Here is a 144,179-nt window from a genome sequence, read left to right as displayed (position 1 = left end):
TCAGGCATCAGAGCTTGCATCTCTGAGAAATTTGTAGAAATCTTCAACTGGTATGAATCAGACCTAGATGAAGTGCATCAAATATATGAAGCTCACAAGGTAATTAGATAAGATTATTAAGTACAAAAACAAGAGCAAACTAACAGATTATAAATTAAAGTAAAGTCAACCTAAAAAGTTTTCATTGAATTGTTTCAAAAAGTTGCTGAATATCAGTTTTTATTTAAAACATCTAAAGATAATATTTTTGAAAGAAAAGTTCTAAAAATTTTAAAATAATAAAAAAAATTCTTTTTTTTCAAATTAGAACAATCCTCAACTGGTTAGAAATGCTCCTCCAGTGGCAGGAGCCATACATTGGTCACGGCAGCTACTAAAACGAATCGAAGACCCGATGAAGATTTTCCGCGACAACAAGGCAGTGAACCAGCTGGGAGACTTTGGCCGGATCGTACGGATCTACAACAAGCTGGCCACCGCGCTTGTGACCTTCGAGAGTCTGTGGTTCACACAGTGGAAGAACAGAATCGACCACGCCAGGAATGGACTGAGGGCCACTCTGTTCGTCCATCACCCCACCACCGAGGAAATCGTCGTCAATGCAGATGAGAGGTATGAAAATCTTAATCAAGAAACTTATTTTAATTTTGGTTAAAAATCAAAATTTTTATTTTATTTTAGAGAATATGAGTGTATTAATTGATCAAGCAGAACATTAATGTTGAAATGGCATCATACAGATTGGAACTGTACTTTTTTTGTCTTCCTTATTCTAAAAATTGAATTTAAAAGATTCAGTTATGTGGTGTATGTTAAAATTCATTACCAGTGCACGTAGGAAAATTCATGTAAAAGAGCTTGATATCTTTCCAATTGTACAACACTAATAATATTTAAATCATGCATTTTAATACAAGTTTTACTCCATTCCTCTCCCTCAGAGTCTTAGAACTGATCCATGAAGCGAAATGGCTGACTCGGCTGGGAATCCAGATTCCGGATGCAGCCATAGCCATCATGCAGCAGGAATCCAGGTTCAAGAGCTACAAGAGCCACCTGGAACTGGTGCTGAACGAGTATAAGGAGGTGTGTGAGGCTATTCCAGAACCACTCCAGAAGCTGTTCACCGCTCATAAGGATCATGTGGAGCAACAGCTGCAACCCGGATTGAGCACCCTGGCCTGGAACAGCATGAATATTGGTATGGATCTGCTAATCCGGTCAACATTATTTTTAGGACCATGAACTATTTGTGGAAATTTATATTATTTGTATACTCTATACAAACTTACATTCTCATGAAACTTAAGAATAAGTTGACCATTTTGCTAAAATTGACAACCTACAGTTTTAATTGATTCTTATTTTACTCCCATGTTTCATTATAGATGCCTTCCTGCATCAGATCCACTCAGCCACACAGAAGCTGAAGACGATGGAGGCACGCGTAGCGGAGATAATGGAGAAACAAGTCTTCTCCACACTGGACGACATCAGCAACTTCTACTTGTTTGACATAGATGAAGCTTTTGCTAGGACCTGGGTAAAATTTTCAATATATTCTTGAACTTACATAGAATACGGTTTAAAGACCAAAATAGTGTTATGGAATTTGATCATTTTATTTTCTCACTTTCATGCTCGAAAATATTTGAGTAATGTGTAGATTTAAGTGAAGTTGGAGGAAAAAAAGTAAACTTTTGAAACCAGCAAATTAAACTTTAATTTTGGTTATTGTTTGTTTCTTATAAAAGTTGATTTAAAATTTTATTTATTTAAAAGAAATAATATAATTTATGATTTTAGCCTCCAGAGGAGTTCCGAGAAGTGATGCTACGAAGCACACAGGACAGATCGCGTCAGTTACAGGAAATGGTGAAGACGGTGGCGGACGGACTACAGAAAGTGGCCAACACGCTGGCACTCAGAAAGGTGGGCGGGGTCATGTTGTTTGATTAGATTGAAGATTGGCGTGCATAAAAGTAAAACTAGACATACGTTTATAGCATGATAGATATTCCTAATGAAATTTGAAAATTGATATTGTAGATAATTTCAGCAGAGAGAATCGCTATAATTAGACAAGACGTGTTTCTCTTTGATTGATGTACTGATAGCTCAGCTGTGTCTGCTGAATTATTAAAGCCTAGTTTACAATACCATAGAAATTTATATTTTGATAATTACATGACTGTAGCTTTTGAATAAACTATTGAATGGAAATCTAAATAACAATTGTAATTTTTATTCAAAGGTTCCAGTAATAGTACTTTGATGCCCAAGCAGAATTTTATGAATTAAAGTTAAAACATGCAATTTTAACAAAAAAAGTATTATATATAAGATTTTTTTTTATCAAAGTTGTTCAATTTTTTCCATCCAATATAGTAATGATAATGTATGTAGTAGAAGTGACTTTTTGCCACAATTTGAATTTATACATTATCAGTATAGTTGTCAAGAAAAATTACAATGCATAACTATTGGATTATAGCAAAAAAACATGTAGTAATAGATTAAAAAATTAGGTTCAATACAAATGATTAAGTATTGTCAGTGATACACATCCTGCACCATTCCAACTAATATACCATTGATTTGATGTTGTGTACATTCATGTAAAATAACCTCTGATATCCATGTGAGAACCTGATACATATGGGATATCTATATGATAACATGTGATATCCATATGGTAATCTGTGATATCCATATGATAATTGGTGATATCCATATGATAACATGTGATATCCATATGGTAATCTGTGATATCCATATGATAATTGGTGATCTCCATAATTATGATTATCTTTGATATCCATGTGATATAGATATGATCTTCGATATCCAGATGATGATCTGTGATATCCATATGATAATCTGTTATATCCATGTGATATCCATATGATGATATGTGATATCAATATGTGCTAACCTCATTTTGCCTCCATCTAACCGACTGTGACCACAAAGCTGCAATCTGTGACCCACTTTTCAGGAGTACGATCTCACATCCGCGCAGGGAGAAATTCACTCCAAGCTAATCCACTACAAGCGGCGCCCCACCATCAGGGAACCACTGCCACGCCCATCCTCCACACCGGCCCTCATGCCAAACATGGTCACTATAACACACATTGCTGCTGCATGATTTGAATTTGGCTTTTTTTATAACCGTTTTTCCAAATAACACCAACAAATATATATATATTGTAGAAATGCCAGTTAATGACAATGTGTATTTTTAATCAATTGTCCTGATTTTTTTTTTCCTCTTTTTTTTTTGCAAATCTGTTTTGCATGATTGGAAAGAAATGTGTTACAGCTGTTTGGCAATTTTAATTATTTTTTGTGGCTTCAAATGAAAAATTATCATTACATTTTTGGCAACAAAAATCAAAACCATTACCCCTGAAAAAAAATTTGTTTAAGGTTCAATTTCAGTTGTTAGTTCTTTTTCCATATACATTTGTCAATGTTAATTTTAAGACTGGCATTTATTTCTCCTCCTAACATAATACTAATTACTAGTCATCAAAAATATAAGCCATTGCATTGTACAAAAAATGCTCATGATATCTTATGTATTTATTTTAACAAATCTCAACCTTAATCATACGTTCATTGAAATACAGCAAGATTTATACACTTTGAGATGCAATGGCTTATAAATTTATTGGTATGATTCTTTGTTTTCCATTAAGTGATCTTTGAATTTCCAGTCTGCCTGTTCCATTGTCTGATCAGTTCCACATGGCACCCCTTGATTAAATGGTGATGGCCTACCACATTCTTTAATAGGTGTCTTGTGATGAATTTGACCCATTCACATTTTTCATTCATACTTGCATATCATTGTGTATAATATGGTTTTTTTTTTCTCTGATTAGAACAGCTCGTAGAAAGTGTGTCATCTGGTTGTTGGGATATTCTTATTGTATTTCATCTTAAGATTACAATATAATCTTGCTCACTTTTCGTGAATGTTTTGAAGCACAAACATGATATGATTTGAAGTTTTAACAGGTCTTTTTTGTAAACTTTCATATGTGAATTTCTGCATGTCATTGAATGTTTATTCATTCTGAAAGTTTTATCTTTTGATTTTCATATCCTTTTATTTTTCAACACTTGGCATCATGTAAATATTGAGTGATATGCATTTTAATTAAAACTATTTCTTTGATAGTTTACCTGTCCTGCAATTTGAGAAAGGAGTGTTAATAATTTAACAGAAATTTTGGACCAACTTTTAAAAAGCCATCACCATTTGGAAATTTCGTGCGGGTAATAATGAATTATTTACCTGTTACAGAGCGAGCATCATGGGAAATCAAAGAAGATGGCGCTGATGATGGATGAAGAAGAGGTTGCCCGTGAGAGACAGAAAGCTGCAGAGGAAGAACACTACGTGGCCGAACTCATTGGTAAGGTCAACTAGAGTTAAGGAGGCTCTATAGTGTGTAACATCAGAATAGAAAAAATTTTACCTCCAATTACTGAAGAGTTTTAAGTGATTTGGATTTCAGTTTAGACTATACTCATTGGTAAGGTCACCTAACATTAAGGAGGATCTGTGATAGATAACTTCAAAATAGGCCAATGTTACCTTCAACTATTAAAGAGCTTTAAGTGATATTATTTTTAGAGACCATTGATCATTAAATCATCCTGAAGGGTTATAAAAAACAAAGGCATCTTGTGAGTTTAAGAAATGGAACAGACAGTCATGGTTTCATTTTGTTTTGTAGCTCACTACAAGGATGAAGTGTACGATGCAGTCCTGACCGCCACCTATAAATCGTTAGCAGCTCTAGCGGAGTCGTCCGGATGTGAAGGTGATGTAATCCGAGCCATAAGCTCCATGTCCAATGCCTCCAACGACTACCAGGGGACGCCAAGATCTCCTAGAATGCAGTCCGCTCACAGCCGAGTGTCGTCTGCCTTGTCGGAGAAGTCGCGGCCCCAGACGAGTCTGTCGCAGCTGTCGAACATGACATGGACGACAGAGAGGACCAATGAAGTCACCTATCTACAGTGAGTGACGGCCGAGAATTTAGATCACTTTTTTTTCAAAATTTACAAAAATAGGAAGGAATTTAGGAAGTGATTAGGAAGTGAATTAATTTTAGGGGGAATTTTTTTTTTTACACGGGTCTTACTGCATAGAGGAGATCAATATAGAGATTTTATTTTTATGAATTGCTAAATTGGTCAATTCTGTTTATCATAATGATTTCTTATTAAGACTGACTATAGTTACTGTGATACATAATCTTGATTCTCATTACATATAATTATATGACAATATCAATCAGTAGTTGTAATGGACAAATCAAGGTAAAGCTCAGTCTGTAATTTCTTTAGCGCATAAAATAGTACTTTTAAGATGTACATGTTGTATTTGTAGGTTTGATGTGGAAGTGGGATTCAACATTCCCAACATCACCCTGCAACCTTCTCTAGATGTGGCACAGATGGCAATAGCAGACGTCGCGAACGCCATACTGGAGTCAACCAGAAGTAAGATTTCACTTCAAAATTCTTGAAATTCTCTAAAATAATTAAGACTCAAAATGAAAATGTTGTTAGGAGGTGAACCCTTTATGATACTGTCTGACCCTTTTTTTTTTGTGAAACCATGTATTTATATTTAAATCAAGCTATTGCTGGATAATTTCATACAATACCTTCATCTCCAAAAGCTATTGCTTTGTTAAGATTAATGATATAAAAGCGCAGTTTTTAAAATCGGGGAGTTTGTAGGTACAGCAAAAATAGACCAACTACAGTAAAACATGGTTATAGCGAACACGCTTATAATGAATTGACGCTTACAGCGAAGTGATTTTCATTCCCCATGACTGAATTATGTATACTTGACGAATATATCGAATTACGCTTATAGCGAAGGAAAATCTCCGTTCCCTGGCACTTCGTTATAAGCATGTTTTACTGTAACATGAGTTAAGGAAAGATATTTAGTTTTGAAGTGGATGAGTTATAAAAAAAGACAGTGTCAAAATTAACAATTGAAAACAAAAAAAGATTGGACATCAGAATGTAGTAGGAATAGACAGTGAGATAGATTTCCAGTGTTGCTGATTACAGAGGTTGCACTGTACATTAATTTGATCTCTCTTCCTATGACAGACATTGACTGGCTGTCTCTGTATGGACCAGAGAACTTCTACGGCTCCATCTCTCAGGACGAGAACGTCCAGGAAATGACCAGTCAAGTCGCCGCCATTGTTCAAGGTAAGAGCAGATTCAAAGCCATTCTTCATGCAAGGTACCATTTTTGTTATCTTCATTTTTCACTCCACATTGTATATTTTCATATGTTAACTGTCAACTTCATTTAAATGTTAAATTAATATTAATTGTCATTTGGGGATAACCTTATGTACCATTAACCTTCTTGTGTCTAGTACATGTATATTATTGTAGCTCTGCTTGATGTACAACACATTTGGATCTTTTAAATAATCATGCTTTAAAGCAAACTTGTATTAAAACACATTGTAGGAGCATCTCTTTTTAAAGATTTAAGGAATTAATATTATCTGATATAATTTAAGATTTTGTTTAAAACTCATTGACAAATCTTGAAAAAATATCAGTGTTAAAATTTGTAATCTATTTTTGAAGGAGGAATTACCTCTTTTTTCAAAGGTAATGGCGGGTAGAAATGCATGATAAATGGAATTGAAATGATTTTGTATAATTTGAGTGACTGTAGAAGTGAACATGATGCATAATTAACTTCAAAACAAAACCTTTTGCATGCCAATGACCCAATGCCTGCAGAATGTCACAAATTAAATGCTTCAACAAGTCAGAGTCTTTTGGATCATAAAGTAACATCTAGTTTAGATATTATGATTTTTGCATGAACAAGATTTTTGCCTATTGAAACATTTCCCATGAAAGAATACAGGTTTTGCAATGCCACTTTCCCTAATGGCTTCAGATTATGGTATAATTTGAAAATTCTGCTGTGTGCTTAACAATTTTTCGAATACAGATTTTAAATTTTCAGATTTTAATGATATTAAATTAACAGATTTAAAAATTAGGAAATGAGGAAAATATATTTTACAATGTGTTTGAATTTTTCAGAACTGGAATCCACAGTGAACAAGCACCTGTTCCACTTCAGTTACTACAACTTCCTGTGGAAAGACGATCTCCATGGCAACTTCAAGGAATTCATCATGGGAGATCCTGGGATGTTCAACATAAAGAAGGAAGTGGAACGCTTCCTTTACATAGAGAAGAAAGTCCTAGGCATTCCTAAAGTCCTTCCTGTAGGCTGCATTTGTCTAAGGACTGATCCTATCAAGGATGCACTGCATGGATTTGCCATGGCTTGGAAGATCCAGTTTGCATCAGTTCTGCATGAAGAAGCCAAGGTATGAATCTAAAAATTTTGTAGAGTTTTTAGTCCTTGATTACAGTGTAATAATACTTCGCTCAAAATCCTTTCATAAGATGTACAAAAAAAACTAAATACATGACATCAGAGTAAAATCTTATTGATACAGTCAAACATTGTTATCTCAAATTAATGAGTCAGAGAGGAAACTCCAAGATATTGACAATCCGCGATAATTGGCAACCACAAATGTACGGTAAATGATTTCTCAGTATTTGTTTCTTTCTTATTGTGATACATAATGTACTGTTTTTAACTTTCTTCCAATCTTTTACAATCCTAGAAAAAACTGGACTCCGCAGTGTTGTACAGGTCAAATGTCCGTAACAGGCTAGAACTCCACGTCCAGTCACTGGATCAGCTAAACAGTGCCCTCCAACTGCTGGAGGAACTTCGCGACATGGAGAACAAGATCGACGGCATCTATCTCCCCATAGAGACGATGTATGAGAAACTCAGGTAAGGCTCAACTTAACTCAATAGAGACCATGCATCAGAAACTCAGGTAGGGCTAGTGCTCAGCTCAACTTACTAGATAGAGACTATGTTTTAGGAACTTAATTAAGTCCTAACTTGTCTCACTAGATTGAGACTATGTATGAGAAAATCAGGTATGGCTCAACTCATTTCTCTACGGATTACTCGGAGTACCTCATAACATGGACAACAAGATTAAGGAATCTATTTACTTTTACAGGGAGTTTGAACTAAGGCTTCCAAGAAATGAAGTGGAAGAAGTGGATCAGCTCCGCGACAAGTGGGTGGAACTGATGGATTTAGCGGATCAAGTCCGCGAAAACCTCCTGAAGGAACGGCGGGGAGCTTTCGAACAAGAACTTGACAAAAACGTCAAGGCTTTCGTGGTAGAAGTGATGGAGTTCAGGAACGCTTTCGATTCCCAGGGACCTAATACCCCTAACACTCCACCAGCAAAGGCTGTAGCTAGTCTGCAAGAGTTTCAACAAAAATACAAACTGTACGATTCAAAACGCAATACACTGGTGTCTGTTTCTAAGCTTTTTGGCATAGTGTGTAAACCTTTTCCAGAACTGGATAAAACCGGTGAAGAACTGGATCTGCTCAGTCAGTTGTATGGACTGTTCCAAAAGTTCATCCGATTTGATACCAGATTTAGAGACACCCTGTGGGCTGATGTTGATCTGGATGCTGCATTTGTTGAGGTAATGTAAATGACAGAATTAATTATGTATAAATTTATGCAAAGTTTTATAAAATTCATTCTTTTTCTAAGAACAATTTCAGCCATATACCAGATGTACAATTGAATCCCATTAACAGTACATTTTATTTAAGAAATCAAAAATTTTATTCAGGTTAAAAATTAAGGCTTTCCTTATATTATGACATAGGTTTTATAAAATCAAAATATTTGAATAGGTGGAAGGATATTGGGATGAGTGTCTGGCTCTTCCAAGTAAACTCAAGGACTGGGACGCATATCATGATCTCAAAACCTCGCTACAGAATTACCTGGAGGTATTCCCACTGCTGAGGAAACTCAACTCAAAGGTAACCATAGCAACCATATCAAGTGGAGATAACTCATGTCGGGATCACTGCATTTCAATATTATCTCCCCTGCTATATACTTTTTACATGCTCCTTTTCTTCAACAGATTGCATGCTTCTTATATATTTTTTAAAAATCCTCATTAAAAATGAGTTATATATACTTAAAAAAAAAATATTAATTGCATCTGCATGTTTATTTAGAATTATTAAAAAAAACAATGTTAATTTTCCTATTTTATTATTTTGCTATTTAATATTTCAGATTGATTTAACTAATTTTGAAGAACATATATAATTATATAGTTTATTTGACTTGATCATAACTTTTAAAAGCAATATCATTCTGCATCCTTCTATTTTTGCATCTCTCACTAATTCCTGAAAAAATATATACCCTACTCACTTTCCATTAAGATTTTTTAACTGTCAGTGAGTTATCATTTTTTCATCCCTTTGCATTGATTTTCACTCAATCCCTTGTTTATTTCTGCACCGCTTACATCCAGGGAAGTGTTAAATACCACATACCAGTAAGTTACCCGTCTATTTGTCCATCTGTCTATCTGTAGAGAATTTGTATGGTTTTTTTTATCTGTATGCATGCCAGTTAACGAATACTGCAAACGACAACATTTTTAGACCAGTAAAAAATTGTTGCATAAGATTAATTTTTGTTATATTATTGATATAAAATTAGAAAAAGATGAAAGATGAATAGTAAAAAATTTTCACATGATTTTGTGAAAGTTATGAATATCAGGTCTTTACTCACTAATTTTTGATCCTGCAGGAAATTCGGCATGCTGCAATTTATTCAATATGTGTATTAAACTCTGGTAGCTTGATTAATATTTAAATTAGCTTTTTCTTAAAAGGTGTACAATTAAGCAATACAAATTTGATAGACTAATGCAAGGAACAAATGTGTCTTAAAACCTATTTATTGTTGTGTACTGAATACATGTATTAACTTGCATGTCTAAGTTTGAAAAACATTTAACTCTCGAAGGTGTACTACATGTTTAATGGTGTGAGAATGTGTGTTTACATATTTTGTACAAAATATGCTATAACAACTAGTTGGAACCAAATGGTGTATTATAATAGCTGTTGTTTATTTCTTTTCCAATTATTAGATTAATATTTTAAAATCTCTAAAATTGTTCACAGCAGTAGTTCATCCTAGCTTTATTTTGACTTTTCTTGACAGCTGGAACACATTTGGGTTTTTCTGTTTTCAGGAAATTCGTAACCGCCATTGGTTGGACGTGATGAATGTGACCGGAGTGAAGTTCCAGCTGGAGGCCAACGTGTTCAAACTGTCCCACTTACTGGACATAGGACTCATCAAGTAATTAGATTAATTAGTTGTCAAACTCATATACTTATAAATAGATAATTAATTAATGAATTGTTTATATTTTATAGAATTTATTCCGATGATTTTCAAATTTAAACTAAAAAACAAAAATACTTTTAGACACAAAGCAGACATCGAAGAAATCTGCCTGAGTGCGAGTCGAGAACTCGAGCTCGAGATAAAACAGCGAGTGACAGAGGATGAGTGGAACGAGCAGATGTTGACCTTTGAGCACTACAAGAACCGCGGCCCTATGTTCTTGGACAAAGTCTCCACTGAGCGATTGTTGGAACAGCTGGAGGATGCCCAGGCTCTTCTGGCAAGCATGCTCACCTCCAAGTACATTGCCCCCCTGCGGGACGATACGGCCCTGTGGGCCAAAAAACTGAAGGACGTTACGGAGGTTCTGGAGTTGTGGTTGCAGGTTCAGGATTTGTGGCAGTATCTGGAGGCAGTGTTCAGTAATTCAGTCACCGCGAAGGAACTCCAGCTAGAGGCCAAGCGGTTTGCCCGGACCGACAAGAGCTGGACCAAGATGATGAAGACTACCTACTTTGAGATGAGGGGAGTTCTCCAGGTACAAAAAAACTGTTAAAGCTAAGATGATTGTCATTTTGAAATGAGGGGAAATAGAGGTAGGAAAATACAGTTTTAAATTAAGTAAAGATTTCCAGACCTGTACATATTTTTATGTAAAGGGGATGTTCTCAAGGTATGAAAATATTTTGACTATAAAGCTGTAAATTCACTCTTTAATATGATTACAAAGACTAGAACAAGATATTAATTGAAAAAAATCAATATTTTGTAAATTTATTGAAACTTAATTTTTTCATTTGAATTAGAATATCAGTTGAACCTGTTCCTGACACTGCTTGTTTTTGTTACAGTGTTGTACCGGTGATGAGGTCCCCAAGGTGAACCTTCTCCGTAACATGCAGCAGGAGCTAGAGATCTGCTTCAAGTCTCTGATGGAGTACCTGGACAACAAGAGGAGGGCCTTCCCAAGGTTCTACTTCGTGTCCGACCCGGTCCTGCTGGCCATGCTCAGCAGACCAAATGACCTCGAGTCTGTCAGACCTCACCTCAAGTAAGTGTTATGAGGACCTCAAGTCTGTCAGACCCCACCTCAAGTTACACTTAGGAACTCAACTCAAGAATATTAGGTACATGAAACGGAGGACCTCAAATACGTAGTGATGCGTGTAGGACCTTAAGTTGTTCACACCTTAACTCAATTAAGTGTTCTGATCATTTATAGATAAGGATTTCAAATTTGATATGTTGAGATAGTGTTTTGATAAAGATAACCATGCATTCACACCTATAAGTAATAAGACATTGGTTCTGTTGGGGTTCACTACAAGTTGATATGGCTTCAGATCAAATATAAATCATAGGACCTCAATTAAATCATAGGACCTCAATTTTTGTAAGACCTTACTTCATATGAATGGTAACAACTTACTCTGCTTTTGAAAATGCCTTGACATTAAGCTTTTACTGAAACCTCAAACATAGAAAACTTAGTACAGTTGTCATTCTATTTCAGGTCCATCTTCAGTGCCATCTATGATGTGAAGTTGGAGGAAGCTGACACCGGTCCAGATGAGCCGACGGATGAGATTGGATTTGCCCAGTCACGGACAGGAACCCAGTCCCGAGGGAACAGGTCAACCAGCGTCATGTCCCCGGGGCTCCGCAGCAACACCCCGCCCAAGATCGACAAACGCCTCACAGAAATCTATGTAAGTGTTGTTTATTAATGGAATATACTGTATCATGTACACTTGGTTTGAAAATGGTCATCTAAATGAGATTTTCATTCCTACACATATCTATTCATTCTGAATATCTGTGAAAAAAAAATTTGATGCTTGCCTTCAAAATAATCATTTAAATGAGATTTTCATTTATTCATCTCTACATGTATGCTTCCATACCCCAGTATATCAGTTCATATATTCTTCATTCTACATAACTGAGAATTATCCTTGTTTTCATTGCACATATAATCCAGAGCAATTTTTTTGATCAAGCATATCAATTTACAGAATATTTAGACTACATGTATATATATTATACCTTGTATTTCAATGCTATATTATGATATTCAATTTCTGTCTACCTATATATTATGCTATAGATTCCAGTAAGTACTATTATATAGTTTGAGTTGATCTAGTTGCAAGTAGTTGGTCTATCTTTCAGGGTAATTAATTGCTACATGTACATTGTAGATAAACTTTAGACACCTGATAAATATCTGAATAGGATCGCTTCATATTTAATTTTGAGATTAAGTTAAGAAAAGGTAAAGGATTTTTAAGTTTAATAGAAAATATGTAGTGATCCGTCAGATTCTGCATTTGAACAACTGTTTTAATAAATTATTTCAAATTTCCATTGCACATTTAAGCTTTTTTATTTAATATCAATTTGAATGTTACCATGCACACATCGTGTTGTAGAATGTTTGACTTATCATCACTGTTTAAACAAATATTATATCACCACTATTAGAAAACTACCAGTAGTTATAATTGTCAGCACTCAAATTCTCTGTCAATCTCAGCGACTCTTTTAACAGCGCAACCTTTGTTTTCTTGACCCAGATTCAGGTCTTAGAAAAGTATAGGGAATGTGTCAATGAAAATATCTGTCAATCTTTGTGTTTGGTAGACCCCTGAACCGGTTATAAAAAGAGTATAAAAAATTGTCCGTATAAAGACTCTGCATCAATCTCTGAAACTCTTACCTTTGTTTGCTAGACCTCTGAGCCAGGTCATAGAAAAGTATAATTGGGAATGGTCAGCGCTCAAACTTTATAGTTAAATTGCAGCACTCAAATTCATCTGTCTCTGAAACTATTACCATGCTGTGTTTGCTAGACCCCCGAGCCAGGTCGTAGAACATCTACGGTGGTGGGTGAGGATGTGAGGCGGTACAACCTGACCCCTCGCCCCAGGGCCGCCTCTGTCCCCCTCAGGCTCCACTCGAGTCAGGGGTCGTACTGGAGTGAGCTAGCCTTGTCCCCCAGTCTACTGGGAGTAAGTCAGAACCCTAGGGGCAGGGGCCAATTTATTCATTAACGCTGAGGCTTCATTATATATATAGATATAGATATTATATCATACATATTTGTGTGTTTACATTTAGGGGGCAATGATAAAGTGCGATCAAAGTTGTATATATCCATGTATTATTGTATATTACATATCTACCAAGTAACCAGCAATAGGGAATTTACGATTTTTCTTAGCAAATTCGTATATTAACTGGGGCAATTGAAATAATATTAGATTAATATGCTTTTATTAAATGATGAGGATGAAAATATATATCATGGTACATTTATGTGTGGCTGTTAATAGAATAATTATATGTTGATATCTAATCTAGACATTATAAAAATAATTATAGAATGTGTGAATATAATGTACTATAAAAATTGGCACAAAAATTTAAAATATGTCATTTAATGATGCAATTTGATATTTTGTTTTTATTCTCCCATCAGGAACATGTACTTTACAGTAATGGAAACCTGATTGGAGAATAAGAAAGTCTGATAATTTAGAGAAAATAAATAAATTCTTATCACATATTCTAATTCAAAATGAAATCTGGTAAGAATACTAGTACAAATATTATAGAGCTGTTTTTAGTATCAGTCTATGATGCCTGATCAGAATTTTTAAATTACAGTTCTCTGTTTCCAACAAACTTATTTTTTCTCAGCTGGCCTTGATATATTATATTTGCCCCTTTGAAAATAGATATATGATTTTCTCTCTCTCTCTCTCTCTCTCTCTCTCTCTCTCTCTCTCTCTCTCTGAATGGACATTCATGTATTAATTTCATTGTGAAACTTTATAAGGATGACCCAAAATCAAAACAAAAAGCAGAAGAGGAAGGTCCACTTGACAAACACAAATTCCCAAAATCCCAGAAGGTACCTCAACAATGCAGGAAAAAAATATGGTTAAATTTTTCAAAAACTTACTTTTTTCAATTTAAATTAAATTGTTGTTTCTAATTTTTGAAAAATTATAAAGCTTTTTTTTTTTTATCTTTTTTTATTTAATGTAATCCTTGAAATATCATTAAAAAATATGATAAGGTTGTATGAAAAAAACTAATTATGCAAAAATTAAGAAGGAATTGAAAATTTACGTAATATTGTTCAGTTTGTAAGATATTAAAAAAAAATTAGCAGCTGAACTTCAACTCTTTATTGCAATAATACTTAAATTTGTAAAAATTCATAATTGCCAGCAGGAAAAGGAAGCCTTAAAAAAGCGACTCAGGTCCAAGATATCAGGATTAAGGGGAGCTAACTGCTCTCAATTCGTAAGAACCTACACTGCATTGTTTCATACAGTTGTACAATATTTTGATTTTTCTGTTGTGACTTTGTGTTCATTATCAGGGAGTTTCAAAGTTCAGAGTTGATTTGTTGGAATTTGCACTTTGACTTTTTTGGGGGATCAGTTCTAAGATATTAATTATCAGATGCATGGTGATCAACAAAGTCATGTTGTTGAGACTTTGGTTTAAAAAAAATGGCATTTTTGATAAAGTTTTTAAAAATTGGTTACGTAATTGTTTTCAGCACCTGGTTATAGATGTGTATATTTGTAGAGAATGTGTGTTATGTGTTGGTATTACAAGTATATACATGTGTATAATTACAATGTACATAAATATATGCATGTTTCAATTTCAGATTGATATCGATTTTTATTATGCTTTCCAAAAATCTAAATTTCAATTCAGATCAAAGTTCAAATTTAAATTTTGTTTTAAATATACTGTATGATATTGTTCGTATGCAATATTTTGCATGTTTGTTACTTACATGGTTTTTTTTTTCAAATACATGAATGTTTATACATTGTTTCAATGCATAAAATTCACTGCTTTTCTATGTATAAATTTCATAATATGTTTAAAAAGAAATTTCACCGATATCAAATTAATTTTCAAACATGTATTCAGATAAAAAAAGATTTCATTGAAATTTAAAATATTTGTCATTGACCTTTGAACTGACCTAATTACAGAGCGTGAACCCCAGTGCTATGGCTCATGGCCCCGCCTACCTGCCGTCAGAGGGAATCATCAAGGACGTTGTCATTAGAGACGCAGTGTCCGTCTCAAGTTCCGATGGAGAAATGATTTTCCTGCATGAAAAGGTAAGGCTTTATTTATTCGTTAGTGTCATAGATAGGATAAAAAACTTTTTTCTCTGAGATATATATTGAATTTTGCATGTATGGATGATGTAATGTGTATCAATGAATGTAATGTTTTCCGTTCCATAGTCACCCAACACAAAATTTTATTTAGAAATTATATTTATTTGTCAATGCTTTTTGATAATCAATGAAATAAACCTTATCTTGTTAAAAAATTACAAAATCATGATAATTTTAAAACTCTTATTATTCAACATTTTCAAGAATCCTATGTATTATTAATTAGATAATCGTTATTAATCGTTATTAATTGAGATGGGGTAATGGAATGGAGTATCAGTAAAAATGGCAAAATAATGAGTAAATTCAGTTACTTGATGTTTATGAATTGTTAATCTATGCATGATAAGAATATTTCAATAAATAGAGTGGTTTTAAAGATGGATATTTACCTGTAATTTTACCTGGCGATTTTTTGTGTGTTAATTATCAGGTGTGTCTGAATGAGGGTGTAGAGGTGTGGTTACAGAGACTGAGGGACTCGGTCGCCAAGACACTGCGAGAACTCGGCATCAACATCATTCAGGACTGTAACAATGGCGTCATGATGGATGAGTGGGCCTACAAGGTAAACAGTCTTAGATCATAATTAATTAATCAATTCTTATATTAAAAAATATGGGAGTGATTTTTGTAGGCAAAAAAAGGGGGGATATGGGGGGGGGGGATACATGTATTTTGATGCCAAAAATCTTTACCAAAAAGGTCCCACTGGTTATTTTTAATTAAATTAATTTATTGGGATTGTTGCAGTGAAAAGCTGTTCCGAATAAAAAGTTTGTTATTTTTTTTAGAAAGCAGTTTTCGGTGTTAAAATGGATAATGTAAAAATCACAGCAATTTTGAGTTTTGAACTCCAATGTCAAGTTGGACTTTGAAATGGATAAAACAGGTTCTAGTTTATGGAACACTTAATCACTTGGTACGGAAAGCATTGGTTCTTAACTTTCTTTTCTTTTGTTCTCTGTAGTACCCAGCACAAGTGTGTAGGATAGGCATGCTGTATTACTGGACGAGAGAGTGCGACCAAGGTATCGGGGAACTCAAGTACGACCGCAAGGCTCTGCAGCAGGTAGCCTAACATCTATTTAACGTTTCTGTGTTCATTCTAAGATGATGTTGCTCTGAAATTCTGCATCATGTACAAAATGCAGATCCCTTTATTTTTATCTATGATATTAATTGATAACTAATTTTTTTTGAAATGTTGCTCTGAGGTTTTTGCATCATATACAAATTGCAATTCATTTAATATCTATCTAAAGAACAATCTATGTCTTGTATAAAATGCAACTGCAATTACAAGAATTATGTATCGAACACTGTTGTTACTATTTTTAGAACACGCTGAAGAAGTACCAGGCATCCACTGCCAAACTGACCACTGTGCTGACCAAGGGGGCGTGGCGGACTCTGGAGGAACCCATGCTGCCCCTCCACAAGGCTCGGCTTGAGTCCATGATTGCAGTATGTTCTGTTAATGCTTGGTTACTGAATACCGTACAGTTAAACATTTTTTAAATGAACACAATGAATGCAAGCTAAAAGCTCATCATTGTGTGCAAAAGCTGAACTCAAAAAACTGGATTTTTTTTTTTAAGTTCTGTATTTTTCTCACAATTCTTGCAGCAATCTCTCTATCTGAGAGACATTCTGGAGAACATGTGCAACAGGAAATCCCTCAGAGAGACCACAGACTTTGAATGGAGGAGATGTATACGTTGTTACTTCCATCCTGTGGGTACGGCACCAAATTTTGAAAATTTGTTAATGTTTAAAATTATCAATTTTTTAAAATAAATTTGAGGGTCTGTGATTAAGTTCTTGGTATCTCTGTATTTTAAAGACATTAGAGTAAACTGAGTTTAAAAAAAAAGTCAATGACAAGTTTATTATATAAATAAAATTAGCATTTAATAAATTTTGCATTTTAAAACTAATGATTGATGCTTTGTTAGTGTTCTTAATTTGTACATTTGATAATAAACATTATTATGATGAAATTTTTAACAAAGCAATATTATAAAAATGTTAATGTGCAAAAAGAAAACGGATAAAAGGGGGATGAAATTAGTTTCATCAAGTTTATCTTGGAAAGAAAATATGATGAACTAAATATGCAACAAAAAAAAAACTAAAACTAAAAAATATCAATTGTTTGCATGTATCAAGTAACTTCTAATTTTAATAATAAACTAACAGGCAATTTATATGATTGAAATCAAGCTTTGTTTGACTTGTTAATTTGTATGTTTAATTAGCTAACGATGAGAATGTTGATACGGAGTCAGTCGATATTAAAACGGAGGCCAGTCTAAGTGACCTCTCGATACGTAAGAATTCTTTATACAGCTGAAATAAGAAATCGGTGTTGGGCTATATATATATTTTTTTATTTTTTATTTCTTAGCTTTTAATGATCACCAGTTTTATATAGTTCCTCCTGCTGTTCTATTTAAATGATATTTTTATTCTTTACCAGTCTATCAAACATTTAATCCACTTTCTGTAATGTTTTTGAAATGCAATTCACCATTCTTTTTAAAAATAATTTTTATAAAAATTTGATTTTACATTATTTTTTGTTAATTCATACTATTTTTAGATATGATTTGCATTCTCTGAAAAAATGCATATGATATAAAATCTAATCTCCTTTCTACAAAAATTAATATCTATATAAGATATTCATGTATCTGAACTTTTGACCCCTTCAACATTTGTACATATATGGATACCTTTCAAAAGCTTTGGCCCTTTGCAGTCTTTTATTGCTTTTGTCTTGGATTGGGTGGAGTTTAAATTGAAATAAGTGCTGAGGTTATGGGCACCTTCAAAAAATTTTAAAAATGAACTTTGAGGATTTAATATCAATTTGCTGTTATGACCATAATTTCATATAGTGGTCCCAATGCCCACATTGCTGATTTTCTTTAATATTGCATAAAATTAGCATATTAAACTCATTGATGTAAATAGTTGCATGGCTCCATGAAATTATTGCTAAGGATATTCGTTGCCATGGTAATGGAAACTAAAGACCAAAAATTGACGAAACTCAGTTTTTTTAAAAGTAAAATGATAATAGAAAGTAAAATGGCAAGAATTGCAAGCAATGAAAATTAAAATATAAAAATCTAAAAAAAAAAAGAATAACTTTGCACAATTTTATGATTGTATTTCTTAAAAAATAATCTAGTAAGAACAAAATAGTTTGCACTTCATTGTATTTTAATACTATAGGTAAATAGAGAAAGTTAAGAACTGAGTTTAAGGGATAACATATCAAAAAATAACTTCAAGGGTTTGTCTCAAAAGTGATTTTGCAATCATTTATATTTATCAGACTTAAAATGGCTGCAATTGCTTTATGATTTTCACAGCGTCCCCAGGAAAACAAAACACCCGTACAAGTCTCTGTGGTAAACATTGATCTGTTTGTGTTTCATCCATTCGTTAATTATTATCATGAATTGTTTGGCTAATTAGATTGATCCTTGACCTCAAAGAAAAAAATTATTAAATTTTTCTTGTTAAGTTCACCTTAATTTTGTTTATAAATTTTATGCATGCATGAATCCAATATTGATTTTTCCTAATTTTTCACTTTTTCATGATCGAGATATAACAATTAATCTCCATTAACTGTATACAGTTTTAACTATCACAAGTCTATTCATTTAAATAAATGATTGTTGCCAGTCAGCAACTTAAATTTTTGCATTTTATTTTTTGTTTTATCAGTTTTAAATTTTTGTTTTATGTTTATATTGTGTTTATTAGCTGCGTGAACATATTTTTTTGACATTTGTTTGGCATCTATTATCTTAACTTTATATGTGATGTACGTGCCATTGTGTTTATTTGCTTTCAAATTGTCAGAAAAAGATGAAACTCTTTGTTTATTATTTCAATGTGTTTTGCAGTGACAGCTAGTATTTATAATTCATAATATTTGCTATTTTATAACAACAAAGCTATACTTATAAGTATTTTACTATGAAGCCACAGTCTAACTTTCATAAAATTCAAATCAACTTGAAAGATGAAAGTTCTTGTAAAAATTGATTGGAAAACAAGGTTTTAAGTTTTGCAGAAACTGAAACCTGACGCAGCAATCAACTAATGTTTGATTAACACAATGCTTTCTTAATTTTCAAACTTGTGTTATACAATTCATGTATCTGCTTACAATTTTCCCCATCTACATCCATTTTTAACAACTATATTGTATATAACAATTTACCACTTGCATAACAATATCTTAGACAGGACAGTTTTGTCTTTGCTAAATCTCATATGTGTTTCAACATCCCAGATCAGAGTAAAAAAAGTTAAAAGTGACAATTATTTTATTTTATCAAGTCAATGCAATGCATTAAAACTTAAAGCTCAATTATTAATTTATGCTGTGGTACTGATGCTTTTTAACTCTTAACTAAAAAAAAATCTGCAAAATTGTGTGCTAATTTGATTAAAAAAAAAAAAAAAGCATGCAAGTGCTTAAACTTTTTTTGTCTTTATTAGATCGTTAATAAATTCTGATATTAATATCCTTTACAGAAGACAAATATGAACCCCTGATATGGATACTAGACACGCCTTATATTTATGGCAACGAGTTTTACGGAACGAACGCTGGAGTGGCCTTGACCCCGGTCACCGAGCGCTGCTTCCTGACCATGTCCCAGGCCCTCAACAACTACCAGGGCAGCTGTGTGTCCGGCCCTGTGGGGGTGGGAAAGACAGAGACTGTGAAGGGGCTGGCCACGGTGCTGGGACATTACATTGGGACGTTCCAGTGTTCCACCGAGTCAGACACTAGCGCTATGGGGAAAATCGTACAAGGAACCGCCATGGTATGTACTGTCGTGTTAAGGAAACCTTTATACTAATTTTGAAGCCTTTTAAGATATACTGGTACTGTATTCTTTGGAAATAATAAAGGGTACATGGAGGCATGGTACATTTTGTGTTGATTGAGTTGTACTGTTCAGAAATCAAGAGCATATACTTAAAATATCTAGTAGGTTTTTCGTAGGTACAGTCTTAGATAATTTGCTGACATAGTCAGATATGCTATATATAATATGTTTTGGCTTGACAGTACATAAAGCATAGCCCCCTATTGAAATTTGAGTCCTTCTACATGTTTTGAGAAAACTTTTGAATCAATTTTTTTTAAATAGAACAGATCCTTGATATTTAATTTATTTGTTAGATAAAAGTGCACATTTCTCTTTAACACTTCATTAGGATGGCTGCTGGTGCTGTTTTGACGAGGTACAGAGTCTGAACAAACAGGCCATGTCTACATTACTGGACCAAATGACAGCGGTCATCACAGCCCTCCGCTCCAGACACCCCTACGCTACCCTCAGCGACGGGCAGGAGGTCAGTAAAGTGTTTTATTCAATACTGTATTCTATTTCACTCTTTGTCGATATCACTTGTTGAATAAGTTTTGGTTTATTGCAAAAGGCCCCTTTCATAATTTATGTCACTGCGGATAAAATTGAACTCTTAACTACCAATATGAAGATTCAATTTAAACTTTCAAATAAACATGAACATTTTTTATTTTTTTCATTCTTCAACAGCTTATTTATTCCTAGATTTTTGTATTTAAGTTTTTAATAAAAGTAGTGTAACATGTATGTCTTCCTATGTTTACAAAGTTAACCTTATTACTCTCAGGAATAGGAAACAGCTTTGTTATAAATCTTTTCAAAATGTTGACAGATATTCCACATCATACTGGGCTTTTTCAGATCTCCATCAAGAAAACATTTGCCGTCCACATGACCTACAACAAGGAGACGGCCCCTCCCGGCTGTAGTCTCCCCATCGACGTCAGATCACTGTTCCGCATGGTCTCCCTCGTCAAGCCTGACTTCAGCCTCATTCTGAAGGCTAAGTGTGCCGCCATGGGATTCAGGGCTCCAGCAGTACTCGGGGCCCGTCTCAAAGCTCTAACAGAACTAGCCAGGGATGAGCTGTAAGTTTGTATTTTGGCATGAGAGGGTAAAAAAAAGGGGGGGGGGGGCTTTAGGGGGTATTTTTTGGTTATTGAGAAAATTATCAACTTGGACACAAATTTGGAGATAATATGTAAAGGGTTGATTTGAGAGAGAAGACTTAATTTGCTTGTTATAGAGTGAGAATTAAGAATATGAAATAGAGAGAATGAGACATTTAAAAAAATCAATAGCAGTTAAATAAATTAAATGAGCCAAAGTCATAATTTTGGAGTAGGCAAAATGGGAAGGGCCTATTTGGATGAGTGTTTCATTTTCTTAATGCTAAGGATATAAACTTTTAAAAAAAAAATTAAGTATTCTGTATGTTTGAAAATCAATTATGAACTTTTATAAAATTTCCCTTATCAGGCCCCCTGAGTGTCACCACCACTTCAGTGTAGCCACACTGGTGGGGGTTTTGAAGAGAGCCACTCAGAAGAGGAAGTTCATCAGGGACGAGAAGACGGTCGACCGTCTGGAGGCCAAAGACAGGGAAACCTCCCGGTCTGACAGCCAGGCCTCTGAGGCCCCATCCAAAATAGCCAACCCGCAGCAGAGTGTCACAGGTGAGCTAAAATTGGGCTATTTAAAGATCTTATGTAATCATATTGCAGGAGAGAGCTGTTTGGTTAAGAAATTGATTTGAAAGGTTTACCTTGCTCTACTTTGCTATTTTGATTATCAGGAAGACAAATTAATGAATTTTTTTTTAGATCTGATACATTTTCTTTTGTGAATACTCTCTCAACTGTGCAGTATTTTTTAATATCAGTACATGTTAAGGCTTTAATTTGATATCTGTCCTTCATAGTTCAATATTTGGAAACTATGGGGGAATAAAAATGATCTCATTTATAAATTTCTTCAAATTTCAAAATTAAATCAGTTTTGTCTGGTAATAATATTAATTAATATCAGATCTCTATAATTATAAATCATGCTAAAATGAAACATTCATTGTTGTTTTACTTTACCTTTAAGAATGATAAAAAAATTTCACAATTTTCACCACTAACATTATTCACCGTCAAATACCATAAGAAAAGTTTTTCTGATATAGTGCAAAAGCATTCAGATTGGTATTGTCTTAGAAAGCTAAGTTGACAAGCTATACATGTATATGTTACAAAGTCACTGTTTGTAGGGGTACTTCTCGGTACTTATCCAGTAATGCCATTTCACATTGGCAGACATCTTAGTGGTGAGGGAAAAAAATGGATTCTTCATTTGGGGTTTTGAAATTTTCAAAAAAAAGTTTTTACGATTATTTTTGTTATTAAATAATGAAGTGCATGGTTGTATTTTCAAGAGATTACCATGTAGTTCATGATTGTTTTAAATTAATATGTTGATTTCAATTGTTATCTTTCATTAAATATTTCTGTTATCAGTTAGAACTGTTCCAAAAGTTTATTACATACTGTATACAGGAAAATATTCGCCCTTAATTTACTTTTGCCCTTTTTGGCCTCATCAGAGGGGGAAATTGAGATTGGGCGAACTCCAATGTCTCAAATTATCTATTTAAAAACACAATTGTGTCTGCATGAGCGAATTTGAGATGGGATGAAACTGTTTGCAAGTGTAGACGGGCGAAAATTACACTGGGCGAAAATAACTTTGTATACAGTAATTATTCTGAACCAAATTGTTTTAAGGTTTAGCTGCAATATTATAACCTTTCCAATTTTTTTTTCATCTACTGATTCATCCCCCCCCCCCAAAAAAAAAAAATAATGGGGGAAGGGAGAGAGGGCTCCTTTATTGAAGCTAAATCAAAAATTCACAAAAACTGTCTCATCATTGAATGCCATATATAGCTACTAACACAATCTGTTGAAGTAAACTTTTATACTTTTCTGATTTATTACCACAGTTCAACAATACTTTGCCTCTTTTAATGGTAAGATACTTAGCTTAGCTCACAGGCAGATGCTAGCAGGTGTTGAAGATTTCTAATCTCTAGTCAGTTCGGCAGTTGCTTTCCTGGTTGTATTTATTTTCTCTTTACAAAGAAAGGAAAGCATCTAAATATTTATCTTAGAAAATGGGAGTTTTTGACTTAATTTATTAAATCTAATCCAATTGCCTTTCATTTATCATTTCACATGCATCAGTATATATTTATGTATTATAATTTTTTTTGGTATTGTCGACACATGCATATTAAGTTGCCTTTATTAATATTAGGTATTGTTAATTGTAGTTTATAGTATCTACTGCATTTTTCATCCCAACCCAATCTGGACCAAAAAAAACAAAAAACAAAAAACAAAAAGCCCTGCATTGCAGTATTTATTTATTATTACCTTTCAGACAAAGAGGCATAGATCATAAAACCTCAATGTAATTGACCTCTTAAGCTTGGGATTTTTGCCTTTTGGTGCTCTCAGTACTCTGATTGTAAAGGGCAGTAAAAGGTGTTTGATATTGTGATCATTTGTATGGAACAGTCAAATAGACAGGGCAATTAGGTGCAAACAAAAATAGTTTATCACTTTCAGAAGCAATTCTTTTCTGATTCCCCCCCCCCCCCCCCCCAAAAAAAAAAAAACCACACACACACACAAAACCAAAAATCAAACATTCAAACAAAACTTGCATATATCATGCCAGGTATGCATGATTTGCAGGTAACTGGTAGTTAGATTTATGGGTACATGCGTACCTCATCCACATTGGGAGTAGGAAATGATGCAGTATACTTTAATCATTTGATTTTAATTTTTCCATTATCTACACTATGTGATGTACAGCACTGCATATAATTATATATCTCATGATTTTTCATATTTGTTGAACACTTTTTAATCTTTTGCTACATTAACATTGTTGGTAAATTGTTATACATGTGTACTACATTAAGTGTTTAGCTGAAGCTAAGAGATATGTGTATTATGTAAATAAATATGTATGTATGGGATTGACCCTTTAGGAGGAAAAATATATGTCACCAATATAATTATATACTAGACTAGTATAACCATATATATCTGAAATGCATGATCAAATTAGAGGCTTTATTATTTATTTATGAGATATGTTTAGTCAAACTAGAAAAAAATAGTCAGTATTTAGCATTATAGACATGTCGAATGTTTATGAAAACCAATCAACATTTTTCAGTACTTAAAACTTTGATAATGTAAAATTTAAAAAAACAAAACAAAACAAAAATTTAAAATGTGTTAGTCATGAATATTTATGAATATTCAAATGTGGTCAAGACTCATGAATATTTAAACCAATCAATACTCATGAATATTCAATAGAGTCACAAATATTGAAATTGCAGTGCCAAATATAGTTATATCTGAGGAACCAGAACTCAGTGAAACTCACATCCCTCATCGTAGATGGACCATCCATGGTATATCAAGACTTAATGCCCTCCAAAGGACATACTAGTTCCACTTACTTTATAGTACATAATGTTGTAAAACACAATATCTTGTACAATCTAATCACCTCTGAACACTAGAAGTCTTTTATTTAATAAGTGCATCTACATATAGCCAGTATATATATTTTTAATAGATAATGCTTTTTTTTAAATTCGTGCATTTATAGATTTGATGAAAAATATCATTGACAACATAAACAAAATAAGAGCTAATATATAGTACAACATGTATGATATATTTATTAATTTTAATGTTTGATTACCTTACCTGGTAAATGAATTTTTTAAATGCGATTGACATTTCATTCATGAATTCAAGTACGGTTACTATCCTTGAAGCTTCAAATTTTGATAAAACTGAAGCAAAAGTTGACATTTAATATTGTAAGAACTATGGCTACATTTACAATATAATTTCCTCTGCGCACATCCTTTTCATACTTTGTGCTGATTCAGCAAAACTCAAAGTTTCCTGTCTGCAATTTTTCTCCCCTCTTGGTCGAGAATAAGGGCTCTCTGACTTATCTGATTCACAGTGAGACTCTGGGGTTCTTTAAGAAAAAATCTTGGCATTTGTTGTAACACTTTCTGATGGAAAGTTGGGTGGCCTAACAGTCTGTGAGCTTTTTGGAAATCTTCTGGTGGTGGGTGCGCTAAGAATTATAGCTAAATTGTCAAATATTTCCCAGACAAATTTATCGGTATCAATATTGCAAACTACGTAGCAGTATAAATGTTGGATGATGATAACTGTTGATGAATTCCACACAAATGCTACCTTGATATATTTATAAACCATTATAAGCTCCCACTTGCATGATATTTATTATAATAACCAAAATTAGAATCTTCATATATTTTTGTCTTTATCTCTGTATTGTACGTATTCTAAAACATTCCATTGCATTTTTTCCAACAGTGGCATCCAGTGGCATCAAAATGACCACAGGTGCCGGCATGAGCCGCAAAACTGGCACCCCCAACCCCCTAACCATGGCCGGTAAACTGGAGCACGCCCTGGTGGCCCAGACCATCAAAGAGATCATAGGACCCAGGTTCACTGACCAGGTAAGTCCACATTCCTTAGGAGTTAAAAAAAAGAGATGCTACACCTCCCCCTTTTTAAATAGATTTTACATAATTACAGTGGGGGGAGGGTGGTGGATGGGGGTGGTCTCAATGACTTAAAACTTTCCATGTCCCATAGTAAAATAAGTTGAAGATAATCCTAACCTTCATCCATTTATAGAATTACATAGCCTAATGGAAAAATGTTTTCAGTAAATGTAAACGAAAGCTATATGAATATCTTTAATACAATATGGGAAACCATTTAATAATTAATTCTAGATACAAAAAAATACATGTGTTATAATTATATGATTGTATTGTATTATGAATTTCAAAACAATTTTTAGCAACTTAACATTTTTTTTTCTCAACTAAAAAATAATATTCTTTTGTTTACTATCATGCTAAAATATACTGGTTGATATTATCATTGTTGTATTTGATGTTGGGTCTTTTTTTCAGAACATGAAGATCTTCAAGCACATACTGAATGACATATTTGCGGGCCTGCCTGATCCACCCACGGTCCACCAGATCCCCTCCGCAAGGTCACGTGGATTTGACGTGGAGCTGGTTCTGAAGCAGAAAAGTGTGGATAAAGGGCTGGTGGCTCACGACCCGTGGATAGAGCGCTGTAAACAGCTGTACAATATCTCCAAAGTACACCACGGTAAGGGGGCGGGGTTAATCAAATGTACATGTGGGTCAAACTGATCAACTAATCTAGTGGATGAGTTTGGAATATTTAATTTTGGTTAATACCTCATCAAATCCTAAATTAGGTGTTTCTATCCAATCTATGACATGCATTTTTACAAAAATTGAATTAAATATAGGTTAAACAATCCAGTGGAAGACTTGGGCTATTAATTAACTTGTATAATATATACATCAAAAAGTTTAAGATTGGGTGGTTTTATGCAAGTGATGAGGCTGCATTATTGGATAGGAAAAATAACTCATTTTTAAAAATTCCAAGTTTTGAAGAAATTGAGATTATTATTTTTTGTCAAATGTTGCAATTTAAAGACTTGCTGCATTACATTTTGATTTTTTTCCCTGCAAAACTAAATTATGGTATATGATATATTTCAGCCATATGTCAAAGATCTATTCCTATATCAAAATTTTCCCCCTTCTATGCTGTAGGAGTGATAGTAGCTGGTCCCCCAGGCAGCGGGAAGAGCAGCTGTATCCAGACGCTGGTGGACGCCCTCAGTCTGTCCAATCAGGCGGGGACGTCCCGGCAATCCCAGGGTTCCCGCACCACCGGGAACATCCAAGAGAACCAGCACAAACTGATCAAAATCAACCCCATGGTGGTTGACGACTGTTCACTCATGTTTGGATATCTCAACGTCAACAACGACTGGGTCGATGGAATCTTCACCTCCGCCTGTAGAAAAGCCAACAGGGTAAGTGATATTTCTTCATGGAATAAACTTTTGTGGCTTTATAAATAGTCTGTTTGTAGGCGACCTGTATTTTTAATGGGTTTTCCAAAGGAAATATCTGGTTATTGAAATGGTGAAAACGGCATAGGTGGGCTGGCGGCTGCTAAAAGTGTACCCCTATTGTACGGATATCTCCTCCTACAGTTTTCAAGATCGGAGGTTGTTGTTTTGCAGATCAATTGTACAGACATGTATATGAGATATATGCATAATATTTAGATTTTGATTTTTGATAATATTTGAAAAAAGATACCAGCTGTTGAACTTTTAATTCACATCGCACAAGCAGTTTGTTGTTTGAGAGTTTATTAAAATTATAGTAATAATAGTTATTTTGATTCCAAAATCAAAGAATTTTATTTAAATAGGGATATTGAAAAAATAAAAGCCAAATTATATCACTGTAGTTATTTATTACTTTATGTAAGAACTTCTAAATGTTTCAATGTGTTTTTGACTGATAAATTTTATTTTTCTCTGTCAACAGAACCAGAGCACCACCTGGCTGTGTCTGGACGGACCGCTGAACCCGGGCTGGGCCGACAACTTCAACCCCATCCTGAATGGAGACAAGGTACCCCACAGTCTGTGTCAAAGTTCAAATCTATGTCAAAGGCCAAATCTGTGGCAAATTTCGAATCTTTGCCCAAAGTCAAATCTGTGTCAAAGGTCAAATCTGTGTCAGAGGCCAAGTATGTTTGTCAAAGGTCAAATCTGTGTCAGAGGCCAAATAATTATATTTCAAAGGTCAAATCTGTGATAATTAAAGATGAAATTTATTTCAAAAGTTAAAAACCTAAGAGGAACATTCAGTCAGTCAATTTAGTTCAGGTAGAGAGCTTTTAGGAATGTAGCTGACAAATCTGTATTGAAAATAAGATTTTTATATCATTGAAGTCAAATTTTCATTATTTATAAAACTAAGGTAGAAAATTGTTGCTATGTATGCTATTTTTCTTTGAAACTTGAAATACACAGTTAGTTTGTCAAGATTATTTAAAAGATGTTTAGTTGATTCAGCCATTTATCTGGTTCAATAAGGGCCACCTCTGCGGGTAAGAGTTCCTTGTTTAAACCAAGGCAAGCCCAGGGTGACTCAGATAGTAACAGTGTCTGTATCCTGTCTTGTCCATTGTAGGTCCTGCATCTGAAGAACGGCGACAAGATGTTCCTGTCAGACAACATCATCGTCATCTTTGAGACGGACAACCTCAGCAACGCCTCACCCGCCTCAGTCTCCAGATCGGTGTGTTTACCTTAAGTTTCTAATGTTAACCTTAATTTTCCTATGTTTATCTAAGTTTCCAATGTTTACCTCAAGTTTCCAATGTTTACCTTTAGTTTCCATTATCTATGATAATGACATCTTTCCTTAAACCAAGGGTTTCTGATCGGCACCATGCTTCAGTAAGTTTAAGAGTGGTCCGGATCAGAAACCATTCACTAGTGAAGATGTCATAATGAATAAAGATGTTTGTTAATACATGTATAACATTTATAGACACCAGCATCACTTATGGTTTACTAAAAGCTGGGTTTAAGAGATCAATTGTTGTGTGTTTGAATGAGACAGACAGCATTTTAGTGATTTACTGGTAGCTGAAAAAAAATGAAAGTTTTCATTTGTCGATCATAAATCATTGCAATTTTAAGGAAGATCAAGGGATACCGGTGATCAAATGAATGTTCTTTAACTGTTTTTGTCAAGTCCTTGAAAATCAATTAAAAGCAATTATGATACAACAAAATGGATAAGTGATGAAAATTCATGCATTCTATATTGTGTTATCTTTCAATTTTTTAGGGAATTGTGTACATTGACAAAGATGTCCTGGGATGGAAACCAATTGCAGACGCATGGCTGGAGAGCCGGAGTCCTCAGGAAATCCATGTAAGTTTCACACTGCAGTTGCATTCAAAAGTTTTACATGTTATAATTTTCAGTTCTGTTTCAATATATCAAACTTTATGTATAAGACTGCAGCTTTCCAAAACATATTATTGTAAATGCTATATCTTTTCAAGAGTTTTGTTAGAATATTACATTACCCCTCCTAGAATTTTATTGATTAATCTAGCAGTGTTATGATATAGAGTTAGTTTAATCTAGATGGAAGACTTAAATTCTGCCATAATTCTTTAGAGTAACTATATACATGTATTTTGTTTATATACATATAGTTCTGTTTGATATGCCCTTTGATGACCTCTGTAATCACTCGTAACATGTATAAACTGTTTCTAATGTCACGACCTGTTTTTTGATTGGCTCTCTAGGAGCAGGTAAGGCTGTGTGTGTGTTCATCACTTGTTGGTTTTTTTGTGGTTTATTAGTAGATTCACAAATTAAAAAATGTATGTACTATTCAACAACAACAACAACAAAAATTGAAAAAAAGGGGGTGTTTGGTTCCTCTCAATTTATTTGTAATGTTTTTGAACATGTGTATCAATTTGAATTTTCTCATAATTCAAAGCAATTTCTGGTACTCTTATTATGACTCTTCCATTACTTTCATTTTTTTCATTCAATTTTTTTTTTCAAAGTTTATTCATTTCATGTTTGCTGCAAAACTGTATGCTAAAATTATTTTTTTATCACTCCCCCAACTCTTGCCGCAGAGAGAGAGGAACCAAAGTTTATTGCTCATTTAAAAGTTTTGACATTTTCACCGTAATAACACCCATTTGAAACAGTGACTTATTACTAACAAACCAAAGACAAGAGAATTTTCTTCAGTATTGTAAAGATAGCCTCAGAATGACCGATTGAGTCTTTTCCTTCAGAATGTTCCACATCATAAATTTACCAGGGTAAGATCATCATGCAATGATGTCATATCTATATATAGAACGGGGTATCTTCTAAACATGGCTTTCAGTTTTCTATTTCCCTGGTTGGCGGTCTTTATCTCTATGTAAATTCTATTTTTATCCATGAGTTTGTTCTATCCAGAACCCTCAATTAATTTGCATTAATTTATAAAAAATTTAATTGTAGATAAAGAAAAATAAACTTCTAACATTTTCTACACATTCCATTGCAATGGAATCATAACAGTAACACATTTTGACTTTTTTTAAATTAAGAACATTTAGTTCATAAAGTAACATTATCTAACCAATGAAAATTGGATATCCCTATCATCCAATCATTTGCCAGATAATACTCTAATAAAAAAAATAACCAATCAGCATTAAGGTGTTTTAAATCTTAGCCAATCAAATATGGGATAGCTAGACAGCTGCAGAGTAACAATAATGTAGTCACATATAGTTAACAAATGCTAAGGGTTGTAGTAGTATTAGGAAACTTGTATAATGTATGTACTAGGCTACAAGGTTATTGATCATATATATAAGCGATTATACAGCTAATTATGAATTTAGACAAATTTAAGATACTGTATATTTTGAGATGTTTTGAATTCCCTATCCAGGAGGAGATGGCTCATCAACTGTTGGTCTCAGTGAGTGGTGACAGTATTTTTATAAGTAACTAGTGTATATCTGTGTAGGATCTGAGTGACCTTGAGTGACCTTGATCAATGATGCATCGTGACCTTTATACTAAGTTTTGTTAAAATTTGCAAACTTGAATTTCTTAAAGCTTTTCAACATTCTATTGAATTGATCGAAAATTTAAAGTATAATTTTTTTTTCAAAGAAATCTTTGCAGACCATTTAGTATATAAAAAGTAAATAGAAAGAATTAAAATTGAAATTGAAAACAATGCAATGGCAATTATCTTTCTGTTAATTCTGAATCATAGTTTTTGCAGCTTAAAGTTAAATTTTCATTTAGAAATTAAATTAAAGTTTATTTAACCAGATGCAGAATTGATTTTTAATCCTAAGACTCCAAGTTAGTTATACTATGATTTTCTCATTGTAAAATAGTATTATAGATTGTATTTAGAAGTCCCCTTTCTCAATCTTGTAGATTCCCCATTCCAAATGTTAGTTGTCTTATGAAAAAGATATCTTGTAATTTCCAATGTTTTTTGTGTAATGATTTATAATTGAATCCTCCTTGTGTTCAGTTGCTAGAAAACACTCAATCTCTATTCCCTTGTCCTGTGTGAATTCAATATTACACATAGAAACAATTTTCAATTTTTCATTTTTTTTCTTCTTTTTAAATCTTAATTATCATTCGCCTTGGACAGTATCAGAGAAAGCCCGAGACAGATACTTATGAGCCAGAACCAATCAAAACTGTGGAAGGGGTAAAAATAAAATATATAAAAAAATCGGCAACAATTGTGTTGGGGTTGCAGTGAGGTGGAAATTTGTTTTCTGACTGATTTGAATGAAACTGTCTTTAGAAATATGATTATATTTTTTTGGCTGATCCTTTTGTTAATAGCTAGTGGCTTAAGGTTTAATTTTATTTTTTGAAGTATGGCAGAAGATTATATTAAATTAAAAGAGGCACAAAAAGGGAAAATGGGTAATAGGGCTTATAAAAGGCAAATCTGCATATTAAGTTTTTTTTTTTTTGCTGATTTTTGAAGGTTGATTCACTTTTGATATCATGAAAATCTGTGAGCACTTGTGTTGCAAGATATGTGTATATTACACCTTAGTGTTATATAGTTAGAGTGTCAAGCACTGATAGAATATGAATTTTAAAAGCACTATCTAATGGTTTGTTTTCATTTGATAAATTTAAGTTTTCTATTAAGAAGTTTTAAAGTTCACCCAATTGAATTTGATAATTAACCAACTGAGAACTCAGTATGTTAAAAATGTGGCTGTCTAATCTAAGGCATCTGTTTTATTCTCACTACAGGTTCTACAGAGAGCTTTTGCCAAAACTTTGGACCCCATCTCCCAGTTTGTCCTCAATGAGGCCAGGTAAGGGGCCAATTGTGATCTGTCCAGTTTTAGACTCTAGTTTTCCATAAAGAATGATTTTAAGTTATGTTGAAAGAATAAATTCCCATGATGATGCCTTTTTGTTGATTTTACTGCTTTTAGAGAGATTGTGTTAAATATTTCTGATTCTTTTGAGACCCCTTAATCTTTGCAAGGAGTCATTAGCAATACAATTATAAAACTGCTTTATCTGCATCTCTCTTTGATCCCAACTTCTCCATAGAGAGTACTTATAGTTAATTGCTATTACTGCCCTCTTTTAGGCCCCGCCTGTCCCTGTCTTTGGTGGGCATGTTCAAGACCTGCCTGGGCCTCCTTAGTTCGATGCTGGCCAACAACAACGAGATCGGTGGTGAGCTGCACATCGAGAGGCTTTACTTATTCTGCCTCATCTGGACGTTTGGTGGACTTCTGGACAGCGCGGACAGGAAGTCGTTCAGTGACATCCTGAAGAACCTGTCTAATGCGTAAGATCTTGAACTTAATTGTGTTTTTATATAGTTTTGTGATAAATTCTTTGCGGAGTTATTTATAAAGTGCGTCTTTTATTGAATAATTCCAGTAAGAAAAAATTATAATTTCAAAATATTTCAATACTGTAAACATATTACATTTGGTTGTGTACCGATATTCTTTTTAGCATTTTTGGCTGAATGCTAACTTATTGAAAAATCATTTCTGCCAAATATCGTACACACTAAATATAATATGTATACAGTATGTGATAAAGGTATGTGAAAAGGACATGCAACAAAATGTAATCAATCAATCAATAAATCAGAATATCTGGGTTAATAGCTGAACTAAAGGATTTTTAGATTAAGCTAAAACATGTACATGGGATTGTTCTGTAACCTTTATAATTGTTTTGAATTCATAGCCTGCCAGATGATGACCGAGACATCTGTGTGTTTGATTACTATGTAGACGAGTCGGGAGAATGGGATCCATGGACCTCAAAGTGAGTTACTCCCCCTTGATTGGAAATCTTCAGTCTGAGGTTTTTTTTTCAGAGTCTGATTTCCATTACCTGAAATCCCAGTTACTTATTAAAAAGTACCTTTTCGAGATTAAAGATAGGCTGATGGAATTGAAATGATATGTGATATCTTAACTAATATATTTGTTCATTCACTCAGATTGCCAGAGGCTGTGTATGCAGACAACCAAGACATGCTGGGGGAGGTGTTTGTTCCCTCTGTAGATACAGTAAGTCACATGATGATTTCCTTTCTCAATCGCAAATCAGAACAATTGATGGAATTTAAAAACTTTAATAATTTCTCTTACAGTGTTTTAAATTCAAACGTTTTTCTTTCACAGATCAGAACGAGGAATCTGATGGAGTTTGCCTCCTTCTCTGGCCTTAATGTGCTGCTTGTCGGAGCCAATGGATCCGGAAAAACCAAGCTTATTGAAGAGTTCATTGACTACATGGAAAGACTGGGTATGTCTGATAGGGTTTCATGAATGAACATGTTTAATTGCCTCAGTAGTATTTTGGTGGTAGAATCCAACTTTTTAAGAGAAACATGTATATTTGATTATGACAGGAATGTTGACCTTGATAAAAAAAAAAAAATCAGTATCAAAATTTGACATGTTTGGCTTGCCAGGTCAGGAGCTATTATGAGAACAGCAGAATTCTACCAGAGCACAGGTTGCTTACAGTTTTGATCTTTTTTTCAGACCCTCAGGCTGCAGTGTGGAAGAGACTGGTATTCTCAGGAGCCTCCACGGCAAAACAGCTACAGTCATTCCTAGAGTCCAACATCTACCACAGACAAGGTTAGAGTTATTTAGAATGAGGAGCATTGTAGAATATGTACATAGAGCTCGGCACAAAGAAACAAAGGGAAGAGTATTTGGGGGGGGGGGGGGGGGGGGGGAGGAGGGGGAGGGGGAGGAAAGGGGGCGGGGGCCTGCCCGTACACCTTTTTTCATTTATTTATTTTACTTGAGACAAATAAACCAAGTGGCCCCTCCCCTTTGTGTCAAGCTCCTCCACTTTGAAAACAATGTTATGAACCTGGATCTTGTTTATTTTCCTCCTCTTCTTTTGGTGAAAGCTTCGTTGTTTTATGGTGTGTTCTTGAGGTGTATGATTAATTGTCTAATGTTGTTGTTCACTTTTTCAGGCTTTGTGTACGGAGCCAAAGACAAGAAGAAACTGAAGGTGTTCATTGACGATGTCAACTTGCCGGTTCCCGACGACTACGATGTGCAAAGATGTAATGAGGTTAGTATGTTGATATCAAAGTTTGGGTAGTCTCTATCCCAAAATTTCAGAATCAATTTCGCTACCCACCTTTTTCTTATCAAATACTCACAATATTCCAAAATACATGCAATTTTCAATATTTCCAAAACCATTTTCTTACCTCCTTCCCTCCATTTTCTTATCAAATAAAATTTGGATGCTTCCATATCCGTCGTTTTTTCAGAATTGACTTTCAAAACTGCTTAAATATCCATGATCCTCTCCTATATTTTCATTGTGGTTTGTTTGTTTTCAGTTGCTACGACAACTGCTGGATGACAAGATTCTGTGTAAGCTACAGAAGCCGTTTGAGATGAAGACTGTGGAGGGACTGAGCATCATCTCAGCCATGTCTATGTCGGAGCAGGCCAGCGTCAGCAGTCGACAGCTCTCCGACAGGCTGCTGGTCAGTTCAATATAACATCAAGATTGTCCCAATATCAAAGATTTGGAAATTACTTTTTCAAATTCCTTTTTTTTTTTCCATTAAACTCTAAATTGATCTGAGGATACAGGTTATATTTAATATGGCCTTTCTCTCTCTCTCACTTGGACACTGTGTTTTTGTGATAAATAAAAAAATCACTCCTAGTTGAACAAAGAAATATGAATTCTTTTAGTAACTACAAGTTGAAGTTGTTGACAATTCTGCTTTGTTGTTACAGAGACATTTCGCGGTCTTTAATCTGCCAACCCCACAGGATGATGCAATGAAGAGCATTGTACATGGCATCTTAGATGTAAGTGATTCAGTGATTTGTAGCCTTCTACACAGCTTTGGAAACTCTTTTATCACAATTGACTAAACAGAAATTTCATTTTCTTGCAAAGCAAACTTTGAAATGGATATCATTTCAACTTATAGATCATACATTTTGATTTCAAATTAATGGTTTGATTGATGAAAGATATTCTGCCTAATTTGAATTCTTTTAGGTTAGTGATATACATACATGTATATGTATTTTCGTGTTAAAAAACATTCTGATTTTTACCCCCCAGGTGAACATGACGGATGGCGACCGGCCTGGCCTTGACATTGACCTCCACAATGGACTGGTCAAGGCTTCCTGTGAACTGCTGAAGGCCCTTCAGAACGTCCTGCGACCTTCACCCATGCACGGCAGACGACACTATCTCTTCACACTCAAAGACATCACCACCTGCTTCCAAGTAAATATTAAATTACCACACTTGGAATATATCAAGATGTAAATGTTGACAAGTGAAAAGTTAATTTTGTATAGAAAAGAAAAAATAAAAATGAAATGCATTAACTTTTAATGGTTTTTATGAATGAATTATTTCATTGTCAGATTGTTTACCTGTGTGTAAAAAATATTAACTGAAGTTTGGAATAACGGAAGTTTGTTCAATATTTGATAATATTAGAGACCTCTAATTAATTGAAAGAAAATTGCACCCAAATGATTACAATTGTTTTCTTTTTTTCATCACATGTTTTTTTTTTAATTTTAGTGTGTGAAGAAATTACCAGAAGAGAGTCGGGCTGATGAGACACTGATACCCGTCATATCTCTATGGCGACATGAGATGCACCGAATCATCCGAGATCGTCTGAGTCGAACTTCTGACCTGATTTGGTTTGACACAACAATTCAAGAGATTATTGAACAGGTGAATCTTTACTTGTATACGAGGGAAAAATTACAAAATTGTCTATTCAATTTTCTTACACAGAAAGATTTTCCTATTCATGCTACAAAATCTGGGGCATAATTTGATGAAAGTTATGAACAAAAATGAGAAAATATCTTCTTGCTAATCAAAAAGAGGGAGATGAAAAATGCTTGTTAATAACATATTAATTTTATGAAACCCATAAAAAAATACAACTGGTCTGTAAAAGATTATCTGAGTGTTTATTCAAATATTTTTTGGTTTTCAGACCTGGCCCAACCTAAAGGAGTCTTTCCTGGAGTACTTTGTGACTTTCCCAATGGATGCCAGGCTGTACCAGCGACCAGTCACGTCTGTCGGCACCAAACACATCAAGGTAAAGGCTACACCTAAAAAACCACACAGGAGACCTCAGTTCTAGGTCTATTGTTCCCCCAAAAATGCACCGGAGAGCTCAGGTTTAGCTTGTTTTGTATGATCGGTATCAAAAGTTGATCAAACATTAAGTTTGTTGAAACTGTATAATTGTAGGTCTAAATTCAATGTACTAGGGTATATTGCTATTCAAAGCTCAGATTTCTTTAATTTTTAAAAATCCTTATTTTGGAAAAAAGGGAATTACAATTTAAAAAAAAATAATATTTAGGACCAAATGATTTTTACAGTCTGTGTAGTTTGATATGTGATTATGTCATTATAATATCACAGCTAGTGGATGTATGAATTGTATTGAAACAATTGATATGAACTGTTCACCATTTTTCTCCTGACTTGTGTAGGTGACCCTGCAGCCGATTGAGAACCTGAGGGACGTTCACAGTTGTTTGAACACCCACCTGACCCGCTACAACGAGGAGTTCGGGAACGTTCGCCTGGACGTCATGCTGTCCGACTTCATCATCTCACACGTCATCAGGATGCACAGAGTTCTCAGCTTCCATCACGGGTATGTACAAGTATTTAATGGTGTAAAAATGTCTTTTGCTTGAAATGTCATCTCTTAAACTGAATATATAGGGAATTTCCTTTTAAAGATTAAAAGCTAAGTGATGCAAGAGGTTTTCAAAAATGTTTACTTAACTTTGTTGTTAATGACTTATAGTTAAAGAAAAAGTTAACTGTTAACAGATGAAAAAAATTTGACTTGATAAGTGATTTACTCAGCACTGTTGAAAAAAAAATGAATTATTAAACTTAAAATAAATAACAATATAACCCTTCCTTCCTTGCAGTGGTAACATGCTGTTGATAGGAGCTGTAGGGTCCCACCTCTCCACATTGTGTAAGCTGGCTCTCCACGTGGCTGATGTCCCTATCCACAAGATGGACACCTCCAAGCGGAGCAACTTCTTTGATGGACTGAGGTCTGCTGTCAGACTGTGTGGATCAGAGGGGAAAATCCTGGCCCTACTCTTCACTGTAAGTGTTTTGTAGACGTAACATTCTATTCAAGAGAGTTGTAGTCCTAAAAGTTCAAATTTCGTCCGATTTGAATAAAGTTATAATTAAAATTGAAATTAATTGAATTCAATTAAAGATGACACATGATAGTTGTATATTACGATGTTAATCGAAGATGATGAAACAAAATAATTAATGCAACCAGGTTTTATACTCTTCTATAAGGATGTCTATGTATTAATTGTAAATTAAGTGTTGGTTATTTATTTGACAGGCGCGTGACTTGGAGGACCCAGTTTATCTAGACGCCATTAACAGTCTGCTGATCAGTGGGGAATATCCACACCTGTTTACTAACGATGAAATGGAGGGGCTGCTACAGGTAAATAAAATACTAGACAGATGGACAGACTAAGAAACAGCAGAGGGATAGAGAGAGGAGGGAAGAGAATAAAACTGACAGAGCCAGAAAACAAACATACTTACCCATTTGTATTATTAAAGCTTTTTTTACCAGTACCTTTATAATCAGTGCCTGCAGGTATGTGAGTGCCTTTTTGAAAATTATACATTTTTTCTCACAATCTTTCAGGCCATTGGTCCAGCCATGAAGAGAGAGTTCCCCAGTCTGTCTGTGGATCCAATGAAATTCTTCGTCGCCAGAGTGAAGAGTAATTTGCATATTGTGATGTGTCTGCAGCCAATGAACAGTCTTCTGAAACTCTCTGCCAGGTAAAACATAGACACTATTAAGTTTTTGAAGCTGAGCAGAGAGAGAGAGAGAGAGAGAGAGAGAGAGAGAAAGAGAGAGAGCATAGCTTTTTATTTAACAATTGTTTTGATTGACAAGTTGGCTGTTCCATTTTGCAGTCAGTACCCTGGTATGCTGAGTGGCTGTGCCATCAATTGGATGTGTGACTGGCCACAAGAAGCTTTGCTGGGAGAGGCGTCATACTTCATCACCCGCTATCAACTCACAGAGGAGTTTGAGAATCTCAGGTATACATTTGCATTTTGAATTCATATTAATCAAAACCATCAGTATTCATAACTCTTGAATATTCATTATTTTTGTACATTATGCATGAGGGAAATAATAAGATATTTTTTGTAATTGATATTCATGTCGCTAAATGCAAACTTCATTCAATTTGTCTTTTCATTTTGTCAAAAAATATCAAATATATTTTTATATGCAAAAATGTACAGTACTTGCATAACCTCATAACCTTCCAATTGACTTTTCTGAGGTCATAAGGAACAAGACATGGCAAATGACAGAAATAATGAAATTCTATGAACATTCTTTTGTGATACACAGTGAGAAGGTGACCTCTTGCCTGGCCAACATCCACAGCTTCGTCCTGAGGGACTGCGCCCAGCTCCCCTGGGCTGGGGACCTCAGCGAGGAGATCAACATCAATCAGGTCAAGGTCGAAAAGAAGAAGGACCAGCAGATTGTCAAGTTCCTGCCGGCCAAGGTACCTAATCTGCCCTACTCCAAGGTCCTGCTGCAGGAAAGGATCAAGTAAGTCCATCACAACTTGTTTGTAACAAGATGTTTCATTGGTTAATTGAAAATTTTTACACTTGATTAAGGTTAGTCCATTCAATAATATGTATCATGCAAGAATAAAAATCTGCTAATAAAGTCAGAAACTTCTAGAACATTATTGTCCTATTATTAAAAAGTATTTTACTGTATTCATGTTCTTTAAGTGTCTGATACAGGTTCATGGTTGACTGACTAGGTCATTGTTGTGTTTTAGGTTACAGCACAGATCAGACAACATGAAGGCTAAGAATGAGACCTATGTAGGTCCCACCACCTTCAGGCGCTTCATGGAGACCTTCAAGTACCTCTACAACCTCAAGTCCCAGGAGAGGACCGAGACAGTCGACCAACTCAAGTCAGTACTTCCCCTGGAATTGTATTTTTCTCACCCAATCCCATTAGCATTCTATTAAATATACCTTTTTCGGTTATAAATTGAAATTAAGAAGTTTTATAAATCAATCAAAATAATTCACTTTTCAATTTCACAAAAAAATTTAAAATGAAGAGTAAAATTGATAAGGTCATTTTTTTCCAATCTTACAGGAGAATTCTTAAATGTTTTACCCTATTTTTACAGGAGAGTTCTCCACACTCTTGACCAGACCCGCCATGATGCCAAAATCATGAAAAAGGCCATTAAAACCATCACCTCCAAGTTTGAAGACGCCAAGAAGACCACCAGCAACCTAATGAAGCAGCTCACAACCAAAGCAACGGCTCTGGAGAAACTGAAGTCTCGCGTCACACAGGGCACAGACCTCGAGGCGCACATGAAACTATACATGACAGAGAGCGAAGACGAGGAAGAGGAGGAGTTACTTCTGCAAGAAGAGTATGACGATTACGACAAGGAGTTTGACAAGATGAGAGAGGCTAAGTTGAAGAATCGACAGGCCGTGGCCAAGGACGAATATGTGCAGGCCCAGAAAACTGTAGAGGAGTGCAGGCAGAACCTGGAGTATGCAAGACAACAGGTTGGTTACCACAGGGGTCAGGGAGTGAAGGTCATTGAAAGTCTTGGGTCAAAAGTTTAATATCTTACCAATAAAATTTATTATAAGAATATAGGTTTTTACATAATTATTGATATCTGTAACTCCGTGATGTTAAATAAATTTTGAAAAGTTGTTTGTTCTGACAAAAGGTCATCATCTGGAAAGGCAAGGTTGACAGAGCCTGCATAGAGAGGCTGCGCGGATTTGGCAATCCTCCAACACTGGTCGGCCAGGTGATGGAGATGGTGATGATACTGATCGGTAAGCGTCTGCCGTCCCAGCGACTGTATGAGACTCGGGAGCTGACCGGCAAAGAAGAAATGTCCAGCCGCATGTCATCAAGCTCCAGCAGTACCAGGATCGGTGTCAAGAAAGGTGGGTCACTTAAACGTTTTTTCCTATTAAATTTCATTCATTCATACATCATGATATAACGAAAATTCATTCATCATAAACCATTATTGAAATGTTAGTGATTAAGTTTATTTTGTGTCTATCAGTCGTGAAAATGTTTTAACACCTAGGAATTTTGTCTTTGTTTATTATATAAATCTGCTAATTAATGCATATGTAGTATTGTCAATGACAGTGAGTTTTAGATCTCAAAAAAATATTTCAAGCAAATTTGCCTTACTTTATTCACTTGTGACCTGATTTTTGTGTTAATTTAGAAAACCAGATTGGATACGGTATGAAAAAGATTGAGTTAAGGATATATAAACTTTTCACTCTCTGTATAGCTTTGTATCTACACCCATTTTGCTATGGTTCATCTCTATCAAGTTCTAGACAGGGAAGATTTTTTTTTTTACAATACATATATTTTTCACACCCTCACAAGTTTATTTATCTACAGTACTATTTTGTCAGCACCCCAAAAATGTGATTTTATTGTCCATGAACACATTAGTAGCATATCATATTATCATCACGCTAGAATATTTATAAATATTAAGGCAAATGTTTCAATGTTTTGATTTTTAGCTTGCTAGATTTTACAAACTTTAAGAAACGAGCAGAATTTGTGTTTTTCATTTTAATTTAAGTTGTAATTGAAAATTTAATAAATATGAATTTTCCTAATTATCAGTATAGTTATCAAATAATTATGATAACAGAATTTGTCCAGTCATGCAGATACTAGCAAATCATAGATTTAAATAATTAATTGCAAAATAATGATTTTAGGGGAGAAAATATTAGTTACTAAAGGCTGTATGAATATTTGTTCTATAATTCATTAATATATAGATGCCACTTAATGGAACTCAAATTAATCCAGGTTTGAATAAAATAGGTGAATTTTAATATACCAAACAAAATTTAAGGAGACACTCAGTACATTGTTTTGAAAAAAAAAGAACTTAAAAAAAGGATTGGAATGAATACTGAAATTTATTGAATAAATTTATAAAACATACTTGAAATATGCACATTATATCCTTGGTTTCTGGTTGAATTTTTAATTTCAATTTTTTGAACTGAACTTTTTTGAACTGTCACTTGGTATTGGTTGACATGTGTGCTGGGGGTCAAACAGTTCTTACTTTCTCCGCAGACCGAAAGAAATCGGCTCGTAGTTCTGCAGGAACCGCCCCGCAAGGTATTATGGGTAATCGCTAGCTGAGATTGACGTAGAGAACTATTTATACCTTTGTGTTTTTGTTATTACTTGTGATTTGACGTTCTATTGAGCTATTTAATTTTGTTGACTATGTTGATTAATGAATACATTATGTTGAGCTATTTTAAAAAATACATATAATACATGTATGCTATAACTATATACATGTACCTGATAATATGTGTGTATCATTATATTGTTTGTCAAAATTTATTTATATATTATTTCAAGTTAAATTATATGAATTATTAAATGTCGTTTTAGATTATGGGGCTTAACTTCTCTCAACTTGTATTTATATAAAACATATTTGATGTGACTATACAATAACATGAAAGAATTTTGAATCTAGAAAAGATTTTTTTTTAATAAAGTGTAGAAAACCATAGTTGAGAAATGTTAAACTTTCAATATAATCGTAATTGTTATACAAGTTTTGAATCATAGAAAAGATTAAAAAAAAAAATATATTTTTTTAAAATAAAGTGTAGAAAACCATGCATGGTTGAGAAATGTTAAACTTTCAATATAATTGTAATTATGATACAAGTTTTGAATCATAGAAAAGATATTTTAAAGGGTTTTAGAAAAACAATAGTTGAGAGATATATGTTAAACTTTAAATATAATCATAGTTATTTTATGAATTAAATGACAATTATTTAAAAGTTCTTGAATGCAAGTAAATGCTCCAATTCAGCACCAACAACTTCATTGTTGCACGGATTTTCTGTGATCTCTATCTTTAGCAACAAAATGTTTGTTTAGATGCACCCTCTTGTTCATTTTCTCCATTGATGATATCAAAACCATCAAAACTTTGTGGAATATATAGTTTCCAGTGGGTCTGAAATTAGGATACCAGTAGATAGAATCTGTATTCAAGTGAAAATGTTGGTAGATTATTGAAATAGCTGATAGTTGTAAAAGATATTTTCCCAATCCCCGTTTTAAAAACAAATAACTAAAGCTAACTAAAATGCATGAAGGATGGAAGAAACGTTCTTGAAAATGTCAGTCTGAAACCAAGTTTTAGTCAATTTTGCATATATATGCTTACTGACCTTGGGTAAACTCTTTAAAATTTTCTTGTTTTTATGAATATTCATTAATCTCAATTCACCAATGAGAATGCGAAACTTTAGTATTTAAAGTTAAGAAAACATGCCATAATTGTTGATAGATACATGAGGAAGCATTATTTATCAGGATGGTTGAGATTTCCTTCATAAAACTGTGAAGAAACCAATAGGAATGGAGCATGAATTATTCATGAGAACGAGAAAAATTCAATGAGTCTGCCTGGTGATCAGTAAGCATATGTGAGGCTGACTGGGGTTTTTAGACAATATGTAAATGTAGGAGTGTGACTCTACACATAAAGTACTAATGTGTTAGTCCTAGGACTCTACTGGTGACAAGATTTTGGGAATGATGAGTAGTTGATTTTGCTGGTGACTGGCAAACTGATAATTATACTGTGTGCACCATTAGTTTATCTGGGTAACTGGTATACTGTGTGCAGTGATACATGTATTATACATATTTATATATCCACATGCCAAACCATTGATTGTTAGTGTATACATATGCATATACATGTACTGGTAAAATACAGCAATTTTGTTGTACAATATTATAAAATATTGATTATGACAATCAATGCATTTCACTTTATTTAATATCATGAATTATGGCCTATATACATACATATAAGGTGACAATAAAAAAATACACCCAGAAATAACATTCTCTCAGCAAGCATTGAGTCACCTGGATTCATCTTCTGATTTTCATAGTTTTCAAAAAAAAAAAATTTGATTTAAATTCTTCCAGGTAAAAAAGATGGTAGTGACAAGTTCGATCGCGCCCAATGGAAAGCCATGCAGCAGACCATGAGTGACACGCCCAAATTTGTTGACATGTTGCACAATGTATCATGGGAAGATGGCCTATCAGATGATGTTCTAAGGGGTAATTAAATCTTACAAATGAAAATTCACAAAAGTTTGAATTTCCAAAAGGTTTTTAAAGCAAATTACAAAACATTTAATAGGATAATTTATGTTTAAATATTTTTTTATTTAGCTGTCGAGAGCTATCTGGCTGTCTCTAGGGAAGGTCAACTTGGGGTCACAGGGGAAGGAACTCTGTTGGACCATGCTCAGGGTAAGTAGATTAATTTGTTGCAGTATAAGATGCATAAAAGTGTTAAAAAAGAACACAATCGTCATGAACATCCATTAGACAGTTCTTTTTAATTATGAGCTTTAAAGCCTTGTTGATTATCAGTTGTTCAAATTCAATTACGGAATAATTTTCATCGAGTTGTAAGAAATAATTGCATGAAAAGGAATTTCATTTTAATTTCAAAAGTTTAATAAAAACGATCATCAACCGTAATGTAATTAAAGGATTGATCTCAAGCTTATCATGGTTTGATTGGTCCTGATTTTATTATTTGAAAACTGGCTTAATTCTCTCTCATTTTTTCTCTTCCATTAGAAACAACATTTGCTGCCAAGAAGCGGACCCCCTCTCCGGATGGCACTAAGGGTATCACCATTGCGAGCGCCAAGTACAGCAGCGAGGACTGCGCCACCCTCGTACAGTATACCATTGCCATTGTGGAGTACACCCGCCTCTGTGGACCATTGAAGGGGTCCCTCGAAAAACTGCACGAACTGGAGCGGGAGATCGAAGAAAACGAGCGCTTGCAGAAAGAAAGTCAAGAAGAGGTAGGGCTTAATTTGGCTATTAGTCTGGTAGAATATTCAATTCACAGTCATCAGTACATGTTTTGAAATATTTATGTTTATGCACCTTCTTTTTGGAATGTCAACATTATATTAAGGAGGCAACATTTTAGGATGAAATTATTTATGAGAATATTGCTGTGAAATGAAAAAATTAAATTCTTTATCTCAATTTTTACCTGAAAATTATTTAAAAATCATAAACACTTTTCGAAAAAATGATGTATATATAGTCAGGTAGCCTAAGGGCAATTTACATTGTTTACTCCATCTTTTATTTAGTCAAATGAAGGATTAAACAAAATCAAAACCTTATAATTTCAGAATTATCAAAATTTTCATATATAATTATTATAACAACAAATGATACAATTAATAGCAAATTTGATTAATTTGATATTTGGTAAATGTTGCATAGAGAGCATCCCCTTTCCCACGCAGAAAAAGGGTAATAGAAATTTTGCGTTAACTTTGACCAGAATTTGGCTGTTTGGGTTTTAGTTTCTTTGATTTTGAATTCATAATTCTATTAATGAAATTTTCATATAAGAAAAATCAGTAATCAAGGTGAAGGGGTTAAACTAGCTGCAATAATGTTTACTCTCAAAAAAAAAAAAAGAAAATCGGGATAGGGCTACATTATTGCAGCTAGGGTTTAACATCCACTTAACAAATTAAATCAGTATTAATATTTGTACCTAATATGTATACCATTTAAAACATTGATACGTGCTCAAAACACATACATCTTTCATGTGAGTTTCCAAACGAACTAGAAAGACTCTTAAACTTGATATGTGAATAGGAAAATAATTTGATTAAATTACTCATAGATTGATAAGATGGCTTGGAAAATCTTAGAACTTCATGGAATTTAAGCGAGAAATTTTCAAATGTTCAAAATTTCTTCTTCAAGTTATTTTCATTGATTATATAAATCCCTTAAAATATCAAAATAACCAGAAGAAAAATATGACCATGATAAAGATGCAGTTAGAATAATGAAATTTAGTAATAGTTGAAACCCTTTGCTTTTTGATTCTTTTAGATTTTATAGTTGATTGTTGACTTCATCAATTATATCCTACCCAATGAAACCCTACATATTGAATCACTTTCATTAAAAAAAAAACATCAATTAGGTCTTTTTAATATATTCAACAATCAATTTTCAATCCAATATTAAGTTCAATCAAAAATAAGGATTAAAGATTGTATTATTATGTATTTACACTAAAATCACAACACAGGTGATGGTATGATATTGTCATATACCCCGTAGTAATAATCACATTTCACACTTTATAATATAATAATACATTATTTACCCACTTGGTGATAAAAAAAAAGAAGGGTATATGCCTAATCAACCAGAACTAATACTGACCTGTGTACTCTGTAATTTTTCCTGTGTAACAGCGACTTCGGAGGTCAAAATTGACACCGTCACCTAAACCACAGTCAAAGGTTTGTGGGCATGTTCACCTGCTAATACGAAACTAAACCTGTTGTAGCTTTGTTGTAACCTTTGACCTTTATAAATGTCACTAAGTAAGCAATGCTGGTTTTATTTTATTTTCTTAGATATAAGTAAAATGAAAGGTTTTTTTTTTTTTTATTTCTTGTGTTTTCTTGTAGGTACATCACATTTTAATTCACAATTCTGTTAAAAAAAATTATGTTTTCTCTTCATTATTTTGAAATCTTTAATTGCTTGATTTTTCCCAATTCCGTAAATTCTGTCTGCAAATTTGTTACTCTGTTTGATTGCTAAATGAGTTGAACCACCAAATTTTGTGAAAGATTTCTTGTACATGTAGTATGTGTTCAGATAAAATACTTACAATGTCAAGGTCATATAATTAAAGGTAAAATATATGTCATTGCAAATTTATACCAGGAATAAACATATAAAATATTTAGTAGCTCAGGAAAATTGTTTTGAGTCATCTGACTTAGAAATGAAGACTTCCTTATCAAATAAGATATAGGTCAAGGTTATTGGTTAAATGCAGGTTAAGTCTCTCTTTTTAATGTAATAAATTCAGATAGAAAATTTTCTATATATGAGTAAAACTAATTAAATCCATGGTCAATATTTCCATTTATCCTTGAGGAGGTCATTAAAAATCACATGATTTAGGGTAATATGACCTTGACTTCAAACTGTAAATCAGGTCACACTTTCAAGAAATCAATATCAGTGGTTGACAATTATGAAACCTAAGTTATGTAAGATTTATTTTTGCAAATTGGTTCATCTCAAATTTTTTTAAAAACCTTTATTTCCTCTCTGCTTTATATTTTTCAACTTTGAAATTTGACTTTGATTTGACTTCTAAAAAAATTTCTGCGGACCTCTCAACTCAACCACAAACACATCTGTCTGCTTTTGAATCTAGAATTTAGATGTGATGTGATTATTTTCATTTTTTTCCAAAAATTAAACAAAAAAATGGATATTTAAATTTATTTAAGAAAAGTGTTAAAGTACAATTAAAATTTTGCATTGTTAGTAATTGAAACTTCTTGAGTGTTAGCTAACTTAGGTACTGTACAATGTATGTAGAGATTTGACTGTTTGTTTCTATTATTCGTAAATATTGATTGAGGACTGGTGCATCTTGCACTAAAATTAGTTCAGTTATAGACTAATGTGTGTTTAGTACATCACTACATGTGAAATTGTTCTTGTTGTGTAAATTAAGTGTCATCGTTGATAATTGTTTGAGACATTTTATAGGAGATAGTCAAAAAAATCAATTTTTTAGTTTGTGTGAATGTTTCATTTTGTTCCATGTGCTTTCCTTTGATTTTCGTTGATCAACTAACAAAAATCCTTGAAACAGGTTTCAAATAGCCAAAAAAAAAAAAAAAAATAGCAAATCAATATAATGATTTTTGCTTAGATTTTTCTTCCATTGTTTAGACAGTTACATAGAGTTAAATTATTAGGCCACTTACCTTATTGTGGTGTACATAAGGTTCTGTAATTGTCTGTAGAATTAAAGGTAAATAAGTGTTGATAGTTATTAGATATAATCATATAAATTAGACGTATATTTGTTAACTGGTAATATACTCAGCTTTATACTACATCATCTACAGAAATTATTGATATTGAGATAATATAATTACAAGGTTCGCATTAAAATTGAGATATTTAATTATCGTAGTAAAATTGTAAATAATGACAAAATGAATGTAAATTATTTGTTTATTTTCATTCATTGCAATTTTTGTTTTAAATTTTAATTCTAATTAAAACTTTGTTGCTTGATTTATAAGCCTGCTGCAGTTGAAATACAGGTCAGCGTAAGTGTCAGTACGCATGCACTGAAACAGTCTGGTCCAAATTAGTTTGATTTGGTGGTCATAGAATTTAGATGCATAACAATTTTACTGTAGAATTATAAACTGCACTATCGATCATCAACTCATCATTGGGACCAATATGGTCTGTCTGAACAGTGTTCCTTTAATAAAACATGGTGTGCATGCAGTAAAAATTCCTTCGAAGAGAGTGTTTGGGATTAATTCTGATACTTAAAATCCCCTCTTCCAACTTTAGAAATTAGACTTATTCTGAACTTAAGTCTTGAATCAGATATAACAAAGTTGTCTTCATTAGTAGAGTAGATGTATTAGTAAAACTGTTTGCATGAAACTAAAAGAGGCTTAGCTATGTTGAACAGCCTGCTGGAATCGGAATCATGTTACCCATTGCATGACACCTTAACATGTAGTGATATATGTTTTGCTGAATGCAAAAAGCTACATGTTAAATTGGGGTTTTCTGCATTGATTAAGTTGTGAAATTAGTGTTCAGAATTCTTACTTAAAAGAGGATTGTGCAGTAGTTGCAGAAATTTTAAAATGTCAGAGTACAGTTTACAAATGAACTGAGATTGGTCTTTTCTCAAATTAGCACAAAGCACTTACATGTGTAGATGTCCCCATGATTGATATGATAGAAAAAAGATTAACTCTATTTAATGAGAAATTAGATTGCATAACTAATAAAAGTTTGAAAATCTCCTTTTACTGGTAGATGAAATATTAGCAACTCCAACCTCTATTTCTCTGCTGTCTTTTAGAGTCTAGAAATGAAGCGTCTATATATATGGTATTGCATGAATGTATATACAGTGGGTCCTCAGATATCCGGACGCCAGATAACAGGACGCTTCAGTTTACGGACGATTATATTTAAGAACAGATTTTTTATACGTTATTTTGTCTCATTTATCCGGAATTCCGCGTTCCGGATCCGGACGGTCTGTTTTTACCACAAAACACTGATTTACTACTAATCTTGCTTCATTTAACCGGACGGTAAAATTTGATGATACCCTACTTAGTACAAAAGATTACCCCTGTCAATGAAGTTTCACACCTTTTTTACGTGCTAGACCCCCATGAGTAGCTTGTATAAACACACTGACTTCCCAAATCACTTTCAAAAATTGAAAAATTGCGAACAACAGTGTATCACACACATATCACACTTGGACACAAAGAATTTAGCTAGATTCGGTTATCATTATTGTCCGGTTAATATTTAATGACAAAATAATAAAATAAAAATATTCATATCAACAGACAACTCTAGCATGTGTTGCTATATGGTATGAAAGGCAAAAAAACTAGTATCAACACTGGGAGCCATTGTATACAAATACAGTAACATTCACGATAACAATAGACACATTTAAGATATCCGGACGCTTCATCTATCCGGACGATTGGACTTGGGAACGAAAGCGTCTGAATAACTGAGGCTCCACTGTACCAGTGTTACAATATTAGTGTAAAACTTTTTAAGAAGTAGACTATGTATGTGAAAGATGTATTTATATCTCTTCAATAAAAGCATCTAAATATGACAAAATAACAGTTACTGACAAAACAGATGACGGAGAACATTTTTTGTCGAAGTCATTTCATGAAAAGTTGCTCATTTTATATTTTGTTCATTTTCACTTTATGAACGTGGTGTGGATCAAAAATGTAATTAAAACATTTTTAATTACAATTTTTTTTATTCCATGCTTGACCTACTTCACTGACCTACTTTTAGGTGAGGGAGGAGCGTTCCCCCACCCCCGAGCCAGAGCCTGACTATGTAGAGTCAGACCTGCCCGGTCTACAGGACACTGTGAACAGCCTCCAGAAACAGTTCGACCAATCGGTGGTGGAGAAACACTCCCTGGAGATGGAGCTACAGTCAATGAACGAACGACTCAAAGCCGCCACAGAAATGGTTGACAGGTAACCATTTTTAAGATCTATGTCGATATTAAAAGATAAACAGAATTTTTTTTTTCTATGAAAATAGGAATAGACTGAAAGCTGTTAATTCATCTTGAAAATCACTTCAAATTTTTCTAAAACTTTGATAATGGGGATTTGTATTGTAATCAATTTAACAAAAATTTGAATGGATGGTAGTAAATGTGATGTAATATATTTTACACTGTTTTAATAATTTGTTCATTTCTGAGAGAGCTTTTTTCTTTTTTCCAGTCTAAAGCCACAGGAGGCGTCATGGAGGAAGCATGTGAAGGAGAATGACTGTAACGAGATGTTGGTGGCCAACTGTGTGACCGCCTCAGCCTTCCTGGCGTACTGCGGACCCGCCAGTATCGACGTCAGGTACGCTACATACTGTAGATTCCTAATTATAAGCGAGGAATTAATATCCACGTTAAATCGCAATAAATACATCTTGCGGATTTTATTTATTTTTTGGACACATATCAACTAAACAGAACTATGATAAAAAAAAAACTTGGCGTTCACAGTTTTATATTCTCGTGATTTGATGCAAAACTGTTGAATCGCGGAATTAAATACTCGCATAAAATAAGGAATTTTTCGTACTTTTCTTGTTTTAAATGCCTCCTCAATTTATTTCTAACTTTAATGCTCCTTACTAAAGAGCCTATCTGAAATTTTAATGAATTTGAGAAAAAAATTATCAAATAATGACATTTTCAGAAAAGTCATACAGCAGGTAAAATTTAATTCTTTTTAAATGTCTGCTGCAACCACTGAAATTTTGAAAATTGTCAACGCTAGAAATCATGCTAAATTTATACATTTAACAGGAAGAGAATGGGCGAGTTCTTCATGCAGGTGTGTGAGTTCCATGGCCTGCCCATGCCCAGGAACAAACTGTTCAGGAACATGGAGCTGATCACCTTTCTGTACAAACCTGTAAGTTATCGTAGCAACTGGCAATTTTTTTTTAAAAATTGGATTTTTCGACTAGTTGTGTAATTTAACTATAAGTCCTTGTCTCTGTCTTTATCTGCTTCTCTCTCTCTCTCTCTCTCTCTCTCTCTCTCTCTCTCTCTCTCTCTCTCTCTCTCTCTCTCTCTCTCTCTCTTTTCCAAAAGCATATGGGCAATGGGTGCTAAATCAATATTTTACAATCAACCTTTCATTTAATTCTTGTAGATTTTTTTTTTAATCCTTGTTTAAATTTATGAATGGACTTTAATTAACACCAAATCTTTGACAGATGGATGTGATCCGAATGGAGACGATGCATCTATCCATCACTAAGCTGATGCTGGAGAACGCCTGCTTCCTGATGCAGCGGGACAGCATGGTGGCTTGGCCCCTCATCTGTGACCCCACCAGTCGCGTGCTGGACTGGCTCCGGAACTTCTACGGAAACACCGGACTTGTGGAGGTCAAGTACTCTGTAAGTACACAAGGGGATCTAGATTCAGAAAAGTTACCATAAACTGAATTCACTGTAAGACATTAAGTGTAGCAAGTTATAAAGGTTTGTACCGCTAAGTATGAAAAGTGATCAGTGTTTCCCTGGCAAAAAGGGAAGAATTTATTGGGTTGCCTATATTTCTCGTACTCAAAATGCTTTATTAATTAGTAAGTCAAAATATTTCTTAAAAGTTTAGATTCATGATCTTTAACTCTTAAGACCTACATGTAACATATAAGAGCATTGTGCTTGTACATGTAGTAGATTCCATCTCAGTTTGAGGGGTCATTATCTGTTGTTACTCTGTGTTTTTAGGAGATTCGGTCTCAGTTTGAGAACTGTCTAGCGGAGGGCTGCCCCCTACTGGTGACCGACTGCGACACCAAACAGCTGGCCAAGGACAAGCGGTTCCGTGATGCCATTCAGAGCTGTAAACAGTTCATCAACGGCAAACTCAAGTTCAAGATCACTGTAAGTCGATCAGACAAGTATTATATTCACAACATGGGAAATCTGCTCATCCATGTTAAACTATAAAATGCGTTTTGATTATTTTTGTTTTTTTTGGTGTTATCCTTATCTAACATGAACAAATCCTACCTCTTAGTCAAAGTTTTTAATTTAAAAAAAATAATGGATTCTGGAAAAAAAAAACAATTTTAGAAAAAAATATGGAGTAATTTTTGGCCAAAGTAGAATAATAACGAGAATGATTGAATTTTATCCATTATTTATTCTGTTTTAGGTGGAAGATCATGAAGTGGAGTGTGATCCACGTTTCCGCCTGTTCCTGCACACCACGGTGGAGCCACACATTGTACCACGACATCTCGCGGCGTACACCTCCGTCATCTACTTCCAGCGCTCCCGTGCAGACATCGAGGAAACTCTGCTGGACAGATTCATCTTCCAGGAAAAATCCAAACTGGAGGAAGAAAGGGTGTCCTTGCTCCAGGTAAACTGGATGGGATTTCGTTAAAAAAAAAGAACTGGAGGGAAAATCTATTTGGAAAATCATTTGTTTATTAGATTTAGAAACTTTTAAAACTTTTAAGAAGTAACTTACTAGATTTATACTGTAGAGACAGGGAGGGAGAAAGAAATATCCTTTGAAATTTTATGGTTGTGATTGAAATGATTTTTAAAGTGAAATTCATATATTCCATTTGTTTATTTTACAGGAGAGGAAAGAGAACTTGGAGCTGATGGAGAAACTAGAGAAGTCCATGTTGGAGAGTCTGTCCAGTGACATCCGACTGATGAACGAACTCCCCGCCACCAAAAAACTGGCCGAGCTCAAAAAACAGTACGACGAAACACTGGATAGGTAAAACAGAGCTTATCTTCTCAAAAATGTGTATGAAAAGTAAAACTTCAAAATAAATGAAAACAATTCTTTGATTGGAGAAGAAAATAAAATCATAATTTCACGATGAATTTTCTACTTCAAAATTAAATTGTATATTTGTTTCATACAATATTGATTAAAATTCAAGAAATTTTGTCTTTGTAAGGATGTTTGTGTTAATTTCTTTGAGACTGCTTCTATTGAAATATCAGTCAGAAGGGTTTTTAAAAGGCAAATTCATCAAGGAGAATTTAACATTTTTCAGCCAAGAGCGAGTCGAGTCTAACGAGGCCACAAACACCAGGAACCGAGAGTTGTCGCGCGAGTTTGCACGGAGGGGAGCAGTGTGCTTCCATGTGATGCAGTACTTACGCGAGGTGAACCCTCTATACCAGGTCTCCTACCATCAGTTCCAGCAGCTCTACGACTCCGCCATTGCCCACTCTGAGAGGTAGGTCAATCTGCTGAGTGTGAATTAATTAAATAATTAAATTTTTCTATGTTTGAAAATTGACCACCAGTGATTTGAGTTAATAGCTACAGAAATTAAAATATTTAATTTTACAGAATGTTACAGATTCTGAAAACTTTTAATTTCATTTAAGGTTCATTGATTTTGTTTGGGGTTTAATTTTTGGAAATCTAGTCCACAGTAATAATAATCAATTAAGATTTTCAAAAAACTTTGAAAAATTGATTTTCCCCTTCTTAAAAACCAAATTAATCTTTAAAATATATTTCTGGGTGAATGATTCTGTTTATTCCTTGTCACATATGTGCATGCCAATAGTTCCCTATTCATATCATAGTCAACCCCTCCATCCATTATCCAACACTAGGTGGCTGGTTCTGGGCTTTGAGTGAGTGCTACTCATTGTTAATTATCAAGATGTGTATTCATTGTTTATAATAACAATGCATGCAATTTGGCATGTTCAAAATAACACGTGCAATTTCTTTCTGCCAAAAATTTATGTTTACATGTAATCTGAAAAAGTTACATGTACCGTAGATTTGAAAAAAAAAATGATGTACAAATCAACTCTTAGACTTAGATTTTAAACAAAAGTATACTGAACTTATAACATTAATTAAGATCCCTAATAAGATCCCCCATTGAGAAGCTATTTGCATGTACATTTTGACTGCACGAGGATTAGTTGATCTGTACATAAATATTAAGAACATTTTGATATTTTAATGTTCATTGTTGTGAATTATACTTATCACACAATATGTTAGAATATACCCCTTAGTGATATTGTTGACATTTGTAATGGTTTATCTTTCATTGATTTTATGGCCATGCATCACCAATAACTACCATATTCAACAGATTATGATTCTTTATTCGTTACATTCATGTAATATTTAGAATGAAATAATCGACGTACCTATGGACATCGAAAAAATTATAAGCAATGATTTTTGCGGGTTCCAAAGATTGGTAAATCATATTGAAGCACACATTTTACGATTTTATAATAATTATTTTCATTTTCAGAGCTCAGAGAGCAGAGGAAACTCTGGAGAAGATCACACACATGGCGTACACTACGTTTGCCCGGAGCCTGTTGGAGAGAGACAGATTTATATTCACCCTGCTGTTGGCTATTGAGGTAACCAGCTGTAATAAGCATTTCTATTTAAATATATATAAGAAATAGCAAATAAAAGATATAATTCTGGAGGATGGTTGGATATTTACAATTCCCATTGAAAAAGGTTTGGGAAAGGATTCCATCCAAACTTTTATTTTTTCAAAATTTGAGTGTAATGTTTGATGTAAGGAAAAAAGATTATCTGATTTTTCATCATTAATCATCCATTTTTTTTTTTTTGGATAATGTTGATTTTTACAATCTAAGGTTGAGGATTCCCTGGGTAACATAGGACCGGGAGAGAGAGAATTCCTTGTCTCCCCGAACTACAGCGCGGTCGTCATGACAAAGCTAGGCTTCACCCAACCACCGGACAGCAAGATTGTCCAGATGAAGAAGCCGTTCGACTGGATGCACGACGACCAGTTCCACAACCTCCAGGTTCTCGCCACGCACTTCGAGTGGTTCCAGGAGAAATTCGAACGCATGCCTAAAGATGGCCGCGAGATGGAGTGGAGGATGCTGTGTGATAACGTAGAGAAGGAGCCGGAGAACATGCCCCTCCCCGACAAGATGGACAGCAAGGACTTCGCCCCCATGAAGCGGCTGCTGGTGGTGCGCGCGGTCAGGAGCGACCGTCTAATGCAGGCCTCCACCGTATTAATACACAGGGTGCTCGGCAAGAAGTAAGTTGCCGCCACATTGGGCATGATCGAATCCTCATTAATTTCTCTGATATGTTTCACAGTTATTTTATTTTTTTCGTTGGTTTTTTTTTTCACTTTTAATTCACATATATATGAATGCATTTTTTATATTGCTTTACAATATATAGTCAAGTAACCACACCATATAAACTTGTATATAAATTTATATGCTTTTAAAATTTTCACCCCCCTATTTGAGCCCCACCCCTCCTTCCCCATTAACCTCTTAACTAAAAGAAAATTCAACGAACAGTAAAAAAAATTTTCCCTTCAAAATGCTTGTAAAATAAATTTCAACATTTTACTAGACTTTGACCCGTGCGTGCACGGGTTGACATTGCATATCGGACACTTACGAATAGGTCCATCGACACAGTTTATTATTGAAATTTGCATAACAAAGCTATAATCCTACAATAATGGTATTAATTTCACTACACTTTCCTTAGTTTGGTAAATCTAACTGTGTCTCGGGAAAGGCACTCCCCACAGTTAGAATGCATCCGTTATACCCGTAATGTAGCAGAAAATTGCAGAATCGCTCCGGAACGATTATGGAGAAAGTTAATGAAGTTGCCTTGAAAATAACAGTCAAATTCATCACAACAAACCTTTTTCAGACTGCAAATACCTTTTATCTAAAAATTTTAATCCACAGAATGGAAGAATTCAACACCTTTTCACCAACGTACACGTATTCTCTTTGTAAAACTGGGTCCGTAGGACATTATTCATTTTTACGATAAAACATATTCTATCTTCACTCTAACAAATATAATGTAACGTTTTCGCATGTAATCAAATATTTTTTGTCATCACGAAGACAAAAGTAATTAAGTAGATACATGTACTTGAAATGTATATTTGTTATTTTATACTTTCTCTCATAAGAAATCATTAATATATATGAACAGAATATATAGCAAAAGTCCAATGAAAATTTACCCGTATATGTATTATCATTTCTGAGTTTATTCATGCAGATGTGATATTGTGGAAACGTAAACTAAAGATCCCGTTAGCGTGAATGTATTGCGCAAGCGCAAGATTGTAAAATCCGAAAAATCCAAGTGATTTCCGGGAATTTTTGAGGAATTTTCGTTGATTATTAATTAGCGAAGTTTAACTGAGAAAAAATAAAAACAAATTGGTAATCTGCAGGTACCAATTATGTTTAAAATATATAAAACAAAAGACAGTATTCTTCCGATTTCTCGGTATTAAAGACAAAAAATTCGAGTCTATTATTTTAATATAGTAGTATAGATACCTAACAACTCAACCCCAACCCCCCCCCCCCCAAAAAAAAAAAAGAAAAAGAAAGAAAGATCTAACTGCCTATTAAACCTTTAACAAGTGGTCTATATTTTGTATTCCTATATTATGATCACTGTGTCTGCACTTTCAGCTGGTCTAATGTAAATTTAAAGAAGGACTATAGTGGGTAGGTGATTTAACATTAACACCGTGTTAGATATTTGGGTGGAGGAAAGTGAGGTGAAGACTGGCTCTATCAGTTAAGTTTTATTGACCCCAGTGTCTTAATACAAAATGTTGAAGAGACTTTTGGGTGATGCTCACAAATTTGATTTTTTTTATTTTTGTGCTGTACGATTTATTTTCTCTGTTGGTCCCCTGAGTAAGGTTTAACTGTTTTTAAGTGGTTGTGTGCATGGTTTGTGATACTGTAAATTCCTTATATTACGCGAGTACTTAATTCTGCGATCCCGCTGGTGTGTATCAAATTTAAATCGGGAGAATATTAAATCGCGAACGTGGAACTTTTCACCTTATATCTTATAGTTTTCAACTCTCAGAAATTACATGTAATGGCGAGATTTTAAAATCTGCGAAGGATACTTCTTGTGATTTTACCCGGATATTAATTCCTGGCATTTAATTAGGAATTTACGGTATATGTTGTAAAATTAAAACAAATGTTGAGAATTTTGTCAATAACAACATATTGTAGATATATGGCGTACAGCCTCAGATATTGGGATTATTACTGAAATAAAGATCAAGAACATATTAAAATTGACAGGCATGGACATGGAAAAAAAATAATAGAAGAGTATAAAAATTAGTTGTCATGCTGTTCTTAAAGTATTGTATTTTAAAGAGCAAAGTGGAGAGAAGAGAAGAAGAGAAAGATCTGTAGACTTTGGCTTTTTTGTCAGTAGAGAGAGAGAGAAGAGAGAGAGAGAGAGAGAGAGAGAGAGAGAGAGAGAGAGAGAGAGAGAGAGAGAGAGAGAACAGGAAGATATATTAATAGCTTACTAATAATTAGCTTCATCATTGATTAATTCCTGTGCTATTTTCATCAGCATTCTCCAGGGCCCAGAGCAGGATTACACGGGGTAAGCTGGGTGTGTGATGCATGGGAGGGGCAGCCACAGTGCCCCTCCAGAAAAAAAATACACTGTCTTCCCAGAATGCATAGCATATGTCTCGTGTCTGCTGTTGCATTAAAGTCTTGTTTTTTTTACAGGGTTAATGTAAATGATTTGATTTTACGTACTGTTTAGCTTGAAGCTAGAAAACTTTTGAGTAGATTTGTGTTTTGAGTGACTTTAGGATTCAGATAATCTCCTGAGAAATTTATGTGTTTTATATTTTTAAATTATGTGTTTTATATATTCTTAAATTATTTATATTTTAAGGTAAAAAATTTGAATTCCAAATTCAATTGCTTGCAGCTTAGTTTTGAATGTGTACATATACCTATTTAATTGCTTTTTTTTTGGATTTTTACAAATTGAATACAATTTAAAATCCCAAAAGTGCAGTTCCTTCCTTTGTGGCTATATATAAAATCCTTTCCTGGAAATGTGTGCTTTAGATTTTGTGATGTTGATGATCAGTTCATTGAATGCGAAAATAATTAAATAAAAAACTTAGTAGGGTGATTCAAACCACAAAGTACAGAGAGACGGGTGGTGGGGGAATTTCTAGAAATCTACCAACACTCGGGTCTGCTAGGTGGCACTGTGTACAATGTTAACATAAATTAACTGTCATCTTTACGTTGCTGTACATGCACTTGCATTCACTATAATTGTCTGTATTAATCAACCTGATAATTGATGATCTCTTAAATGAAGTCAATTTTTTGGAATGGTAAATTGATTTAATATATGTATAATGGATCAGTGCTACATTTCAAACAGATCTATAATGCTGTAAACTAATTTTTATTCATGACAACTTTATTTTACAATTTACAAGTGACAAACTGATTTGTGGCGACCTATTTTCAGAGCCTTAATTTAAAAGTAGAAAAGCTTTAAAAAGCTAGGGCATTTAAGGACTTCTTTACAATCAGAAATATTTGCAACGCATTTCATGAATTTTAAAATTGTGAAAATTCCTTGCACACAAATAAAGACTAATTAACATACATGTATCTGATTTACAATGGTGTACATGCATGTACATGAGATTATTTGCAAACTTGATCAATGTTTTCTTTCAATATAAAAATAGACTGGTATTATATGACACAGGTACACTAATTTTTGTATCTAAATAATCTTGAATCCATTTCTTATTTCAGGAAAGAAAAAAAAAATTAAGCATAAATAAATGCATTGTATTGCACTAATTATTGATTAAAATTTTACAAAATATGAAAATGCCTGGAATTAATGAGTTTTCTGTCTCGCACCTGTGACAGGTACTATGGTGACATGGGACTGGACCTGTCGGTGATGTACAAACAGAGCGCCCCTGTCCCCCCCTCCACCCTCTCCCTCCCCATCCTCCTGCTCTACTCCTTCGAGGCAGAGGCCGCCCAGAGTCGCTTCCTGGACTTCTCCGGGCGGCGACAGGCACCGCGACTGATGGTCACCATCACGGACAACTCCCAGGCCACGCGCAGCAAGGTCAGGAAAACCATCAGGAAGGCCATCGCAGAGGTAAGGGGGCAGGGTGTCTTGTCTGTGTATTTCAATAAATTATGCTGAAACAGTTTGGACTTTGAAATTCATTGTTAACAATTTGAACTTTCATATTCACAACTCAGCATTAGTTGTAGGCAGTTTGAACAGTTTTGATGTTATTTATATTCCATTCTGATTTGCCTGTTAGGAATTTAAAGTTTATAGTTCTTGATAAATGAATGAAAGTCGTTAGTTCTTGATTTATGATTGACACTTTTATACTTAATTGACAGTGCTTGCTGATCAGGGCAGTGGTTTAACGCAGGCTGTCCTTAGAAAACGACGAAATCCAAATTTTGTTCACTGTATTTTACACAATGAAAACATCATTTAAAATCTTGAATTAACATTGACACCTTGTTTAACTTGTCTTCCAGGGATCCTGGGTGTACCTCCATAATGCTCACAATGCGCCCAACGTCCTAAACAGTCTCGAGTCATTCCTGGTAGAGAAGCCCAACCCCGAGGGGTTCCGCCTGTGGGTGGCGTGTCAGGCCGACCCCGAGGTCATCCCAGTCAGACTGCTCCAGAACTCCATCAAGGCTGTGGTTGATACACCAAAGGTACAGTTGCCTAAAGTTCTCAGGAATCAACTGATAATGATTTTTGTTAATTTTCAGAAGTTTTTAATTTTGATTGAACCTAAGGATACAATAAATATAAATTATGATAAATAGGATACTTTGGTTTTTTTTTTATTTATGGAGATTAATTTTAGGCTCTTTTTGCAAAATTCAGAGTTTTAAGGGTGCATAATATAGTGGGGAATGGTCCTATTTTAAGTGTGGCCAAACATGTTTCTTACTTTATCAAAAACAGTTGATTTTGTGAATCAAGTTCAATCAAAAATGAAATCAATGAAAACTAGGTGTTAGATAAAAAAAATAATGAAGTAAAGTAATATATGTATGATAAATTTCATATTTGACCTTGAACTTTCATGGTTGACCTTGACAGGTGATGAAGGACAGCATGATTCGGTCATTCTCCTGGTTTGAGCCTGACATACTCAAACAGTCGTCACGCCCAGAGTGGCCGGTGATGCTGCACAATCTGTGCTTCCTCCATGCGGCCATCCAGCTGAGGGCAAGGTTTGGACAGGGGGGCTGGAACTGTCCCCAGGACTTCTTCAACATTGGCTACAGCTGTCTGCAGGTAAGACATCAACTGTCAGGTATGAGATCAACTGTCAGATATAACATCAATTGCTCATGCCAGCTGTTTTATTCCCAATTTACAGACAAAGCAGGTAGACTAATAAATGGTCGCAAGCTGGCATGTTTTAATTTTCTTGCAAACCAAAAAAAATAGGCAAAAGAAGAAATGGTTATCAAGCATCTGTGAATTTATTTCTTGAGAGGATATTCTTTCATAATTGATTAATTTGTTTTGTAGAACAAGGTTGTTTTACATTTTACTGTTTAATTTTTTACAGGAGGCACTTGCCATCGTTCAGAATGAGTTCAAGGAACCACTGACCTCAGTGGCGCCCGACGGCTCCCAGAATTCTCGCTCTGTCTCCTACAACGGCATCAGATACATGGTCGCTGAGGTTGGTAGCCACTTTTTCTCGATCCAGCTTAGATAAACATGAATTTTATAAGATTGATTGTTTATCAGTTGATCAGTAGAGCTTATTTAGAAAGAGACTTTTTAATTTACATTTAATGGTAAACCTTAAATTATTAATCCCTGCAAGGCTATTTTGCATTAGTTTTTAAATCCTATCCATTGCATTAGAGTCTGTCTGAGAATTTACATGAACAAGAACATTTGTGTGTGTTTATTTACTCAATGGAATATAGTTTGCCACCAGTATAATTTTGTGTGTGCTTTTCCCATGCAATTTTTTTATCATTCATTATGCGTTGATAGATCGTGTATGGCAGTCATGTGACGGACTTCTACGACCAGCAGAGTTTATGTGCTATGGTGGACTTCTGGCTGTCTTCAGGGGCCCTCAAGAGGGACTTCGAGGTCAAAGGACGTAAGTTCTTTTGTATTGTTTATCAATAACTTTAATACAACCTACCTATATGAAGCCATTAAAGAGGGCTCGATGGTCGTGGCCATTTTTAGACTATGTTAATCTCCTAAAGAAAAAGAATTCTGTATGAAAATATAGAAAATATTTAAAAGCTAAACTTTTTGGATTTTCCTTCACTAAATGATATCTTATGGCAAAAATTATAGTATGTCAAAGTTTAAGGCAGATCTAATGGTTGATATGTTGACTAGCCAGCCTCCTTAAATTAGTCTTGAGTATTTGTCTGCCCGTCTGCATCCTGAATGCTAGTATTGTTTGGCTGCAGCTGTGACATGTACAAAACTTTATTGATGTTTCAAATGTTTATTTCTATTGAGTACCATAATTCTATTTCTGAAGCAATGTGTTGTCCTATAAGTTAGTCTTTGATAATTGATACATTACGTTGCCTCTTGAATTTTCTTTTTATGCTGTAACATATTCATGAATTATTTCATGTCATTGCAGTGAAGTACCGTCATCCACAAGCTTTCTTTAATCCAAATGTTCGGCTGAACACCCTGATCCAGGCACTAGATGGCGCTCCGAATCACAATCTGGACGTTCCCGAGGGCTGTCACATCCACCAGACCATCGTGGTAAGTCATGCGCCCTAATTATTCATCACTAATTCAGTTTTTGGCCTGTTTACATATCAGTCACTTTCAAACATTTTCACTCTTTCGACAATTATTTAGTGGAACTATTGGGGCTAGCTCTTTTAGTTGGGGCTAGCTATTTCATGGTGCTCTGTTGATGTATATCTATATATATCTTCCTTTATGTTTATATTGGGGGGAGGGGGGAATGAACTAATCTATAGAGTGACCCAGAAAAATTGTTGTTAAAAAATATGTTCATCCAAATTTGGTACAGAGACACTTTAACTTTTTATTTCATTTGAGATTGGAAAAATTTCATTTCATTTTCGACAGTCACTTGTGAGTTTGATTAATACGGTTTGTCTATCATTAATGCATACTTGTACATTTTATCCTGCAAGCTGTGCACAGAATTGAAATTATTTAAGAAAATAAGCATAGCTAAAAATAAAAATTGAAAAATGATACTAATTTGTAAGCCAATTTTTTTTTAGAAGACACTAAAATTTTAACTTTAAAGTTTTAAATTTTTAGATTACGTAGAGCTAATTGTATTAATTAATTATGAAATGCAATTTTTTCTATGCTTTTTTATCGAATTGAATGATTTTTTTTTCATTTGTTTGTCTTTTTTCCTTGCCTAACAGGATGAACTTAGTGCGGTAGGCAAAATAACAGTGTGCAAAAAAGTGTGACCATAGCCAAAATAATTCTTAACATGTGACTACTACGATTAACCCCCCTTAACTCATCACCTCATGTTGATATTTTTTTTACACAACGGGTGAAACCAGAACATAGCTTAATCCAGCAAATTTAGAATCCCTTCAACTGGACTCTGATCTTTTATTCATTTTTTTCCTCTCACTTATAGAACATGGTTTCATTGAAATGTAAAATTAGATTATTGATATTCTGAATTTGGAAAGATTTTTCTTTTTTTTTTAGATTGTCGTTAAATTTTACTTTGATTTTGTACAATGTACATGTCAAGTAGAGAGAATATTTTTTTCGGGGGATATTTTAATTTTTATGAATTTGAATCCTGTAGTTCAAAAGAAAGGTAGGGGTCTGTGCACTTTTTATATTTAGAAGTATACCCAAGTTTTTAGAGATTTAATTGCTCCTAGTCCTGCAATTTGATTATAGGTCAAAAATGCATGAACAGTGAACACTTAAAAGTTTCATATTTTTGCATGAAAAATGTAAATATACAGGCTTTTTAAAATTATTTTAAAAAATCTTCATGCTGTGATCCTAGTGAATTTCCCACCCTAATTCCATTTCTTCCATTACAAAATGTATTCATGTGTAAAATATTTTTGTTTTTCATTTTATCTTTGTTGAATAATTATTGAAATTAAACTTTAAATCTAAGCTGTCATGTCAGAAACAACACATGAGTACATGAGGTTCTCTCCAAAAGTCCTATTCCAAAATCTATGTTTCTATTTGAGCAGCCCCCCCCCCCATTTTCGAGAAAAAATACAACCAAAAGGCAAACAGTCCATTCCCTTTATGTCCCTCATCAACTGATCTGCTTTTTATGTCAAACACAGTGTTATCCTCTGCCTGCCAGTCTTGGAGTGATTGGGTCCCAGAGCTACTATATTATTTGCTGACTACTGTAGCTGATTTTAACTTAATCTATCTATCTATATATATATATATATATAAATATATATCATTACAAATTAATGTTTTTAATACATCACACAAGCTGCACTTAGTGTTATTATTCCTTGCAGTATATCACTATGGCTGCTAAATGCATGCAACTTGCTTGGAATCATATATTTAAGCTCACAATTTTAATAGCCATTTTGATGTCACTTGAATGTACATGTATAATCGATATATCTAATTGAGTTCCTTTCCCATCTGTCTGAAATTTTTCATACATATGTACATGCATGTACATCTATATGTGCAGATACCAGAATTTCATTTTCAAGTTGAAATTTAAATCTATTCAGTAGTTCAAAAATTGTAGTGCCCTTATTTTTATGTAGATTTCGTACATTTTATATTCTTTTTGTAATATCCTTTTTATGAATGTAAAAAAAAATTGCTAGCTTGAATAGGGGGAAAAAAAATCCATCTTAGTTACGATCAATGAAAATTTTAGAATTTTGTCAATGCACTGGTAATTGGGAGACATACATTTATAGAAATGAGTTTTTGTCGACTTGAAATTTTCTGTGTCTATTTGAACGCTGCAATATCAGGGCGGCCCGCATCCAATAGAGGTAACCCCATCTAGGCTTTTCCAAGAACCACCCTTGTAGACTTTGCAGTCCTTAGTTACTAGTTTAATCAGAGAGTTGTGTTCTAGAACACTCATCTATAGGAAGGCAATCACACTTAGAAATGATGTAGAGTTCCTAATGTAGGAAGGCAATCACACTTAGAAATGATGTAGAGTTCCTAATGTAGCATACATAGTTTCATCGTCGGCAACTCAGGTGATTCACATCAAGGAAGTTTGTGTACACAAAACCGTGGATTGCGACGATGAAAGGATCGAGTTATATAGATTAAATTGTTATAGATTAGGAATTAAATTATGTGTATTTTTTGCGAGGTGAAGATTATGGTACATCGGATTATACAGTTTATATTAAATGTTATGTAATTAACTGTCAATATATGTAAAATTGTGTTTTAATTATAGCTCGTGTTCAAGATTTATATTTGGGTACAGGATTAAGGTAGAGGGTTATAATTAATAGAAAAATTAATGTATGAAAATTTAATCAATTTTAATCATTGGTTGAAGGGTATTTATTGTGTTTGTAGATTAGCATACAAAATTATATTAATACATGTACATGTATATCGGACAAGTTTAGTGTGCATTTTGGATGAAAATTATATACTAGATGAATTTAACTTTCGTTGAGTCCAAATTTAAGATAAAATTACTTCTCTCTCTCTCTTTATTTCTTTCCCTCTCTGTCTCCTTTATTTCTCTCTCTCTCTCTCTCTCTCTCTCTCTCTCTCTCTCTCTCTCTCTCTCTCTCTCTCTACAGTGTGAAGTGTATAAATAATAAATATGCACAATTGTGGTCACCTGCTTTTTTAAAACTTTTTTTTCATAGCATTAAAAGCACTATGATTTTATTTAATGGTATACATTTTGATATATAGTAGGCATTAAAGCTATCAAAGATATTATGCAAAGTGTGTTTTGAAATTATGTTTCATATATCATATTTCAATGCACTTACATAGACTCTATAGCCCTCATTAGGACAATTATTCATCTGAAATGAAAAAGAATAAAAGCTGTGCAGCAAATGTTTGATGTAGCTGCAGTTGACCATGCAATGAAATAAAAATGGCTTTTTTTCCCTGACAGACCCTGCTTGGAGATGACCAGTACGTGTTCACGAGGCTGAACAAGGTGTTCGACAGCATGCCCTCTACGCTGACCCTGTCCCACAAGATGTTCCCGCGACCACCCACCCCGTTCGACGGTAAGTTATCATGTTTATTTGATTAATCTGCCAGACATTGTGAAGGACTATTTGTTCTGTGCTGCATCTGAAGTACATGTACTCATGTTCTATAAATTCCTATTTAGATTCCGTTAATTTGAGGAAGGAATTGACATCTGCATAAAATTTCCAGAAATGCCCTACACAGATTTTTTTAATCTGGCTTTAGTTTTTCTGACAGTTGTTAACTATATATATATTGCATTACAAAAATGTTTGGCACTTGCAATTACCGGTAGATATTTTAGGATTCTGCATGATAAAAAAAATGGCAGAATCATAGAATCAATTACTAAGTATACTCGCATTAAAACAAGGAAAATACAGTACTTAGTTTACAATACGAGTTTTTCATGAAGATTAACCTTTCAATTTTCAGGCCCAGCCCAGGCAGGAATCAGTAAAACTAGTAACAACCCATCCGTGGTTCACCAGGGGGTCTTCTCCACCGCCAGCTACGCCACCCACAAAATCCGCTTCAAGGACGTGGAGCTGTGGCAGATCTGCAACGACCTGCTGCAGAAAACGCCCAAAATCGGCAACAGTAGCAAGGTACTCATTAGACGAGGGGTCGGAGTACATTAATGTTCAACCTTTCTATTTGATTTTCAATACTTTTCCTTGTTCTGAAGTTAACATTTCTTTTTTGTCCTAAAATCTATAGGGACACACAATTAGAATCTATTAATATGTTAAAATGACAAATGATGACAAGAATTTAGAAATCTGTTAATCATTATACAGTAACAGTAATAATGATGAAACTGCTAAGATTAAGATAACCATGTATTATCTTCTTGGTTCAATATCTAGGAAATATTTGACATTTATTTAAATATATATAAATAATTTCATTCTTCCAGTCTTTCCGCGAGTTTGTTGTGGAGAAAATCCGTAAGCTGCCAGGAGACTACCCCATCTTTAATGACTTCATCATGAAGGAGTGCGAGATTCTACATCAACTGTTGACTGAAGTCAGAAACACCCTCACAGTAAGTTTTTATTTTCATTACGGAGTCTTTAAATCTAAATTTCAAATTTGATCTTAAATTTAAATATTTCCTAAAGTTTCTAAACTTCAAAGCGTGACCATACAATGAAATGTTCAGTTGTGAAAATATGAAAATACCTACTTCAAAGCAATTAAACATATTTTCTTACGAAAAAACTGCTGTGGTTTTCAGACAATAAGGAACGCCTGTGAGAACAACGTGATGGGTGACCAGTTGAGTGACCACTACCTGTCCGCCGCTGACGACCTGTACCACCTGAGGATTCCAAGGATCTGGTGTAAGATGACCGGCACCACAGCACCACCCTACACCTACAATGCCGCCCAGTGGCTCCGAGATCTGGAGGACCGCTGGAAACACTTTGAAAAAATCCTCAGCATGGTAAAAAAAACTACTCTTTTATTTACATTAAATCACTGTTATAGAAAAGTGCTAGGGATGACCGATCACAAGTCATCATGACTGTAATTTAAAAAAAAATATTGTGAGCCAATCTTCTTGATTGAAACTGACTCTGCTATTAGCATGAATTTATTATAAGAGTATATGCAGTACTTATAGACTAAGTGTACAGAGCAATAAACATATCACCGCCTGTGTTAATATTTACCAATATTTCATTGGCTAATGTTATTTTACTTTTAATGCAAGGGGTTGGAAATATCGGAACCATATAAACATTTAAAGTTAGCGACAATGACTGCAATTCAAGATGGATTTCTATTAAACATAATTTTGATTTCAATGTTTATAGGGTAGAAAAGCAATGCCAGCCTACTGGCTAGGAGCGTTTTTCAATCCTAGAGGACTCTTAGCTTTGCTGAAGCAGGAGGCCATTAAGAACTACTGTGGGGACAGGTCAGGCAACTTTGAACAGTTCACCTTTCAAACCGACACCACATTCAGAGACTTTGGACATGTAAGTATATTTGATCAGTATGAGAGCACAAATAGTGTTCTAGGAAATGAATGGACAATTTGCATCCTTAGGTCATTTTTACAGTAGTTGCTTTGGTAAAAGGGATTCAGAAAGTACTGATTTGTCTGACTATGTTATTGAAGGAAAATGTTATTCATGTACTAGTGTATATATCAATATAAATAGCCACTTTAACTTTCTTGTTTCATTATAGCTCCTCCAACCTCCACCAGAGGGTGTCTACATCCACGGAATCCACCTATGGGGCTGCTCCATTGAGAAGACGACCAATGAGTTCCAGGACCAGGCCTCACGCCAGGGATACGCCCCTCTCCCCGTCCTCCATCTCCAGTGCTACCCAGTCAACGAGAAGCCGGCCCTACAGGAGCCCTCCTTCCAGTGTCCCTTGTATGCGTCCAGAATTGCCCCACGTGACCCAATCATGGAAATCGACATTAAGAAGGAGGGGATTCCGCCCATGAGGTGGGCTCTGCGCGGACTGACTGCCACTATTTGGCCGTATTAAATGACAAAGAACAATGTAGTGTGACTTTGCTGGAAGTTTTGAATTTTCTCTCTATAAATTGTGACTGTTTTAGTAGTGGTTTTGATTAAAGTTAATTGACTGGTATAGATCTGATTTTCCAAGATCTTTAGTAAAAACTGTTGATGGTTTTATATTATTTAAATGTGATTCTTATATATGTTTTTTTTAACTGGTATGCAATACATTATCATAGCATTATGTAGCCAAATCCCATTCCATGGTTTAATCGCCTATTAATTTTGTTTATGTGAAAATCCGTCCAGTTGTGTTTCACACTGTGATAAAATATATAGGGAGGACTGTAGACTCCCTAAAGCCTAGCGATTTATTTATAGAATGTTGGTTTTCCTTGACAGTGATGCATTAAGTATTTGTTTATACCCTTGTTGATATTTTATATATTTAAAATATTAAAAGTATGTATATTTTTTTCTGTATTTTCATGCCTATGTGTCAAAAGTTTTACAAGCTACTGATTTCAATTAAAATTGAATGTTGTTGAAGAGGCAGATCTGTGTTATTCTTTAATTGGTTCTTCTACCCCTAATATCATTTTACGAGGTAAATTTCCATAATATACAATTCTTATCTACCAGATACAATGTCTTGTCATTGTGCCACTCAAATGCCACCTTCTTTATACATGTATACATTTGCCTCTTGACCAAGTCAGTCTTTCGTCTTTTTTCACATGTTCGAAATGCTTGGTACCAAGCAGTACTGATGATAATCAATTTATTTTTAGAATTATGTCTGCCAAGATAAATTAATGTCCATATATTAAAACACAGAATTCTCAGCATATCAAGAATACGTTTAAAATTCATAATATTAGTAAGACAGTTGCCTTTACTCTCAAGTTTTATAGCTAAACAATAATTGTTTAGAGGACCCTGTTATTGATGACCAGAAATTACACTATGTTCCCTTTATACTTCAGTCAGCACCAAATATATGTCTGTGCATCTCTTGAGAATGGCAACAGGGTATACAGTCATGAACAACATACCATCATTGATATCCCATCTAAACAATCGGAGAGAAGAGTCCTGGGTTCGAGTCTACTTGTGGTCATTCTTCCTATTCTATTACACTTTTTAATGGTAACCCATCTATACAACAGAGAGACTATTATTTGACAAAATTGATTCCATTATGCATTGTTCGTCCCAATGTATCCATTATCTTCCACAAATGATTTAGTTCTGGTATTAATCAAAGGACAACTACTGTAAACGTATTATATTTACATCCATTAGCAGTGGAAGATCGTAGGCAGAAGTTCTGGATTCTAGAGATTTTGTATGGTAAAAATGAAGTATTCAAAGCTAGACTTTTGTGATATTTCTTGTCGGGATAATATTTATCGAATTACAAGTTTTTAAAGGTTTAAAAAGATCTATACAGTACACCCAACAAAAGCTTCTACTTTGCAGAGATCCTTTTACCTTTGAAAAAAGGATCTAAATAAACAGCTTTTACAGAAAATAAAATCTTGTTGAATGATGTAAATGAAGTTTTTTAAAATTAATAATAAACACATGCCAGTTGTATCACAAGACCTTATCTTAATACTCCAAGGTGGTTGCTTGGTCACATTTGAATCCATGGGGAGCGTGAATGAAATGGGTTTTCTAACTTAAACGTTACGTCATTAAAGCAACGATTTTTTTTCTTAATATACCGTTAAAATCTGTCATGTAGAAAAATCTCGTAGGTTTTGAAAAAATTGATTAGTAAGACTCACAAGCTGCCAAAAAGATTATGATTTAACTTTATTTTGACATTTTTAGGGGAGAGGGCGAGCTGAATGCCCCCACTCACCCTAAATACCCCTACATATATAAGTATGCATCATTTAAAAGACGTTTATTTTATGATTTTGAATATGTTGGACAAACGAGAGTGTCGAGAACAAACTTGGATAAGTCATGTATGCAAAATTGGCATCTGACAAATGCTTGTAAAATTATAACAAATTACATTGTAATGAATTAGGCAGCATATTATATTTAAGATTGAGACACCGATTTAGTTAATTGTGTTTATTTTTAACTTCGTTGAAATAATTATAACGTACATATATAAATCATCTTGGAATGTTAGTTTTACAATTTTGACTAAAATAAACAATAAATGTTAACTATACAAACTAAAGATAAATATACACGTATCTCCATGATTATACATCATACGTAGATTTCATAAGTGCAACACCTCCCCTACACATACACAACTTTACAAAAAATGACCAGAACAAATACGATTAACAATGTCAGATTTTGACATGCCATTTTTTTTTATATATATATATATACGTTCTCGTCAGTAAGTTCATAAAATTAATGTTACAGTAGATCCTGAATTCTCTGTCTGGTAAATTTTAGGTTTACAATATTGATTAAATTAACAAATAAATTTGTATTAGACTAAGATAAATATACACTTATTTATTGGGTTATACAAATCATAAGTGTAACCCCCCCCCCCTTTACACAGACACAAGACAACTTTAGAGAAAACCAACCAGAACAAACACGATTAACAATGTCAGTGTTTGAAATACAGGAATTCCATGCTCCTTAATTGTCAGTGAGTTCACAAATGTAGATCCTGAATTCTCTGTCTGGTAGCAGTTTGTATTCTATGTCGTGGATATTGTCTGAGTGACTGTTGGTATGAGTACATGGCAGCCTGAAGGTCCCCTGATATCTGTTGACAGATCCCCAGGATCTCCCAGGAGATGTCTCTGAGATGTACAGGTACTAACTGTCCCTGATCATGGTGGACTAGGACCTGTAGATCATCTAAAGCTCTCTGTGCTCTCATTGTGTCGACATGTCTAGAGCACAATAACTCTAGCATATACAACGGAACCAGGGGTGGAATATGCAAGGTAGGCTGATTGTTTTGGTTACTAGACTGTTGTTCTGGTATTAATTCATCGATATAAAAGATTGCATTGTCAAGTTTGATATCCTTTGCTACAGCCTGTCTCATTTTTGTAGACAAGGACTGTCCCCCTACAGCCTCAATATACCTCTCTCTGTCTACGTGACTCCTATATATCAGATATGGCTGTACTAACTTGACCTTTGTGATATCTATAACTGATAAAGCTTCCCTGTATCTGAATGTTTTGTAATAATACATGGCAATGTATAACATATCAGACACAAACCCAAACCTAGCTGCTATTTTCAGCATGTGACAAGCCATTTTCTCTACAATATACAACTGTTTGTTTGAACCTGTGTTAGTGTACAAGTTGTGTAACATAAACGCAGTACGCTGAAGGATGGTGGCTGTAAGTTTCCGTAACATGACATTGTGATACTGTGTCAGGGGTAAACCTATTGACTCTTCCACAGCATGTAAATACTTTCTGCATATCCGTAGGTCTACTGAGCCCATTGACTCATAAATAGATATTTCATTAAAAATATCTTCATCAAATTCAACCTCAGAGATCAGACTGTGTTCAACGGTACAGATTGTGAGTCTGGGATTACACAAAACATTAATAATGTAGGAATTGATGGAGGGACTATGTAGAAGTAATGCTATGCCCTTCTCATACAATATATACAGTTGCGTGAATAATGTCCTTTGTGCTTCACCATAGATATTGTTCAGAAACATGTTGTTTTCTGGAATAAAAAAATTAGGACAATTTCCCTCGTACACCCATTTAAGGAGAAGTTTAAAGCACACCCAGAAAGCGACCAGGATATTTTTAGGATGCCAGTAAGGTAGAGCATTTTGTTGAATCGCCCAGAAAACAGCAGTTTTCATGTGATAAGAGCACAGTAGTTTATCTCCATCTCTTAATCCTTTGTTAATGATTTCCTTTAAGAATAGTTTTAGCAATCCATATGTTAAGAATTGTGTGTGATTCATTGAATACACAACTTTGTATTCCGCCTGTGAAAAAGAAATTCTCCATTCTTTGTCTGTATGATTTCCTAGTTTGTGTCCTATTGCTACAAAGTGACACCCATTTCTAATAATATCGTTTACAACATGAGGTGGGGGCCATGACTGACACCTGTCTATCCATGAGGAGGCAGACGGAGGCCAGAAATCACTGATAAAGCAATGGGCATGATCGTATTCCACATTACCTAATGATCCACTACCACATGGTCCGTGTGGCGTAGAACCAGAGATAATAATGGAACACGTGACCTCTCTGTACTTTGAACTTGATATATAGAGCATTCCATTCATCCTTACACACGCTGACATCACTCTACTGTTAGCTGTTTCTAATGGTAACCATAGTAAAGTGAATCCTGGTGGACTCTCAGAACTGTCACAGAGAATCAGTATGTGTTCTTGTGTGTTGTAAAACTGTACTTGTGAGAAGTCCCAGATCACTCGGTGGTTATTTGGCCAACGCATATAGTCTGTGTCTGATCCACTCAATCTAAATCCTTCTCTACGACTCCCACTCAGCATCACTGTGAACGGTCTATTTTCGTTGGACCTCAACATCTCTACAATGTCAATTATATCTCTCCTCGAGGCCACCTGTTGTGGGGTCCCCATCTCGAGACACATTCCCATATACACCGACTCAGATATCTTCTGAATAGCCATTTTACTGAAAATCAAAATATTTTTGTACGATATTTCATGTTTGTTTTCATTGCAGTAAAATACAATTGAAATCCGTACAGGTTTCTGTTCAACAACAACGTCTAACTTACCTTTATTCTGTCCCGTTATAGTCGTCCATTGCTGGGGATTTTTGTGTTTTATTTTTAGCCTTAGAAAATCCCCGAGTAGGTTAAACCACAGGGGCATCGTATCCGCTCTACACTATATGACATTTATATAAATAATACACAAGGGAAGAATCGAAAATAGGACACGATTTGTAAACAATGTGTAGCAAATTTATTCTTATAGTACTAATTAATGTTCTGATTGTAAGGTGTTATCTCTTATCAAATTCTCATTTACCGTACGTTAGTCTTATCTATTTTATGCCAGACCCCTAATTACCTTTTTATTATAACGATAATTAGTTAATTGCCCGAACAGTTATAATTATTTAATATTATGTATTCCCTCCCCACATTGATGAGGTAGATTTTTCACTCCCCACACTGTGGAGGTAGATTTTCACTCCCCACACTGAGGAGGCACCGTTCACTATATAATAAGGTGAAAGTACCAGTAACAGGAGCAGTGTAGTCGAAGTGGTACAGTGTGTGTAATAGTAGCAGTGGACAGTGTAGTAATAGCAGTGAACAGTGTATTAGAAGCAGGTCAGTGTGTGTAATAGTAGCAGTGGACAGTGTAGTAATAGCAGTGAACAGTGTATTAGAAGCAGGTCAGTGTGTGTAATAGTCGCAGTGGACAGTGTAGTAATAGCAGTGAACAGTGTATTAGAAGCAGGTCAGTGTGTGTAATAGTAGCAGTGGACAGTGTAGTAATAGCAGTGAACAGTGTATTAGAAGCAGGTCAGTGTGTGTAATAGTAGCAGTGGACAGTATAGTAATAGCAGTGAACAGTGTATTAGAAGCAGGTCAGTGTGTGTAATAGTAGCAGTGGACAGTGTAGTCGAAGTGGTAGAGTACAGTGTGTGTAATAGTAGCAGTGGATAGTGTAGTAATAGCAGTGAGCAGATTGATGGGTGGCTTCTGCGCGATTCCGGTTATCCTCTTCGACCGTGGCTTTTAAGTTGAGTTTTAACACCAGTCAATCGTCCAAGTTGCCGGGGAGAAGATCGATATAACCGGTCACACAGAAGATCAAGGGTTGTCGTGGAGCAAGCCTTTGGCGTTTTAAAATCCCGCTTCAGGTATCCCACTTAATAGTCCGCCCAATTCTCGCTAAATTCACCTACATCTGTGTTTGAACGGAAAGTACCTTTTACTTAAAATAGATTCAGGTACCTCTCGCTATATACGATTTTATAAACCTAAGAACTGATTTTATAAAGGTTTGTAACTACGTGTTATAAACATGCATCAAAAATGAATATATGGAACTCTGTGTATAAAGTTAGTTAACATTACTTCCAGCAAAATGAAATGAATGTAGGTGTAAAAAGTTTGAAGAGATATCATAATGATCATCTTGGATGAGTTCAGACTCGGCGAATTATAAAAGATGTTTTGAAAAGAAACATCCTGCATATCAGACACATATAATTTATACTTTCTATTTTTATCATGCTTTAATTTAATGAAACGAAAAAATATATAACTTGGGGGAATCGATTCAGCGATGATAAAATTAAAAAAAAAAGAACAATGCGTTCCCATTTGGCCACGCTTACAACACAAAGAACCATTCGTTCTAAACACTAACACACATATATAACATCCTTTTCAGATGTCTGCATAAAACAGGAGGGGTTTTGGATCATCAACCTACAAAGTGTTGCAAGATTATCTTTGTCTGTTGCCAGCTACACAATATCTGTATCGACAAGCATCTTCCAGTTAGTGATATTCCAGAAGAACTGTCCGAAGACGAAAATGATGTTGTGTACCAGGGTCCGGTCGATGACGGTAAATCAACCAGAGACCAACTAATCAGGCAACGGTTCTCTTAGGTAAACCATTAATTAGATTAATAATATAAATTCATGCACTTGTATTGTAACGTTTTATCTTTTCATTAGTTATTCGATTTATGCTTTCAGGCATCTTCCATCTATATAAATAAAAAGACATAAAACATAAGCATCAATGAAGAATATTTATATGATTGAAAAAAAAAAATCAATGCTAAGATTTAGCAGATATACACTGATTCTCTCTCTCTCTCTCTCTCTCTCTCTCTCTCTCTCAACGACTCAAAGAAGAGAATAGTTCCGCTAGGGCACTCCGTCCTCCAGGTGCAACCCCCGCATTAAGTGATCTAAGTAGATCAATCTGGAGCTTAGTTTTCTCCATCTCCAGTTTGTTCTTCTCCATCTCCCGTTCTAAAACTTGGCATTGCAGGTCATAAACACCCTCCATTGTCCTCTTCCGCTTCACAGCACATTTTTTCCTGTAAAAAATATATTGAAAACTTTTTTTTTTCAATTTGAATTTCTTCTAACGTATAATTTTTAACTTGTTTGTGGCCTGAAGTTCTGAAAATTGGTATAACTAGCTTTTAATATACGTTCTATGTATTCAAAAAAATCAATCGACTTCAGTTGCATAATTTACATGTATGTTTGATAAGACACATACTTTTTCATTTGTAGATGCTCTCCGTCACTTGGAGACTTTGGCAGAGTAAGAGTGGCAGCAGGACCCCCAGGCAAAGCATGGGATGGGCCAGGAGATTGTGAAGGCACATGGCTGGGAACAACAGCTCGCTCGGACTCGGAAGTCATCGGAGGAGAGAGCCACAACTCTTCTACCATGAACAGATCCATCCCTGCAATAAAATTTGATATTTTTAACTTTACTTATATCTTCGCTTTAATTTATCTGGTGAATGATGATAGAAGAAAGGTGACCATACCATTCACATCGTCTGTGTCTAAAACACCCTCGATTCCTTCGACTGACGTTTTACCTATTATAGCAACAACCTGAAATTCATAAATGTCAATATATTTATTTATCATTATTTATGATATTAATTATGATACTTGTTTTGTCTCAGACAATCAGTGCCCCTTTCGGTTAACCTATTAAATAATGTTATTGATTCATGTTCAATACAAATAACAACTTGCATTATTAATGTAAAAGTGTAGACGCAGTATTACCTTTTGACCGATATCAGGTATTCACAGAGGAAGGAGCAGGTCCGCCACCGGTTTTCCCTAGCTCTCTTCTATACTGAGCCTCCTTCTTTTTAGTTTGGGAGGATATGTCTCTCCATTTCTTATGATCTCCGCGGAAGTCCGCTCTTGAATTCCGATGCTGTTTATTCTGTTTTAATAAGAAAGGATAATATAAACGTCTTTATTTCTATATGTTCTATCAATAATTTGGTTAATCAATGTACATGTTTATTATACAAAATTACAACGACACCTTAAAATTACAAACCTACATACCCCCCCTCTCTCTCTCACTCTCTCTCTCAATTTTTTTGAGCAACATGATCCGCCACTTTGATTGAAAGTGAAAGTACCGGTAGCTGAAAGTACTAGTATATTGAAAGCGGGTTCCATGGTTAATCCGTCCGCAATTAAGGAAGATGTTTACAACTTGCACATCTTCTATGTGACAGACTATTTTCATTTTCTTGAGAGAGAACGAAAGAAAGATAAGTAAATTGATTTTTTTTATATTAAATGCATAACGATTTAATATCTATTTATGTAAATGATGCAAATAATTCAGTCACAGAAACGCTGCCTTTTCCCAGTTTTTCATTCAGCTTTTTCAGAAGTTCAATTTGTAACTTGTTCTTCTAAAGTTCCTGCTCGAGCACTTGGCACTGTAACTCGTGAACATCATCCACATTTCGCTTCCTTTTCAGTTTATTCTTCCTAAAGAACGATACATAAAATTCGGTTTACTGACTTGATTAAAAAAAACAAGTCTTAATTAAATTCAAAATGAAAACATTATGCATAATACTGTTTGGTTAATAAATTTTATCAATGTAAAAGTTCCTATGTTTAGAATTACCCCGATGCCTTTATTTTCATTTCTGCTTCTCCCCCACGCGATGTTTCTTCCTTCTCACAGCTAGCTTGGGATGGCCCAGGAGACTGAGACAGCATTGGGGAGGGGACAGCGGCTTTCTCTGAAGTAATTGTGTTCGGTGTTGACAGCCATACGTCTTCAACTTTGAATAAATCTACGTCTGAAATTAATCCATTGTAAATTGGACATATTCGCTGGAATTACATTCATTGGTGCTTACAAACGTTTTATGACAATATTATTGATTGTCAGCTTATTCATAGAGAGAGAGAGAGAGAGAGAGAGAGAGAGAGAGAGAGAGAGAGAGAGAGAGAGAGAGAGAGAGAGTTAATGTACCCAAATTTTCCAGGTCAGTGTAAAAACCACCGTCAATCCCTTCAATGAAAGTTTTTCCTATTATTGCGACAACCTGAAATAATTATCGACACTTCAATCAATAATAAATTCCTAAAATGGCGTAACCTTACAATTTAATTTAGCAATAATGATTATATGTATATACAAGCCAGTGAGAAACGCAGGATTTTTTCTGCTTTCTGAAATAACATTTATTTAATCTTTTGTTTAAGGAAGAAGGGGTTGCAGTATCGAGTATGTTATTTTCCCTTAAGCTGAGCCAATTAAAAATTCAAGTAACAGAATTCGATTTTCTTTTAACGTAACGTTATACATAATGCTCTCATCGATTTTAGAATTATATTGAAAATTTATTTCAACTTAAGGCCATTTTAAATAAGAACCCGTCTGTGAATAATTTCTTGGTCTGCCCATGGACAAATTGGAATAATAAGATTTTTAATTAAGACATGTTTATCACAGGCACGCAGCATTGTTTTTAAAGGGGGGGGCAACCTAATCCCAAAAATCTTGACAAGTAAAAAAAAAAAAAAAAAAAGGGAAAATTTTCGAATCCCAAAATCTTGAAAATCCTAATTCGTGGGGGAGGGGGTACTTAATATTCCTTTCCCTTCAATTTCAGTCTTAATTTCCTTATTTTCTCTTCCATATCTTATCAATATACTCTGCCTGTATCAATGTGTATACTAGATTGTTTTCGACACATACTTTAAATATCATACAGTCACATGTGTCTGTGCATAGCTGCATGCTATACACATTGACAAACTTTTTATGAAGATTGTTTTATTAATCCAATATTATCGATTTGTTTCAAATTTTAATTTTGTTTAATTGATGGTAATAACTTGTTTGCAAGTCTTTAACAAAAATCAACTAGACATCATTCGCGAACCTTCTGACTGAGATCACTTGTGTTGACTGGGGTGGGGGCTGGTCCACCTCCCGTCTTGGACCTATATCGCCGAAACTCCGCCTCCTTTTATTTGGTTTGTGAAGACAAATCCCTCCACTTCTTGCATATTTCAGCAAGCGACCTCTCCTGGACAGAGACACTGTTGATTCTGTCCAAGTTGTTAAAACATTAATATTGATAGTATTTAATGCATCAGAATTTAGATTCAGTCCTTTCATAGAGATTATTTTAATGACGCAATGGGTAAACATTAAAGGTCAAGGATATATCATACAGTTTTTGTAAACATGCAGACGCTGAAACGGCCTTTGATCATGAATGTTTAGCAATAAAAAATGTAAGTGTTTTAATCACTGAAACTAAAGGTTAGGTGCAAACAAAGTTTCCTATAGATTACATATTGACATATATTGATTTTGTACCACTGATTTAGCACATTTGTCAGCCCATGTTACGAACTTTCACATGTACATGTAGATCTAAGGCCAAAAAAAAATATGCGTGTTTCCGGTTTCCCGACCGACCCTATTTTTTATGCGCCGACCCTAACACTTTTTATTTCAAATCCAGATTACCAAACGTAATTGGTTTAAACAATTGAGTCTTTACAAACCAGGGTTTAAAAAACGCTTTTGTAATAAATCAATAGAAAACACCACTTATTAAAGCGTTTTAAAGATTTCTAAGTCCAGATTGACAGCATGGATGAAAGTTATCCTTGGTTATTTTAGCTTAATTATCAATGCAATAAATAGTTTTTTTAGGTCAGTGATGTGTTAAAAATTAATATAGAGATGTACATGAAAAAAGCAGAGGCAAAGTTATTTTTTTTTATATTTCTGGGTGTGGAGACTGCAGACATCGTCAGTCTATGAATACTTATAGGCCTAACAATCATTCACATTATAAATATGATTTAAAAATGCTACATTTCAGATGCAAATGAAATTTTAAAAATTAGTCTAAAACCATTAATGATCTATTCATTTTTTTTTAATTATTGAAAAGATTTTATTCTAAGGCTCTCGTCTGATCAACCAGAATTTCCTCTGTTTCTGAATTCAACACCTCAGTACAGTTACGATATTAATGTCTTACTGTTATGTCAGTTGACCAGGAAAATAGAACTAATAATTACTATATAATATATTTGTGGTAATGAGTATTATACTCAGTTAATCTATAGTGGCTGTCATATTTATATTTTCTTTTTGCCTGAAAATAAAATCTTCGTATACATTCCAAATTAATCTTAGATTTAAGAAAGCTTTAATTCTGTAACAGTTGTCATTATTCACAATTGCTCCACCTGTAAAATAAATTTTATTAATGTATAGAAAAATCATATGCTAGAAAAAAAGGAAAACCGAAAAGCCCATTAAAAAAAAAATATATATCCATATAGATAAACAATTACAATGTAATATAAATCGTGAAACATTATCTGTGAGATACATACAAGGAACAAATGTCCTTCCAACATTTGTTTTTCTTTTGATTTGTGTTGACATCTTTGTGAGAGGCAAACAAGATCGCTCGATTCTTCTCAACTTCTTCCACCAAAATTTCAATCTCCTTGGCAGAAAAATTCTTTTTCCTCTCCTTTTTTATTTTATTTACGAATTCGTCTGCCATATTGAAATCAACTTCCGGTAATTTAAGACGGACGTAAATACGGAAAAGTTACGTCGGAACTAAGTACCTTTTGTGAAACGGTCTTAAAGCTATACACGCTATAATTTGCGTCAATTTTGAATAAAGGGGTAAATGTATGTGTTTGATTACTAATAAAAGTTACCTTTATTCTGTTAATTATAATGCTCAATTCGATCACGTAACAAATATATCAAATATTAAACAATAAAATATATTTATTTTCCTGCCAGGAAAGTAATGCCTCCTCGTGAATATCAATTTATCACGTGATATCGACAGCTAAATTTAGCCTATCATACCAAAACTGGTGAAGGGTCAACATCTTCATAATTGTGATAGTTTCACAAAGGAAAGGATATTTTCAGTAAAGCATAAATTTGTCCCATATACGAGTACAAACAAAAGAAAAAAATACAAGCCTGTGAGTAGAAATGAATACTTCCTTTAAAAAAATGACGTAGACCTGTGTTTTTCCCCTACGTGCTATTTATAGATCCTATAAGTGTTAATGCAGAAGTAAGGGTATCGTGAATGGCAAGCGTATTTTACTCATTATACATGTATGTATTTCAAATTAACAACTGTTAAGCATATTAAAAATCAAGTTGGATATTTAATTAGGCAAACAATAACGACCACCTAGTTCTCCGCGGACATGCGCAATGAGGTCGGTTTGCTCTTCCTTCATCAATATTCATGAAAAGGTATATTTTCCTGGCAGGAAAATAAACAATTAAAAATCTATATCTTTGTAACGAGATGGAATTCACCCTTGTAATTTACAGATTAAGGATAACTTTTATAAGTAGACAAACACATGCGTTTTCACTGTCATTCAAAATTGACGCAAATTATAGCGTGTATAGCTTTAACTAAGTGCGTACGTAGTACGTAAGTTTGTCGTAACTCGTTAAGTAGTACCTAATTTACGATGCTTTTGTGAAACGGTACCCAGAGTAGTAGAAGTGGTAGAGTAGAGTATAGTAGTAGCAGAGCAGTGTATTAGAGTAGCAGTATTTGGATTTATACATGTGTGGATTATGTGGATTATTTTCTTGTGTGAATTGTGTGGATTGTTCTTATGTGATGCGTAGACCTTGTGTGTAGATATGTAAATAAATTAGTAAACTCTTCAACGACTTTTTCATACTAGGACTTCATACATTCATTCGGATCAAAGTTAAATGTGTTGTAACTCGGCAATGTTCAGACCGCACGCTCGGCGGAGAACGTGCGCTACAAATGTCAAAAAAACAACTTACTTGACAAAAGTTACGCAAATCATCCCACACAATGTTGCAAATGTTGTCACAAAAAACACGTTCAAGGTCAAAGGTGTGTGTAGGGTAACCCGACCTAACCTACAAAAATGCCCCGATCCTACCATTTTTAGATGTCTGTTTTCATCCGATTGGGAATTTCATATTATTTCTATTAGAAAATATGACACAAACAAACATTCTTAGGACTTTTGCTGAAAAAAATATAAAATAAAAAAAAAATCCCTACCTACCTAACCTACTTTTTTCATCAGTGTTACCCTAAACACACAGATTTTTTTATAGGCCTAAACTGTAAAAAGTCTGAGGAAATGTTTGTCTTATGTAACTACCGTAAGCATAATCATGATAATAACATTCGTTCCGATATATTTGGCATGTACTTTAATTAGCGTAATTTAATATGCAATTGTTTAAAACAAATATATTAATTTTCCTGTCATTTAATCTTTTGTAGAAATGTAAATAATTTTATACTAGTAATTTGATTCTTAGGCAACGACAATTAATTTTTAAGAAATGGGTTGCAAAGACAATAAATGAATTATGAGTATATTAATTATTGAATAAAGAAATAATTTAAAAAAATTATATATCAACATCAACGTAGTTTTTCATTAACATTTTAGAGAAAAAAAATATTGCGCGAAAATTATGCGCGTACGGTTCGCTGTAGAATTCACCTTATTCCTATATAAAAGCAGTAAAATTTTCTTAAAAATTAAGACATTCAGTATAACAAAATAAATGGTGCCTGTTTGGGAGGATAACAGTTGAAATTGACACCCCTCGAAAACCATTGTCAACCTCCGTTTCGCGTCGGTTGAAAATGGTTTTCTCGGGGTGTCAATTTCAACTGTTACCCTCCCAAACAGGCACTATTTATATAATATGTCATATTGTGTAGAGCGGATACGATGCCCCTGTGGTTAAACGAGATTTTACACAGGTAGAAATAAAAGTAAGTGGAACACTACATCTGTCCTATGTAACATTTAAATAATACTAATATTCCTTCATCAACATCATATAATTATTTATGCATTAATTTTAACTGGTATGCAGTACATTGTATCATAGTATTATGTAGCCATTCTAAAGATTTACCGGTGAAAATCCGTCCAGTTGTGTTTTCACACTGCGATTAAGATTTAAATACTCCCCAACATAAAACGATTTATTAATAGAATGTTGGACTTCATTGACAGTAATGCATAAGTATTTGTTTACACCCTTGTTGATATTTTTTACATTTCAAATATATAAAGTACCCGTATATGTATTTTTCTGCCAACGTGTCATAAGATTTAAAAGCTATACTGATTTCAATAAAAATTAAATGTTGTTGAAGTGGTGATTTTTGTCGTTATTAACTTGACCCTCAATACTTTCCTAGAGGTTCAGATTGCCTTACTATACAAAGCTTATCTTTCACATTAGTTTTGACTGATTCAATTTATCTTTTATTCACTATAGTGTAAAACGCCTGACTGTTAGATCATCAACTGAAACGGACCCAAGTCAGTTTTAAATAGGCGTTACTTTCGATATATTTCTGAAAATAAACTTATCTACTTGCATAAATTATGTAAAACAACTTCAACATTATTCTACAGTATTTAAAAAAAAATTAATCAAAATCCAAACTTAACTAAATGAAAACATGACAGTGTTTCTGGTTTTGAAAGACAACTTCTGTATGTGCGTATAATTTTATGGTGGAAATCCTTTTCCAACAATTTAGCGTGTATTCGGAAGGCGTACTTCTTACTATAGAATGTGCATGCCATGGTATGTTCTTTTAATTACCGGTATCTGAATTGAAGCTACTTTCTGTCAAAAAGTCTTTATAGAATACAACATAGCAGAATATATTTCAATTGTGTAAAATTTCTTATTTACAGGAGTACATTTTAACAATAAAATCACTAGCACTTTTTTTTTGGGGGGGGGGGGGGGTTGGGGTTAAATTTCATAGTTCAAACTCTGCTAAAAAAGTGAGATGTTAAAATCTACGCGGTAATTCATTCCTCACGTTAAAGGTCAGACGCGACATATCTTCCATTTTTTCCCCATCTCCACAATTTGAAGATTTCCACAAAGTAATCCCATAATTATGTTTTCATGTTATATGATACTTTTTAAATTAAAATACAAAGTGTTCAATTGAAAATATATAACATGACTATTAATAAGCATTAAAATGCATTTTACATGCTATTTTATGGAAAATTCTAAATATTCTAGCTCCGAAAAAAGCCTGGTAATGTACCCTGAAGTTTTGGGAAGTAACAAGTTTAAATGTTAATAAATAAGGGATAATAAATAAAGGAAAATTATATAAAATTGAGGAACGTCTCCTGTGTCCTTAATAAGGAATTTACAGTTACTGTATTACATGTACAATGTGCTATTTCAATGGCAAGAATTGCTCTGACACTCAAAAGAAGTTGTGCTCATACACCCATATAAAAGCACTCAAACATTGCTTATACATGTATGAAAGCTGCCTTCATTTCCTCACATCAGATGAATTTCCCCATGTAAATACCATAAAAAATCAAACAACATTTTTGCAAAAACTAATTTTACTAACAAAAAAAAATTTCTACAAAAATTGTATTCATACAAAATTGTCCCTGAATCTATTATGCATAATACTGATTGAAAAAAGGTTGAAAAGTCGTTCAAAATCATAAATAATACACAATAACAACCGAAATGTACTCTCTCTCTCTCTCTCTCTCTCTCTCTCTCTCTCTCTCTCTCTCTCTCTCAAAAGCATCTGTGAAATGGGTGCTCAATGAATCCCAATCACTGTTTTACAATCAACCTTTCATCAAATTTTTGTACAATTTCTTTTAAATCCTTGTTTAAATTTAAGAATGGACTTTAATTAACACCAAATCTTTGATAGATGGATGTGATCCGAATGGAGACGATGCATCTATCCATCACTAAGCTGATGCTGGAGAACGCCTGCTTCCTGATGCAGCGGGACAGCATGGTGGCTTGGCCCCTCATCTGTGACCCCACCAGTCGTGTGCTGGACTGGCTCCGGAACTTCTACGGAAACACCGGACTTGTAGAAGTCAAGTACTCTGTAAGTACACAAGTGGATCTAGATCCAGAAAAGTTACCATAAACTGAATTCACTGTAAGACATTAAGTGTAGCAAGTTATAAAAGTTTGTACCGCTAAGTATGAAAAGTGATCAGTGTTTTTCTGGCAAAAAGAGAAGAATTTATTGGGTTGCCTTTATTTCTCGTACTCAAAATGCTTTATTAATTAATAAGTCAAAATATTTCTTAAAAGTTTAGATTCATGATCTGTAACTCTATCTTAAGACCTACATGTAACATATAAGAGCATTGTGCTTGTACATGTAGTAGATTCCATCTCAGTTTAAGGGGTCATTATCTGTTGTTACTCTGTGTTTGTAGGAGATTCGGTCTCAGTTTGAGAACTGTCTAGCGGAGGGCTGCCCCCTACTGGTGACCGACTGCGACACCAAACAGCTGGCCAAGGACAAGCGGTTCCGTGATGCCATCCAGAGCTGTAAACAGTTCATCAACGGCAAACTCAAGTTCAAGATCACTGTAAGTCGATCAGACAAGTATTATATTCACAACATGGGAAATCTGCTCATCCATGTTAAACTATAAAATGCGTTTTGATTATTTTTGTTTTTTTTGTCGTTATCCTTATCTTACATGAAAAAATCCTACCTCTTAGTCAAAGTTTTTAATTTAAAAAAAGATAATGGATTCTGGAGAAAAAAAAACAATTTTAGAAAAAAATATGGAGTAATTTTTGGCCAAAGTAGAATAATAACGAGAATGATTGAATTTTATCCATTATTTATTCTGTTTCAGGTGGAAGATCATGAAGTGGAGTGTGATCCACGTTTCCGCCTGTTCCTGCACACCACGGTGGAGCCACACATTGTACCACGACATCTCGCGGCGTACACCTCCGTCATCTACTTCCAGCGCTCCCGCGCAGACATCGAGGAAACTCTGCTGGACAGATTCATCTTCCAGGAAAAATCCAAACTGGAGGAAGAAAGGGTGTCCCTGCTCCAGGTAAACTGGATGGGATTTCATTTAAAAAAAAAGAACTGGAGGGAAAATCTATTTGTTTATTAGATTTAGAAACTTTTAAAACTTTTAATAAGTAACTTACTAGATTAATACTGTAGAGACAGGGAGGGAGAAAGAAATATCCTTTGAAATTTTATGGTTGTGATTGAAATGATTTTTAAAGTGAAATTCATATATTCCTTTTGTTTATTTTACAGGAGAGGAAAGAGAACTTGGAGCTGATGGAGAAACTAGAGAAGTCCATGTTGGAGAGTCTGTCCAGCGACATCCGACTGATGAACGAACTCCCCGCCACCAAAAAACTGGCCGAGCTCAAAAAACAGTACGACGAAACACTGGATAGGTAATAACGGCTTATCTTCTCTAAAATGTATGTGAAGTCTGAAACTCCAATGAAAGTAAATGAAAAAAATTCTTTGATTCGAAAGGAAAAGAAATTTAAACTATATTTTTTTACAATTAGTTTTCTTCTGTTAAACTGAATTTTATGTTTATTCATTCAATATTGTTTAAAATTCAAGGAATTTTGTCTTTGTAAGGTTCATTGTTCTTAATTAACAATGCATGCAATTTGGCATGTTCAAAATAACATGCAATTCATTTCTGCCAAAAATTTATGTTTACATGTAATAATCTGCAAAAGTTACATGTAGATTTGAACAAAAATTTGATGTACAAATCAACTCTAAGACTTTTAAATTTTTTGTTTATTTCTCTGAGACTGCTTCTATTGAAATATCAGTCAGACGGGTTTATAAAAGGCAAATTCATCAAGGAGAATTTAACATTTTTTCAGCCAAGAGCGAGTCGAGTCTAACGAGGCCACAAACACCAGGAACCGAGAGTTGTCGCGCGAGTTTGCGCGGAGGGGAGCAGTGTGCTTCCATGTGATGCAGTACTTACGCGAGGTTAACCCCCTATACCAGGTCTCCTACCATCAGTTCCAGCAGCTCTACGACTCCGCCATTGCCCACTCTGAGAGGTAGGTCAATCTGCTGAGTGTGAATTAATTAAATACCGGTAATTAAATTTTTCTATGTTACACAATTTGTTTGAAAATTGACAACCAGTGATTGGAGTTAATAGGTACAGAAATTAAAATATTTAATTTACAGAATGTTACAGATTCTGAAAACTTTTATTTTTTTTTTTTTTACAAAAGTTCATTGATTTTGTTTGGGGTTTAATTTTTGGAAATTAAGAAATCTAGTCCACAGTAATAATAATCAATTAAGATTTTCAAAAAACTTTGAAAAATTGATTTTCCCCTTCTTAAAAACCAAATTAAATGAATCCTAGCTTTTGCATAATCTTTAAAATATATTTCTGGGTGAATGTTTCTGGGTTTTTTCCTTGTCACATATGTGCATGCTAATAGTTCCCTATTCATTACATAGTCAACCCCTCCCTCTACTATCTAACACTAGATGGCTGGTTCTTGGCTTTGAGTGAGTGCTACTCATTAATAATTATCAAGATGTGTATTCATTGTTCATAATTAACAATGCATGCAATTTGGCATGTTCAAAATTACATGCAATTCATTTCTGCCAAAAATTTATGTTTACGTGTCATCTGCAAAAGTTACATGTCAAAAATTTGATGTACAAATCAACTCTAAAACTTTTTTGTAGATTTTTAACAAAAGTATACTAAACTTTTTACATTAAGATCCCTAATAAGACCCCCCTTTAAATTTGTGAAGCTGTTTGCATGTACATTTTGACTGCAAGAGGATTAGTTGATCTGTACATAAATATTAAGAACATTTTTGATATTTTAATGTTCATTGTTGTAAATTATACTTATCACACAATATGTTAGAATATACCCCTTTGTGAAATTTTTGATATTTGTGATGGTTTTATCTTTCATTGATTTTCATGGGCATACATCACCAATAACTACCACATTCAACAGATTATGAAACATAATCTTTATTCTTTACATTCATAATATAATATAATTATGAATGAAATAATCGACGCACCCATTGACATCGAAAAAATTATCAGCGCAATTATTTTGGGGGGTTCAAAGATTTCTGAATCATATTGCAGCACACATTTTACGATTTTATAATAATTATTATTTTCAATTTTTCAGAGCTCAGAGAGCAGAGGAAACTCTGGAGAAGATCACACACATGGCCTACACTACATTTGCCCGGGGCCTGTTGGAGAGAGACAGATTCATATTCACCCTGCTGCTGGCTATTGAGGTAACCAGCTGTAATAAGCATTTCTATTATCAAGAAATATTTATAAGAAATAGCACATTAAGTCCTGGTGGATGGCAGGACATTTACAATTCTAATAGGATAGGGTTTAGGGAAGGATTCCATCCAAACTTTTATTTTTCAAAAATTGAGAGTAATCTTTGATGTAAGGAAAGGAGATTATCTGATTTTTCTTCATTAATTATCCATTTTTTTTTCTTTTGTTGGATAATGTTGATTTTTACAATCTTAGGTTGAGGATTCCCTGGGTAACATAGGACCGGGTGAGCGAGAATTCCTGGTCTCCCCGAACTACAGCGCAGTCGTCATGACAAAACTCGGCTTCACCCAACCACCGGACAGCAAGATTGTCCAGATGAAGAAGCCGTTCGACTGGATGCACGACGACCAGTTCCACAACCTCCAGGTTCTTGCCACGCACTTCGAGTGGTTCCAGGAGAAATTCGAACGCATGCTCAAAGATGGCCGCGAGATGGAGTGGAGGATGCTGTGTGATAACGTAGAGAAGGAGCCGGAGAACATGCCCCTCCCCGACAAGATGGACAGCAAGGACTTTGCCCCAATGAAGCGGCTGCTGGTGGTGCATGCGGTCAGGAGCGACCGTCTAATGCAGGCCTCCACCGTATTCATACACAGGGTGCTTGGCAAGAAGTAAGTTGCCGCCACATTGGGCATGATCAAAGTCTCATTAATTTATATGATGTTTCACAGTTATTTTATTTTTTTCGTTGGTTTTTTTTTTCACTTTTAATTCACATATATATGAATGCATTTTTTATATTGCTTTACAATATATAGTCAAGTAACCTCACCATATAAACTTATATATATATTTATATGCTTTAAAAATGTTCACCCCCCTATTTGAGCCCCAACCCTCCTTCCCCATTAACCTCTTAACCAAAAGAAAATTCTACTGCCAGTAAAAAAAAATTTTCCCTTCAAGATGCTTGTAAAATAAATTTCAACATTTTATACCTAACAACTCAGCCCCCACCCCCACCCCCCCCCCCCAAAAAAAGAAAGATCTAACTGCCTATTAAACTTTTAACAAGTGGTCTATATTTTGTATTCCTATATTTTGATAACTTTGTCTGCACTTTCAGCTGGTCTAATGTAAATTTAAAGAAGGACTATAGTGGGTAGGTGATTTAACATTAACACAGTGTTAGATATTTGGGTGAAGGAAAATGAGGTGAAGACTGGCTCTATCAGTGAAGTTTTATTGACCCCAGTGTCTTAATACAAAATGTTGAAGAGACTTTTGGGTGATGCTCACAAATTTGATTTTTTTTATTTTTGTGCTGTACGATTTATTTTCTCTGTTGGTCCCCTGAGTAAGGTTTAACTGTTTTTAAGTGGTTGTGTGCATGGTTTGTGATACTGTAAATTCCTTATATTACGCGAGTACTTGATTCTGCAATCCCGCTGGTGTGTATCAAATTTAAATCGGGAGAATATTAAATGGCGAACGTGGAACTTTTCACCTTATTTCTTATAGTTTTCAACTCTCAGAAATTACATGTAATGGCGAGATTTTAAAATCTGCGAAGGATACTTCTTGTGATTTTACCCGGATATTAATTCCTGGCATTTAAATAGGAATTTACGGTATATGTTGTAAAATTAAAACAAATGTTGAAAATTTTGTCAATGACAACATATTGTAGATATATGGCGTACAGCCTCAGATATTGGGATTATTACTGAAATAAAGATCAAGAACATATTAAAATTGACAGGCATGGACATGGAAAAAAAATAATAGAAGAGTATAAAAATTAGTTGTCATGCTGTTCTTAAAGTATTGTATTTTAAAGAGCAAAGTGGAGAGAAGAGAAGAAGAGAAAGATCTGTAGACTTTGGCTTTTTTGTCATGGGAGAGAGAGAGAGAGAGAGAGAGAGAGAGAGAGAGAGAGAGAGAGAGAGAGAGAGAGAGAGAGAGAGAGAGAGAGAGAGAGAAAACAGGAAGATATATTAATAGCTTACTAATAATAAGCTTCATCATTGATTAATTCCTGTGCTATTTTCATCAGCATTCTCCAGGGCCCAGAGCAGGATTACACGGGGTAAGCTGGGTGTGTGATGCATGGGAGGGGCAGCCACAGTGCCCCTCCAGAAAAAAAAATACACTGTCTTCCCAGAATGCATAGCATCTGTCTCGTGTCTGCTGTTGCATTAAAGTCTTGGGTTTTTTTTACAGGGTTAGTGTAAATGATTTGATTTTACGTACTGTATAGCTTGAAGCTAGAAAACTTTTGAGTAGATTTGTGTTTTGAGTGACTTTAGGATTCAGATAATCTCCTGAGAAATTTATGTGTTTTATATTTTTAAATTATGTGTTTTATATATTATTTCAATTTTAAGGTAAAAAATTTGAATTTCAAATTCAATTGCTTGCAGCTTTGTTTTGAATGTGTACATATACCTATTTGCTTTTATTGGATTTGTACAAATTGAATTCATTTAAAAATCCCAAAAGTGCAGTTCCTTCCTTTGTGGCTGTATATATAAAATCCTTTCCTGGAAATTTGTGCTTTAGATTTTGTGATGTTGATGATCAGTTCATTGAATGCGAAAATAATTATTAAATAAAAAAACTTAGTAGGGTGATTCAAATGACTAAGTACAGAGAGAAGGGTGGTGGGGGGAATTTCTAGAAATCTACAAACACTCAGGTCTGCTAGGTGGCACTATGTACAATGTTAACATAAATTAACTGTCATCTTTACGTTGCTGTACATGCACATGCATTCACTATAATAATTGTCTGTATTAATCAACCTGATAATTGATGATCTCTTAAATGAAGTCAATTTTTTGGAATGGTAAATTGATTTAATATATGTATAATGGATCAGTGCTACATTTCAAACAGATCTATAATACTGTAAACTAATTTTTATTCATGACAACTTTATTTTACAATTTACAAGTGACAAACTGATTTGTGGCGACCTATTTTCAGAGCCTTAATTTAAAAGTAGAAAAGCTTTAAAAAGCTAGGGCATTTAAGGACTTCTTTACAATCAGAAATATTTGCAACGCATTTCATGAATTTTAAAATTGTGAAAATTCCTTGCACACAAATAAAGACTGGTTAACATACATGTATCTGATTTACAATGGTGTACATGCATGTACATGAAATTATTTGCAAACTTGATCAATGTTTTCTTTCAATATAAAAATAGACTGGTATTAAATGACACAGGTACACTAATTTTTGTATCTAAATAATATTGAATCCATTTCTTATTTCAGGAAAGAAAAAAAAATTAAGCATAAATAAATGCATTGTATTGCACTAATTATTGATTAAAATTTTACAAAATATGAAAATGCGTGGAATTAACGAGCTTTCTGTCTCACACCTGTGACAGGTACTATGGTGACATGGGACTGGACCTGTCGGTGATGTACAAACAGAGCGCCCCTGTCCCCCCCTCCACCCTCTCGCTCCCCATCCTCCTGCTCTACTCCTTCGAGGCAGAGGCCGCCCAGAGCCGTTTTTTGGACTTCTCCGGGCGGCGACAGGCACCGCGACTGATGGTTACCATCACGGACAACTCCCAGGCCACGCGCAGCAAGGTCAGGAAAACCATCAGGAAGGCCATCGCAGAGGTAAGGGGGTGGGGTGTCTTGTCTGTGTATTTCAATAGATTATGCTGACACAGTTTGGACTTTGAAATTCATTGTTAACAATTTGAACTTTCATATTCACTACTCAGCATTAGTTGTAGGCAGTTTGAACAGTTTTGAAGTTATTTAAGCTCAATTCTGATTTGCCTGTTAGGAATTTAAAGTTTATAATTCTTGATAAATGAATGAAAGTCATTAGCTCATAGATTTATGATTGCCACTTTCATACTTAATTGACAGTGCTTGCCGATCAGGGCAGTGGTTTAACGCAGGCTGTCCTTAGAAAATGACAAATTCCAAATTTTGTTCACTGTATTTTACACAATGAAAACATTAAAAATCTTGAGTTAACATTGACACCTTGTTTAACTTGTCTTCCAGGGATCCTGGGTGTACCTCCATAATGCTCACAACGCGCCCAACGTCCTGAACAGTCTCGAGTCATTCCTGGTGGAGAAGCCCAACCCCGAGGGATTCCGCCTGTGGGTGGCGTGTCAGGCCGACCCCGAGGTTATCCCGGTCAGACTGCTCCAGAACTCCATCAAGGCCGTGGTCGACACACCAAAGGTACAGTTGCCTAAAGTTCTCAGGAATCAACTGATAATGATTTTTGTTAATTTTCAGAAGTTTTCAATTTTGATTAAACCTAAGGATACAATAAATATAAATTATGATAAATATGATACTTTGGTTTATTTTTTATTCATGGAGATCAATTTTAGGCTCTTTTTGCAAAATTCAGAGTTTTAAGGGTGCATAATATAGTGGGGAATGGTCCTATTTTAAGTGTGGCCAAACATGTTTCTTACTTTATCAAAAACAGTTGATTTTGTGAATCAAGTTCAATCAAAAATGAAATCAATGAAAACTAGGTGTTAGATAAAAAAATAATGAAGTACAGTAATATATGTATGATAAATTTCATATTTGACCTTGACCTTTCATGGTTGACCTTGACAGGTGATGAAGGACAGCATGATTCGGTCATTCTCCTGGTTTGAGCCTGACATACTCAAACAGCGCAGCACAGTTAAGGCTGTCAATAAACTCCGTTCAGACAAAAAGTACGGGAAATGTGCATTATGACATCACAGTATATTACAAACCTCGAAAGTACTTATTAATCTATTTATTAGTAAAATTAACTTATACTAATCTTTTAATTAAAAACAACAAATGCTATTACTTACAATTTTGATGTCCGTTATATCGTACACACTGAAAAATAAGCAGTGTCGTTCTCGCTGTACTACAAAATATGACGTCATATGCTTCAAAATGACGCATTAAGTTAAATCATTGAAGGCTATCGGGCAGTTTTATAGCGAAGAAAAATAAATGTCATACATTAACGGAAAAGTATAAATGAATATTTTGTTTAAAATTATTATTAGTAGAACGCTACCTATATAGTCTTATTTTCATTTTGTTAAAAGTATGCATCGTATAAAGAAGCCACCTCGGTTTTGTATAAAATATCGTATATCTAAAATATGAGTACCTAAATAAATCACTTAATTGCAAGGGCATACACTTACCTGATCCCGACAAACTTTTACATGTGAATTTGAAATATGCTATGTAACTTAAAAACTTCTACGATCCTTGTAAAATCTTACAAATTAATTATTTTTTAATGAAATTAACCCTGTGACCTTCAACATTATTCAACATATGCATTATAAATTACGGTTTCTACTAACAAATATTCTTATCCTAAAAAGTTCGCACCGTTTTTCAAAATCTACGATATAACATCAAGTTATTTCATAATTCAGTTGTGAATTTTGACATGATTATGCCCTTGCAATATTGAATTTTTTAAATGACCTCAAAACCACAAATACATTTGCTTGTACCATGCGACTGCCATATCACGTGACCACTATGAACATAAAATATTGTACTGTAATATATATATTTTAGAAATATATTGCATTTGAGTGACTGTTATTGATTTTAAAAATGGCATGCCAGTTTAACTAAAGTATACGTGTTTTCATCACAAAAATTTGCCGATATTTTTATTGACCGCCTTAACTGTACTGCGAGTCGTCACGCCCAGAGTGGCCGGTGATGCTGCACAATCTGTGCTTCCTCCACGCGGCCATTCAGCTGAGGGCAAGGTTTGGACAGGGGGGCTGGAACTGTCCCCAGGACTTCTTCAACATTGGCTACAGCTGTCTACAGGTAAGACATCAACTGTCAGGTATGAGATCAACTGTCAGAAATGACATCTACTGCTCATGCCAGCTGTTTTATTCCCAATTTACCGATAAGGCAGGTAGACTAATAAATGGTCGCAAGCTGGCATGTTTTAATTTTCTTGCAAACCAAAAAAAATAGGCAAAAGAAAAAATGGTTATCAAGCATCTGTGAATTTATTTCTTGAGAGGATATTCTTTCATAATTGATTAATTTGTTTTGTAGAACAAGGTTGTTTTACATTTTACTGTTTAATTTTTTACAGGAGGCACTTGCCATCGTTCAGAATGAGTTCAAGGAACCACTGACCTCAGTGGCGCCCGACGGCTCCCAGAATTCTCGCTCTGTCTCCTACAACGGCATCAGATACATGGTCGCTGAGGTTGGTAGCCATTTTTCTCGATCCAGCTTAGATAAACATGAATTTTATAAGATTGATTGTTTATCAGTTGATCAGTAGAGCTTATTTAGAAAGAGACTTTTTAATTTACATTTAATGGTAAACCTTAAATTGTTAATCCCTGCAAGGCCATGATATTTTGCATTAGTTTTTAAATCCTATCCATTGCATTAGAGTCTGTCTGAGAATTTACATGAACAAGAACATTTGTGTGTGTTTTTTTACTCAATGGAATATAGTTTTCCGCTAGAATAATTTTGTGTGTGCTTTTCCCATGCAATTTTTTTATCATTCATTTCGTGTTGACAGATCGTGTATGGCAGTCATGTGACGGACTTCTACGACCAGCAGAGTTTGTGTGCTATGGTGGACTTCTGGCTGTCCTCGGGGGCCCTCAAGAGGGACTTTGAGGTCAAAGGACGTAAGTTCTTTTGTATTGTTTATCAATAAATTTAATTAACGACCTGCCTATATGAAGCTATTTAAGAAGGCTCGATGGTTGTGGCCTTTTTAGACTATTTTAATCTCCTAAAGAAAAAGAATTCTGTATGAAAATATAGAAAACATTTAAAAGCTAATTTTTTTTAATTTTCCTTCACTAAATGATATCTTGTGGCCAAAATTATAGTATGTCAAAGTTTAAGGCAGATCTAATGGTTGATTTTTGACTAGCCAGCCTCCTTAAATTAGTCTTGAGTATTTGTCTGCCCGTCTGCATCCAGAATGCTAGTATTGTTTGGCTGTGGCTGTCATATGTACAAAACTTTATTGATGTTTTAAATGTTTTTTTCTATTACCGTAATTCTATTTTTGAATCAGTGCATGGTCCTTTAAATTAATCTTTTGATAGCAGACACATTGCCTCTTGAATTTTCTTTTTCTGCTGTTAACGTAATCATGAATTTATTCATATCGTTGCAGTGAAGTACCGTCATCCACAAGCTTTCTTTAATCCAAACGTTCGGCTGAACACCCTGATCCAGGCACTAGATGGCGCTCCGAATCACAATCTGGACGTTCCCGAGGGCTGTCACATACACCAGACCATCGTGGTAAGTCATGCGCCCCAAATATTTATCACTAATTCAGTTTTTGGCCTGTTTGCATATCAGTCACTTTCGAACATTTTCACTCTTTCGACAATTATTCAGTGGAACTAATGGGGCTAGCTCTTCTAGTTGGGGCTAGCTATTTCATGGTGCTCTGTTGATGTATATCTATATACATATCTTCCTTTATGTTTATATTGGGGGGAGGGGGGAATGAACTAATCTATAGAGTGACCCAGAAAAATTGTTGTTAAAAAATATGTTCATCCAAATTTGGTACAGAGACACTTTAACTTTTTATTTCATTTGAGATTGGAAAAATTTCATTTCATTTTCGACAGTCTCTTGTGAGTTTGATTAATACGGTTTGTCTATTATTAATGCATACTTGTACATTTTATCCTGCAAGCTGTGCACAGAATTGAAATTATTTAAGAAAATAAGCATAGCTAAAAATAAAAATTGAAAAATGATACTAATTTGTAAGCCAATTTTTTTTTAGAAGACACTAAAATTTTAACTTTAAAGTTTTAAATTTTTAGATTTCATAGAGCTAATTGTATTAATTAATTATGAAATGCAATTTTTTCTATGCTTTTTTATCGAATTGAATGATTTTTTTTTTCATTTGTTTGTCTTTTTTCCTTGCCTAACAGGATGAACTTAGTGCGGTAGGCAAAATAACAGTGTGCAAAAAAGTGTGACCATAGCCAAAATAATTCTTAACATGTGACTACTACGATTAACTCCCCTTAACTCATCACCTCATGTTGGTATTTTTCTTACACAATGGGTGAAACCAGAACATAGCTTAATTCAGCAAATTTAGAATCCCTTCAACTGGACTCTGATCTTTTATTCATTTTTTCCTCTCACTTATAGAACATGGTTTCATTGAAATGTAAAATTAGATTATTGATATTCTGAATTTGGAAAGATTTTTTTTTTTTTTAGATTGTTGTTAAATTTTACTTTGATTTTGTACAATGTACATGTCAAGTAGAGAGAATATTTTTTTCGGGGAATATTTTAATTTTTATGAATTTGAATCCTGTAGTTCAAAAGAAAGGTAGGGGTCTGTGCACTTTTTATATTTAGAAGTATACCAAAGTTTTTAGAGATTTAATTGCTCCTAGTCCTGCAATTTGATTATAGGTCAAAAATGCATGAACAGTGAACACTTAAAAGTTTCATATTTTTGCATGAAAAATGTAAATATACAGGCTTTTTAAAATTATTTTAAAAAATCTTCATGCTGTGATCCTAGTGAATTTCCCACCCCAATTCCATTTCTTCCATTACAAAATGTATTCATGTGTAAAATATTTTTGTTTTTCATTTTATCTTTGTTGAATAATTATTGAAATTAAACTTTAAATCTAAGCTGTCATGTCAGAAACAACACATGAGTACATGAGGTTCTCTCCAAAAGTCCTATTCCAAAATCTATGTTTCTATTTGAGCAGCCCCCCTCCCCCCCCCCCCCCCCCCCATTTTCGAGAAAAAATACAACCAAAAGGCAAACGGTCCATTCCAAACAGTCCATTCCCTTTATGTCCCTCATCAACTGATCTGCTTTTTATGTCAAACACAGTGTTATCCTCTGCCTGCCAGTCTTGGAGTGATTGGGTCCCAGAGCTACTATATTACTTGCTGACTACTGTAGCTGATTTTAACTTAATCTATATATATATATATATATAAATATATATCATTACAAATTAATGTTTTTAATACATCACACAAGCTGCACTTAGTGTTATTATTCCTTGCAGTATATCACTATGACTGCTTAATGCATGCAACTTGCTTGGAATCATATATTTAAGCTCACAATTTTAATAGCCATTTTGATGTCACTTGAATGTACATGTATAATCGATATATCTAATTGAGTTCCTTTCCCATCTGTCTGAAATTTTTCATACATATGTACATGCATGTACATCTATATGTGCAGATACCAGAATTTCATTTTCAAGTTGAAATTTAAATCTATTCAGTAGTTCAAAAAGTTTAGTGCCCTTATTTTTATGTAGATTTCGTACATTTTATATTCTTTTTGAAATATCCTTTTTATAAATGTAAAAAAAAATTGCTAGCTTGAATAGGGGAAAAAAAATCCATCTTAGTTACGATCAATGAAAATTTTAGAATTTTGTCAATGCACTGGTAATTGGGAGACATACATTTATAGAAATGAGTTTTTGTCGACTTGAAATTTTCTGTGTCTATTTGAACGCTGCAATATCAGGGCGGCCCGCATCCAATAGAGGTAACCCCATCTAGGCTTTTCCAAGAACCACCCTTGTAGACTTTGCAGTCCTTAGTTACTAGTTTAATCAGAGAGTTGTGTTCTAGAACACTCATCTATAGGAAGGCAATCACACTTAGAAATGATGTAGAACTCCTAATGTAGCATACATAGTTTCATCGTCGGCAACCCAGGTGTGATTCACATCAAGAAAGTTTGTGTACTCAAAACTGTGGATTGCGACGATGAAAGGATCGAGTTATAGATTAAATTGTTATAGATTAGGATTTAAACTATGTGCATTTTTTGCGAGGTGAAGATTACGGTACATCGGATTATACAGTTTAAATTAATGTATGTTCTTCACTGTCAATATGTAAAATTTGTATTTTAATTATAACTCACGTGCAAGATTTATATTTGGGTACAGGATTAAGGTAGAGGGTTATAATTAATAGAAAAATTAATGTATGAAAATTTAATCAATTTTACTCATTGGTTGAAGGGTATTTATTGTGTTTGTCGAAGTTTAGTTTGCATTTTAGTTTTGGATAAAAAATATAATACTAGATGAATTTGACTTTTATTCAGTCCAAATTTTAAATAAAATTACTTCCCTCTCTCTTTCTTTCCCTCCGTCTCTGCTTTATTTCTCTCTCTCTCTCTCTCTCTCTCTCTCTCTCTCTCTCTCTCTCTCTCTCTCTCTCTCTCTCTCTCTCTCCAGTGTGAAGTGTATAAATAATAAATATGCACAATTGTGGTCACCTGCTTTTTTTAAAACCATTTTTTTTTCATAGCATTAAAAGCACTATGATTTTATTTAATGGTATACATTTTGATATATAGTAGGCATTAAAGCTATGATCAAAGATATTATGCAAAGTGTGTTTTGAAATTATATTTCATATATCATATTTCAATGCATTTACACGTACATAGACTCTATAGCCCTTATTAGGACAATTATTCATCTGAAATGAAAAAGAATGAAAGCTGTGCAGCAAATGTTTGATGTAGCTGCAGTTGACCAATGCAATAAAAATGGCTTTTTTTCCCTGACAGACCCTGCTTGGAGATGACCAGTACGTGTTCACGCGGCTGAACAAGGTGTTCGACAGCATGCCCTCTACGCTGACCCTGTCCCACAAGATGTTCCCGCGACCACCCACCCCGTTCGACGGTAAGTTATCTTGTTTATTTGATTAATCTGCCAGACATTGTGAAGGATTATTTGTTCTGTGCTGCATCTGAAGTACATGTACTCATGTTCTATAAATTCCTATTTAGATTCCGTTAATTTGAGGAAGGAATTGACATCTGCATAAAATTTCCAGAAATGCCCTACACAGATTTTTTTAATCTTGCTTTAGTTTTTCTGACAGTTGTGAACTATATATTGCATTACAAAAATGTTTGGCATTTGCAATTAGATATTCTAGGATTCTAGTTTAAAAAAAATTGGCAGAATCATATGAATTACTAAGTACTCAAATTAAAACAATGAAAATATAGTACTTAGTTTACAGTACAAGTTTTTTGATGAAGATTAACCATTCAATTTTCAGGCCCGGCCCAGGCAGGGATCAGTAAGACCAGTAACAACCCATCCGTGGTTCACCAGGGGGTCTTCTCCACCGCCAGCTACGCCACCCACAAAATCCGCTTCAAGGATGTGGAGCTGTGGCAGATCTGCAATGACCTGCTGCAGAAAACGCCCAAAATCGGCAACAGTAGCAAGGTACTCATTAGACAAGGGATCGGAGTACATTAATGTTCAACCTGTCTATTTGATTTTCAATACTTTTCCTTGTTCTGAAGTAACCATGTTTTTTTGTCCTAAATTCAATAGGGACACACAATTAGAATCATTTATGTTAAAATGACAATGACAAGAATTTAGAAATCTGTTAATTATTATACAGCAACAGTATAGCTTAGAACAAGATAACCATGTATTATCTACTGTGTTTGCTATCTAGGAAACATTTGACATTTATTTAAATACATGTAAATGATTTCATTCTTCCAGTCTTTCCGCGAGTTTGTTGTGGAGAAAATCCGTAAGCTGCCAGGAGACTACCCCATCTTTAATGACTTCATAATGAAGGAGTGTGAAATTCTACATCAACTGTTGACTGAAGTCAGAAACACCCTCACAGTAAGTTTATATTTTCATTACGGAGTCTTTAAATCTAAATTTCAAATTTGATCTTCAATTTAAATATTTCCTAAAGTTTCTAAACTTCAAAGCGTGACCATACAATGAAATGTTCAGTTGTGAAAATATGAAAATACCTACTTCAAAACAATTAAACATATTTTTTTACGGAAAAACTGCTGTGGTTTTCAGACAATAAGGAATGCCTGTGAGAACAACGTGATGGGTGACCAGTTGAGTGACCACTACCTGTCCGCCGCGGACGACCTGTACCACCTGAGGATTCCAAGGATCTGGTGTAAGATGACCGGCACCACAGCACCACCCTATACCTACAATGCCGCCCAGTGGCTCCGAGATCTGGAGGACCGCTGGAAACACTTTGAAAAAATCCTCAGCATGGTAAAAAAAAACTACACTTTTATTTACATTAAATCACTGTAATAGAAAAGTGCTAGGGATGACTAATCACGTCATCATGACTGTAATTTAAAAAAAAATATTCTGAGCCAAACTTCTGGATTGAAACTGACTCTGCTATAAGCATGAATTTATTATAAGAGTATATGCAGTACTTATAGACTAAGTGTACAGAGCAATAAACATATCACCGCCTGTGTTAACATTTACCAATATTTCATTGGCTAATGTTATTTTACTTTTAATGCGAGGGGTTGGAAATATCGGAACCATATCAACATTTAAAGTTGTTTAAGTTAGCTACAATTACTGCAATTCAAGATGTATTTCTATTAAACATAATCTTAATTTCAATGTTTATAGGGTAGAAAAGCAATGCCAGCCTACTGGCTAGGAGCGTTCTTCAATCCTAGAGGACTCCTAGCTTTGCTGAAGCAGGAGGCCATTAAGAACTACTGTGGGGACAGGTCAGGCAACTTTGAACAGTTCACCTTCCAAACCGACACCACATTCAGAGACTTTGGACATGTAAGTATATTTGATCAGTATGAGAACACTTATAGTGTTCTAGGAAATGAATGGACAATTTGCATCCTTAGGTCATTTTTACAGTAGTTGCTTTGGTAAAAGGGATTCAGAAAGTACTGATTTGTCTGACTATGTTATTGAAGGAAAATGTTATTCATGTACTAGTGTATATATCAATATAAATAGCCACTTTAACTTTCTTGTTTCATTATAGCTCCTCCAACCCCCACCAGAGGGTGTCTACATCCACGGAATCCACCTATGGGGCTGCTCCATTGAGAAGACGACCAATGAGTTCCAGGACCAGGCCTCACGCCAGGGATACGCCCCTCTCCCCGTCCTCCATCTCCAGTGCTACCCAGTCAACGAGAAGCCGGCCCTACAGGAGCCCTCCTTCCAGTGTCCCTTGTATGCGTCCAGAATTGCCCCACGTGACCCAATCATGGAAATCGACATTAAGAAGGAGGGAATTCCGCCCATGAGGTGGGCTCTGCGCGGACTGACTGCCACTATATGGCCGTATTAAATGACAAAGAACAATGTAGTGTGGCTTTGCTGGAGAGTTTTGAATTTTCTCTCTATAAATTGTGACTGTTTTAGTAGTGGTTTTGATTAAAGTTAATTGACTGGTATAGATCTGATTTTCCGAGATCTTTAGTAAAAAACTGTTGATGGTTTTATATTATTTAAATGTGATTCTTATATATATGTGGGTTTTTTTAACTGGTATGCAATACATTATCATAGCATTATGTAGCCAAATCCCATTCCATGGTTTTATCGCCTATTAATTTTGTTTATGTGAAAATCCGTCCAGTTGTGTTTCACACTGTGATAAAATATATAGGGAGGACTGTAGACTCCCTAAAGCCTAGTGATTTATTTATAGAATGTTGGTTTTCCTTGACAGTGATGCATTAAGTATTTGTTTATACCCTTGTTGATATTTTATATATTTAAAATATTAAAAGTATGTATATTTTTTTCTGTATTTTTCATGCCTATGTGTCAAAAGTTTTACAAGCTACTGATTTCAATTAAAATTGAATGTTGTTGAAGAGGCAGATCTGTGTTATTTTTTAATTGGTTCTTCTACCCCTAATATCATTTTACGAGGTAAATTTCCATAATATACAATTCTTATCTACCAGATACAATGTCTTGTCATTGTGCCACTCAAATGCCACCTTCTTTATACATGTATACATTTGCCTCTTGACCAAGTCAATGTCTTTCGTCTTTTTTCACATGTTCGAAATGCTTGGTACCAAGCAGAACTGATGATAATCAATTTATTTTTAGAATCATGTTTGCAAAAATATATTAATGTCTATATATTATAACAGAGAATTCTCAGCATATCAAGAATACGTTCAAAACTCATAACATTAGTAAGACAGTTGCCTTTACTCTCAAACTTTATAGCTAAACAATACTTGTTCAGAAGACGCTGTTATTGATGACCAGAAATTAGACTTTATACTTCAATCAGCACCAAATCTATGTTTGTTCATCTTTGAGAATGGCAACATGGCACTAGTATACAGTCATAAACAACATACCGTCAATGGTAACCCATCTAAACAATCGGAGAGAAGAATCCTGGGTTCGAGCCCACTTGTGGCCATTCTTCCTATTCTATTACACTTTTATTGGTAACCCATCTATGCAACGGATAGACTATACTTTGACAACAATGATTCCATTATACATTGTTTGTCCCAGTGTAACCTTTATCTTCCACATATGATTTTAGTTCTGGTATTAATTGAAGGACAACTACTGTGAACGAATTATATTTACATCCATTAACAGTGGAAGATCGTAGGCAGAAGTTCTGGATCCTAGAGATTTTGTATGGTAAAAAGGCTAGCAGGTAAAAATGAAGTCTTCAAAGCTAGACTTTTGTGATATTTATTGTCGTGATTATATTTAAAAATTGATCGAATAACAATCAATCGATCGAAAACCCAACAAAAGCTTCTACTTTGCAGAGATCCTTATACCTTTGAAAATGGATCTAAATAAACAGCTTCTAACAAAATAAAGTCTTGTTGAATGATGTAAATACAGTTTAAAAAAAAATAAACATGCCAGTTTTATCACAAGACCATAATCTGAAAACTCCAAGGTGGTTGCTTGGTCACATTTGAACCATTGGAGAGCATGAATGAAATGGGTTTTCTAACTTAAACATGATTACAGCAACGGGTTTTCTTCTTTCTTCTAAACATCTATCTTAAGTAGAAAAATATCATAGGTTTTGAAAGAATTGATTAGTAATAAGACTCACAATCTGCGAAAAAGAGTTTAATTTACGTCTATTTAAACATTTCTAGGGGAGGGGGCGCGCTGAATGCCCCCACCCAACCTATATACCCCCACTTATATAAGTGTGCATCATTTAAAAAACGTTTATTTCATGATCTTAAATATGTTGGATAAATGGGAGGGTCGAGAACAAACTAGAAAAAGGCATGTATGCAAAATCGGCATCTGACCAATGCTTGTAAAATTACAACAAATTACATTGTAATGATTTAAGGCAGCATATTACAAGTGTATATTTAAAATTGAGACACTAATTTAGTAAACTGTGTTTATTTCTAACTACGTTGAAATAATTATAACTTACATATATAAATCATCTTTTGTAAAAATCGGGATGTTAGTTTAACAATTTTGACTAATATAACCAATAAAAGATAAATATACACGTATCTACATGGTTATAAGTTGATTTCATAAGTGCAACATCTCCCCTACACATACACAACTTTACAAATTAAGACCAGAACAAATACGATTAACAATGTCAGATTTTGACATGCATTTTTTTTCATAATTGCTTGTCAGTAAGTTCATAAATGTCTCTGTCTGGTAGCAGTTTGTATTTTATGGAATGGATTCTGTCTTAGTGACTGTTGGTATAAGAACAGGGCACCCTGGAGGTCCCCTGTGATCTGTTGACAGATCCCTAGGATCTCCCAGGAGATGTCTCTGCATAATAGAGGTATTAACTGTCCCTGATCATGGTGGACTAGGATCTGTAGATCATCTAAAGCTCTCTGTGCTCTCATTGTGTCGACATGTCTAGAGCACAAAAACTCTAGCATATACAACACTACGAGGGGTGGAATAGACAAGAAAGGCCAATTGTGTTTACTAGAATGTTGTTCTGGCATTATTTCATTGATATAAAAGATATCATTGTTAAATGTGATATCCTGTGCTACAGCCTGTCTCATCTTTGTAGACAAGGACTGTCCCCCTACAGCCTCGGTATACCTCTCTCTGTCTACATGTCTATCATACATCATATATGGCTGTGCTAGCCTGACCTTTGTGATATCTATAACTGACAAAGCTTCCTTGTATCTGAATGTTTTGTAATAATACACGGCAATGTATAACATATCAGACACACACCCAAACCTAGCAGCTATTTTCAGCATGTGACAAGCCATTTTATCTACAATATACAACTGTTTGTTTAAACCTGTGTTAGTGTACAAGTTGTGTAATATAAACGCAATACATTGAAGGACGGTGGCTGTAAGTTTCTGTAACATGACAATGTGATACTGTGTCAGGGGTAAACCTATTGACTGTTCCACAACATGTAGGTAATTTCTGCATATCCGTAGGTCTACTGGGCCTGTTGCATCATTACTAAAGATTTCATTAAAAATATCCGTATCACGTTCAACCTCAGAGATCAGAGAGTGCTCAACGGTACAAATAGTGAGTCTGGGATTACACAAAACATTAATGATGTAGGAACTGATGGAGGGACTGTGTAGAAGCAATGCTATACCCTTCTCATACAATCTATAAAGCTGCTTAAATAATGTCCTTTGTGCATCACCATATGTATTGTTCAGAAACATGTTGTTTTCTGGAATAAAAAAATTTGGACAATTTCCCTCGTACACCCATTTAAGGAGAAGTTTAAAGCAGACCCAGAAACCGAGCAGGAGATTGTTTGGATGCCAGTGAGGTAGAGCATTTTGTTGAATAGCCCAGAAAACAGCAGTTTTTATGTGATAGGAACACAGTAGTTTATCTCCATCTCTTAATCCATTGTTAATGATTTCCTTTAAGAATAGTTTTAGCAATCCATATGTTAAGAATTGTGTGTGATTCATTGAATACACAAGTTTGTATTCCGCCCGAGAAAAGGAAATTCTCCATTCGTTGTCCGTATGATTTCCCGATTTGTGTCCTATAGCTACAAAGTGACACCCATTTCTAATTATATCGTTTACAACATGAGGTGGGGGCCATGCGTGACACCTATTTATCCATGAGGAGGCAGACGGAGGCCAGAAATCACTGACAAAGCAATGGGCATTATCGTATTCTAATTCACCATTATATAATCCACTACTACATGGTCCGTGTGGTGTAGAATCAGAGAGAATCATAGAACATGTCACCTCTCTGTACTTTGAACTTGATATATAAAGCATTCCATGCATCCTTACACACGCTGATATCACTCCATGACTAGCTCTTTCTAATGGTAGCCATAGTAAAGTGAATCCTGGTGGACTCTCAGAACTGTCACAGAGAATCATTGCATGTTCTTGTGTGCTGTAAAACTGTACCTGAGAGAAGTCCCAGATCACTCGGTGGTTATTTTGCCAACACATGTAGTCCACGTCTGATCCACTCAATCTGAACCCCTCTCTGCCACTCCCACTGAGCATTACTGTGAACGGTCTATTTAACATTTCGTTGTTTCTCAACATCTCTGCAATGTCCCGTATATCTCTCCTGGAGGCCACTTGTTGTGGGGTCCCCATCTCAAGACACATTCCCATATACACCGACTCAGATATCTTCTGAATAGCCATTTTACTGAAAATTGAAGTATTTTAGTACGATATTTCGTGTTTGTTTTCATTGCAGTAAAATACAATTTAAATCCGTACAGGTATCTGTTTAACAACAGTGTCTACTTACCTTTTTTATGTCCCGTTAAAGTCGTCCATTGCTGGGGAATTTTGTGTTTTATTTTTAGCCTTAGAAAATCCCCGAATAGATTGAATGAGCTTTTGCACAGGTAGAAATAAAAGTATGTGGAACACTAGGACTGTCCTATGTAACATTTAAAGAATACTAATATTTCTTCATCAACATCATGTATATTATTTTTGCATTAATTTTTAACTGGTATGCAATACATTGTATCATAGCATTATGTAGCCATTCCAAAAATCCGTCCAGTTAAGTTTTCACTCTTTTTTTTAAAAAGATTTAGATACTCCCCAACACATAACGATTTATTTATAGAATGTTGGCCTTCACTGACAGTAATGCAGTAAGTATTTGTTTACACCCTTGTTGATATTTTTTTACATTTCAAATATTTAAAGTACACGTATATGTATTTTTTGCCAACGTGTCATAAAATTTACTAGCTATACTGATTTCAATAAAAATTAAATGTTGTTGAAGTGGTGATTTTTGTCGTTATTAACTTGACCCGCAATACTTTCCTAGAGGTTCAGATTGCCTTACTATACAAAGCTTATCTTTCACATTAGTTTTGACTGATTCAATTTATCGTTTATTCACTTTAGTGTAAAACGCTTGACTGTTAGATCATTAACTGAAACGGACCCAAGTCAGTTTTAAATTGGCGTTACTTTTGATATACTAGTATTTCTGAAAATAAACTTATCTACTTGCATGAATTATGTAAAACAACTTCAACATTATTCTACAGTATTTAAAAAAAATTAATCAAAATCCAAACTTAACTAAATGAAAACATGACAGTATTTCTGGTTTTGAAAGACAACTTCTGTATGTGCGTATAATTTTTTGGTGGAAATCATTTTTCAACAATTTAGCGTGTATTCGGAAGGCGTACTTCTTACTATACAATGTGCATGCCATGGTATGTTCTTTTAATTACCGGTATCTGAATTGAAGCTGCTTTCTGTCAAAAAGTCTTTATAGAATACAACATAGCAGAATATATTTCAATTGTGTAAAATTTCTTATTTACACGAGTACATTGTAACAATAAAATCACTAGCACCTTTTTTTTTGGGGGGGGGGGGGTTAAATTTCATAGTTCAAACTGTGCTATAAAAGTGAGATGTTAAAATCTACGTGGATATTCATTCCTCACGTTTAAGGTCAGGCGCGACATATCTTCCATTTTTTCCCATCTCCACAATTTGAAGATTTCCACTTAAGTAATATAAATTAATTATGTTTTCATGTTATATGATACTTTTTAAATTAAGATACAAAGTGTTTAATTGAAAATATATAATATGACTATTTATAAGCATTAAAATGCATTTTGCATGCTATTTTCTAAATATTCTAGCTCCGAAAAAGCCTGGTAATGTACCCTGAAGTTTTGGGAAGTAACAGGTTTAAATGTTAATAAATAAGGGATAATTTATCAAGGAAAACTATATAAAATTAAGGAAGGTCTCGTGTGTCCTTAATAAGGAATTTACAGTTACTGTATTACAATGTGCTATTTCAATGTCAAGAATTGCTCTGAAACTCAAAAGAAGTTGTGCTCATACACCCACATAAAAGCTCTCAAACATTGCTTATACATGTACCAAAGTTGCCTTCATTTCCTTACATCAGATAAATTTCCCCATGTATATACCATAAAAATTCAAACAACACTTTTACAAAAACTAATTTTACTAACAAAAATAAAATTTCTACAAAAAACGTGTATTAATACGAAATTGTCCTTGAATATAATTATGCATAAAACTGATTGAAAAACGGGCTGAAAAGTCGTTAAAAATCATATATAATACACAATAATAACCGAAATGTATGTTTCTCAACTTCTTCACCAACGATTTTTCCGCCGACCTTTGCCCTTTTTGGCGTTCTTGCTCTTCCACTTTGGTGGAGGTTTGGTGGAGTCTGCAGCACTGGGTTCTTTGTTCTCCACTCCTCCATTTGTTGGGACGGATTGCACACCGGAGTCTACTTTCTAATTTCAGACAACACTTTCTGGGCTTGCTCTGGGTTTCTTCGTTTTTCAGAGCTGTCTGACCTATGATGTACTGACTGATGTTTCTGATGAATTTCCTTTGATTTGACATCTTCTGTTCTACTTGTACTCTTGTTATTGGCACGATGATGTTTTTTATCATTCCCAATTTCTTGAAGAGAGTCACTCGAGCAAACTTCTCCATCCATTTCTTTGTTAATCTTTTCTGGCTTTGTTTCCAAAGACTTGGACTTATCCTGTGTCTGTTTTAAACTAGACTGACTGCCTGTCTTGCTCTTACAGGCTTTGGGGATTCTGGATAGTGTAACACTTCCCGCTTTCCCATGATCCACTTTGGTTTTACTGTTCCATGGAGGTTTTACAGCATGTTTCAGCTTCTCTTCAGATTTTGACAACGTTTTAGACAATATGAGCTTGGTAAATTGTGCTTCATTTTCAAGACTTTAAAAAACAGAAGACTTTGCGTTTCTTTGTAACGTTGGTCATAGATCCCCGAGAAATATTTACATAACGTGTACCTCCATCACTGATCAACCTTGCTCCATCACTCTGACCCAGACAGTAGTTATGTTGATCCCCTGCTCTATTTATACTCACTTCCTCCAAATCCAGATCATCCTTGGAGAAACACGACTCATCCTGATCTGTACACTCTTCCTCCACTACTTCACCAGACTGCTCCATACATACATCATTCTCCTCCTCTGTGTGAAGCTTACAAGGAAACTCCACATTCTTAGCTACAGACAAATCACACATGTTCACCACCTCAGCAGCTGACCTACACATGACCTGGGTGGGACCCTCCCTCATTGAAGTCTCGTTCTCTGGAGGCCAATCTGTGTGGGTGCTGGATGACACCACTCCACACTGTACACCATCCTCCTGCTGGCCAGGTTTGAGCTTGGTGATGGAAGTAACGTTTGGAAGCACCTGTTGTAACATGGACAGGTACTCCTCTGGACTACATCTCCCTTCCTCTGCTGAACTAAGGTCTTGCTTCAAACACAAGTTCAACTTCTCCATCTCCTCCACACAGAGATCGTGACAAGGCGAGCTATTGGAAGATATGATGGCACTGTCTGATGTCTGGATACTTGTGGATGAATCTGGATTCTCATCACAGGTCTCCTTTTTGTTCTCTTGCTCTGGGCTTGGTTCTTTTTTCTTGCATTCATCGAGTTTTGATTCGTCAGCTTTGAATTCCTCTAGACCAGATCCAACCGGATGGTGAACCTTCATAGTCAGTCCGGACAACAAATCAGCCACTTCTCTCTCCAGCTTGGCTTTGTTTTGAATCAGATGTATTACAATTTTTTATTATTCTATGTTTGACCTACTTCACTGACCTACTTTTAGGTGAGGGAAGAGCGATCCCCCACCCCTGAGCCAGAGCCTGACTATGTAGAGTCAGACCTGCCCGGCCTACAGGACACGGTGAACAGCCTCCAGAAACAGTTCGACCAATCGGTGGTGGAGAAACACTCCCTGGAGATGGAGCTACAGTCCATGAATGAACGACTCAAAGCCGCCACAGAAATGGTCGACAGGTAACAATTTTTAAGATCTCTGTCAATATTAAAAGATAAACAGAATTTGTTTTCATTTTCTATGAAAATAGGAAGAGGATGAAAGCTGTTAATTCATCTTGAAATCACTTCAAATAATTCTAAAACTTTAATATTGGGGATTTGTATTGTAATCAATTTAACAAAAATTTGAATGGATGGTAGTAAATGTGATGTAGTATATTTTACACTGTTTTAATAATTTGTTCATTTCTGGGAGAGCCTTTTTCTTTTTTCCAGTCTAAAGCCCCAGGAGGCGCCGTGGATGAAGCATGTGAAGGAGAATGACTGTAACGAGATGTTGGTGGCCAACTGTGTGACCGTCTAAGCCTTCCTGGCATACTGCGGACCCGCCAGTATCGACGTCAGGTACGCTACATACTGTAGATTCATATTTATCCGCGTTAAATCGCATGAAATACATCTTGCGGATTTTATTTATTCTTTGGACACATAATATTATAAACTAAAGAGAACTATGATAAAAAAACTTGGTGTTTACAATTTTATTATCTCGCGATTTGATGCAAAACTGTTGAATTGCGGGATTAAGTACTTGCATAAAATAAGGAATTTTTAGTACTTGTCTTGTTCTAAACGCCTCCTCAATTTACTTCTAATTGTAATGCTACTTCCTAAAGAGTCTTTCTGAATTTTTAAGGAATATGAGAAAAAGATTATCAAATTATGAAATTTTCAGTAAAGTCATACAGCAGGTAAAATTTAATTCTTTAAAATGTCTGCTGCCACCACTGAAATTTTGAAAATTGTCAACAATGTAAATTGTGGTAAATTTTTACATTTAACAGGAAGAGAATGGGCGAGTTCTTCATGCAGGTGTGTGAGTTCCATGGCCTGCCCATGCCCAGGAACAAACTGTTCAGGAACATAGAGCTGATCACCTTCCTGTACAAACCTGTAAGTTACCGTAGCAACTGTCAATTTCTTTAAAAAATTGGATTTTTCGACTAGTTGTGTAATTTGACTATAATTCCTTGTCTCTGTCTTTATGCATTTCTCTCTTTCCATTTCTCTCTCTCTCTCTCTTTCTCTCTCTCTCTCTCTCTCTCTCGCTCCGGAACTTCTATGGAAACACCGGACTCGTGGAGGTCAAGTACTCTGTAAGTACAAAAGGGGGTCTAGATCCAGAAAAGTTACCGTAAACTGAATTCACTGTAAGACATGTAAGTGTAGCAAGTTCTAAAAGTTTGTACTGCTAAGTGTTTCTGTGGCAAAAAGGATGAATTTATTGATCAGCCTATATTCCTGATATTCAAAATGCTTTATTGATTAAAAAGTCACAATACTTGTTGAAAGTTTAGGTTCAGGATCTGTAACTCTTAAGACCTACATGTATATTTAACATATGTACATGTAATAGATTCCATCTCAGTTTGAGGGGTCATTATCTGTTGTTACTCCGTGTTTGTAGGAGATTCGGTCTCAGTTTGAGAACTGTCTAGCGGAAGGCTGCCCCCTTCTGGTGACCGACTGCGACACCAAACAGCTGGCCAAGGACAAGCGGTTCCGTGACGCCATCCAGAGCTGTAAACAGTTTATCAACGGCAAACTCAAGTTCAAGATCACTGTAAGTCTATCGGACAAGTATTAATTTATTCACAACATGTACATAATTATGGAGGAAATCTGCTCATCCATGTTAAACTATAAAATGCGTTTTAATTATGTTTGGGTTTTTTGTCATTATCCTTATCGAACATGAAAAAATCCTACCTTTAAGTCAAAGTTTTTAATTTTAAAAATATAATGGACTCATAAAAAAAAAAGATTTAAAAAAAAAAATATGGAGTAATTTTTGGACAAAGTAAAATATTAACGAGAATGATTGAATTTTTCCATTATTTATTCTGTTTTAGGTGGAAGATCATGAAGTGGAGTGTAATCCACGTTTCCGCCTGTTCCTGCACATAACGGTGGAGCCACACATTGTACCACCACATCTCGCGGCGTACACCTCGGTCATTTTCTTCCAGCGATCCCGCGCGGACATCGAGGAAACTCTGCTGGACAGATTCATCTTCCAGGAAAAATCCAAACTGGAGGAAGAAAGGGTGTCCATGTTCCAGGTAAACTGGATGGGATTTCATTCAAAAAAAAGAACTGGAGGGAAAATCTATTTGGAAAATCATTTGTTTATCAGATTTAGAAACTTTTAAAACTTTTAATAAGTAACTTACTAGATTTATACTGTAGAGACAGGGAGGAAGAAAGAAATATCCTTTTAAATTTTATTGGTTGTGATTGAAATGATTTTTAAAGTGAAATTCATATATTCCATTTGTTTATTTTACAGGAGAGGGAAGAGAACTTGGAGCTGATGGAGAAACTAGAGAAGTCCATGTTGGAGAGTCTGTCCAGCGACATCCGACTGATGAACGAACTCCCCGCCACCAAAAAACTGGCCGAGCTCAAAAAACAGTACGACGAAACACTGGATAGGTAATAACGGCTTATCTTCTCTATAATGTATGGGAAGTCTGAAACTCCAATGAAAGTAAATGAAAAAAATTCTTTGATTCGAAAAGAAAAAGAATTTAACCTATATTTTTTTTACAATTAGTTTTCTTCTGTTAAACTGAATTTTATGTTTATTCATTCAATATTGTTTAAAATTCAAGGAATTTTGTCTTTGTAAGGTTCATTGTTCTTAATTAACAATGCATGCAATTTGGCATGTTCAAAATAACATGCAATTCATTTCTGCCAAAAATTTATGTTTACATGTAATCTGCAAAAGTTACATGTAGATTTGAACAAAAATTTGATGTACAAATCAACTCTAAGACTTTCAAATTTTTTGTTTATTTCTCTGAGACTGCTTTTATTGAAATATCAGTCAGAAGGGTTTATAAAAGGCGATTTCATCAAGGAGAATTTAACATTTTTCAGCCAAGAGCGAGTCGAGTCTAACGAGGCCACAAACACCAGGAACCGAGAGTTGTCGCGCGAGTTTGCACGGAGGGGAGCAGTGTGCTTCCATGTGATGCAGTTTTTACGCGAGGTGAAACCCTCTATACCAGGTATCCTACCATCAGTTCCAGCAGCTCTACGACTCCGCCATTGCCCACTCTGAGAGGTAGGTCAATCGGATGAGTGTGAATTAATTAAATAATTAAATATTTCTATGTTACACAATTTGTTTGAAAAATGACCACCAGTGATTGGAGTTAATTGGTACAGAAATTAAAATATTTAATTTACAGAATGTTGCAGATTTTTTTTACAAAAGCTCATTGATTTCGTTTTGTGGTTTAATTTTTCGAAATTAAGAAATCTAATCCACAGTAATAATGATTATTAAAAGTTTCAAAAAACTTTGAAAAATTGATTTTCCCCTTCTTAAAAACCAAATTAAATGAATCCTAGATTTTGCATAATCTTTGAAATATATTTGTGGGGGAATGATTCTGGTTTTTTTCCTTGTCACATATGTGCATGCCAATAGTTATTCATTACATAGTCAACCCCTCCCTCTACTATCTAATTCTAGGTGGCTGGTTCTTGGCTTTGAGTGAGTGCTACTCATTGTTAATTATCAAGATGTGTATTCATTGTTCATAATTAGCAATGCATGCAATTTGGCATGTTCAAAATAATATGTAATTCATTTCTGCCAAAAATTTATGTTTACGTGTCATCTGCAAAAGTTACATGTACCCTAGATTTGAACAAAAATTTGATGTACAAATCAACTCTAAGACTTTTAGATTTTTAACAAAAGTATATTAAACTTTTTACATTAAGATCCTTTATAAGATCCGCCTTTGAAAAACTATTTGCATGTACATTTTGACTTCACCAGGATTGGTTGATCTGTACATAATTAAGTACATTTTGATATTTTAATGTTCATTGTTGTGAATACTTATCGCACAATATATTAGAATATACCCCTTTGTGAAATTGTTGATATTTGTGATGGTTTTATCTTTCATTCATTTCATGGGCATGCATCACCAATAACTACCATACTCAACAGATTATGAAACATAATCTTTTTTCGTTACATTCATGTAATATTAAGAATGAAATAATCGACGTACCCATGGACGTCGAAAAAATTATAAGCAATTATTTTGGGGGTTCCAAAGATTGGTGAATCGTATTGCATCACACATTTTATGATTTTGTGATGGTTATATTCAATTTTTCAGGGCTCAGAGAGCAGAGGAAACTCAAGAGAAGATCACACACATGGCGTACACTACATTTGCCCGGGCCTGTTGGAGAGAGACAGATTCATATTCACCCTGCTGTTGGCTATTGAGGTAACCAGCTGTAATAAGCATTTCTATTATCAATAAATATTTATAAGAAATATCACATTAAAAATTAAACCCTGGTGGATGGCAAGATATTTACAATTCTAATAGGATAGAGTTTAGGGAAGGATTCCATCAAAACTTTTATTTTTTCAAAAATTGAGTGTAATCTTTGATGTTAGGAAAAAAGATTATCTGATTTTTCATCATTAGTTATCTAATTTTTTTTTTTAATTTTGATTTTTACAATCTTAGGTTGAGGATTCCCTTGGTAACATAGGACCGGGTGAGCGAGAATTCCTGGTCTCTCCAAACTACAGCGCGGTTGTCATGACTAAACTTGGCTTCACCCAACCCCCAGACAGCAAGATTGTCCAGATGAAGAAGCCGTTCGACTGGATGCACGACGACCAGTTCCACAACCTGCAGGTTCTCGCCACGCACTTCGAGTGGTTCCAGGAGAAATTCGAACGCATGCCTAAAGATGGCCGCGAGATGGAGTGGTGCCCCTCCCCGATAAGATGGACAGCAAGGACTTCGCCCCTATGAAGCGGCTGCTGGTGGTGCGTGCGGTCAGGAGCGACCGTCTAATGCAGGCCTCCACCGTATTCATACACAGGGTGCTCGGCAAGAAGTAAGTTGCCGCCACATTGGGCATGATCGAATCCTCATTAATTTCTCTGATATGTTTCACAGTTATTTTATTTTTTTCGTTGGTTTTTTTTTTCACTTTTAATTCACATATATATGAATGCATTTTTTATATTGCTTTACAATATATAGTCAAGTAACCTCACCATATAAACTTGTATATAAATTTATATGCTTTAAAAATTTTCACCCCCCTATTTGAGCCCCACCCCTCCTTCCCCATTAACCTCTTAACTAAAAGAAAATTCTACGAACAGTAAAAAAAATTTTCCCTTCAAGATGCTTGTAAAATAAATTTCAACATTTTATACCTAAAACTCAACCCCAACCCCCCCCCCCTCAAAAAAAAAAAGAAAGAAAGATCTAACTGCCTATTAAACCTTTAACAAGTGGTCTATATTTTGTATTCCTATATTATGATCACTGTGTCTGCACTTTCAGCTGGTCTAATGTAAATTTAAAGAAGGACTATAGTGGGTAGGTGATTTAACATTAACACCGTGTTAGATATTTGGGTGGAGGAAAGTGAGGTGAAGACTGGCTCTATCAGTGAAGTTTTATTGACCCCAGTGTCTTAATACAAAATGTTGAAGAGACTTTTGGGTGATGCTCACAAATTTGATTTTTTTTATTTTTGTGCTGTACGATTTATTTTCTCTGTTGGTCCCCTGAGTAAGGTTTAACTTAACTGTTTTTAAGTGGTTGTGTGCATGGTTTGTGATACTGTAAATTCCTTATATTACGCGAGTACCTAATTCTGCGATCCCGCTGGTGTGTATCAAATATAAATCGGGAGAATATTAAATCGCGAAAGTGGAACTTTTCACCTTATTTCTTATAGTTTTCAACTCTCGGATATTACATGTAATGGCGAGATTTTAAAATCTGCGAAGGATACTTCTTGTGATTTTACCCGGATATTAATTCCTGGCATTTAATTAGGAATTTACGGTATATGTTGTAAAATTAAAACCAATGTTGAGAATTTTGTCAATAACAACATATTGTAGATATATGGCGTACAGCCTCAGATATTGGGATTATTACTGAAATAAAGATCAAGAACATATTAAAATTGACAGGCATGGACATGGAAAAAAAATAATAGAAGAGTATAAAAATTAGTTGTCATGCTGTTCTTAAAGTATTGTATTTTAAAGAGCAAAGTGGAGAGAAGAGAAGAAGAGAAAGATCTGTAGACTTTGGCTTTTTTGTCAGTGGAGAGAGAGAGAGAGAGAGAGAGAGAGAGAGAGAGAGAGAGAGAGAGAGAGAGAGAGAACAGGAAGATATATCAATAGCTTACTAATAATTAGCTTCATCATTGATTAATTCCTGCGCTATTTTCATCAGCATTCTCCAGGGCCCAGAGCAGGATTACACGGGGTAAGCTGGGTGTGTGATGCATGGGAGGGGCAGCCACAGTGCCCCTCCAGAAAAAAAATACACTGTCTTCCCAGAATGCATAGCATCTGTCTCGTGTCTGCTGTTGCATTAAAGTCTTGTTTTTTTTACAAGGTTAATGTAAATGATTTGATTTTACGTACTGTTTAGCTTGAAGCTAGAAAACTTTTGAGTAGATTTGTGTTTTGAGTGACTCTAGGATTCAGATAATCTCCTGAGAAATTTATGTGTTTTATATTTTTAAATTATGTGTTTTATATATTCTTAAATTATTTCAATTTTAAGGTAAAAAATTTGAATTCCAAATTCAATTGCTTGCAGCTTAGTTTTGAATGTGTACATATACCTATTTAATTGCTTTTATTGGATTTTTACAAATTGAATACAATTTAAAATCCCAAAAGTGCAGTTCCTTCCTTTGTGGCTATATATAAAATCCTTTCCTGGAAATGTGTGCTTTAGATTTTGTGATGTTGATGATCAGTTCATTGAATGCGAAAATAATTAGATAAAAAACTTAGTAGGGTGATTCAAACCACATAGTACAGAGAGATGGGTGGTGGGGAAATTTCTAGAAATCTACAAACATTCGGGTCTGCTAGGTGGCACTGTGTACAATGTTAACATAAATTAACTGTCATCTTTACGTTGCTGTACATGCACATGCATTCACTATAATTGTCTGTATTAATCAACCTGATAATTGATAATCTCTTAAATGAAGTCAATTTTTTGGAAAGGGAAATTTATTTAATATATGTATTGATCAGTGCTACATTTCAAACAGATCTATAATACTGTAAATTTTAACCAATTTTTATTCATGACAACTTTATTTTACAATTTACAAGTGACAAACTAATTTGTGGCGACTTATTTTCGGAACTTTTATAAGTAGAATTAAAGCTTTAAAAAGCTAGGGCATTTAAGGACTTCTTTATAATCAGAAATATTTGCGACTCATTTCATGAATTTTAAATTTGTGAAAATTCCCTGCACACAAATAAAGATTGGTTTACATACATGTATCTGATTTACAATGGTGTGCATGTACATGAGATTATTTGCAAACTTGATCAATGTTTTTCTTTTAAGATAAAAAAAAGTAGACCGGTATTATATGACACCGGTACATGAATTTTTGTATCTATAATATTGAATCCATTTCTTATTTCAGGAAAGAAAAAAAAATCAAGCATAAAAAAATGCCTTGTATTGCGCTAATTATTGATTAAAATTTTACAAAATATGAAAATACCTGGAATTAACGAGCTTTCTGTCTTGCACATGTGACAGGTACTATGGTGACATGGGACTGGACCTGTCGGTGATGTACAAACAGAGCGCCCCTGTTCTCCCCTCCACCCTCTCCCTCCCCATCCTCCTGCTCTACTCCTTCGAGGCAGAGGCCGCCCAGAGCCGTTTCCTGGACTTCTCCGGGCGGCGACAGGCACCGCGACTGATGGTCACCATCACGGACAACTCCCAGGCCACGCGCAGCAAGGTCAGGAAAACCATCAAGAGAGCCATCGCAGAGGTAAGGTGGATGGTGTCTGGTCTTTGTATTTCAATAAATTATGCTGAAACAGTTTGGACTTTGAAATTAATTGTTAAACGTTTGAACTTTCATATTCACTACCCAGCATTAGTTGTAGGCAGTTTGAACAGTTTTGAAGTTATTTAAGCTCAATTCTGATTTGCCTGTTAGGAATTTAAAGTTTATAATTCTTGATAAATGAATGAAAGTCATTAGCTTTTAGATTTTTGATTGTCACTTTCTTACTTAATTACAGGGCAGTGGTTTAACGCAGGCTGTCCTTAGGAAACAATGAAATCCAAATTTTTTAATTGTGTTTTACACAATGAAAACATCATTAAAAATCTTGAGTTAACATTGACACTATATTTAACCTGTCTTCCAGGGATCCTGGGTGTACCTCCATAATGCTCACAATGCGCCCAACGTCCTGAACAGTCTGGAGTCCTTCCTGGTGGAGAAGCCCAACCCTGAGGGATTCCGCCTATGGGTGGCGTGTCAGGCCGACCCCGAGGTCATCCCAGTCAGACTGCTCCAGAACTCCATCAAGGCTGTGGTCGACACACCAAAGGTACAGTTGCCTTAAGTTCTCATGAATGAACTGATAATGATTTTGTTAATTTTTAGAAGTTTTCAAATTTGATTGAACCTAAGGATACAATAAATATAAATCATGATAAAATTAATATTATACTTTGGTTTTTTATTATTCATGGAGAATAATTTTAGGCTCTTTTTGCAAAATTCAGAGTTTCAAGGATGCATAAAATAGTGGTTGTATTTTAAGTGTGGCTGAACATGTTTCTAACTTCAACAGACAGTTGATTTTTGAGAATCAAGTTCAATCAAAAATAAATCTGTGAAAATTAGGTGTTAGATAAAAAATAATGAAGTACATTAAAATACGTATGATAAATTTCAAATCTGACCTTGACCTTTCATGGTTGACCTTGACAGGTGATGAAGGACAGCATGATTCGGTCGTTCTCCTGGTTTGAGCCTGACATACACAAACAGTCGTCATGCCCAGAGTGGCCGGTGATGCTGCATAATCTGTGCTTCCTCCACGCGGCCATCCAGCTGAGGGCCAGGTTTGGACAGGGGGGCTGGAACTGTCCCCAGGACTTCTTCAACATTGGCTACAGCTGTCTACAGGTAAGACATCAACTGTCAGGTATGAGAACAACTGTCAGAAATGACATCAACTGCTCAAGCCAGCTGTTTTATTCCCAATTTACTGACAAGGCAGGTAGACTAATAAATGGTCGCATGCTGGCATGTTTTAATTTTCTTGCAAACCAGAAAAAATAGGCAAAAGAAAAAAGGGTTATCAAGCATCTTTGGATTTATTTCTTGAGAGGATATTCTTTAATAATTGATTTGTTTTGTAGAACAAGGTTGTTTTACATTTTACTGTTTAATTTTTTACAGGAGGCACTTGCAATCGTTCAGAATGAGTTCAAGGAACCACTGATCTCAGTGGCGCCCGACGGCTCCCAGAATTCTCGCTCCGTCTCCTACAACGGCATCAGATACATGGTCGCTGAGGTTGGTAACCACTTTTTCTCGATCCAGCTTAGATAAACATGAATTTTATAAGATTGATTGTTTATCAGTTGATCAGTAGAGCTTATTTAGAAAGAGACTTTTTAATTTACATTTAATGGTAAACCTTAAATTGTTAATCCCTGCACGGCCATGATATTTTGCATTAGTTTTAAAATCCTATCGATTGCATTAGAATGTCTGAAAATTTACATGAACAAGAACATTTGTGTGTGTTTATTTACTCAATGGAATGTAGTTTGCCACCAGAATAATTTTGTGTGTGCTTTTCCCATGCAATCTTTTATTGTTCATTTCGCGTTGACAGATCGTGTACGGCAGTCATGTGACAGACTTCTATGACCAGCAAAGTCTGTGTGCTATGGTGGACTTCTGGCTGTCCTCAGGGGCCCTCAAGAGGGACTTCGAGGTCAAAGGACGTAAGTTCTTTGGTATTGTTTATAAATATACAACCTACCTATATTAAGCCATTAAAGAGGGCTCGATGGTCGTGGCCAATTTTAGACTATTTTAATCTCCTAAAGAAGAAGAATTCTGTAGGAAAATATAGCATATCTAAAAGCTAAATTATTTGAATTTTTCTTATCCAAATGATAGTTTGTGGCCAAAAATATGGTATTTCAAATTTTAAGGCAGATCTAATGGTTGATTTATTGACCACCCAGCCTCCTTAAATTAGCCTTGAGTATTTGTCTGCCCGTCTGCATCCGGAATGCTATTGTTGTTTAGCTGCGGCTGTCATATGTACAAAACTCTATTGATGTTAAAAATGTTAATTTCTATTACCGTAATTCTATATCTGAATCAATCTGTGGTCCTATAAGTTAGTCTTTGAAAGTTGATACATTCCGTTGCCTCTTGAATTTTCTTTTTCCTCTGCAACATATTCATGAATTATTTCATGTTTTTGCAGTGAAGTACCGTCATCCACAAGCTTCCTATGATCCAAATGTTCGGCTGAACACCCTGATCCAGGCACTAGATGGCGCTCCGAATCACAATCTGGACGTTCCCGAGGGCTGTCACATACACCAGACCATCGTGGTAAGTCATGCGCCCCAATTATTCATCACTAATTCAGTTTTTGGCCTGTTTGCATATCAGTCACTTTCGAACATTTTCACTCTTTCGACAATTATTCAGTGGAACTACTGGGGCTAGCTTTTCTAGTCGGGGATAGCTGTTTCATGGTGCTCTGTTGATGTATATCTATATATATCTTCCTTTATGTTTATATTGGGGGGAGGGGGGGAATGAACTAATCTATAGAGTGACCCAGAAAAATTGTTGTTAAAAAATATGTTCATCCAAATTTGGTACAGAGACACTTTAAATTTTTAATTTCATTTGAGATTGGAAAAATTTCATTTCATTTTCGACAGTCACTTGTGAGTTTGATTAATACGGTTTGTCTATTATTAATGCATACTTGTACATTTTATCCTGCAAGCTGTGCACAGAATTGAAATTATTTAAGAAAATAAGCATAGCTAAAAATAAAAATTGAAAAATGATACAAATTTGTAAGCCAATTTTTTTTTTAGAAGACACTAAAATTTTAACTTTTTAAATTTTTAGATTACGTAGAGCTAATTGTATTAATTAATTATGAAATGCAATTTTTTCTATGCTTTTTTATCGAATTGAATGATTTTTTTTTTCATTTGTTTGTCTTTTTTCCTTGCCTAACAGGATGAACTTAGTGCGGTAGGCAAAATAACAGTGTGCAAAAAAGTGTGACCATAGCCAAAATAATTCTTAACATGTTACTACTACGATTAACTCCCCTTAACTCATCACCTCATGTTGATATTTTTTTTAAAACAATGGTTGAAACCAGAACATAGCTTAATCCAGCAAATTTAGAATCCCTTCAACTGGACTCTGATCTTTTATTCATTTTTTTCCTCTCACTTATAGAACATGGTTTCATTGAAATGTAAAATTAGATTATTGATATTCTGAATTTGGAGAGATTTTTTTTTTTAGATCATCGTTAAATTTTACTTTGATTTTGTACAATGTACATGTCAAGTAGAGAGAATATTTTTTTCGGGGGATATTTTAATTTTTATGAATTTGAATCCTGTAGTTCAAAAGAAAGGTAGGGGTCTGTGCACTTTTTATATTGAGAAGTATACCAAAGTTTTTAGAGATTTAATTGCTCCTAGTCCTGCAATTTGATTATAGATCAAAAATGCATGAACAGTGAACACTTAAAATTTTCATATTTTTGCATGAAAAATGTAAATATATAAATCTTCATGCTGTGATCCTAGTAAATTTCCCACCCCAATCCCATTTCTTCCATTACAAAATGTATTCATGTGTAAAATATTTTTGTTTTTCATTTTATCTTTGTTGAATAATTATTCAAATTAAACTTTAAATCTAAGCTGTCATGTCAGAAACAACACATGAGTACATGAGGTTCTCTAAGAGTCCTATTCCAAAATCTATGTTTCTATTTGACCCCCCCCCCCCCATTTTCAAGACAAAATACAACTAAAAGGCAAACAGTCCATTCCAAACAGTCCATTCCCTTTATGTCCCTCATCAACTGATCTGCTTTTTATGTCAAACACAATGTTATCCTCTGCCTGCCAGTCTTGGAGTGATTGGGTCCCAGAGCTACTATATTACTTGCTGACTACTGTAGCTGATTTTGACTTTATATATATATATATATATATATATATATATATATATATATATATATATATATATATATATATATATATATATATATATATATATATATATATATATATATATATATATATATATATCATTACAAATTAATGTTTTTGATATATCACACAAGCCTCACTCAGTGTAATTATACCTTGCAGTATATCACTATGGCTGCTTAATGCATGCAACTTGCTTGGAATTATATATTTAAGCTCACAATTTTAATAGCCATTTTGATGTCACTTGACTGTGTTACTGGACCAGGTAAATTTAATGGAGTTCCTTTCCCATCTGTCTTAAATTTTTCATACATATGTACATGTATTTGTACATATACAATGTGTACCATAATTTCATTTTCAAGTTGAAATTTGAATCTATTCAGTAGTTCAAAAAGTTTAGTGCCCTTATTTTTATGTAGATTTAGTACATTTTTTTCCTTTTTGAAATATTCTTTTTATAAATGTAAAAAAAAAATTGCTAGCTTGAATAGGGGGAAAAAATCCATCTCAGTTACGATCAATGAAAATTTTAGAATTTTGTCAATGCACTGGTAATTGAGAGACATACATTTATAGAAATGAGTTTTTGTCGACTTGAAAATTTTTGTGTCTATTTGAACGCTGCAATATCAGGGCGGCCCGCATCCAATAGAGGTAACCCCATCTAGGCTTTTCCAAGAAACACCCTCGTAGACTTTGCAGTCCTTAGTTACTAGTTTATTCAGAGAGTTATGTTCTAGAACACTCATCTATAGGAATGCAATCACACTTAGAAATGATGTAGAGTTTCTAATGTAGCATACATAGTTTCATCCTCGGCAACCCAGGTGTGGTTCACATTGAGGAAAGGACTATATATGGTTTGAGCCTAAAATGGCCCCCTAAAATGAACATTGTCATTTTACTGTAATTCTTTGTTTTTTTTGTACAAATATACATTTGAAGTTGTTTCATAATTTTCATTTTGATTTTAGTGCCCACAATTTAAAAATATGACATTATAAAGTTTACCTTTTCCCGCCATTTTCTCATTTTTAGCATAAAATGGCTTGTTTTGAGGCAGTTTTTCTTTAAGGAAACATTGAGCGACTTCTTGAGCAAACAAAAGATTTTCACCAAAGATGTATCTTTCCAAAACTTATAAGTGACAAAAGGTTCGTTCTTGTTCAAAGAGTCGCTCTATATTTCCCATTCGAAAAAAGATAAGAAAAATGTCAATTGTTGGTTGATTTTGATTGAATTATAAAAATAGCGTCACTTCTGACGTCATATAATGCCAGTGAGTGCATATAAATCAAATAAATATGTGAAAAACATATTTCATGTCAACTCTCTTATAAAATAACACAACAAATTAATGTACCTGAATCATTTTAAAAATTGCGAATTTTGGGGGCCAAATTTGACTAAAATCATATATAGTTCTTTGTGTACTTAAAACCGAGGATTGTCACGATGAAAGGATCGAGTTGTAGATTAAATTGTTATAGATTAGGAATTAAATTTTGTGCATTTTTTGCGAGGTGAAGATCATGGTACATCGGATTAAACAGTTTATATTTATGTATGTAATTAACTGTCAATATATGTAAATTTGTATTTCAATTATAGCTCATGTTCAATATTTATATTTGGGTACAGGATTAAGGGAGAGGATAATAATTAATAGAAAAATTAATGTATGAAGTTTTAATCAATTTTACTCATTGGTTGAAGGGTATTTATTGTGTTTTTAAATTAGCATACAAAATTATATTTATTTAATACATGTACAAGTATATCGGACAAGTACAATTTGCATTTTGGATGAAAATTATACACTAGATGAATTTAACTTTCATTGAGTCCAAATTTAAGATAAAATTACTTCTCTTTCTCTTTATTTCTTTCCCTCTCTGTCCCCGGCCTTTATTTCTCTCTCTCTCTCTCTCTCTCTCTCCTCTCCTCTCTCTCTCTCTCTCTCTCTCTCTCTCTCTCTCTCTCTCTCTCTCTCTCTCTCTCTCTCTCTCTCTCTCCAGTGTGAAGTGTATAAATAATAAATGTGCACAATTGTGGTCACCTGCTTTTTTAAAACTTTTTTTTTCATAGCATTAAAAGCACTATGATTTTATTTAATGGTATACATTTTGATATATAGTAGGCATTAAAGCTATCAAAGATATTATGCAAAGTGTGTTTTGAAATTATGTTTCATATATCATATTTCAATGCACTTAAATAGACTCTATAGCACTCATTAGGACAATTATTCATCTGAAATAAAAAAGAATAAAAGCTGTGCAGCAAATGTTTGATGTAGCTGCAGTTGACCTTGCAATGAAATAAAAATGGCTTTTTTTCCCTGACAGACCCTGCTTGGAGATGACCAGTACGTGTTCACGCGGCTGAACAAGGTGTTCGACAGCATGCCCTCTACGGTGACCCTGTCCCACAAGATGTTCCCGCGACCACCCACCCCGTTCGACGGTAAGTTATCATGTTTATTTGATTAATCTGCCAGACATTGTGAAGGACTATTTGTTCTGTGCTGCATATGAAGTACATGTACTCATGTTCTATAAATTCCTATTTAGATTATGTTAATTTGAGGAAGGAATTGACATCTGCATAAAATTTCCAGAAATGCCCTACACAGATTTTTTTAATCTGGCTTTAGTTTTTCTGACAGTTGTGAACTATATATATTGCATTACAAAAATGTTTGGCACTTGCAATTACCGGTAGATATTTTAGGATTCTGCATGATAAAAAAAATGGCAGAATCATAGAATCAATTACTAAGTATACTCACATTAAAACAAGGAAAATACAGTACTTAGTTTACAATTCGAGTTTTTCATGAAGATTAACCTTTCAATTTTCAGGCCCAGCCCAGGCAGGAATCAGTAAAACTAGTAACAACCCATCCGTGGTTCACCAGGGGGTCTTCTCCACCGCCAGCTACGCCACCCACAAAATCCGCTTCAAGGACGTGGAGCTGTGGCAGATCTGCAACGACCTGCTGCAGAAAACGCCCAAAATCGGCAACAGTAGCAAGGTACTCATTAGACAAGGGATCGGAGTACATTAATGTTCAACCTTGCTATTTGATTTTCAATACTTTTTCTTGTTCTGAAGTTACCATTTCTTTTTTGTCCTAAAATCTATTGGACACACAATTAAAATCTAATATGTTAAAATGACAAATGGTGACAAGAATTTAGAAATCTGTTAATCATTATACAGTAACAGTAATAATGATGAAACTGCTTAGAACAAGATAACCATGTATTATCTTCTTGGTTCAATATCTAGGAAATATTTGACATTTATTTAAATATATATAAATAATTTCATTCTTCCAGTCTTTCCGCGAGTTTGTTGTGGAGAAAATCCGTAAGCTGCCAGGAGACTACCCCATCTTTAATGACTTCATCATGAAGGAGTGCGAGATTCTACATCAATTGTTAACTGAAGTCAGAAACACCCTCACAGTGAGTTTATATTTTTATAACAGAGACTTTAGATTGAAATGTGATTTTAAATTTAAATATTTCCTTAAGTCTCTAAATGTCAATGGGGGACCATACAACGAAATGTTCGGTTGTGACAATATGAAAATACCTACTTCAAAACAATTAAACATATTTTGTTACGAAAAACAACTGCTGTGGTTTTCAGACAATAAGAAACGCCTGTGAGAACAATGTAATGGGTGACCAGTTGAGTGACCATTATCTGTCTGCCGCGGACGACCTGTACCACCTGAGTATTCCCAGGATCTGGTGTAAGATGACCGGCACCACGGCACCACCCTACACCTACAACACCGCCCAGTGGCTCCGTGACCTGGAGGACCGCTGGAAACACTTTGAGAAAATCCTCAGCATGGTAAAAAAAAAACTCTTTTATTTATATTAAAACACTGTTCTAGCAAAGTGCTAGGGATGACCAATACAATTCATCAAGACTGTAATTATTTTAAAAATCATTTTGTGCCATGCTAGAGGATTGAAACTGACTATAATTAGGGATGAAATCATTATAAGAGTACGGGTATATACAGTTCTTTTAGTTTACAGAGCAATTAGTATATCACCTTCGCCTGTGTTAACATTTACTGGTATTTTATTGGCTAATGTTATTTTACTTTTAATGCGTGAGCAGGGGTTGGAAAAATTGGAACCATGTACATAAACAGTTAAAGTTATTAGCATCAATGACTGCAATTCAAGATGTATTTCTTTTTAACATTATTTTGATTTCAATGTTTATAGGGTAGAAAGGCAATGCCAGCCTACTGGCTAGGAGCGTTTTTCAATCCTAGAGGACTCCTAGCTTTGCTGAAGCAGGAGGCCATCAAGAACTACTGTGGGGACAGGTCAGGCAACTTTGAACAGTTCACCTTCCAGACTGACACCACATTCAGAGACTTTGGACATGTAAGTACATTTGATCTGTATGAGAGCACAACTAGTGCTCTAGGAAATGAATGGACAATTTGCATACTAAGGTCATTTTATAACAGTAGCTGCTTTAATAAAAGGGATTCATAAAGTACTGGTTTGTCTGACTATGATATTCAAGGAAAATTTTATTTATGTACTGGTATATAGATCAATAAAAATAGCCACTTAAATGTTCTTGTTTAATAGCTCCTCCAACCTCCACCAGAGGGTGTCTACATCCACGGAATCCACCTATGGGGCTGCTCCATCGAGAAGACGACCAATGAGTTCCAGGACCAGGCCTCGCGCCAAGGATACGCCCCTCTCCCCGTCCTCCATCTCCAGTGCTACCCAGTCAACGAGAAGCCAGCCCTACAGGAGCCCTCCTTCCAATGTCCCTTGTATGCATCCAGAATTGCCCCACGTGACCCCATCATGGAAATCGACATCAAGAAGGAGGGAATTCCGCCCATGAGGTGGGCTCTGCGCGGACTGACTGCCACTATATGGCCGTATTAAATGACAAAGAACAATGTAGTGTGGCTGGAGAGTTTTGAATTTTCTCTCTATAAATTGTGACTGTTTTAGTAGTGGTTTTGATTAAAGTTAATTGACTGGTATAGATCTGATTTTCCAAGATCTTTAGTAAAAAACTGTTGATGGTTTTATATTATTTAAATGTGATTCTTATATATATATGTTTTTTTTTAACTGGTATGCAATACATTATCATAGCATTATGTAGCCAAATCCCATTCCATGGTTTAATCGCCTATTAATTTTGTTTATGTGAAAATCCGTCCAGTTGTGTTTCACACTGTGATAAAATATATAGGGAGGACTGTAGACTCCCTAAAGCCTAGCGATTTATTTATAGAATGTTGGTTTTCCTTGACAGTGATGCATTAAGTATTTGTTTATACCCTTGTTGATATTTTATATATTTAAAATATTAAAAGTATGTATATTTTTTTCTGTATTTTCATGCCTATGTGTCAAAAGTTTTACAAGCTATTGATTTCAATTAAAATTGAATGTTGTTGAAGAGGCAGATCTGTGTTATTCTTTAATTGGTTCTTCTACCCCTAATATCATTTTACGAGGTAAATTTCCATAATATACAATTCTTATCTACCAGATACAATGTCTTGTCATTGTGCCACTCAAATGCCACCTTCTTTATACATGTATACATTTGCCTCTTGACCAAGTCAATGTCTTTCGTCTTTTTTCACATGTTCGAAATGCTTGGTACCAAGCAGTACTGATGATAATCAATTTATTTTTAGAATTATGTCTGCCAAGATAAATTAATGTCCATATATTAAAACACAGAATTCTCAGCATATCAAGAATACGTTTAAAATTCATAATATTAGTAAGACAGTTGCCTTTACTCTCAAGTTTTATAGCTAAACAATAATTGTTTAGAGGACCCTGTTATTGATGACCAGAAATTACACTAGGTTCCCTTTATACTTCAGTCAGCACCAAATATATGTCTGTGCATCTCTTGAGAATGGCAACAGGGTATACAGTCATGAACAACATACCATCATTGATATCCCATCTAAACAATCGGAGAGAAGAGTCCTGGGTTCGAGTCTACTTGTGGTCATTCTTCCTATTCTATTACACTTTTTAATGGTAACCCATCTATACAACAGAGAGACTATTATTTGACAAAATTGATTCCATTATGCATTGTTCGTCCCAATGTATCCATTATCTTCCACAAATGATTTAGTTCTGGTATTAATCAAAGGACAACTACTGTAAACGTATTATATTTACATCCATTAGCAGTGGAAGATCGTAGGCAGAAGTTCTGGATTCTAGAGATTTTGTATGGTAAAAATGAAGTATTCAAAGCTAGACTTTTGTGATATTTCTTGTCGGGATAATATTTATCGAATTACAAGTTTTTAAAGGTTTAAAAAGATCTATACAGTACACCCAACAAAAGCTTCTACTTTGCAGAGATCCTTTTACCTTTGAAAAAAGGATCTAAATAAACAGCTTTTACAGAAAATAAAATCTTGTTGAATGATGTAAATGAAGTTTTTTAAAATTAATAATAAACACATGCCAGTTGTATCACAAGACCTTATCTTAATACTCCAAGGTGGTTGCTTGGTCACATTTGAATCCATGGGGAGCGTGAATGAAATGGGTTTTCTAACTTAAACGTTACGTCATTAAAGCAACGATTTTTTTTTCTTAATATACCGTTAAAATCTGTCATGTAGAAAAATCTCGTAGGTTTTGAAAAAATTGATTAGTAAGACTCACAAGCTGCCAAAAAGATTATGATTTAACTTTATTTTGACATTTTTAGGGGAGAGGGCGAGCTGAATGCCCCCACTCACCATAAATACCCCTACATATATAAGTATGCATCATTTAAAAGACGTTTATTTTATGATTTTGAATATGTTGGACAAACGAGAGTGTCGAGAACAAACTTGGATAAGTCATGTATGCAAAATTGGCATCTGACAAATGCTTGTAAAATTATAACAAATTACATTGTAATGAATTAGGCAGCATATTATATTTAAGATTGAGACACTAAATACACTACCACCTCATGTTATACATATGTCATACTGATAAGCTGTAAAGCTTAAAGAAATAAAGAATTGAATTGAATTGAGACACCGATTTAGTTAATTGTGTTTATTTTTAACTTCGTTGAAATAATTATAACGTACATATATAAATCATCTTGGGATGTTAGTTTTACAATTTTGACTAAAATAAACAATAAATGTTAACTATACAAACTAAAGATAAATATACACGTATCTCCATGATTATACATCATACGTAGATTTCATAAGTGCAACACCTCCCCTACACATACACAACTTTACAAAAAATGACCAGAACAAATACGATTAACAATGTCAGATTTTGACATGCCATTTTTTATATATATATATATATACGTTCTCGTCAGTAAGTTCATAAAATTAATGTTACAGTAGATCCTGAATTCCCTGTCTGGTAAATTTTAGGTTTACAATATTGATTAAATTAACAAATAAATTTGTATTAGACTAAGATAAATATACACTTATTTATTGGGTTATACAAATCATAAGTGTAACCCCCCCCCCCCCCCCTTACACAGACACAAGACAACTTTAGAGAAAACCAACCAGAGCAAACACAATTAACAATGTCAGTGTTTGAAATACAGGAATTCCATACTCCTTAATTGTCAGTGAGTTCATAAACGTAGATCCTGAATTCTCTGTATGGTAGCAGTTTGTATTTTATTTAAGGGATTTTGTCTGAGTGACTGTTGGTATGAGTACAGGGCAGCCTGGAGGTTCCCTGCGATCTGTTGACAGATCCCCAGGATCTCCCAGGAGATGTCTCTGAGTGGTACAGGTACTAACTGTCCCTGATCATGGTGGACTAGGACCTGTAGATCATCTAAAGCTCTCTGTGCTCTCAGTGTATCGACATGACTAGAGCACAAAAACTCTAGCATATACAACAGTACGCGGGGTGGAATAAACAAGAAAGGTGTATTGTTTTGTTTACTAGACTGTTGTTCTGGTATTAATTCATTGATATAAAAGATATTATCGTTAAGTTTGATATTCTGTGCTACAGCCTGTCTCATCTTCGTAGACAAAGACTGCCCCCCTACTGCCTCGGTATACCTCTCTCTGTCAACATGACTCCCATACATCAGATATGGCTGTTCTAACTTGACCTTTGTTATATCTATAACTGATAAAGCTTCCCTGTATCTGAATGTTTTGTAATAATACATAACAATGTATAACATGTCAGACACACACCCAAACCTAGCAGCTATTTTCAGCATGTGACAAGCCTTTTTGTCTACAATATACAACTGTTTGTTAGAACCTGTGTTAGTGTACAAGTTGTGTAACATAAATACAGTACACCGAAGGACGGTGGCTGTAAGTTTCTGTAACATGACAGTGTGATACTGTGTCAGGGGTAAACCTGTTGACTCTTCCACAGCATTTAGGTACTTTCTGAATATCCGTAGGTCTACTGAGCCTATTGAATCATTAATAAATATTTCATTAAAAATATCCGTATCAAGTTCAACCTCAGAGATCAGAGTGTGTTCAACGGTACAGATCGTGAGTCTGGGATTACACAAAACATTAATGATGTAGGAATTTATGGAGGGACTATGTAGAAGTAATGCTATGCCCTTCTCATACAATATATACAGTTGCGTGAATAATGTCCTTTGTGCTTCACCATAGATATTGTTCAGAAACATGTTGTTTTCTGGAATAAAAAAATTAGGACAATTTCCCTCGTACACCCATTTAAGGAGAAGTTTAAAGCAGACCCAGAAAGCGACCAGGATATTTTTAGGATGCCAGTAAGGTAGAGCATTTTGTTGAATCGCCCAGAAAACAGCAGTTTTCATGTGATAAGAACACAGTAGTTTATCTCCATCTCTTAATCCTTTGTTAATGATTTCCTTTAAGAATAGTTTTAGCAATCCATATGTTAAGAATTGTGTGCGATTCATTGAATACACAAGTTTGTATTCCGCCTGTGAAAAAGAAATTCTCCATTCGTTGTCTGTATGATTTCCTAGTTTGTGTCCTATTGCTACAAAGTGACACCCATTTCTAATAATATCGTTTACAACATGAGGTGGGGGCCATGAGTGACACCTGTCTATCCATGAGGAGGCAGACGGAGGCCAGAAATCACTGACAAAGCAATGGGCATAATCGTATTCCACTTCACCATGTGATCCGCTACTACATGGTCCGTGTGGCGTAGAATCAGAGAAAATAATAGAACACGTGACCTCTCTGTACTTTGAACTTGATATATAGAGCATTCCATTTATCCTTACACACGCTGACATCACTCCATGACTAGTTCTTTCTAATGGTAGCCATAGTAAAGTGAATCCTGGTGGACTCTCAGAACTGTCACAGAGAATCAATGTGTGTTCTTGTGTGTTGTAAAACTGTACTTGAGAGAAGTCCCAGATCACTAGGTGGTTGTTTAGCCAACGCATGTAGTCCAGGTCTGATCCACTCAATCTAAATCCTTCTCTACGACTCCCACTCAGCATCACTGTGAACGGTCTATTTAACATTTTGTTGTACTCCAACATCTCTACAATGTCCCGCATATCTCTCCTGGAGGCCACCTGTTGTGGGGTCCCCATCTTGAGACACATTCCTATATACACCGACTCAGATATCTTCTGAATAGCCATTTTACTGAAAATTGAAGTATTTGTGTACGATATTTCGTGTTTGTTTTCATTGCAGTAAAATACAATTTAAATCCGTACAGGTTTCTGTTCAACAACAATGTCTACTTACTTTTATTCTGTCCCGTTATAGTAATCCATTGCTGGGGATTTTTGTGTTTTATTTTTAGCCTTAGAAAATCCCCGAGTAGATTGAATGAGATTTTGCACAGGTAGAAATAAAAGTATGTGGAACACTACGACTGTCGTATGTAACATCTAAAGATACTAATATTTCTTCATCAATATCATATATATATATATTATTTATGCATTGATTTTTAACTGGTATGCAATACATTGTATCATAGCATTATGTAGCCATTCCAAAAATCCGTCCAGTTGTGTTTTCACTCTTTTTTAAAAAGATTTAGATACTCCCCAACACATAACGATTTGTTTATAGAATGTTGGCCTTCACTGACAGTAATGCATTAAGTATTTGTTTACACCCTTGTTGATATTTTTTACATTTCAAATATTTAAAGTACACGTATATGTATTTTTCTGCCAACGTGTCATAAGATTTACAAGCTATACTGATTTCAATAAAAATTAAATGTTGTTGAAGTGGCGATTTTTGTCGTTATTAACTTGGCCCCAATACTTTCCTAGAGGTTCAGATCGCCTTACTATACAAAGCTTATCTTTCACATTAGTTTTAACTGATTCAATTTATCTTTTATTCACTTTAGTGTAAAACGCCTGACTGTTAGATCATTAACTGAAACGGACCCAAGTCAGTTTTAAATTGGCGTTACTTTTGATGTATTTCTGAAAATAAACTTTCTACTTGCATAAATTATGTAAAACAACTTCAACATTATTCTACAGTATTAAAAAAAAAATTAATCAAAATCCAAACTTAACTAAATGAAAACATGACAGTATTTCTGGTTTTGAAAGTGCGTGTAATTTTTTGGTGGAAATCATTTTTCAACAATTTAGCGTGTATTCGGAAGGCGTTCTTCTTACTATACAATGCGCATGCCATGGTATGTTCTTTTAATTACCGGTATCTTAATTGAAGCTGCTTTCTGTCAAAAAGTCTTTATAGAATACAACATAGCAGAATATATTTCAATTGTGTAAAATTTCTTATTTACATGTACATTGTAACAATAAAATCACTAGCACCTTTTTTTTTTGGGGGGGGGGGGGGTTAAATTTCATAGTTCAAACTGTGCTAAAAAAGTGATATGTTAAAATCTACGTGGATATTCATTCCTCACGTTTAAGGTCAGACGCGACATATCTTCCATTTTTCCCCATCTCCACAATTTGAAGATTTCCACTTAAGTAATATAAATTAATTATGTTTTCATGTTATATGATACTTTTTAAATTAAGATACAAAGTGTTCAATTGAAAATATATAATATGACTATTTATAAGCATTAAAATGCATTTTGCATGCTATTTTATGGAAAATTCTAAATATTCTAGCTCCGAAAAAGCCTGGTAATGTACCCTGAAGTTTTGGGAAGTAACAGGTTTAAATGTTAATAAACAAGGGATAATATATCAAGGAAAATTATATAAAATTGAGGAAGGTCTCGTGTGTCCTTAATAAAGAATTTACAGTTACTGTATTACAATGTGCTATTTCAATGGCAAGAATTGCACTGAAACTCAAAAGAAGTTGTGCTCATACACCCACATAAAAGCTCTCAAACACTGCTTATACTTGTACCAAAGTTGCCTCAATTTCCTCACATCAGATGAATTTCCCCATGTAAATACCATAAAAAATCAGACAACATTTTTGCAAAAACTAATTTTACTAACAAAAAAAAAACTTTCTACAAAAACTTGTATTCATACAAAATTGTCCCTGAATTTATTATGCATAATACTGACTGAAAAAAAGGGTTGAAAAGTAGTTCAAAATCATAAATAATACACAATAACAACCGAAATGCTTTTCTCCACTATTTCACCAACGATTCTTCTGCCGACCTTTGCCCTTTTTGGCGTTCTTGCTCTTCCACTTGGGTGGAGCTTTGGTGGAGTCTGCAGCACTGGGTTCTTTGTTCTCCTCTCCTCCACTTGTTGGGACGGGTTGCACACTGGAGTCTGCTTTGGTGCTTTCAGCTTTCTCCACTTGATCCATTTGACATCTACCTTTCTCGATTTCAGACAACACCTTCTGGGCTTGCTCTGGGTTTTTTCTTTTTTCTGAGCTGTCCGATCTCTGAGCTACAGACTGATGTTTCTGATGAACATCCTTTGATTTGACATCTTCCATTGTACTTGTACTCTTGTTATTGGCACGATGATGTTTCTTTTCATTCCCAACTTCTTGAAGTGAATCACCAGAGCAGACTTCACCACCCATTTCTTTATCAATCTTTTCTGTCTTTGTTTCCAAAGACTTGGACTTATCCTGTGTCTGTTTTAAACTAGAATGACTGCCTGTCTTGCTCTTGCAGGCTTTGGGGATTCTGGATGGAGTAACACTTCCCGCTTTCCCATGATCCACTTTGGTATTACTGTTCCATGGAGGTTTCACAGCATGCTTCAGCTTCTCTTCTGATTTCGACAATGTTTTGGACAACTTAAGCTTGGTAAATTGTGCTTCGTTTTCAAGACTCTTAGAAACAGAAGACTTTGCAGAGTTACAGCGTTTCTTTGTAGCACTGGTCACAGATCCCTGAGGAATATTTCCATGTGTATATCTGATCAACCTTGCTCCATCACTTTGACTCAGACAGTAGTTATGTTGATCCCCTGCTCTATTCATACCCACGTCCTCCAAATCCAGATCATCCTTGGAGAAACAAGACTCATCCTGATCTGTACACTCTTCCTCCACTACTTCACCAGACTGTCTCACACATACATCATTCTCCTCCTCTGTGTGAAGCTTACAAGGAAACTCCACATTCTCAGCTACAGACAAATCACACATGTTCACCACCTCAGCAACTGACCTACACATGATCTGGGTGGTACCCTCCCTCACTGAAGCCCCGTTCTCTGGAGGCCACTCTGTGTGGGTGCTGGATGACACCACTCCACACTGTACACCATCCTCCTGCTGGCCTGGTTTGAGCTTGGTGATGGAAGTAACGTTTGGAAGCACCTGTTGTAACATGGACAGGTACTCCTCCGGACTACATCTACCTTCCTCTGCTAAACTGAGGTCTTGCTTCACACACAGGTCTAACTTCTCCATCTCCTCCACACAGAGATCGTGACTAGGCGAGCTATTGGCAGATATGATGGCACTGTCTGATGTCTGGATACTTGTGGATGAATCTGGATTCTCATCACAGGTCTCCTTTTTGTCCTTTTGCTCTGGGCTTGATTCTTTTTTCTTGCCTTCATCAAGTTTTGATTCCTCAGATTTAAATTCCTCTAGACCAGATCCAACCGGATGGTGAAGCTTCATAGTCAGTCCGGACAACAAATCAGCCACTTCTTTCTCCAGCTTGGCTTTGTTTTGAATCAGATTTATGTTCTTTACCATCGACGGCTGAAGTTTTTCTGCATATCCAGATGCTGGGGTGTTTGGGGGAACTTCAAACTTTGGCGTCATCACACAGTCAGGACTTACCAACAAAGCTCCTGGAAGGCTGCTCACTTCAGGCTCAATAAAATTCTCTGTTTTAATGTCATCACCACTCTCCTCAAAAACGTCACATCTCTCCTTCTCTGATGATGGTGAGCCTGCAATTTTTGGCTCTATAGGTGAAGACTCAAAAGCAGAGGTCAGCATTTCCTTTCCTGAATCTTTCCTTAGAAACGGACTACCATCAGTGTCTGCTTCTGAAAATCTTGAAAGACTGGAAACCATATTTTCTGCCTTGCAATCAAACAAAGCCTGTGGGACATCTGTCTCAGGTATAACTGAAGCAGACACATAATCAGAACTGGATGGTTCGCAGCATTCGTCATAAGTTTCTTTTTCAATCCTGAGTTTTCCTTCTTCTGAAGACACTTTTGAACTCCTACACAACTCTGAAAGGTTTGGCACTGTGTTAATCACAGGTTCATCTACACCTGCATCTTTCTGATCAGCTAACTTTGTTTCAGCTGAAACGGAGCTCTCCTCAAGAGAAAGTGCATTGATGCTGGACTGGATGATTTCTTTAGCATACTCTTCCACTTCCTTGGCCAGAAGTTGATTCTCCACCTTACTTTCTTCATCTCCCTGCTCCAACTTTCCTTCAGTAGAATCCTGTTCTGTTTTGGGTTTCTTGGAATCCCTTGCCACACTGTCATCTAGCCGATCCTTTCTCTTGTCGTACAAGTCTGACTTTCTTCTCTCTCTTCCATGATGGGAACCAGAGTCCTTTTTGTCCGTCTCCACTCCTTCCCTTCTTGCTACAGTAATGTCTATCTCCCTAGCTTTCACAGTCTTCCCTTTCTTACACGGAGACAACTTCTTCCTGGGCATTGCACACTCCAACTGCTTATCACAAGCACCACCTCCTCTCTCATCCTTCTCATGGCTTTGTTTGCAATTCTCTTCTTTGGCATTTGCTTTAGGAATTTCTTTGGGTTTATCTCTTCTTTCATTTCTTTCTTTCTCACTGAAACTGTCCCCGATTTTATGTTCCTTGTTAAGTTTAGCACCATCTTCTTTAGCACTGTCTGTCTCCCTTTCACTATTTTTGTCCTTATTTGATGGTTCTTCCAACTGAGCACTACATTTTTCTTCACTTTCTTCACCATCTCCAAGTTCAACTTTTCCTTCCTTAACCCCATCTGAAATGGCATTGACCTCCTCCTTTTCACTATGAAAGTCCCCGGCATTTTGATCATCCCCATCAACCTTGTTGTCAGCAGCGTTTTCTCTGACCACTTCTATTGATGGATCATTTTTCAGTCGAACATCTCGACACATGCCACTAGACTCTTTCTGCCATCTTCTAGCTCTTCTACAAAATAATTGTTAAAAACAACATTTTTATATTGTGGAAAGACCATTTTTACTGAAATTTGCTAAAATCACCACAATTATATACAGGATCTCTCATAATTTGCAATGGTAAATAATTTTTATCCAACAAGTTTTGTGTTTTCTATCCCCGAGTGAAAGAAAACGCACAATTTGGATAAAATTCATATACCACTGCAAATCATGAGAGATTCTTTTTATATCGTTTTACCAGGGTTTTTTCTGAAGAATTTAAAACTATGAGCTGCACAACACATATACAGTAAAACTCGTTAGTACAAACATGGATATAGTGAATTTTCGGATATAACGAAGTTTTTTTTACGTCCCCAGTGAAATTTTTAACAAATCTTTGCAAAATTTTACGGTTATAATGAATTTACGGATATAGCGAACTGATTTCAAGTCCGGTAGAGGTGAATAATTATGAAATTGATCACTTTCATGATGAATTTCTTCAAAGTTAAAAAAGTTTTCACTACCATTCAACAAAATAGTTTTGATGAATTTAATTCATATAAATTTTTTGATTCACCATCCAATTGTTAAAGGTATCAAAGTAATGTATGTTTATTTGAAGCCTCAATTAGCAAAAAAATATACATGTATATAGTAAATACGTTATAGTTAATATTGCGAATTCGTTATACGGATATAACGAATTACGGATATAATGAAGTAAATTCATTGGTCCCTGGGATATCGGTATAACCGAGTTTTACTGTAGTACTATAGTACAAGAAGTCAACAATTTTTTGCATGGAAAAAACTTCCTTGAAGATTAACAAACAAACATTTCATTTTTAAACACATTTTCATTAATTCATGAGAAAATAATAAAACAGCTTTCAATGCTTCACAACTCTACATTAATTAATTGAATTGATTTTTTTCTCATACGTCAATCAAACACCTTATCCTATATAATGTTTAGCTATGATGTCACATTGGGTAAGAATACACAATGGAATGTCAAAATTAAGATAAACATGTAATATTGTTTCCTATGTCACTTATAACGCAAGATCTGATTGGTTAACAAGCTGGGTGTAAATTTCTGTACCACCTGCTGAAGCCGGTGCACGTGCTATAAGATTTATTTATCTTTATTCTGAGTGATCTTTAGACCAGATTTTCAAGTTGCAAAGCACTGGTAAAACATTATCATTTTACAATTTGTATAACATAAGAAATAAATTTGTTAGCCAGGCTCAAGGTTGTACAGGGATTTACCCCATGTTAAATTCCATACACCCCGAGGACTGCTACAACACCGGGACTGCTACAACACCGGGTGAATCCCTGTACACCCTTGATTGGACCTGGATAACTAATACCGGTAATATTTTTTAAAATGAAAGGTTATTTTTTCAGTAATACATACTTTTCATTTCTACTCTGCCATTTTTTCTTTTCTTTGGAACTGTTGCTTCCAAGTCTTGGCAAATGACTGAAATTAAAAGGACACAAATCTCATATCAATGATATCATAAAAAAAAATTCTTATTTCAACTGTTTTAACAAAACCCAACCAAAGCATACAATTTTGAACAGTAAACAAACTGGATAAAAGAACAAGATTACTGTTTTCATGCCAAAATTCAGAGGCAAAGTTGACCTTTAATCTCTATCAGTGACATTGACCTTTGACCTCTATAGATCTCCACCTCTAAGCCATCACATGGCCAAATGTAAAGAATACATTACGCGTAGCAAATGTTTTAGTTGGCAACTTGACAAAGAGACAGGGGAAATAAAATATATCTCCCCACCTCATTAATGTTAAAATAGTAAAGCAATTTAACTTGAAAGGGCATGGTCATGATTTTGTTCAAATTCTATTTTTCTGTTTTTATTATTTTCTATGTTTTAGGAATGCATTACTAATGACCAAATAAAATTTGAGAGTCAGAAATAGAATTACAGTCAAAACTGCCGTAGCGGTCACCCCTATTAAGCAGTCACCTTTCGTATGCGTTCATTTTATTTCCTCCCGATGAAAAATCCTATATAATTGCCCTCTAAAGAGCAGTCACCTGTCTAACGCGGTCAGCGGTCATCGTATTTTGATCCGAAACTGTACAGTCGACATGCATTAGGCGGCCATTTTGGCCGGTCACATGATTTACACCCGGGGATTTTAAACATGGCTTCCAAATATCGGGTAATAAATGTAAACAATAATTATACGCTTGAGGCGAGAGAAACCAAATTAATCGATGTATTTATAATACATAATTGGCAGATCAGATACGAATGGGAATCAAGTGAATTGTTTAAACAAGTATACACAATATGTTTGTTTTATAAACATGAATGAAATACAGGTGTCAAAAATGTCTGCGGCGAGGCAAGAGAAAATTCCTTGATTTAATAATATGATTTTGAGTTCAGATACCGTCGGTTAAAAACGTAATTGTTGATTTGTATTAAAAGTGTTTGTTTTCTATATATACGGTACTCATGAAAATGGTGTTAGTGTTATAATTGTGAAAGTGTCGGCGACAAGGTTTTACCACGTAATGACTTTTTTTTAATAATTTAAAGAAATATAAAAATTGCAGGCACAATGCATTGTAATGTATTTCTACTTATTTGTAAATATAATAGATACTATAAAAACATCAAATCAATTACTTTATCTATCATTTTGATACATTATGCTAAATATCAAGTATGTAATTGAAATAAAATTGAATAATTGTTCTAAAAAGGAATTTGATGTTGGCAAATTCACAAGTCTCTATTCAAAGGTCACCTCTGTTAAGAGGTCACTTTGGGTGCCTCCTGAAGGTGACTGCTTAATACAAGTTTGACTGTATAAGAAAGATACAAGCCTCATAATTCTTTGTCATGAAAACAAGAACCGTACCCTGTATACATGTTTACATAGGTTCAATATACCAGTAAAAATCTTTTTCAAGCTCATTTTTCTATTATCTTATTCAATTTAAAGGGGCATGGTCACAATTTTGATCAATTTTTATTTTATTATTATCTACAATGCTTTAAGATTTCATTTCTAATGATTAAATAAAATTTGAGAGCCAGCCTTAGAATTTTCAGCAAAATACAAGGTTCACAATTGCTTGTCATGTAAACAAGGCTCGTTCCGTGTTTTTGTTTACAAAGGTTTAATATACCAGTAACAAAATCTTTTTCAAGCTGGTTTGTTTATCTTCTTATTACTTTTAAGCATAAAAAATAGTTTCTAACGTTTAACACATTTTAGCTCTAAACCTGGAATTTTCACTTCAACTTTCAAAATGTAAACAAAAGCTTTGTTTACATAGCAAAACGAAGGTTTTTGTTTCCTATTAAAAAATGCCTTACTGAAGCATTGTAAACATTAAAATCGGAAAAATAATTTTTGACCAAAATTGTGACCATGTCCCTTTAAGCATAAAAAACATTAAATACAATCATCTTAGGTCTTAAACTGGAATTTTTACCTCAGCTTTCTAAATGTAAACAAAAACTTTGTTAACACCGCAAACAAATGTAAGCTCTGAAACTAACTTATATCTCAACGAATGGCACTCAAATTTTAGTTGCCTTCAAAAAATGCCTTAATGAAGCATTGTAAACATATTAATAAACATTAAAAAAAATTCTGACCCAAATCATGACCCTGTCCCTTTAAAGCCTTGTCAGCAAGGAATACTAAGATTGTATGGTATAATAAGGTACTGTATAAAAGGTTCCTCTGCACTTACTCTGCTATCCAAGGAGGAGAGAAGAGCAGCTCTGCATGGTATCTACAGTGATTGATCCAAATAGAGTACTGAAATATACAAAGGTACAACATACTAGTAAACTGGAGAAAACAAGGGCAAAGTTAAACACAGAGAACAACAGATACAGATAAATGGATCCAAAAAACCAGCAAAGACGAATGAAATATTGAGACTTAAGCATGGTAACTACACAGTATATTTTAGCAAAGAAAATAAAATTGTAAAAGCTAAATGAAAAAAGTCAATTCATCATTCATTTGCAAAAAATTCTATCAACAATGATTTAAAACAATACAAAACTGATTTGTTGCTGCAATATCAATTTATCCTCCAACTCCTAATTACCAGCCAACATTACTTTACTTTCCAAAAACTTGGTCAGTGAATATGCCTAACCTTGCGTTGCACAGCTATCTTGTACTGGTCCAGGATGGCCTTCTCGATGAGTTTCTGGTCAACATTCAGGAGACCCAGTTTATAAATGAGGTCCTTTGCTTGGACCAACTCGCCCTTCTCTGTCATCTGCTGAACGAAGTCCAGGTAATTCTCTGTTTCTGCAATCTGTGGTTTCTTCTCCCCTCTCTCTGGTTTCTGTGGCTCAAAATCAGTGGTGGTGACAGAGGGGACAGTAATGCTTTTATCTTCTGGAATCAATGAAGTTTTCACAGGTAAAATATTACAATATTTCCCTTGCACAAAAATTTATGTCTTTATGAATTTCGCACACTATGGTAAAGCAAGATTCCAAGGAAGAAGTTAATGATGAAAGTTTGAGCAGAGACATTCACTTTATTATAAGCTTAATGGTCATTATAACTTACACACAAAACAAAATTATTTGTATGAGTCTGGAATTTCGCTGTAAGCATGGTATTGTGGATTAACTAGAAATTAAACAAAGAATTTGGGATCAACCAACCTTGTTTTCCCACTTCTTCCTTTTTCTTTAAAGCAAACTGTGCCTGCTCAAAGCTTTCCTCTACAGTCCCAGCCCCTTCACTCTGATCCTCCATTACAGACACACTCTCCTTCCTCAAGGACGTATCCTCTTCTGACAAAAACATGGACGCTTCCTGGATTTCCGATTCCTTCCTGGAGCGTTCCTCTTCTGACAAGTACATGCTGGCCTCTTGAACCTCCGATTCCTTCCTGGACTTTCCCAATTCCTTTACTTCACCCTCTCTACTTTGCTCATCAGACTCCTCTGTCCTTTCCAAAACCCCAGTATTACAGTCATCCCTAATTTCGTCACTCATTTTATCCAAGTCGTTATTTTCCAGATCTCGGCACACAGATTCCATCATGGCAGCAGTCAGCTCTGGGTCACTTCCACAATGAGGCTCAGAATGACCTTTGCCTTCCTCTTGTACAATTACAATGCTGTCCATCACAGCCGAGCTAGGCTGTTCTCTGCTACTCCCTGAGAGCTCTGAGCTTGGTTGTTCTTTTTGACTCCCAGTCAGATCCTGGTCCTCCGGATGTATTACCTCGATGCTGCCCGAGGAATCCATGATCTTGGTTGGACTCCCTTCACTGTTGTCCTTCACCACTATAAATGACCCTGTTCCCTGGTCCTCTGGTAAATCTGCAAGGAAAGTGATTAGAGTCTTACAATATTATTGCTATGGAAAGGCTAGTTAAGTTTGCAATATTAATTCATTGCCCTCAATGTGTTGTTCAGGGTTGCAGAAGTCCGAACAAACAAGGAGGTTACATGATTGTATTTGGCAAGGATTTAAAGAAATTTCTCTTCTTAATTTTACTATGGATTAATATAATACTTATGAAATTATGTGCATATCTTTCCATCTATAACCAGAGTATCGTTCAAAAATCTGTACATCAAATGATTGTCTACAAATCAGGAATGAAAAGTCCACAGCTTTCTTGCTAAAGCTAATCATCCATAAACATACCCATCAACTCCTCCGGTCCAATGTCTACACAGGTGCCCGATGTGTTTTGACAGACGGGGGGAATGTTCCTGCTGTCCACTGCCTCCTGGTCCCCCGAACCCCGCCCATCGGTACCACCCTCGGGGGTCTCATCCTTAGGGTCAGTATCTTGGACTTGTTCTGCTAGCTCCCCCTCCTCAATGTGCTCGATTTCAGACGAGGTGTTGATATCTTCCTCACTTACATATTCGGCATCATGAGCACCACCTGTGAATTAATTTACAACCATTTATTATTAAATCTATTTCAATTTGACCATTACATTTCAAGGGACATTTATTCTCTGATATTTTCTGAAAAACAAAAATTATGTTTATTCAAGTGAATGATTTTGATCTATTGAACATCAAATTAAAAGATTAATCATTTTAAACCAATTTGACAACACTATTAATATGTTAACCTTATAATGCAAATTGATTAATAAAAATGATTCAGAAGGACTATTTAGAAAATTAAATACATTAATCAAGCTGAAATTACCTAACGCCCTTGAGATCTTAGAAGTCACGGATGAAATCCAGCCCTTAAGCATGGCTCCAAATTATGTTCTGTAATGACAAGGATAATACAATAACAACATGTGGTAATACATGTACTGTAATAACAAATGGTAATACTATTATAATAACATGGGTAATGATAATGATTATATTGTAATGACATGTTTTTGTTATGACAAAAGGTAATACAGTCGCACCTGCTGTTACGGCCACCTTTAATCAGCGGCCACTCGCCATGAGCGGCCAGTTTCAATCCCACCCGTTTAGTTTTTACTTTATTTTAACTGATTTAAGCGGCCACCTGTCTAACGCGGACAGCGGCCACTGTTTTTAGGTCCCGTGGTTTCAACATGCCTGTTTTCAACGGCCATTTTGTCTGTTTTGTCACATGACTTTTAACTCTGACATGTGACCCCGTATCGAAAGTAGCCAAACTTCGAAAGCTGATAATGAGTTAATGACAAATAATTGAGTGGGTAATTTGAAGACTGCTGAGATTTAATGAGATAATTGATTATCATAACACCTGTTTAGTGTTGTTTATATATCTACACGTACTTATATACTTCATTACAAAGTTATTAAATGGCCAGTCTTGCGCTAAACAGCATGTACAGCCGGTAATACGCACTTTTTTTCTGTAAAATTTCTTTGATAGAATAAAAGGGTGTTTATTATATATCCCAATGCAATTTTGATACTTTTTAAAGAGGTAAAACATTGGCTATCGTAGTTCAGCATATACTCTGTGTACGGAAACGCTACATCTTTGTTTACCGCATTTAATCACTTGAAAATTATTATTTGGGCGTATTTAGTAGAAAATATTTTGCTCTTAATCCTTTGATAGATACATGGAATTAAAACGGTCATTTAAAATTAATTTAAACTTTTTATTCATCAATCCGAGCTGTGCATGCACCATCTCCGTGTACGCCGCCATTACATATGCTATTAATTAATCTGTGCAATAGAGCCAAAATGAAAATACTCGGTGGTTTTTTTTTTATTAATTTGAAACCTGGAATAAGAGGCCACCTGTCTTTAGCGGCCAGTTTGTCATTGTCCCACAGGTGGCCGCTTAAAACAGGTGCGACTGTACTAGTACTGTAAATTGACATTCAGTATTGCTGAAACAACAAAGGGTAAAACAAAAATAACATTGGTAATGACAAAGGGTAATTATACTACTGTACAACCAGACAAAAGGCAATTTTAAATTGTAATGGTAATACTCAACAATGTCATGATAAAATGTATTATTATACCTCAATATTAGGATTATTCCATATAATACTTTATCTGATTGGTTCTAGACAACCACGTGCCAGGGAAATTATTTTTTATAAAACTTCTTATTTCCCTGTCATATTCGCCCCTTCGGAAGCATCATGAATTTTCATTCCATGCGTATAAAAATTCCGAGGATGAACTTACTATGTCTTCAAACAATTACTGTGGTTTCATTAATATCCAAGGGGATCAGTTTTCGTGGATGAAGTGAAAATCACAGTTTCAAGGATAGGTAAATTCGTGACAAATGACCCTATCAATACAAAATGTTAATAGAAATTGCACATCTAATTTCGTGAATCAACTATACAACGAAATTCACAAAAAATTGGTATTCAACTAATATTGATGAAACCACAGTAAAAAAAAAACACAGTTGTAAAAAAAATCTGATTATATCAACATGTTAAATCCCTTTTGTATCAGAAAACTAACATACTATATTAGGAAGAAACTGATAAACATTTACTACTCTTTTGCTTTACATGAATTGAAAAACAATTGAAACCCGAAGTAATCTATATAATTACCAGTCGTTCAGTATAATATTAAACAATTTATTGCATGAATTAAGGTTCAGGAGATATGAAGATTTATTCCCCCAGAAAAATAATAATTCCCTCGGGCGTTGCCCTTGGGAAATATGATGTTTCATGGGGGAACAAATCTTCATATTTCCCTCACCATCATGCAATAAATGTATTAAAATACTGTATGCAGTTTATGTCTACTGGTAAATACAATTCATGTTACTGTGGCATACATCTCTACAGTAAAATGCACACAAAAGTAAATTCATACTGTGAAAATAATACCAAAAGTACAAGTTACTGATTCGTTATTTACGTTCTAGAGAAAACAAATTTTGATATTTAAATTTATAAGCAAGTTTCATTATGAAATGTAATACGAGCCCCCATAACTGGACTAGCCTAGAGATCATATACAAAAAATGAGTCATTTAACCACCAATTTAGACTAAAACAACCAAAGGGGGGGGGGGGGGGGGGGGGAAGCGTTGAATTTGTTAATTCGTAATTAAGGCGTTAATTAAAATTTTAATTCTGATCAATTCCTTATGTACATGTACTATTTATCATTTTATAAAATGAATGGTGAAAGTCAGTCAATTAATCAGAGAATGTATATCATGTACATATAACGAGATCTAAAACAAATTCGAAGCATACCGAGATGCAACAAAAATACTTCAGACTCGACTAAACGTACAATGTCCAGGATAAATATACATGTACATATGCATAAAAAGTAACTTATTCGGTTTCTTCAGTAACTAGTGTCAGAGACATAAAGGCAGTTTTATTCGCACAGTGCAGGAACAAAGTATCTATTTTATAGCTATGCAATGTTTACCTCTGTGACTTGATTTTTCCGTGAATTTTGCCGCCAAATGTCCCAGTGAGGCCAAACGAATAGGGCAAAAAAAATGATTATCGGATAAAATTGAAACTATTTCTTTCGCTTTTTGTTAAGGGGGTGAGTTGGGGGTGGAGGTGTTAGGTCATGTTATTGGCTTTAAACCGGTACTTATATAGGGCATGCCAGTACTTACTATTACTTATCAATCGTATCCTGATTTTATCTATCTGCATGTGTACTGTATAGGCATATCAATAACGTTACATTGGCGGATCCAAGGGGAGGGGGGAGGGGGGTTCGGGGGTTGAACCCCCCCCCCCCTTTTCTCTGGGACCTATGAATTTTTTAATTTTTTTTTGAAAACGTTTAATGCCTATTTAAAGGCAATTTTCCCCATTTATAATAGAAATACTGTCATTATCTCAAATAAATGCTTTTAAAATTGCTTATTTAAAGAATTTCGTACTACGTCCCATGTGATTTTGTTCTTATATGAAAAATCCCTATCAATTTTTTATCGAAATAAAGTACATTGTACTCCCCTTCAGCATCCGGTGTTTATTACACT

At 34.7% G+C, this 144,179-nt stretch overlaps 7 protein-coding genes, 1 long non-coding RNA gene and 1 pseudogene across 37 annotated transcripts in view; 5 read left to right on the top strand and 4 right to left on the bottom strand.

The window, feature by feature from the left end:
- Positions 1-68,056, top strand: part of LOC105343324 (uncharacterized) — an 80,485-nt gene extending 12,429 nt beyond the window's left edge. For 4 of the 27 annotated variants that reach the window (XM_066071341.1, XM_066071333.1, XM_066071335.1 and 1 more), the window contains 92 exons: positions 1-99; positions 308-612; positions 942-1,201; positions 1,389-1,543; positions 1,807-1,932; positions 2,999-3,121; positions 4,316-4,427; positions 4,752-5,037; positions 5,411-5,523; positions 6,154-6,258; positions 7,123-7,415; positions 7,722-7,897; positions 8,136-8,619; positions 8,837-8,968; positions 9,478-9,501; positions 10,213-10,322; positions 10,452-10,908; positions 11,222-11,421; positions 11,884-12,079; positions 14,212-14,286; positions 14,610-14,684; positions 15,398-15,529; positions 16,026-16,160; positions 16,563-16,664; positions 16,934-17,059; positions 17,222-17,333; positions 17,854-17,925; positions 20,156-20,451; positions 20,849-20,986; positions 21,364-21,590; positions 21,982-22,178; positions 23,489-23,515; positions 24,908-24,982; positions 25,935-26,083; positions 26,549-26,756; positions 27,236-27,501; positions 28,028-28,114; positions 28,679-28,786; positions 29,345-29,431; positions 30,981-31,010; positions 32,336-32,400; positions 32,685-32,888; positions 33,302-33,382; positions 33,561-33,630; positions 33,745-33,868; positions 34,111-34,209; positions 34,560-34,660; positions 34,938-35,087; positions 35,347-35,421; positions 35,684-35,854; positions 36,161-36,319; positions 36,591-36,698; positions 37,102-37,268; positions 37,555-37,741; positions 37,998-38,105; positions 38,316-38,455; positions 38,594-38,722; positions 39,045-39,251; positions 39,493-39,633; positions 39,859-40,255; positions 40,426-40,651; positions 40,948-40,965; positions 41,835-41,879; positions 43,737-43,874; positions 43,989-44,069; positions 44,406-44,638; positions 46,076-46,123; positions 47,945-47,971; positions 49,737-49,927; positions 50,183-50,311; positions 50,767-50,875; positions 51,183-51,368; positions 51,705-51,860; positions 52,135-52,344; positions 52,571-52,716; positions 53,003-53,188; positions 54,242-54,356; positions 54,606-55,024; positions 57,373-57,405; positions 58,722-58,962; positions 59,364-59,549; positions 59,944-60,141; positions 60,422-60,538; positions 60,862-60,973; positions 61,481-61,611; positions 62,262-62,276; positions 64,976-65,093; positions 65,494-65,666; positions 65,978-66,106; positions 66,299-66,508; positions 66,882-67,046; positions 67,261-68,056. The exon at positions 1-99 is cut by the window's left edge and continues 22 nt beyond it. In XM_066071341.1, coding sequence (XP_065927413.1) covers positions 1-99; positions 308-612; positions 942-1,201; positions 1,389-1,543; positions 1,807-1,932; positions 2,999-3,121; positions 4,316-4,427; positions 4,752-5,037; positions 5,411-5,523; positions 6,154-6,258; positions 7,123-7,415; positions 7,722-7,897; positions 8,136-8,619; positions 8,837-8,968; positions 9,478-9,501; positions 10,213-10,322; positions 10,452-10,908; positions 11,222-11,421; positions 11,884-12,079; positions 14,212-14,286; positions 14,610-14,684; positions 15,398-15,529; positions 16,026-16,160; positions 16,563-16,664; positions 16,934-17,059; positions 17,222-17,333; positions 17,854-17,925; positions 20,156-20,451; positions 20,849-20,986; positions 21,364-21,590; positions 21,982-22,178; positions 23,489-23,515; positions 24,908-24,982; positions 25,935-26,083; positions 26,549-26,756; positions 27,236-27,501; positions 28,028-28,114; positions 28,679-28,786; positions 29,345-29,431; positions 30,981-31,010; positions 32,336-32,400; positions 32,685-32,888; positions 33,302-33,382; positions 33,561-33,630; positions 33,745-33,868; positions 34,111-34,209; positions 34,560-34,660; positions 34,938-35,087; positions 35,347-35,421; positions 35,684-35,854; positions 36,161-36,319; positions 36,591-36,698; positions 37,102-37,268; positions 37,555-37,741; positions 37,998-38,105; positions 38,316-38,455; positions 38,594-38,722; positions 39,045-39,251; positions 39,493-39,633; positions 39,859-40,255; positions 40,426-40,651; positions 40,948-40,965; positions 41,835-41,879; positions 43,737-43,874; positions 43,989-44,069; positions 44,406-44,638; positions 46,076-46,123; positions 47,945-47,971; positions 49,737-49,927; positions 50,183-50,311; positions 50,767-50,875; positions 51,183-51,368; positions 51,705-51,860; positions 52,135-52,344; positions 52,571-52,716; positions 53,003-53,188; positions 54,242-54,356; positions 54,606-55,024; positions 57,373-57,405; positions 58,722-58,962; positions 59,364-59,549; positions 59,944-60,141; positions 60,422-60,538; positions 60,862-60,973; positions 61,481-61,611; positions 62,262-62,276; positions 64,976-65,093; positions 65,494-65,666; positions 65,978-66,106; positions 66,299-66,508; positions 66,882-67,046; positions 67,261-67,572 — 14,166 coding nt within the window. In that variant the 3' untranslated portion in view covers positions 67,573-68,056. Of the gene's footprint in view, positions 100-307; positions 613-941; positions 1,202-1,388; positions 1,544-1,806; positions 1,933-2,998; positions 3,122-4,315; positions 4,428-4,751; positions 5,038-5,410; positions 5,524-6,153; positions 6,259-7,122; positions 7,416-7,721; positions 7,898-8,135; positions 8,620-8,836; positions 8,969-9,477; positions 9,502-10,212; positions 10,323-10,451; positions 10,909-11,221; positions 11,422-11,883; positions 12,080-14,211; positions 14,287-14,609; positions 14,685-15,397; positions 15,530-16,025; positions 16,161-16,562; positions 16,665-16,933; positions 17,060-17,221; positions 17,334-17,853; positions 17,926-18,975; positions 19,015-20,155; positions 20,452-20,848; positions 20,987-21,363; positions 21,591-21,981; positions 22,179-23,488; positions 23,516-24,907; positions 24,983-25,934; positions 26,084-26,548; positions 26,757-27,235; positions 27,502-28,027; positions 28,115-28,678; positions 28,787-29,344; positions 29,432-30,327; positions 30,355-30,980; positions 31,011-32,335; positions 32,401-32,684; positions 32,889-33,301; positions 33,383-33,560; positions 33,631-33,744; positions 33,869-34,110; positions 34,210-34,559; positions 34,661-34,937; positions 35,088-35,346; positions 35,422-35,683; positions 35,855-36,160; positions 36,320-36,590; positions 36,699-37,101; positions 37,269-37,554; positions 37,742-37,997; positions 38,106-38,315; positions 38,456-38,593; positions 38,723-39,044; positions 39,252-39,492; positions 39,634-39,858; positions 40,256-40,425; positions 40,652-40,947; positions 40,966-41,834; positions 41,880-43,736; positions 43,875-43,988; positions 44,070-44,405; positions 44,639-45,074; positions 45,105-46,075; positions 46,124-47,944; positions 47,972-49,736; positions 49,928-50,182; positions 50,312-50,766; positions 50,876-51,182; positions 51,369-51,704; positions 51,861-52,134; positions 52,345-52,570; positions 52,717-53,002; positions 53,189-54,241; positions 54,357-54,605; positions 55,025-57,372; positions 57,406-58,721; positions 58,963-59,363; positions 59,550-59,943; positions 60,142-60,421; positions 60,539-60,861; positions 60,974-61,480; positions 61,612-62,261; positions 62,277-64,975; positions 65,094-65,493; positions 65,667-65,977; positions 66,107-66,298; positions 66,509-66,881; positions 67,047-67,260 lie in introns of all 27 variants that reach the window. The other 23 variants (XM_066071340.1, XM_066071330.1, XM_066071329.1 and 20 more) reach the window with 23 other exon arrangements.
- A 1,295-nt stretch (positions 68,057-69,351) lies between these two features.
- Positions 69,352-72,458, bottom strand: LOC105343323 (uncharacterized). Its single transcript, XM_066071361.1, has 2 exons — positions 72,306-72,458; positions 69,352-72,199 (listed from the first exon to the last, which is right to left on the bottom strand). Exon 2 carries the CDS (start codon positions 72,193-72,195, stop codon positions 70,192-70,194), a length of 2,004 nt encoding a protein of 667 aa, XP_065927433.1. The 5' UTR covers positions 72,196-72,199; positions 72,306-72,458; the 3' UTR covers positions 69,352-70,191.
- Positions 72,459-74,275: 1,817 nt separating this feature from the next.
- LOC105343341 (nuclear apoptosis-inducing factor 1-like) lies at positions 74,276-79,173 on the bottom strand (annotated as a pseudogene).
- A 4,170-nt stretch (positions 79,174-83,343) lies between these two features.
- Positions 83,344-100,476, top strand: LOC117691420 (dynein axonemal heavy chain 5-like). Of its 3 annotated transcripts, XM_066071356.1 has the most exons (22): positions 83,344-83,523; positions 83,864-84,019; positions 84,296-84,505; positions 84,721-84,866; positions 85,320-85,505; positions 86,630-86,744; positions 86,995-87,413; positions 88,799-88,831; positions 90,146-90,386; positions 90,786-90,971; positions 91,365-91,424; positions 92,457-92,594; positions 92,875-92,991; positions 93,319-93,430; positions 93,931-94,061; positions 94,715-94,729; positions 97,375-97,492; positions 97,878-98,050; positions 98,342-98,470; positions 98,663-98,872; positions 99,254-99,418; positions 99,633-100,476. In XM_066071356.1, the coding sequence occupies exons 1-22, from the start codon at positions 83,353-83,355 to the stop codon at positions 99,942-99,944; spliced, it is 3,543 nt and encodes a 1,180-aa protein (XP_065927428.1). In that variant the 5' UTR covers positions 83,344-83,352; the 3' UTR covers positions 99,945-100,476. The 3 variants fall into 3 exon arrangements, with proteins under 3 accessions (XP_065927428.1, XP_065927430.1, XP_065927429.1); XM_066071358.1 differs by lacking the exon at positions 88,799-88,831; XM_066071357.1 differs by lacking the exon at positions 94,715-94,729.
- An 867-nt stretch (positions 100,477-101,343) lies between these two features.
- Positions 101,344-104,318, bottom strand: LOC117691416 (uncharacterized). Its single transcript, XM_066071362.1, has one exon. It carries the CDS (start codon positions 104,275-104,277, stop codon positions 102,280-102,282), a length of 1,998 nt encoding a protein of 665 aa, XP_065927434.1. The 5' UTR covers positions 104,278-104,318; the 3' UTR covers positions 101,344-102,279.
- A 3,435-nt stretch (positions 104,319-107,753) lies between these two features.
- Positions 107,754-108,913, top strand: LOC136271393 (uncharacterized). Its single transcript, XR_010709309.1, has 3 exons — positions 107,754-107,977; positions 108,236-108,364; positions 108,805-108,913. It is a non-coding gene; the product is annotated as an uncharacterized lncRNA (long non-coding RNA).
- Positions 108,914-109,081: 168 nt separating this feature from the next.
- Positions 109,082-112,672, top strand: LOC136271882 (uncharacterized). The gene is made up of 8 exons (XM_066072459.1): positions 109,082-109,116; positions 109,313-109,328; positions 109,428-109,583; positions 109,873-110,082; positions 110,310-110,455; positions 110,906-111,092; positions 112,171-112,284; positions 112,534-112,672. The coding sequence occupies exons 1-6, from the start codon at positions 109,082-109,084 to the stop codon at positions 111,087-111,089; spliced, it is 747 nt and encodes a 248-aa protein (XP_065928531.1). The 3' UTR covers positions 111,090-111,092; positions 112,171-112,284; positions 112,534-112,672.
- Positions 112,673-112,788: 116 nt separating this feature from the next.
- LOC117691419 (dynein axonemal heavy chain 5-like) lies at positions 112,789-125,559 on the top strand. Of its 2 annotated transcripts, XM_066071359.1 has the most exons (15): positions 112,789-112,912; positions 114,280-114,312; positions 115,627-115,867; positions 116,253-116,438; positions 116,825-117,022; positions 117,299-117,415; positions 117,741-117,852; positions 118,347-118,477; positions 119,126-119,140; positions 122,478-122,595; positions 122,994-123,166; positions 123,474-123,602; positions 123,790-123,999; positions 124,386-124,550; positions 124,764-125,559. In XM_066071359.1, exons 1-15 carry the CDS (start codon positions 112,800-112,802, stop codon positions 125,073-125,075), a joined length of 2,253 nt encoding a protein of 750 aa, XP_065927431.1. In that variant the 5' UTR covers positions 112,789-112,799; the 3' UTR covers positions 125,076-125,559. The 2 variants fall into 2 exon arrangements, with proteins under 2 accessions (XP_065927431.1, XP_065927432.1); XM_066071360.1 differs by lacking the exon at positions 114,280-114,312 and having other exon boundaries at positions 124,764-125,558.
- A 6,082-nt stretch (positions 125,560-131,641) lies between these two features.
- LOC105337332 (myb-like protein X) lies at positions 131,642-143,691 on the bottom strand. The gene is made up of 8 exons (XM_034477493.2): positions 143,606-143,691; positions 140,919-140,986; positions 140,397-140,642; positions 139,400-140,065; positions 138,877-139,124; positions 138,460-138,527; positions 136,128-136,193; positions 131,642-134,723 (listed from the first exon to the last, which is right to left on the bottom strand). The coding sequence occupies exons 2-8, from the start codon at positions 140,968-140,970 to the stop codon at positions 131,774-131,776; spliced, it is 4,296 nt and encodes a 1,431-aa protein (XP_034333384.2). The 5' UTR covers positions 140,971-140,986; positions 143,606-143,691; the 3' UTR covers positions 131,642-131,773.
- Between the last annotated feature and the right edge of the window lie 488 nt (positions 143,692-144,179).

The sequence above is a fragment of the Magallana gigas genome, chromosome 9, assembly GCF_963853765.1.
Source record: "Magallana gigas chromosome 9, xbMagGiga1.1, whole genome shotgun sequence".
Lineage (NCBI taxonomy): Eukaryota > Metazoa > Mollusca > Bivalvia > Ostreida > Ostreidae > Magallana > Magallana gigas.
This window is presented reverse-complemented; position numbering and strand designations above follow the sequence as displayed.

Bases quoted from the DNA above. Each gene is read 5' to 3' on its own strand.
- LOC105343323 (XM_066071361.1), bottom strand. From the start codon at position 72,195: ATGGCTATTCAGAAGATATCTGAGTCGGTGTATATGGGAATGTGTCTC.
- LOC117691420 (XM_066071356.1), top strand. From the start codon at position 83,353: ATGGAGACGATGCATCTATCCATCACTAAGCTGATGCTGGAGAACGCC. The intron at 87,414-88,798 runs GTAAGTTGCCGC...TATTTTCATCAG, and splicing joins CACAGGGTGCTTGGCAAGAA to CATTCTCCAGGGCCCAGAGC. The intron at 93,431-93,930 runs GTAAGTTCTTTT...ATATCGTTGCAG, and splicing joins GGACTTTGAGGTCAAAGGAC to TGAAGTACCGTCATCCACAA.
- LOC117691416 (XM_066071362.1), bottom strand. From the start codon at position 104,277: ATGGCTATTCAGAAGATATCTGAGTCGGTGTATATGGGAATGTGTCTT.
- LOC136271882 (XM_066072459.1), top strand. From the start codon at position 109,082: ATGGAAACACCGGACTCGTGGAGGTCAAGTACTCT. The intron at 110,083-110,309 runs GTAAACTGGATG...TTTATTTTACAG, and splicing joins AAAGGGTGTCCATGTTCCAG to GAGAGGGAAGAGAACTTGGA. The intron at 110,456-110,905 runs GTAATAACGGCT...AACATTTTTCAG, and splicing joins TACGACGAAACACTGGATAG to CCAAGAGCGAGTCGAGTCTA.
- LOC117691419 (XM_066071359.1), top strand. From the start codon at position 112,800: ATGGACAGCAAGGACTTCGCCCCTATGAAGCGGCTGCTGGTGGTGCGT. The intron at 115,868-116,252 runs GTAAGGTGGATG...CCTGTCTTCCAG, and splicing joins TCAAGAGAGCCATCGCAGAG to GGATCCTGGGTGTACCTCCA. The intron at 117,416-117,740 runs GTTGGTAACCAC...TCGCGTTGACAG, and splicing joins TCAGATACATGGTCGCTGAG to ATCGTGTACGGCAGTCATGT.
- LOC105337332 (XM_034477493.2), bottom strand. From the start codon at position 140,970: ATGCTTAAGGGCTGGATTTCATCCGTGACTTCTAAGATCTCAAGGGCG. The intron at 140,066-140,396 runs GTATGTTTATGG...CTTTCCTTGCAG, and splicing joins TGGACCGGAGGAGTTGATGG to ATTTACCAGAGGACCAGGGA. The intron at 136,194-138,459 runs GTAAGTGCAGAG...TTTTAATTTCAG, and splicing joins TCTCCTCCTTGGATAGCAGA to TCATTTGCCAAGACTTGGAA.